Genomic DNA, 144179 nt, shown 5'->3' with positions numbered 1-144179 from the left:
GGACGGACCCAGGCAAAAGAGTGACATGATCTGACTTTAACAGCTTCCTTCTAGCTGCTCTGTGGATAATAGACTATCAAGAAGCAAGGGAATAAGCAGGGAGACCAGTCAGGAGGCTGTTGCAGTGACCCTGGAAAGGGATGATGGTGGCTTGCACCAGCATGGTAGCAGGGTAGATGGTAAGAAATGGTTGGTTTCTTGATGTATTTTGAAGTAGAAGCAACAGAATTTCCTGACCTATTTGATGAGAAGTATGAGAGAGTGAAGAGAAGTCAAGATTTTTGACCGGAACAACAGGAAAGATGGAGTTGCCACGGAGATGGGAGGAGAAGCAGATGGGGTAGCGGGGAAGGAGATCATGTTACGTTTGGACGTGGTCAGTTTGAGATGTCTGTTAGACATTTGAGTGGAGATACAGGACGGCAGTGGATATATGTGTCTGAACTTCAGGGGAGAAGTCCAGGCTAGACATAAAAATTCAAGAGCCTCATCAGTGATACTTAAAGTTATGAAATATGGAACAGAATAGAGAGTTCAGAAGTAGGCCCATACAAGTATAGTCAAATGATCTTTGACAAGGAAGCAAAGTCAATTAAGTAGAGAAAGGATAGTCTTTTCAACAAATTGTGCTAGAACAATTGGATGTCCATATACAAAAAATAAACCTAGACACAGACTTCCTTACACCTTTCACAAAAATTAACTCAAAATGGATTATAGACTGAAAAGTAAAATGTAAAACCATAAAATTGCTAGAAGAAAATATAGGAAAAAATCTATAATGACCTTGGGTTTAGTGATGAGTTTTTAGATGCAACCCCAAAAGCATGATCCATGAAAGAAAAAAATGATACGCTGGACTTCATTAAAATAAATCTATAAGACTGGATAGGACCGCCAAGTGAAGGAGTGCAAAGAAGAGAAGAGGTCCAAGGACAGGGCCCACTGAGCCCTCTCACATTTCTAGCATCCCCATGAACAATTCTCCTGAACTCCCATAGTTTTAGGATGGGAGGGTTGGAGATACAAATTTGGAAGTCAGGAGCAATATAATATTTACAGTACCCACCATCCTACATGAGATCACCTGAAGGGGGTCCCAGACCGAGGAGAGAAGAGGTGAAGAAACAAGACTTGGGACTCTCCAACACTTAGATATGCTGGAGATATGAAGAGCAGTAGCCTTCAGCAGACTGAATAGGAAGGACCAGCAAGGCACATGAAAAGCCAAGTGACAGAGCTGTACCAGGGGCCAGGAGAAGAAAGTGCTTCAGGAACGTGAGGACGATCAACGTGTCAATGCAACTGATAAGCTGCATTGAGAGGCTGAGGGTCAACTATGGGATCAGTCATGTGGGGTCACTGGCAACGACACCGTGGGCCATTTTGGTGGAGTGGCAGATACAAAGCCCCGCCCAAACTGAGTTCAAGAGGGAACTGAAGAAGAGGTAGGGAAAGTTACCTTAGACAATTCCGTCCCAGAATTCTCTGGAAAGGGAATCAGAGATGATGGGCAGTATCTGAAGGGGAAGCCAGGCAAAGAGAGGGTTTTTGTAGACAGAAAAAAATTGCTGCAGGTGTGCATCCTGTTACAAATGGTCCAGTAAAGGGAAAACTCAACAGTACAGGAGAGAAAGGAGAAAACTGCAGGAGGAGAGGGTCTATCAGAGAGAGGAGAGGGAGGGGCCCACACTCAGCCATCTAATCCTACAGGACACATGGCGAGATTCAAATGCAGCTGTGACGTTCTGGATTCCCAGTTCTGAGGAGTTCAAACATTGGGCCAACTTCCTCATGAAATCTGCTTTGTCATAGCAGTTCATACTCTGAGAAGCACCCAAGAATACAAGTTAAATTAACGACATGAATTTCAGAGAAAAAGAAAATGGTAACAAAAAATCAAATCTAGGCTTGTACCCTACTATCTCTATGGAGTTCTACAATCATCTAGCTATATGAAAGTTTGGACCTTCAAGTCAGCCGACAATTCATAACTGACCTTTCACAGAATATATTCAAAGATGATAAGCAATAGGTTATTGCATCTTTTAACACATTAAATTGTAACACATTAAAGTTACTGAATTTTTTATTTTTATGAGACTATGCAAAAATTGTCAACTTGTCTGTGTTTTGCTTCATCCCAGGTGCAGGGCAGATGCTGTGTTTGCAAAACATCCCCAGTTTCATCCGCATATAAAACTGTTCAGACAGAAAGCAGATAAGTGGTTGCCTAGGCCTGGAGGTAAAAACTGGGTGTGAATACAAATGGAGGTTTCTTTTTGGGGATGATGGAAATGTTCTAAAATTAGATCGTCATATATGTACAACTCTTTAAAGGTACTAAATACCATTGGGTTGTACACTTAAAACAGGTGAATTGGGCTTCCCTGGTGGTGCAGTGGTTGAGAGTCCGCCTGCTGATGCAGGGGACACGGGTTCGTGCCCCAGTCCGGGAAGATCCCACATGCCACGGAGCGGCTGGGACCGTGAGCCATGGCTGCTGAGCCTGCACGTCCGGAGCCTGTACTCCGCAACAGGAGAGGCCACAACAGTGAGAGGCCCGCGTACCACAAAACAAACAAACAAACAAAAACAGGTGAATTTTATGGTAGGTAAATTATATCTTATAAAACTTTTTTTTAAAGAGAGAGAAAACTGTATGTTAAAGACTTGGGTCCTGTGGGAGGAGCTTGGGAGAGGATGCTTCAACCCTCAGGCTCTGGTTCTTGGGAGCCAGAATTTGCCTTCAGTGCTGTTGGATCTGGAAACACCAAAGTCACCTAGCGAAAGTCCGGGTTCTGTCCAATGAGCAGCCAAGAGCTCCTCAAACAAACATGGTCTAGCCTCTGGTGTGTTTGTGTGGTGCTTTAATGTATAGCTACTTGACCAGCGATCTGCAAAGATTTCTATCAGCTGGTAAATAGCACCGTGTCTGGGACACTTTGGTAAGAAGTAATGGTCCTCAGGGCAAATAGGTGGAGTTCACAAGGAAGAAGCATGGCTGTGCTCATCTAAACAAATTTTTGGCGCTCACTCTGTTCCAATGACATAAAGATTCCCATTTTCTCCCTTAAGGTTTAGATCAGTGTTTTTATGGGTTTGCTCCTACCTTAGGATCTTTGAGTCTCTGTCCCAGTAGCCTGCTCAATAAAGTCCTCTATATGATGATAATCCACCCTCCAGACATGCAGCTCAGCATGCATGGTCCCCTCTAGAAACTGCCCTACACCAGTGTAACCCCTCAAATCCCACACCCATGGCCGCCTTCAACAGTACAGAGGCTCAGCAACAGCTTGATATGTGGTGCTATTTGGCCAGTAGAAAGCAGATTGTCTAGGTTTTCTAGGTGGTTTCCTCCTCCTGTAGTTGAAGGCTGTAGGTCTCCTGAGCTGGGAACTGGGCCCTGTCCGGTCCCCACCCCTCAGTGGTCTCTCTTTTTTACTGTTCTTGCGGCAGGAGATGGATGGGCCACAAGCTAGGCATTTACAACTGGCCTCCTGTTTACATGTCATGGGGCAGGAAGAAGTGGGCTTCAGGCCAGACACTTACAACTAGTCTCCTGTTTGCATTTCCTGAGACAGGAGATAGATGGGCTCCAGGTTAGACATTTAAAATCAGCCTCCTGTTTGCTCTCCAAAATGGAAGTAACAACAGAAACAAGGTAAACAGCCAGGCTTTGTCTCCTGTGGACACCTTAAGATAACAGTCATGGCAGGAACAGAGAGGGGCTAAACATTGTTTGGGTAAAGGACCAAGAGGTCACATGTTTCCCATCCTTGGGGCAAGGGAAACATTGCACATGTGCATAAAAGCTCCTTGGGGGTCAAAAAGGAGGGGGCACCGCCCCATAATATGTGATGCTAAGGCCATCCCATAGGCCTCTGGGCTGAAATCCATCTTGGAAAAAAGTTGCGCACGCCTGTTGGGGAGGGCCCTAGGGCAGGTCAGGTGTGGAAAAAGAAACCAGGTAATTGGCCAAAGGTAAACAAAGACCCGGAAGAACTGCCCTATATAGATCACTTAACCGCCTCTTTGCTGTGTTCCTCCTCATTAGGGAGGACGCCCACATCCTTTCTCTCCCGGTGTGCCTCTCTGCCTTGCTTCTATCTTAACTAAACAAACTGTGTGCTCTCCCACTGTTGTGCTGTGCCTCTAATAATAAACTTTGTACCTGTTTTTACAGTTTTTGCCTCCGTGAGAAATGCATTTTTCACTGGAGGCAAGAGCCAGGGCTTCTGGTAGCTAGGATTCCTGGTTTTCATCCAGGCTACCCAGGTTCAATTCCTGGGCAGGGAATGAAGATCTTGCTTCAGGCCACCACTCACTGCTGCCTCTCTGAGATCATTCTCATGCTGCTTACATCGTCCCTCTTCACTTACCTGCTCCCTGTGCCCCCATCACCGCATTTCAGATCATCACCATCCACGCAAACCTTTTCTTTCTGTTTGATCTGAGCAGTTGAGAGCAGAGGCACAAATCCTGGCTCCTTCTCTTAATCACTGAGCACCTGGGGCAAGTAACTTCCAGCCATCTATGTATCAGTTTCTTAGTCTGTTTGGAGAATTAAACGGGCTACAAGGAAAGTGTTTTCTAGCACACTCCTGTGCATGGGAGTCAGCACACAGACATTGTTAGCTCTTCCGCGGTCAATGAATGGTTCTGTTGCAGTGCCTTTGGGGGAATCTTCAGGTTTGGGGGACTTTCCAGCTGTCTTCAGTATCATTGTTTGTGGCCCAGGAATTGCCGTTTTACTGTCAGAGATCTTCTCTTCCCTCTTCATGCTGTTGCCGAAGTTTGCAATTGCTGGGCTGCCAACTCTGGGTACCAAACATGCTTCCTGCAGCTATTCACACTCATTCCAAGGCAAGCCGAGACCAGAGGAGCCTGCCAGGAGCCATGCAGCTCTCCTCATCCTTGCTCTGTCCCCACTCCTCCTTGGCTCTCAGTTCCTGGACTGAGCAAACGTTCACATTTGTCACTGCAAAACCCTTGTCCTCTGTAGGGAGTCATTTTCCCTTCCCAGCCCTAATTCTTTGCCCTTTTAAACCAGAGCTATTATCACTTCTAATTTGCATTGAATGGTCTCTTAACAACAATCCCACATTGAATGGGATATCAACTTACTTCTAATACTGCTAGATTTACCAAAATCTTAGCTCTACCAGAGTACAACTTAAAATGAAATAAACAGAAATGTAAACAGCTGTCACCACGTCCCCATACATAAATATTCTCCTTTACAGAACAGCTGCACAACAGCCAAGTTGACTAGAAGGCACGTTTGGATGAATCCCATTTTTCCTTTGCCATCAATAAAAAATAATCTCATAAATTTATGTACCCTGGAAACATTTTTGGACCCAAAACAGTGCCAATGTTCTTTAGATTTAAAATTATAGGCAATATTTAAATAAGATAGATAATTTCATAGTACTTGTAAAAAACACAATAAAAAACTTTTTTTAAGTTGAAGTAGAGTTGATTTACAAAATTGTGTTAGTTTCTGGTGTATAGCAAAGTGATTCAGTTATATGTATATATTCTTTTTCAGATTCTTTTCCATTATAGTTTACTACAAGATATTGAATTTAGTTCCCTGTGCTATACAGTAGGTCTTTGTTGTTTGTCTATTTTATATAGACTACTGTAGTATGTATCTGCTAATCCCAAACTCCTAATTTATCCCTCCCCACCTTTCCCCTTTGGTAACCATAAGTTTGTTTTCTGTGTCTGTGAGTCTGTTTCTGTTCTGTAAATAAATTCATTTGTATCATTTTTTTAGATTCCACATACAAGTGATATGATATTTGTCTTTCTCTGTCTGACTTACTCCACTTAGTATGATAATCTCTAGGTCCTAAAAAAAAAACATCTATTAAGACTTCACCTTTTCTAGATAAGATATAAACAGTAGTATGCTGGTAAACTAGTTCCCTGGTGGTGGGGGGGAAGGCCTATTTTGTAGTGCCTGCCTATGTCTGTGGTGTAAATATTCCCACTATGGCTGATTTCAAGCTATCAACTGTTTAACGGGGGGCTCATAAAATGCCTGAATATTTAACAACTGCAAAGGTTCTAGAACACCACTGGAAGACAACCTAAAAGGGTACATAAAATGCATCAAGGTAACATAAGCAAAAAGTAGGTGAAAAGGAAGGAATGAAACAAGCATAAAGGAGTAAAATGGAGCCAGGAATTAGTAAACATGAAAATGTACAAAGCCCTATACACAGGTTGAAAACTCACATTTGGCTTTAAGAAACTTCCAACACTGTGAGAAGCTTACCTGATTCACAGTGTCCTTAAGATAAAAATAAGTCTCATGCTGAGAAGTACCAGTTTCTTGTTCTTCAAGTAGGTCACATTTCTCCGGAGGGTGCCCATGAACCAAAGACTGTGTCACATAGTGAAGTCCCTCATCCACATCAGGGTGGTAGGCTGACCTTGAGACTCCAGTTAGGTGAAAGCAACTCTGCAGGATGCTGAGCACAGTCGGGGTCCGGGACCGGCATTCCCGCATTCCCAGTTTAATCCCTGGCAGGTGGAGCTGTGGCTGCATTCCGCAGCCTTTGAGTAATCTTCTGGGCTTTTGCTAAAGACAGAGTGTGCTAAGTTTGAAACTGCTCTCCCAGGCAGATCTCCCTAACCAAGGGTCTTTCTAGAAATTCCAATGTTCACAATATTCATATGATGGGGCTTCTGCCTCAGGGGCCTGATCAACAAGGCCCTGATCTTGGACTGGGTCCCAAGAACCAGAGCTTCAACAGAGTCAGGTCATGTCCCAGCCTGATCAATCCAGAGCTATCTGCAACCCTTGGCACTGTAGTTTGCATGGTTGACCACTCCCTTTGAGGGTGAGCCCTCTATGTGGTCTGGTCTCCAGCCCCGACCTGCCCTTCCCAGTCCTCCCCTTGTCCTCCCTGGCACTCCTTGGCTAAGCTCAAGCAAGCGCCCGCACAAACCTCCACCAACTGGCTCCACTTTGGGGGGAATTTGCCTTTGTTAACATGGGCCCGCAGCAATGTTTCTCAGGGCAAGAAACAGTCCTGTTCACTCGGTTGTCTTGTGCCATCACCCAAAACACACTGGATTCAACAAATGGCCTTTCCAAGTTCCTCATTTCTGCTTTTTTAGGTAGAAGTGAAGATGGGTGGGGCGAGGTGTTAAGCAGCTGACAGTAATTACTGAAGGGATGACGACAACACCTAGAACACACGCAGCGACCCTGTTATATAGAGAGCCCTGGGCCACCTTGGCCTTGTTTTCCTCACTGAGGACAAAGCCACCAAGATTCATCCTTCACTACAAGCCCCAGTGAGACTCAAGTACCCTGGCCTCACCCAGCAGCGAACAGGCTCTCAGGACAGCTGGGTACAGAAATGGCACAGCTTGTCTGCTGGGGCAGGTTCCATCCTCCCCCAGCCAACATGCCCATCCTGCTACCCTGGGTCATTTTACTCTCGAAACCAAAAGTATGTACGCCTGTGCTGCAGCATACGGCCAAGCCACAGCTCTGCAAGGGAACTTGAAAGCCACAGTGCCTATCCAAGAAGAGGCCTTTGGCAGAGGCCATTGTCCTACCCTTAGTCCAGCAATGAAAAAGACGCTGGCGTAAAGGAAACAGTCATCTGTGAGTCAGGGTGTATGTGTACCTGCGTGTGCACACATGGGGTTTCTTCTTTTCCATAAATTCTGATGGTCCTCTATGAAATGCTTACTTCAGACATAAATTATAATCAGGTACAGCAAAATATAGGAACTGGGAAAGAAAACAGTTACTTCTAAAAAGAAGTGAAATATTCCTTGGTTAATTAAGAGGAAAAGAATCCAGAACCCTTTTGAGCCCTCTTTGCAGAAGTGTATTAATTCCTCTAGGGATTTTTCTCCCATAAAGCAATTGGTGGACACGTTGAGCCAGGCACCAGGCTGCTCCCTGGGCACATGGAACCCGCCTCTCCTTCTCTGATGCACTAAACTCACGTCTCAAATCCGCTATCAACTGGTTGATGGACCCTACAAAACTGCAAATGTCTGGTAGAGAAACGTTACCTATAAGGAGTATAATTGCAGGAAGCTTTCCACCTGCCCCAATCTAGAGGCATCACAAGACAAATTCTTTCTGGAGGCCAACAAAAGAGTGAGAGAGTTTTGATAGAATTTACAAGACCTGCCAAGGCACAATCTGGCATTGTTCATCCCAAAGAAATGCATATGCACACAGTTTTATAGTAGCGCTCCTCACAGTAGGTCCAAGTCCTTCTCTTGTTCTCTTTTCATTGGCCCTGTCAGATGGAGTGAGCAATAAACCTCCCTTTCTCTCTTCCACTCCACCCCACCCTACCATGCAGCGCCCAGGGACTTTGTGTGGGGTCGCGGCTGCAGGTAGGACCTGACTAGTCCAGCCCAATCAGAGCACCCCTATTCCTCTGCTGCAGTGTTTGGTTCAGGAATAGTCTCGCACAGAGTGTGGCCCAATCAGAGTAAAGCACAGAGGCAGCTGGCAGCCCCTACCCCTATGAATGAAGTCAGCCTCAAGAAAAAGCCAACACAGAGGTGAGCAATCTAGGAGAAACTAAGAGAAATAGATCCATAGGCAGAACCCTGATCAAACCATGCCTGAAACCCATCAAGCACTTGGGTCAGAAGACTCAGTGAATCTCCTCTAATGTTCAAGGCCTGTGAATTAGATGGGATTTTCAGTAACCTGCAACCCAAAATGTGTCTTCTGAATTATTAAACGATTAATAGAATGGAAACTACCACATCGTGCGTAACAGGCTTCAGAAATTCTGGCTTTGAAAGGTGCTATACTCAGGAAGAGCAAACAACCAACAGTGACTGTATTTTAATGGGGGCAATTCTAATAATTCACACATCACTTTCTACTTATGCACTGCCTCTAGCAGGATTTGAGTCAGCTTACAATACAAAGACCTATATATTAGGACAATTAAAATAAGAATTAAATATCCAGTGGAAAAGATAGATATATCAGAAAACAACAGTGAAGTATAATTTTTATACTGGAACATACAATTTAACTCAGAGCATCCTAGCAACCAAAGTAAAAAAAAAAAAAAGTAGCTTAATTTTTACATAACTCTTATTATCTGAAAAAGAAAAACATTCCTGTTTGCCAGAAGATATCACAGTTTTTCCTAGCAGAAAGTAAGATCTAGAATGGTTGTAGTCAATTTGGAAAGATTAGGCCCCTGAAAGCTGACATTAGCCGAACCACTTCACCTTATCTGTCTTTAGAAGGTCAACAAAAGTGTCGACACTAATCTAAGTCCTGGAAGTATTAGAATGTTACCAGATTCTGGCAGAGAAACATTTACATCAGCACTTGCAAGAAAGTACAGCGAGTTGCAGTGAATTTTTGAAGAAATTACAATGTGACACCAGCCCCACAGGGGTGCAGCCAGCAGCACCAGGAGGGCATGTTGAGAGCTTGAGCTTTGCAGCCCCTCTGTATCCAGACAACGAAGATGGCAGAAAAGTAGAGAAGTGGAGGGATGGAAAAGGAGAAGGGGGACCACGTGGGAGTCCTTGGAGAGGCAGCTAAGCTGCAAGACCCTGAGGTATGCGACAGGAGACATAAGGCGTGCTTCATCAGCGTGTGCTGACACAGGTCTCCACGTTTCCCCGAGAGAAATATGGAAGCACAGAGAAGTTGGCTCACCTTGAAAGAGAAAAGGGAACTCTGGACACAATTTAGACTAGGAGACTGTTGTTGGGTAACGATAGCTAATCTTTATTGAGCACAATACTCCATGAGGTACCGTAATAGGGAAGAACAAATCTGACTCCATATTAGATCCGTTTCTTTTAGTTTAACCTTTGTATTCTTATAGCGTTTGCTTTGAGTTAAGAATGTTGCCTATAGCCTGAAATATACAGGATAGCCCATTCTCAAGGCTCTGACCTTTAAGGGTATAATAATACTTTTCCATTCATGTAGAGATAAAAATTTGCAAAACAGAGAATAACATCTGTCTTGTGGGAGGTTTACAGGAACATCATGACCTGACCTACGTGGACAGCTGCAAGAAAAAGGATTCCTACACAAAGGAGGTAGCAACCAACCATGCCCCTCCCTCACCTTGCCTTTAAAAATGCTTTGCTGAAACACTTGGAGGAGTTCAGGGTTTTCTGGGGCATGAGCCACCCGTTCTCCTTGCACGGCCCTGCAATAAACGTTTCTTTGCTCCAAACTCCTATGTTTCAGTTTGTTGGGCCTCAGTGTGTGTCGGGCACATGAACTTGCCTTCGGTAATGGTACTATTATTATCCCCAAGAGGATAATAATATCCAACGATGAAAGTGATGTTTGGTTTTTTGACCAAGATCTCACAGTTAATCATCGTTGGAGCCAGGGATCTGATCTGAGGTGGTCTGGCTGCAAAGTGAGCTGCTCACCTCTGGTTATGATGTCCATCACATTCATCCCCCCTAATAGGAGGTGCAGCTGCAGGGGACAGTTCCACGTGAGCTGTGACAGGCCCTCCAGCTTATGCCGCACCTTTCCGCTTTCCCACACCATCCCACTCTACCTGCAGCCTAGAGATGCAAGGCAGGGAAGAGGCCCAGGGAGTCTTCAACCAATGGGCAACAGGAGCCAGTGGAGAAATGCTCTGGGCTCTGGCCCTCAGCAGACAACTCTGAGAGGTGTTCTGACAGAACTGAGCCCTCTACCCAGAGAGAGAGCCCCCGCTCCTCTCTGACTCACCCTCTCCTCTCCCAGAATCACCTCCCAAATGAACTGTCTGCAGCAAAGCCCTTGTCTCAGGCTCTGCTAGAAAGCAGCCTTAACCAGGAGAAGGCATTAGCATCTAGGACATCAGAGATTGGAAAAGACAAAGCATCATATTCTTAGCAGGTTCAGCCTCTCACTGTGAAAGCCACTGGCCACTGCCCTACTCTGGAGAGAGAGGTTTTCAAGGAAAGATCAGCTCAGTGCTCAGCCACAGGCAAAGATTTCAGTGGACAAGTATGTCTGACCGCACTATGTATTTTCTGAAGATTGACTTGTCCGTTTCAAAGTGAGTCATGACAGGAATCATCAGACCATGGAGCTGGTGGACAATGTGAGGCGTTCTCAGATAGATGCATTTCAAAGTACTCTTTCTCTAGGGCAGTTGTACAAGGCTGATGAAATGGGTCTTTGTAGTGTCACTTGTCAGTTTCCTCGTAAGTGGAGCATGTGCCCCTGATTTGAAACAGAGTAAAAAAGGACACATTGACTTTTTTGCATATTCTTATGCTACAGGCACCCATTTAAAAAAAAAAAAGAAGAAGAAACTTTGGTGCCTGGGAAGAAATCTAATTTTCTCCAGGTTCTCAAAGGTGCCACGTTTTTGCCAGCCGTTTGCAAAGCGTGAACAAATGCACTGAGAAAGTGACCTTTCATGACTGCATTCAATTTATTCGACTGTATCCAATGGTTACTGCAGAACCAGGGGTTTGCCTGAAGACAGTAAATGAGTCTACTGCTAGACAAGACATGGGGCCCCCCCTGAGCAAGGAAAAAGTCTAAGCTTTTTTTTTTTCTATCCATCACTCTTACCTCAGTGATTCAACTTATGGTCCAAGCCATTATTCAGAATATCATTTCATGAGACATTTCATGCCAAAGTTCTCCAGCAAGGGAAGGCAAGTTTCCTCAGACACAAGAGGGCAAGAGATGCTTCCACTGATGCTGGTGTTTCTGAGCTGTTCAGAGAAGAATGAGATCCAGACCTGGGACCCAAAACTCTGAGAAAGGGGCGCTGACCAGTTGGTGCTGGTGTCTCTGAGCTTGGATGGAGGTCCCAGTGCGCCTGGAGCCCAGATCTCTAGGAGGAGACACTGGGTCTCATGGAGGAGCATAATGAGTGTAGCTTTGCAAGTGTTGGAAAAACTACAAACAGGATCCATCAGGATCCAGCTGCCTCTGTGGGAGGAACTGCCGCCTCCAGGGTGACCAGCCATTGTTGGAATAATGTTCACAGGAGCCACAAGCCAAGAGAAGAGGGGAGCATGTCCCTTCCTCCTGCAGTTTGCCCTTTCCATCTAGCACCCCCTACTGGCACAGCCTAACTGAGTGTCAGCAGGAAAAGCAAAAATGAGGTTTGCAGAGCCCCTGTACCAGCATCCAACCCAGGATGGGTTTGCAGCTAAGAGGCAGCTTAATGACTGGCACAGCACTCTATAAGACTTTCAGCCTTAGAATACTAAAGCCCTAGTTTTCAAATATTTCCTGTGCTTGGAATTCAGTGAAAAAAATAAAATATCGAGGAAGCTGTGGAGGAACTGTAGTCCTGTGTTTTGTCGGCAAAAGTGCGCTCAGCTGGGAAGGTGAGCTCTGGATAAAACCTGAAGATGGTGAGGGATGTCTCTCCTGCATGTTTTAGCCACTTCAATATGAGTGAGGTAAGCTAAAGAGTTGTGTTGTGTTAGAGGCAAAAACAAGAGACAACGTTTGGGATACCAGTGGAAAATCAAAGGATGTGGATAATGGCAGAGAAAAAGGAAAAGGTAGAGTTTTCTGGCATTTAAGAAAGTGTTGGGCTTCCCTGGTGGCCCAGTGGTTAAGAATCCACCTGCCAATGCAGGGGACATGGGTTCGAGCCCTGGTCCAGGAAGATCCCACATGCCGTGGATCAACTAAGCCCGTGCGCCACAACTGATCCTGCGCTCTAGAACTTGCAAGCCACAACTGCTGAGCCCACCTGCCACAATTACTGAAGCCCACGAACCTAGAGCCCGTGCTCCGCAACAAGAGAAGCCACCACAGTGAGAAGCCCGTCCACCGCAATGAAGAGTAGCCCCCACTCACCGCAACTAGAGAAAGCCCGTGTGCAGCAACAAAGACCAAACACAGCCATTAATTAACTAATTAAAAGTGTTGCTGGGAATTCCCTGGCTGTCCAGTGGTTAGGACTCCATGCTCTCATTGCCGGGGTCCCAGGTTCAATCCCTGGTCGGGGAACTAGGATCCCACAAGCCACGCAGCGCAGGCAAAAAAAACCAAGTGTTGTGCATTGTGGGGAAAGACTGCTTCTGCTTGTAACACATTACTTTTTGAAGGAAGCAGCCTCATTAAATTGCCTCCAGGTCTGCAGCCCCACGCTTGCCTTTGCACTTCTGTGAGGAGGCAGAGTGGAAAGCAGGCCAGCGCTTGGAGCTCTTCTGAGCCCACCTGTGCTCCTTCCCAGGGAACTAACCCACAGCAGTTGCTGGGGTCACTCCCCATCCCCTCAAAACAAAGCAGTCCATTCAGCTGAGTAAGGACAAAATGTGTGCTATGTTTCTGGAATGATTTATGTTCAAAGGCACAGAATATGTGGATGTAAAGGATTGACATTTGTTAATCCAGGAAAGTCATGTTCAAAGACCCTGGATAGTCAAGGTGTTACTGACAGTTGAGAAGAGAATGCCGGCAAACCCTAGAGGAATGTGCTCAGTGACAAAAGTCATGCTCACAGCCAATGCCTGAGAGGGTGAGGACTTTTTGAAAACCGCAGGATGGAAATCAAGGCCCCTCCATGGAGAGAAGGACCCTCCCCCCACCTCCCAGCTTCCTTTCCCGGCCTTGTGGCTGTACCAGACCCAGACTCACTCACGGTCATAAGAGGGGTTCCTGGCCTCTGGTGCAGGTGCCCTGCAAGGCCTTTTCCTATCAAATGATGATAAAGAGGATGTTTAGGTTTAGGACAGGAAAACATGACAAAAGTACGGAATAAATGTACAAGAATGCCCTGAGGGTAAATGCATTATGCACCTTCTAAGAAGGACCCACAGCTCTAAATGCCTATGATGATAGTTCTGCATTCTGTTTGTTTTTCTCAGGTTTAACTCCGGCCACTTACTTCTGTGCAGCGTGGATGTTTTTCAAGTTCAAAGTGAAAACTCTGCCTTTTATCTTTCTTATAAGGTTTTTCTAATCTTCACCTGGCATTCATGTGCTCTGGCAACAGACACTTCTATCCCCTGCCTCCTTATGGTTCCACTGTGACTCAAGTCAACTAAGTAAATTTCAATGCTTTGTGGGAGCTTTAATTAGCTTTGGGGAGGGGGAAGTAATTATTAATAGCTCGTCATGATCTTTCTGACCTCTGTTTCGGGGTTCAGCCAGTTCCTTTCAAACGACACATAAGCCAACGGTTGGTCTGCAGACCCACGTTCCCTGGGAGAAATATTCTGGGGAATAATTGGCTTCATCTAACACAACCCTTGACCTCTTATACAAAATCCCCTTGAGCTGTGGGTGGGAAGGAGTTCTCAGGAAAGGACAGTGACTCCTACATAAAGTCAGAAAGACAGGGAACAACAGAAAGGGGTCTTAGGGGCGACTGTCTTAGATGGAAGTGGGTAAAAAAGGGGGGTAGGGTCTCTGACCTGTTGGGTACCTCTCATCCATGTGCAGACTGAGCTTCCTGGCAGCAATCCCTACGCTAAGGCCAGCCCCAATACCTGATATTTATATAAAGACACACACACACAAACCACCACCACCTTCGCCTACTACCTTCTGAGGCCTGCCAGCTCTTGCAGACACTTTTATTCATTCCATCAGCCAACACTTTCCAACAGCCCTGGTTATGTGCCAGGCACTATACTAGGCTTTGGGGATCAAAGTTAAGTAAGCACGAGTCTGAAGAGATGGCAAACAGACAGTCACGTGGAGGTCATGGTGCAGCCCTGCAAGTGCTATCACCAAAGCAAGACTAGGGTCCTGGCAATGCACAGCTCCAGCGGCACAATCGTGGGAGCCTCTGGGAATCTCACTCCTCCCCCCCATTGTCCATTCACCAGGTGAACGTGGCCCCTGGAGTTGTGCTACCCAGTGGCCCTGGATGTGACCCAGGGACACAGAGATAGGTGGAGGAGGTGCTAATGGTAGGCATCACCATCCTACTGTGATAATGGCAGCTGCCCAGAGGATGGGAATCTACCCTCTGTCCACCTGGTGCCTGCACTGCCTGCTCTGTCCTACTTCAGCCTTTGGGCCACCACATTTAAACTTATTAACCACACGGGCAAAGGATATGAACAACGAACCCACATGCCTATAATGAGCTACCCAGGGCCACTAGCTGTAAAAACAATGCAAATTAAAGCAATACCAGCAGATGGGAAAATGTTTTAAAGGCTGCTAACATCCAGCACTGATGAGGATGTGGGGAAATGCATTTCTCATACATTGCTGGTGAGGGAATGAATTTTTACAATCTTTTGGAAGATACTCTGGCAATATCCAATAAAATTAGAAATTCATGCCACCTTTGACCCAAGAGTCCCACTTCAGGGAATTTATCCTATAAGAATAAAAGCACCAGCATTGTTTATAATGGAAAAGGAAAATAAAACTGGACACATCCTAAATATCCACCCTAAAACTAGAGGAATGGCTAAATTATAATATCCATACCAAGGAATATTGCACAGCCATGAAGAAAAACGTCACATTTATACATATTTGGCTAGACGTATACCAGTGGTGAATTGTTTAGAGGGAGGGGATAAAATAAAATTATGGAGAAATGTACACAGAAACTTATTCTTGAACAAAAATATAAGGAAGAAGCCCACGTACATTTCCATAAACACACACACACACACACACACACACACACACACACAAACACATTTGAGCAGAAAGATGCAGAAGGTTACAAATCAAGCTCTTTAGATCAGTTACCTCAAAGGATACAATCAGAGGCAAAGAGATGATTATTGAGTTTTTCTTAATACCTCTGCTTTGTAACACTTGCTACAATGGATATGATTTTTTCAGTAATTAAAAAAATTCTAGTCAAGAAAATGAGACGACAAGCCACAGACTGGGAGAAAATATTTGCCAAAGCTATATCTGATATAGAACTGTTAGAGAACACTTAAAACTCAACAATAAGAAAACAAACAACCTGGTTTAAAAATAAGCAAAGCATGTGGACGGATAACGCACCAAAAAGTTATTGAGATGGCAATTAAGCTTATGAAAAGATGCTCAACTTCATCTGTTGTTAGGGAATTGCAAATGAAAACAACAATAAGACACCACTACATACTCATTAGAATGGCCAAAATTCAAAACACTGACAACAGCAAATATTGGCAAGGGAGTGGAGCAACAGGAACTCTCATTCATTGCTTGTGGGAATGCAAAACGGTACAGCCACTTTGGAAGACACTTTGGCAGTTTTTTACAAAACTAAACATACCCTTACCAAATGATGTAGGACTCCTTGGTATTTTACCCAAATGAATTGAAGATTTAAATTGTGTGCTGTTCTGAGTAGCATGATGAAATCTTGTGCCTTCCTGCTCTGTCCCTCCAGGGACATGAATCATCCCTTGGACCAGTGTATCCATGCTGCATATGCTACCCGTCCATCAGTATTGGAGAAAATTTAGTATATATAGGGTTTGATACTATTCAAGATTTCAGGTATTCACTGGGGATCTTGGAACGTAACTCTTACAGATAAGGGGAACTGGTGTTGCCTGCAGATAAGGGGAACTGCTGTATATGACATTCTGGAAAAGGCAAAAACTAAGAAGACAGTAAAAAGATCAGTGGTGGCCAGGGATTGGAGGGTGGGGGGAATGACTAGGTCGAGCACAGAGCATTTTTAGGGCAGTGAAACTATTCTGTATGTACTATAGTGGTGGATACATGTCATTATACATTTGTCAAAACCCACAGAATGTACAACACCAAGAATGAACCTTAGTGTGAACTACAAACTTCGGGTGTGTATGCACAGAAAATTGCTAATTGGAGAATGAGAGACTCTTAGTGGTTGTCTAGCTATGGGGGATGGGAGGGAGGTCTTATACCCTACTAAGCTGTCTGAAATTTATGAGTAGATTAGCTTATAAATAAGTTAGAAACTAATTGTTTTAGGAAAAGCAGTTTTTCTTCCTTGCCTCATATCAATATAGTGCACTAAGATGTAAGTGTATACTCTACCCTGTTACAGAGCCCTTGTCAGTCTCAAGCTCACAAAATCAATCATCAGTTTCTACGTGTGATACTACCTGACCCTCAGGTATTATAAAAAGACATGTCATAACCAAGTACAGGTGTGTCCAGCTTAAAGAGTTATAGTGACACTTACATTTATATAGTGCTTCACAATCTAGGAAAGGCAAAAAGTCCTCCGTGAGGAATTTGTCTTTATGGAAGTAATATATAATGCAAGCAGGAAGTTTAAAGGTCTATCACAAGCAGAATGGCAAGCCTGTCCTCACTGTAAACAGCCACAAAAAATATCAAAAAACACATCAACAACCTGTAACATCCCTGCCTATAGCCATTACATAAGCAATTATGAGAAAATTCACTTTACAATATTTTTAAAACCCTCCCCACATGGAAGATCACACTTAACCTTTGGTTAAGGCACAGCCTAAAACAAATTCAAAGTATGTCTTCAAGAGCACCCAGACGTGACTGGTTTTTCTCTCAAGTTGCCTTTGTCCCAAAGGAGCAGTCTAAGTCCCACCCAAAAGCAGCATTGGGGGATCATGTAACACAGAGGAACAAACACCCCATACTTCCAACCTCCTCACTTACCCCCGACAGAGCAAAAACAGGTACATATGTTATAGAGAAACTTTGGGTTACCTTTGGTATATAATTAGATACTGTTCCTCTCAATTCCTGATTTTGAAAAAAGTTTTGCAGTATTTTAAAAGAAGCTTTTAAATGTAGTAATGGCGTTGAAAATAAACTTTTCAGTGGGAAAGGATTCTTGTTTTATGACAGACATCTATGGGAAGATATCATTTGATGAATAGCTAACTTTTCAAGATCATCGATTCCACAAAGGGAGCACACAGTTGCTTATGTAAGTTAAAATAAAATAACAGTAATGGCTGCCATCTATTGAGCACACACTAGTATTCACATGCACTCTCTCTAATTTTCACAACAACCCTATAAAGTGGGTACCATTGACCCCATTTCACAGATGGGAAAACTGAGGCAGAACAATAAAGCCTGCTCAAGATCACACAGCCAGAAAAGGGGTGTAGCCAGGACTTGATCCAGTTCTTCCAGAGCTCAAGGGCCACAGCCCTCTCCTGACAGGGCTGGCTGGATAAGGGATAGAGGGATCAGGGGAAGGGATGTGCAGCCAATCCAGAGCACGGCACTGACTGTGCAGTGGCCTGGCTGGATGGAGATCTGATTCGATCAGACCTCCTCTCTGAGAACAGGAGCCAGGCAGCCTGACAGCAGTGAGGAGCTGTCAGCTCACAATGCACACAGAGAGGGGGTTGAGGCAGCCTGAGGTCACGCAGGACAGAAGCTTTGGAACAGAGGAAGAGGGTCGAGGCCAAACACAGGAGCACGGCCCACGTGCCAAAGTCTGAGAGTAATGATCCCATAGGACCTTGCTCCTGAGGTCCCATATGTGCCTTTTCTGTTTCAAGCTGCCACCAGGTAACTGGCGGCTGTGTACAACTGTTTACCCCTCCCCAACCCCACCTGGGATAGCCGTCCCCTTCCTCTATAATAACAGACTTCTACCACTTCCAATGCAGCCAAGGACCCAAATAATGAACCTCACTTCTTGGCCATCCTGGCATTTGGAGGCAGGGGGCCAACTGATTGTGTTTCAACACAATTCAGCAATGATTATCATTTTTGACAATTCTGTAGGTTGGCAAGGCTTAGCTGGGTGGTTCTTGTGTATGATGTGGTATCTGCTGGAGCTCAGCTGGTGCTGGTACAACCAAGATGACTTAATGTACATGATTGATACCTCAGCTGGGGTAGCTGGAATAGCTGGGGACTGGCTGAGCCTCCCTTCAGATGGTTGCTCATTATTAAGTAGTCTAGTCCAAGTCTGTTTACATGGTAGCTAGATCCCAAGAGGGTAAAAACAGAAACAACAAGGCCTAGTAAGGCCTTCCAATGCATTCTATTGGTCAAAGCAAGTCACAGGGCCAGCCCCCACACAATGAGAAAAGAAAGAGACTCCACTCCTTGATGGGAAAAGTGACATGAGCATACAAGAATGATTGGCAGCCATCTATGTGGCCAATATACCACAAAATATATCGAGGCAAGGTACTCGTCACTAAATAGTGGAAGTTGTTAAATCTTACTCAGCTACCAGGTGCCCTCTGCCCTTCTCCCTTTCTTCTTTGCTCCCACCTAGAATGTGGGTATGATGACTGGAACTTCAGCAGTCACCTTGCAACCATGAGGCAACCTGGAAGATGGACGCTACACACTGAGGATAACAGAAAGGAAGAAGGTTCCTGGTGAGATACAGGAGCTGCTACACCAGCCAAGGACTGCCTACTTCCAGAGTATTTACACATTTAAAAAAGACAGACCTCTGGGACTTCCCTGGTGGTCCAGTGGTAAAGAATCCACCTTCAGATTCAGGGGATGAGAGTTCGATCCCTGGTGGGGGAACTAAGATCCCACATGCTGTGGGGCAACTAAGCCCCTCACACCACAACTAAGACACAATGCAGCCAAAAATAAATCAATAAAAAAGATAGACCTCTATCTTACCTAAGTTATGATTATTTGGATTTTCCAGTGGGCAGCAGCTCAAATGTGAACAGCCAACAGAAGGAATCACATAGCCCACAACACAACATTTCTTATTAAAAAAAAAATATATATATGTACATATATATATATAACTAATAGCACATATCCTGATTAATCATTAAGTTCTGTTAGAGCCATATAAAATATACTAAAGCAAAGGTAAATGTTTAGTGGCAAGTAACTTGTGCCTCTAAGGTACTAGGCATCAGTCCCTGGGGGCTTATGAGAAAATGTAAAGAGGTTCCTTAATACTTCCATGTAAACCGTGCCTGAGAAAAGTATTTTTAATGTCTTTCAGCCAAAACGAAGCTTGAGTGCCTATTCTAAACTCCTCCCCATTTAGGAAGAAATAGTATGTAAAGCTCAAATGGGGTCACCATATCCTACCCCAAACCCCTAATTTCTCATTTTCCACGCAGTCAGATGATCCCTTCTCCAACAATTGAGGCTGATTTATGAGCCTTTCCTCCCCATTCCAAATTTTCTTAAATGTCAAGCAAACAGGCAAGTTTTAAAACACAAGAATGGGATTTTTTTTTTTTTTAACAGATGTGCATAGGAGGACCCTAGGACCGGTAAATTGAGAAGTGGGAAGGACAGTCAAGTATTACAGGCCTAACTGGGGCACACAGACCAAATCTGCAGTAACAAATAGCCCCCAGCGCTCAAATACAAAGACAGGGGAAATGGCTGCATTGTAGCCTAATACATCTCTTCTGAATAGTAGCTGAAGTTGGCTATGTTATCATTTCACTCATTTTCGTGTAGGGTTTGGCAAATGTTTTATTTGATGTTTTGCATATATTTCAAATGATTGGAATATTTTAGATTCCTGTCTATTTAAAACTAGTAATTAGCTATCTTAAAAAAGGACACATTGTTGAAATAGTTTTTAAACATAATTAGAGTACTACTGCTGCTACATGCAGTATTATTAAGACCTTAGAGTAATTAAAAAATTTGTTGTGCTGTTTTGCAACCCTTTAATCCTAAAGTCTAATTATTTACACGAAAGGCTTTTCCAGAGATTCCTCTTTGAATGTTCATCAGGGTGCAGAAAAACAAAGCATCTGGCAATTTATCTCCTAATCCAATTAAATGTGTACATCTTATCACTTGACCATTTGTCAGAAGAAAACTTGCTGACATGGTGCACACGTTTCTATCCCTACCATGATAACCTTAAAATACCAGCGATAACCAGTGGGTTCTGAAACAATGACCTCCTTCCTCTGACTCCAACAATCTGCTTAGGGTCTGGCTCTCGACAGACAGACGTCAACCCGGACGTACTCCTGCTGCTAACCTGCGCGCCTCACCGAGCTGCGGGGTCCACCCGGCTGTTTCCACGCGGTTCCCTTCCTTGACTTCCCATATCTTTGCTTCTTATCTTTCTGTTCTTTGCTTTCCGTCTCCAATCTCTCTCGCTGCTTCAGCACCCACTGACTTTCCATGTTAAAGATCTCGAAAGTGGTGGCTGTTTCTTTCCAGCCGCAGCTCATCATTTGCCCACGCATTTACTCTGGGGCACAGACCCAGGCTCTACGACTGGTCACCAGATACAGAGTTTAGCCAAGATCCTGGAGGGAATAGTTAACATTCAGCGCTAATAAAATAACCACTCTCCTTCCCCTTCCACACACAGCATCTCAGGAGCATGGTTTATTTTTAAGGCTAATACTGTGAACACACTTGGCAGGAGAATGTCCTTTCCAATCTCCTGATCCCCGCCCTGGAAGACACAACTGTGCAGGCCGGTATCTTGAATCACCAGCCGGCTTCGCTGTCCGCTCAAACCATTTTGCCCTCTGACTGCTTGAGTCCTATGACCCGACTCTGACCGGGACCCTAGAGTCGCTGGACGCGGGCTCACCTGGTCACCGGCGGACACGGGCGTACGCTCACCTGGCTCCCACTCGGACTCTGCCGTGGGCTTACCTGGTCACCCGCGGAGCGGCGCGCGGCCCCACCTGGGTCCCCCTCCTGCCCGCGCCTCTGCGGCCGCTCTGGAGCAGGCTTTGCGCTGCTGCAGCCCTGCATGCAGGGCTGAGCGGTCAGCAGGGAGTTCCAGCCAACTTATCCTGTGTGCCTGGAAAGACAGGGCTGCTGGGACTATGTATATCCTGTTTCGCGGGTCCTTGCGTTCCGAGTGACCGCTCTAGGCCACTTACCTCTGTACACTGACCGAGATCTCCCCGGCGCTCTTCCCTTCTTTCCCTTTGGTTAGGGAATTAGCTGCGAGGCGCCGGGATCCATCGGAAACAGAAAACTACCTTTTCCCCCTTCTGGTGACTGTAAGGAACTGCATGTGGTGGATTAAACCCGCAAACAAGGCTTCCTAACCTCCTAGCAGTTAAGATTAGGGTTCGTGCCCACCCCCACGCCTGCCATATCAAACTTTTGAAAATTTTCCTTTTTATTCATTTTACTGTATTTTAAGTGCCATATTAAGGGAAGGCAACTCATTTTTAGCCTTCGAATTAGAAAATTTAAGACAATTAAGACCCAAAAAATTAAGACAAAATCCTGTGCAATCCATTTTTATTTCTTTTTGTAATTATAGAAAATTGGTGGGCTTCCCTGGTGGCCCAGTGGTTAAGAATCTGCCTGCCAATTCAGGGGACACAGGTTCGAGCCCTGGGGAGAGAAGATCCCACATGCCCAACGAAGGCCCTGCGCCAAAACTACTGAACCCTGCACACCTAGAGCCTGTGCTCTGCAACAAGAGAAGCCACCGCAATGAGAAGCCCATGCACCTCAACAGAGAGTAGCCCCCACTCGCCATAACTAGACCCAACGCAGCCAAAAATAAATAAATTAAATAAAGACCCAGCAGCAACAAAGACCCAACGCAGCCAAAAATAAATAAATTAAATAAATTTATTTTTTAAAAAAAGAAAATTGCAGAATAAAAGTATGCAGAAGAGTATAATAGATTCTAGCTTTTGGTGATGGTGGACTAATCTTCATGCAGATAAGATTTCTAAAACCTGAGCAAAACATTTAAAAAAAATATTTGAAGTCCTTGGAGGTTGACCAAAAGAAGGTAGGAGCTGGAGAGGAAACCATCCTTGAAAGATGAATGGAAATTGTTGAAATTTGTGAGGTTGTGGATTTTTATCTGAGGGCAACCCCCAATCCATGAGCAGCTCCAGCTGAAGAGAGCCACAGCCTGACTGGCTTGAAGGAGACACAAGGCCAGTAGAAGAATGGGAAAGTTAGCGGGAAAATGCACGGAGGAATCTATGGAGAGAATGAACTCCAAAATATGTGTTGTATTAGTTTTCTATTGCTGCCACAACAAATTACCACAAGCTTAGTGACTTAAAAACAACACAGATTTGTTATCTTACAGTCCCGGAGGTCAGAAGTCCTGTGCAGGTCTCACTTGACCAAAATCAATGTGTTGACAGGCTACACTACTTTCTAGAGGATGTAGGGGAGAATCCGTTTCTGGATCATTCAGGTTTTTGACAGAATTCAGTTCCTTGCAGTTGTAGGACTGAGTTTCCTGCCTTGTTGCTGGCTGTCAGCTGAGGGTCATTCCCAGTTCCTACAGGCCTCTGCCACATTCCTTGACTTGAGGCCTCCTTCCTCCATCTTCAAAGCCTACAACTGTAGGTTCAATCCCTTTCACACTCTTCACTGTCTCATCTCTCTGACCCAGCCCAGAAAGTTTCTCTGCTTCTAAAAGAATAATGTAATTAGATTGGGCACACCCAGATTATGCAGGATAATCTTCCCATTTCAAGGTCAGTAAACTTAATCCCATCAGTGAAATCCCTCTTGCCATGTAAAGTAACATATGGACATGTTCTGGGGATTAGGGCATGGACATCTTCAAGGGGCCATTACGCTGTCTATGACAGTCTGCCCTCTGATCCCTCAAAGATGTCACATCTTAATATCAATAATTACATTAAATATAAATACACTAGGCATGCCAATTAAATCACAGAGATTGTAAGACTGGATTAAAAACTAAAGAAGACAAGACCCAATTGTATACTATCTACCAAAAAAAAGGACTTTAACTACAAAGACACAAATAGATTGAAAGTAAAAGGATGGAAAGAGATACATCATGTAAACAGAAAGAATAAGATCTGAAGTGGAAAGTAAAAGGATGGAAAGAGATATGCCATGCGAACAGAAAGAATAAGAAATCTGAAATGGCCAACGAGCACATGCATAAAATGATGCTCAATATCACTAATAATAAGAGAAATGAAAGTCAAAACTGCAATGAGATATCATCATATCCATTAAGATGGTCACTATTAAAAAACAAACAAACAAACAAAAACAGACAATGACAAGTGTTGGTAAAGATGTGGAGAAATTGGAACCCTTGCGTACTGTTTGTAGGACTATAAAATGGTGCAACTGTATGGAAAACAGTGTGGAGGTAGAGCAAAACATTAAAAAAATTAAAAGTAGAATTACCATATGATCCAGCAATCTCAGAAAACTAAAAGTAGAATTACCATATGATCCAGCAATCTCACTTCTTGGTATATATGCAAAAGAATTCAAAGCAAGATCTCAAAGAGATATTTGCACACCCATGTTCACTGCAGGATTATTTAAAGTAGCCAAGAGGTGGAAGAAGCCCAAGTGTCCATCGACAGACAAATGGTTAAAGAAAACCTGATATATACATATGGTGGAATATTATGCAGCCTTTAAAAATAAGGAAATCCTGTAACATGCTGTCACATGGATGAAACTCAAGGACATTATGCTAACTGAAATAAGCCAGTCACAAAAGGGCAAAATACTGTATAATTGCACTCATACAAAATATCTAAAGCAGTCAAAACTCATAGAAACAGAAAGTAGATAAGTGGTTTCTAAGGGCTGAGGAGAGAGGGAGGGGAAATTAGTGTTTAATGGGTATAGAGTTTCAGTTTTGCAAGATGAAACTGTCCTAGAGATCTGTAGCACAATATGAATATACTTAACACTACTGAACTTAAAAGTTGTTAAGGTGGGACTTCCCTGGTGGCACAGGGGTTGAGAGTCCGCCTGCCGATGCAGGGGACGCGGGTTCGTGCCCCGGTCCGGGAAGATCCCACATGCCGTGGAGCGGCTAGGCCCATGAGCCATGGCCACTGAGCCTGCGCGTCCAGAGCCTGTGCTCCGCAACGGGAGAGGCCACAACAGTGAGAGGCAAGTTGTTAAGATGATAAATTTAATGTTATGTGTTTTTACAACCCCCCCACAAAAAGAAGAAATCAGAAGTGGCTATATTAATATTTGACAAAATAGACTTTAAGACAGAATATTATTAGAGATAAAAAGGGAAATTTCATAATTGTAAAAGGTCAATCCAGACAGAGAAAGACAAATACTGTATGATATCACTTATATGTGGAATCTAAAAAATACATACTGAATATAACAAAAAATAAACAGATTCACAGATACAGAGAACAAACTAGTAGGGAGAGGGAAGGGGGAGGGGCAATATAGGAAATTAAGAGATAACAAACAATTATGTATAAAATAAGCTACAAGGATATATTGTACAACACAGGGAATATAGCCAATATTTTATAATAACTATAAATGGAGTATAACCTTTAAAAATTGTGAATCACTATATTGTATACTTGTAACATATAATATTGTACATCAACTAAACTTCCAGCTTAAAAAGGGGTTAATCCATCAGGAAAACTTAACAATTATAAGTTTTTATGCACCTAATGTCAGAGCTTCAAAATAACCTTAAGCAAAACTAACAGAACTGAAGGGAGAAATAAGCAAACCCACAATCACAGTGAAAGACTTTAAGACCCTGCTTTTGATAATTGATTGAATTAGACACAAAAACTCAGTAAATATATAGAATATCTTCAAAACACTATAGTCCAGGGATTGGTGAACTATGGTCTCTGACCAAATCCCATGAATAAAGTGTTATTGGAAAATAGCTACATCCATTTGTTTATGTACTGTTTATGGCTATCTATGGCTGTTTTCATAGGACTGAGCAGATGAATCAGATCCAAATTGTTTGCAAAGCCCAATAATATTTACTGCCTAGCCCTTCATGGGAAATTTTGCTGTCTTTCTACTTTTCAAGAGTGTTCTTGTTGGAGCATTTGTACTATAGGTACTTTAAAGTCGTTGTCAGATAATTCCAACATCTGTGTCAATCTCAGCTTTGATGTCTGTTGATTTTTTGGCCATGTGAGTTGAGAATTTCCTCGTTTTTTTTAATGTACCAAGAATTTTTTTACTGTCTCCTGGAAAAATTTAATACTGTGTAATGAGACTCTAGGTCTTGTTTAAATTCTATGGAGAATGGACATATTTTTGTCTTAGGCAATAGACTTGCTTAGGTTTGGGCTACAAGTTCACCCTGCCTTCTGTGGGTTGTGGCAAATGTAAATTCAGTTTTCAAAGCCCTTGCAGTACCATTTGGATAGACCCTGAACATGTGACACTCAATCATCTGGAACCTGGTCGATTGTCTGTTAGTTCAGTTTTCAAAGTCACAGCTATCCTGATCAGACCCATGTGTGCAGAGCCTAGTGGTGAGCCCAGAAATTCATGTACAACTTTATGAGATTTTCCTATAAAATTAAGAAAGAGCACCTCTTTCTACACAATCTCCCCAGTACTGTGCAGTTTTCTACAATTCCCCCTTTGGATCCTATGGCCAGAAAGTTACTTCACTCTGTGTACTCCTGTGACTGCTGCCATCTTTGGCCAAGTGGCAGAAGACAGAAAGAGGATAAAAAGAATATGGGGCTTCCCTGGTGGCGCAGTGGTTGGGAGTCTGCCTGCCAATGTAGGGGATACGGGTTCGAGCCCTGGTCTGGGAAGATCCCACATGCCACGGAGCAACTAAGCCCGTGAGCCACAACTACTGATCTTGCGCGTCTGGAGCCTGTGCTCCGATCCGCAATGGGAGAGGCCGCGATAGTGAGAGGCCCACGCACCACGATGAAGAGTGGCCCCCGCTCGCCGCAACTGGAGAAAGCCCCCACACAGAAACGAAGACCCAACACAGCCAAAAATAAATAAATTAATTAAATATTTTTTTTAAAAGGAGCAATAGGGATTGGTCAAATTGGGGAGGAATGTTCCCCTTCCTCAGAGTTTTGGCTCCTGCTGGTTCTTGTTGTGGCCTTTGCTGCTGTCACCACAGGAAGGCTTAGGGGCTGGGGCTACAGAAAACTGGGAGAAGAAAAAACATGGAGAATTCGACACACACTCTCTCTGAGTGTTAGGAGTTTCCTGATAATCAGCCAGAACTAAAGGGCCTCCCCTGGAGCTCCCTCTACATGCATCCCAGGCTACATTGCCACCAAATGAACAAAAATGATAAACTCACATCTAGCTCACTGGTACTTCAAGTTGTCTTCCCATTTAGCCTGCTACTATTCACTTTTCAGTCTTCCTGTAGGTGCCCTATGCATTCTGTCCAGGTTTTACAGTTACATTCAGTGGAGGGACAGAATGGAGTGCGCTCACTCAATCCTTACCCAGAACCACAATATCAAAGATTAAAGCGAGGATATCACTACAGATTTTACAGACATGAAAAAGATAATAAGTTAGTATTATAATTTTATGCCAATAAAGTTGACAGTTTAGATGAAACAGACAAATTGCTTAAAATAAAACTTACCAAAAATAACACAAAAAGAAATGGAATATCTGAATAGCCTTATATTTTTTATTAAAGTAAAATTAACTTCCAATATTATATTAGTTTCAGGTGTACAACATAGTGATTCGATATTTTTATGCTTACTAAATGTTCACCACTATAAGTCTAATTACCATCTGTTACCAAAGTTGTCACAATATTATGAACTATATTCCTTATGCTATACATTATGCGCCCATGATTTATTTATTTTATAACTAGAAGTCTGTAACTCTCTTAGAACCCTTGCCCTATTTCATCCATCTCCCCATTCCTTCCCCTCTAGCAACCACCAGTTTGTTCTCTGTATCTATGAGTCTGTTTCTGTTTTATCTTTGTTCAATTGTTGTGTTTTAGATTCCATATAAGTGAAATCATAAGGTATTTGTCTTTCTCTGTCTGACATTTCATTTAGCATAATACCCTCTAGGTCCATCCATGTTGTCACAAATGGCAAGATTTCATTCTTTTTATGGCTCAATAATGTTCCACTGTGTGTGTGTGTGTGTGTGTGTGTGTGTGTGTGTGTGTGTATACCACATCTTCTTTATCCATTAATCTAGTGATAGACACTTAGTCTGCTTACATATCTTGGCTATTGTAAATAATGCTACAATGAACATTGGGGTGCATTTATTTTTTTCCAATCAGTGTTTTTGTTTTCTTTGGATAAATACCCATAAACGGAATTGCTGGATCATATAGTAGTTCTATTTTTAATTTTTTGAGGAAACTCCGTATTTTTTTCCATAGTGGATGTACCAAATTACATTTCTACCAACAGTGCACAAGGGTTCCCTTTTCTCCACATCCTCACCAACACTTGTTACTTATCTTTTAGATAGCCATTCTGACAGGTGTGAGATGATACCTCACTGTGTTTTTTATTTGCATTTGCCTGATGACTAGTGATGTTGAGCCTCTTTTCATATACCTGTTAGCCATCTGTATGTCTCCTTCGGAAATATGTCTATTCAGATCCTCTGCCCATTTTTTAAATTTGCTTGGGTTTTTTTAGGTGGTTGTTGTTGAGTTGAATGAGTTCTTTATATATTTTGGATGTTAACCCCTTATCAGACATATCATTTGCAAATATCTTCTCCCATTCAGTAGGTTGTCATAGATTAATATAAGCATGGGTTCACTTTTGGCTCTCTATTCTGTTTCCTTGTGTGAAAGACACATCTGTGTCTGTTTTTTTGCCATACCATACTGTTTTGATTATTAAAGCTTGGCAATATAGTTTGAAATCAGGGAGCATAATACCTCCAGCTTTGTTCTTCTTTCTCAAAATTGCTTTGGCTATTTGGGGTCTGTTTTGGTTTCATATAAATTTTAGGATTGTTTGGTCCCGATCTGTTGAAAAATGCCTTTGGTATTTCAATAGGGATTGCACTGAATCTGTAGATGCCTTGGGTAATATGGTCATTTTAACAATATTCATGCTTCCAATGCATGAGCCTGGTATATCTTTCCATCTGTTTGCATCATCTTCAAATTCTTTCATCAATGTCTTATAGTTTTCTGAGTACACATCTTTACCTCCTTAGGTAGGTATTTTGTTCTTTTTGCTGCAGTTGTAAAGGGGACTGTTTTCTAATTTCTCCTTCTGATATTTTGTTATTAGTGTATAGAAATGCAACAGATTTCTGTATGTTAACTTTGTAGGTTGCAATTTTACTGAATTAATTTATTATTTCTAATAGTTTTTTGGTGGAGTCTTTAGGGTTTCTATATATCAGATCATCATCTGCAAACAGTGACAATTTTACTTCTTCCTTTCTTATTTGGATGGTTTTTATTTCTTTTTCTTCTCTGATTGCTGTGACCAGGACTTCCAATCCTATGTTGAATAAAAGTGTCAAGAGTGGGCTTCCTTGTCTTTTTCCTGATCTTAGAGGAAATGATTTCCATTTTTGACCATTGAGTATGATGTGTGCTGTGGTTTTGTCATAAATGGCCTCTATTATTTTGAGATATGTTCCCTCTATGCCCACTTTGTTGAGAGTTTTTACTATAAGTGGATGTTGAATTTTGTCAAATGATTTTTCTGCATCTATTGAAATTATCATATGATTTTTATCATCTTGTTAATGTGGTGTATCACACTGATTGATTTGCAGATACTGAACCATCCTTGCATTCCTGGAATAAATTCCACTTGGTCATGGAGTATGATCCTTTTAATGTATTATTGAATTCAATTTGCTAATATTTTGTTAAGGATTTTTGCATCTATGTTCATTAGGGATATTGCCCTGTAATTTTCTTTTTTTGTAGTGTCTTTGTCTGGTTTTGGCAATGCTGGCCTTGTAGAATGAGTTCAGAAGCATTCCTTCCTCTTCAATTTTTTGTAGTGGTTTTAGAAAGATACGTGTTGACTCTTCTTTAAATGTTTAGTAGAATTCACTTGTGAAGCCATCTGATCCTGGGATTTTTTTTATTGGGAGCTTTTGGATTACTGATTCAATTTCATTGCTTGTTTTTTGGTTTTTAATTAATTTATTTATTTTTGGCTGCATTGGGTCTTCATTGCTGGGCGCGGGCTTTCTCTAGTTGCAGAGAGTGGGGGCTACTCTTCGTTGTGGTGTGCGGGCTTCTTATTGTGGTGGCTTCTCTTGTTGCAGAGCACAGGCTCTAGGTGTACAGGCTTCAGTAGTTGTGGCTCGCGGGCTCAGTAGTTGTGGCTCGTGGGATCTAGAGTGCAGGCTCAGTAGTTGTGGTGCATGGGCTTACTTGCTCTGTGGCGTGTGGGATCTTCCCCGACCAGGGCTCGAACCCGTGTCCCCTGCACTGACAGGCAGACTCTTAACCACTGCACCACCAGGGAAGCCCCAATTTCATTACTTGTAATTGGTCTGTTCAGATTTTCAATTTCTTCCTGATTCAGTCTTGGAAGATTGTATGTTTCTAGGAATTTAGCTTTCTTCTGGACTGTCCAACTTGTTGGCATGTAATTGCTTACAGTAGTCCCATGATTCTTTGTATTTCTGTAGTATCAGTTGTAATTTCTCCTTTCAGTTCTGAATCTATTTAATCCCTCTCTCTCTCTCGATAAGTGTGGCTAAAAGTTTATTTTTTAATCTTTTCAAAGAACCAGGTCTTAGTTTCATATATCTTTTCTATTATTTCTTAGTCTCTATTTCTGATCTTTATTATTGCCTTCATTCTATTAATTTTGCAGCTTTGTTTCTTCTTTTTCTATTCCTTTAGGTGTAAAGTCCAGTTGTTTATTCGAGATTTTTCTTGTTTCTTGAGGTAGGTCTGTATCAGTAGGAACTTCCATCTGAGAACTGCTTTTGCTGTGTCCCATAGATTTTGGAAAAGTGTGTTTCCACTTTTATTTATCGCAAGGTATTTTTTAATTTCCCCTTTGATTTCTTCATTGATTCATTGGTTGTTTAGCAGCATGTTATTTAGTCTCCACGTATTTGTGGGGTTTACAGTTTTCTTCTTGTAAGTGATTTCCAGTTTGATATCATTGTGGTCAGAAAAGATGCTTGATATGATTTCAGTCTTCTTAAATTTTTTGAGACTTGTTTTGTGGGCCTAACGTGTTCTATCCTGGAGAACATATCATGTGCACTTGAAAAGAATGTGTATTCAGCAGTTTGGGGATGGAATGTTCTGTATATTCCATCTAGTATAATGTGTCATTTAAGGACAATTTTCCTTATTGGATAAGTAGATGATCTCTCCATTGATGTAAGTGGGGTGTTAAAACTCCCCTACTATTATTGTATTATTGTCAATTTCTCTCTTTATGTTTGTTAATATCTGCTGTATATATTTAGGTGCTCCTGTATTAGGTGCATATATGTTTACAAATATTATATCCCCTTCTTGTATTGATCCTTTATTATTATATAATGTCCTTCTTTGTCTTTTATTGTAGACTTTGTTTTAAAGTCTACCTTGTCTGAAATGAGTATTGCTACCCCAAATTTCTGTTCATTTCCATTTGCATGGAATATCTTTTTCCAACTCCTCACTTTCAGTCTCTGTGTGTCTTTAAATGTGAAGAGTCTCTTGTAGGCAGTATACAGATGGGTCTTCTTTTTTTATTCATTCAGCCACCCTACATCTTTTGATTGGAACATTCAGTCCATTTACATTTAAAGTAATTATTGATAGGCATGTACTTTTTGCCATCTTGTTAACTGTTTTCTGGTAGTTTTCATAGTTCTTCCCTGTTATTTTCTTTTCTTGGTCTCTTCCCTTTCTATTTGATGATTTTCTTTATTGTTATTTTTGGGTTCCTGTCTCTTCATTTTTGTGTATCTATTGTAGGTTTTTGGTTTGTGGTTACCATGAAGTTCCTAAATATTGACTTATATGTATAGTTGTTTATTTTAAGCTGATAGTCCTTAACTTTGAATGCATTCTAAAAGCACCTAAAGTTTTACTCCATCACCGCCACAATGTTTTGTTTTTGATGTCTTATTTTATATCATTTAATTTTGAGTATCCCTTAACTACTTACTGTAGTTATAGTTGATTTTAGTATTTTTGTCATTTAACCTTCAAACTAGCTTTTTAAGTGGCTGGTCCATTCCCTTTACTGTATACTTGCCTTTACCAGTGAGAGTTTTTCTTTCATATATTTTCTTTCTTTTTTAACATCTTTATTGGAATATAATTCATATATTTTCTTATTTCTACTTATGGCCTTTTCTTTTTTACTTAAAGAAGACCCTTTAACAAATAGCTTAAAAATGCAACTTACCAAAACTAATACAAAAAGTGAATATCTGAGTAACTTTATATTTATCAATGAAATTTAATATACTACCAAAAACTCTCAAGAAAACCTAAGCCTAAGATGGTTTCACTAGTAAATTCTATCAAACATTTAAGGAAGAAATAACATCAATCTTAAACTCTTTCAGAACACAAAGGATAAAGGCACATTTTCCAACTTGTTTTATGAGATCAGCATAACCCTGATACCAAAGACCTTATAAGATATGAATACAAAAATTATTCACAAAATATCAGTAAATCAAACATAACAATACATAAATCCATCATGAAAAAGTAGGGTTTAATCCTAGGAATACAAAGTTTCTTTAGCATTCAGAGACCAATCAGTGTAACCCACCATATTTAGGTAATAAAGAAAAACATATGACTATCTCAACTGATGCAAAGAAAGCATCTGACAAAATTCAATACCTATTCATTATGAAAAAAATGTTTTTAACTCTCAGTAAACTGGGAACAAAAGAGAGTTTGTTTAATTCGATTGCAGATATCTGTGAAAAACCTACAACTAATTAATTCTTAATGGTGAAACACTAAACACATTTTCCCTAATAATAGAAAGAAAGTAAGGTTTTCTGCTCTTGCCAATTCTATTGTATTGGAGGTCTTTGCCAGTTCAATAAGGGAAGAAAAAGAAACAGAAGGCACATAGACTGAAAAAGAAGAACTATATATACCCCTATTTGCACGTGGCATGATCATTTGTATAGAAAATCCTAAGGAATCAACTATAGGAACAAACCTTCTAGATCTAATACATGAGTTTAACTAGGTTACTCGTAAACTAACGTGTGAGATTAACTAAGTCAATATATTAAAATCAATAGTATGTCTATATTGGGAAAATGGAATTAAAAAATAATCTTGGGGACTTCCCTGGTGGTCCAGTGGCTAAGATTCTGTGCTCCCAATGCAGGGGGCCCGGGTTCGATCCCTGGTCAGGGAACTAGATCCCACATGCTGCAACTAAAGATCCCACACGTCACAATGAAGATCCCACATGCTGCATTGAAGATCCAGCATGCTGCAATGAAAATCCAGCATGCTGCAACTAAGACCCTGTGCAGCCAAATAAATGAGTAAATAAATAAATAAATAATCTCATTTACAATACCATCAAAAGCATAAAGTATTTGGAATAAATTTCATAAAAGACATGTAAGCCCTATACTCTACAGGGCTTACATGTCTTTTATGAAAACAACAGAACATTGCAAAGATAAATTAATGAAGACCTAAATAAATGGAGATATATACTACATTTATGGATTTAAATTCAACATTTTTTAGCTGTCAATTCTCCCCACAGTGGTCTCCCTACAATTCAATGTCAATAGGCTCCTTTTAGAAATTGGCAGGAAAATTCTAAAATGCATATGTAAAGGCAAAGGATCTGGAATAGCCAAAGCAATCTTGGGAAAGTAGAACAAAGCTGGACCACTTACACTACCTGACTTCAAGGTTTATTACAAAATTATAGTAATTAAGACAGTATGGTATCTATATAAGGGTAGACAAATAGATCCATACAACAGACTAGAAAGTCCAGAAATAGACCCACAGTTAAGTGATCAACTGGTTTTGACAAAGGTGTTAGATAAATTCAATGGCGAAAAGCTAGTCTCTACAACAAATGTTGCTGGAACTACTAACACCCTGCCCTCACACCACACAAAAATTAATTTGAGATATCTCATTGACCTAAACATAAAAACAAAATTACCAAGCTTTTAGAAGACAATATAGGAGAATATCTTACAATCTGAGGCTAGATGAGCAATAACCATACAAGAAAAATAACAAAAATTAACAAATTAGATTTCATCAAAATTAAAACTTCTGCTCATCAAAAGACACCATTAAGAAAATGGGTAGTCAAGACTTTTATTAAAAATATATAATGGGGGGGACTTCCCTGGTGGCGCAGTAGTTGAGAATCTGCCTGCCAATGCAGGGGACATGGGTTCGATCCCTGGTCTGGGAAGATCCCACATGCCACGGAGCAACTGGGCCCGTGAGCCATAACTACTGAGCCTGCATGTCTGGAGCCTGTGCTCTGCAACAAGAGAGGCCGCGATAGTGAGAGGCCCACGCACCACGATTAAGAGTGGCCTCCGCTCGCCGCAACTAGAGAAAGCCCTTGCACAGAAACGAAGACCCAACACAGCCAAAAATAAATAAATAAATTTATTTTTTTAAAAAAAAGCATATATAATGGGAAATTCCCTGGTGGTCCAGTGGTTAGGACTCCACACACTCACTGCCAAGGGCCCAGGTTTAATCCCTGGTCAGGGACCTAAGATTCCATAAGCTACGTGGTGTGGCAAAATGAAATGAAATGAAATAAAATAAAATAAAATAAACTCCTACAATTTGATAATAAAAACAAACACAATTTTTTAAATGGGCAAAAGACTTGAATAGACACTTCACAATGGAAGTCACACAAATGGCCAATAAGCACACGAAAAAGTGCTCGATATCATTATTCACCAGTCAAGTGAATACTGAAACCACAAAGAGATATCACTCCATACCATTACAATTGTTCAAAAGTTAAAAGACTGACAACACCAAATATTAGCAAAAATGTGGAGCAACTGGAACTCTCATACATTCTTGATGAGAATCCAAAATGATCCAAACACCTTGGAAAAATATTTGCCCATTTCTTATAAAGTTAAACATGCTCATTTGACCAAGAAATTCTACTATTATTTACTCAAGAAAAGTGAAAATATAGGTTACAAAAAGACTTGTGTAACAATGTTAATCACAGCTCTATTTAAAATAGACAAAAACTGGAAACAGTCCAAATGTTCAACAGGTGAATCAATAAACAAAATGTAGTATAACCATAAAATGGAATGCCACCCAGCAATAAAAACAGTAAAAGAAGTACATACTATTTCAATCCATTAATGTGAAGTTCTAGAAAGTCATAACTAATTTACGTGAAAAGTGTATATCATATGATTCCACTTGTATGAAATTCTGGACAGGTGAAACTAATATATGATAGAAGAAAAAGAAGAAGGAGGAGAAGAAGAAAGAAGAAGAAGAAGGAGAAGGAGAAGGAGAAGAAGAAGAAGGAGGGGGAAGAGGAGGAAGAGGAGGAAGAGAAGGAGAAGAAAAGTGGTGCCTCTTTGAGGGGCAGGTGACTGGGAAAGATCACTACAGGGACTTACGGGATGAGGAAAATCTTGATAGAGTGTAGTTCCTCTTCCAGGGGGTTGGAAATGTTCTATATCTTGATAGGAGTATACTCACTTTTTAAATTGTACATTTAAGATTTGTACATTTCAACATAGGTACATTTTTCCTTAAAAATGTTTACAATTGTTATTATAATTGAAGGGGATTAGGGAGAGTTAGAGATGAAACAAGAATACCAGGATGCTGAGAGTTGCTGTGTGGTGTATATATGAAGGTTCATTATATTATGGTGATTATTTTGTATATGTTTGAGATTTTTCATAATAAAAAGTTTAAAATAAATAAATAAACATAACAAACTCACTGCCAACAACTGTCAACTCATGGCCAATCTAGTTTTATTTTCAACCCCTTCAACTTCCTTTCCTTCCAGTATGATTTTGCAGCTCCTTATTGAGCCCCTGCTCTGTTGCCAGGCCCTGGGCTGGGGTCCACGTAAAGAGCAACAAAAAGGACAGACCAAGTCCTGCTGCCAAGCCATTCAGGAGGATAACAGGAGGAGAACAGGCAAACCATGAATGAATAAGGCAATTTCAGATAGTGAGGTTACTATGACAATAAAAACTAGTTATGGCAGAGAGTGACTTGGTGGGTGGGCCAGGAGCAGTTCTTTATTGGGTGGTCAAGGAACGCCTCTCTGAGAGAGTGATATTTGAGCCAAAATGAATGAGGAGGAAAAGTAGCCATGGAAAGGATCCTCATTCAAAGCCAAGGCCCTGGGGTGGGTCTGAGCAGGATATGTTGAGTGACAGAGAGAAGGCTGGCAAGACAGGAGCAGTATGAGTATAGGTAGGTGAGACAAGGTGAGGTCTGCGGTGGGGCAGTGACCAGCCACATGGGGCCCTGGAGAGCAGGGCAAGGAGCTTGTGTTCCAAGTGCAACGAGGAGCTTGCAGAGGACACTCCATGTCCCCCCAAATGATTTACATTTTAAGAATGTCACTTTGTCTGCCCTGTGAAGAATGGACTGGGAGAAAGGAAGCAGGAAAAGAATGTAGGAGCCAAGGTAGGGATGCAGGCAAAAGAAGAGAGGATGGCCAAGGTGTGAGGAGAAGTGGGCAGAGTCGTGATCTGCCTCTGATTGGGAGCCCGCAGAGCTTGTGGGTGGAGTGGCTACAAGGGGTGGGAAGCAGCAGCAGCAATGGCTCTTTGGTGGGGGAAGTCAAGGGTGCTATCTGGGCCCCACGGCGTCTGAGAAAATAAGTTGTGATGCAAGTAGTTGTGCTGACGAGGCATCTGGTTATAGGAGTGAGGTGTTCAGAGCAGATAGAAGGAAACAGCTGAAGGAAAGTGTGCTGGGGGCCAGGGGAGTACGTACACATGCATATACAGTGCGTTTCTCCTCTTCTGCTTTACCGGCTAGTGAAACAAAAAAAATCTAGAAGCAGATGCAACTTTATTTTAAAAAAACTTATATAGATAAGCTGACATTTCACCTATGCCACGGGGTTGTGAGGATGACGTGAATACAAGACACTTTAAAAAGTGCCTGGCACATATGCAGTGTTCAGTGCATATTTTTTTAAACTTCAATTCCAGTAGAAAAAGACTAGTTTAGCTAGTAAGGGATCTTTGCATAACTTGCTGTGCATCTGGAAAAAATTCCAGTTATATGTTCTACCTCATACTTAAGTGAAAATACATTTCATACGGTTTAAAGATGTACACGGAAGAGAGACTTCCCTGGTGGCGCAGTGGTTGAGAATCCATCTGCCAATGCAGGGTACATGGGTTCAAGCCCTGGTCCAGGAGGATACCACATGTCATGGAGCAACTAAGCCCCACGACTACTGAGCCTGAGCTCTAGAGGCCATGAGCCACAACTACTGAGCCCACGTGCCACAACTACTGAGGTCCGTGCACCTAGAACCCGTGCTCGGCAACAAGAGAAGCCACCACACTGAGAAGACCGTGCACTGCAACGAAGAGTAGCCCCTGATCGCCGCAACTAGAGAAAGCCCACACGCAGTAACGAAGACCCAGCACAGCCAAAAATAAATAAATAAAATAAATAAATTTATTTTAAAAAAAAGAGATGTATATGGAAGAAACCAAACTAGAAAAGCATGAGAAAAACATTTGGATGAATAGTCAGTTGTCTAGCTTCAGCATAAATGAGGCCCTTTAACACTATACAGAAAACCCAGACCCAATCGTGCAGATTTTGACCACATACAAAATCTTGTGTGGCAAAAATGCTATAAACCTTGCCAAGGATAAGAGTTAAGTGAGGAAACATTGCGTCATAAATGACAAGCAGAGGATGAATTTCACCAAAATACAAAGATTCCTAGAAATTGATAAACAACCCAGTGACGATTTCTTTTCACAAAAGAAAATGCAAACCATCAAGAAATAAATGAATAGAGGCTTTATCTCACTGGTATTTAAGTGAACTAATGACCTTCGCCTTTTCACTCATCCAGTTTGACCCAGTTCTCTCACATATTGATGCTGGGAGTGTGAATTGCTACAACCTTTTTTGAATGCTCTAGCAAATTAAAATATGGATATCATTCCACTCAGTGATTTCTCTTTTAGGAATTCAGACAAAAGAAATAAAAAGCATTAGCATATACAAGATATTTGCTGGTATACTAGTTGAACTAGCAAAGAACTGAAAAAAAATTGAATGTTCATCAATAGGAAAATAAATTATGGTTCATTACATTTTGTAATATTGTCAGCTATTAAAAAGTACATGTGAGAACTATGTATACTGGAGAGATGTTTGTGGCCTGTTGTTAAGGAAAAAGGCAAGTTATATCGTAAAGGACTAACATTCTATTTTTGGTTTTTGGTTTTTGTGTATGTCTTGGTTTTTTGTTGTTGTTGTTTGTGTGGTGATGGCGATTGGGGATATTTATACATTCATACAAGTGCTTACATGTGTAAGGTCATAGAAGGAGAAGAGACCCAACTGCTAATGTTGATCACCTCACAGAAGCAGGATGGAAAGGTGGGAAGAGCAGACGTAATAACTTCTCTTCTGAAAAATTAAAATATGTCTATATAGGAGTAAATATATAGTTTCTCTTTACAAACTTTTGCATCATTTGACTCCTTCCTGAACTGAAAAATGAAGGATAAATAAGGGTTTAGTATCCAGAATATATTTTTTTTCCTTTTTTTTTCAGAATATATTTTTTAAAAACTCTAACAACTCAACAACAAAAGGCAAATAATCCAATTTAAACATGGGCAAAGAAGTGGAACAGACATTTCTTCAAAGATATACAAATTGCCAACAACACATGAAAAGATGCTTAACATCATTAGCCATTAGACAAATGCAAATCAAAACCACAAAGAGATGCTACTTCACACTACTAGGATGGTTAGAATTAAAAAACCAGAAAATGAGTGTTGGTGAGGATGTGGAGAAACTGGAATCCTTGTTAAAAATGGAATTACAGTATAACCCAGCAATTTCACTGCTAGGTATAAATCCAAAAGAATAGAAAACAGATACAGTAGCAAGTACATGTTCAAGTTCATAGCAGCATTATTCACAATAGCCAAAAGGTAGAAACAACTCACATGTCTATCAATGGATGAATGGATAAACAATACATGGTACATACATACAACGTAATATTACTCGGCCATAAAAAGATATGAAGTTCTGATATAGGCTGCAAAGTGGATGAACCTCAAAAACATTATACTAAATGGAAGAAGCCTCACACCAGAAATTCCACGTATGATTCCATTTATATGATATGTCCAGAATAGGTAAATCCATAGAGACAAAAAGCAGACTAGTGGTCGCCAGGGGCTGGGAGGGAGGGAAGAATGGGGAGTAACTGCTAATGGGGTACCGGTAGGCTGACAGAAATGTTTCCAAACTAGTAACAGTGGTGTTTGCACAACACTGCCATTGTACTAAACATCGCTGAGTTGTTCACCTAAAATTGGTTAACGTTATGTCATCTGAATTTCAGTTGACGGAAGTTAGGAAGGAAGCTCGAGGCCTCGCTTCTCCCAGCTGCCCCCCGCGGACCGCGCTTCCGCCCGCCGCGGCCCAAGTCAGTACCCCAGCCCGCAAATTTAGAGGGCGACGGGGGCTGATGAAATGACAACCAGGGGTATGGTAAAGGAGGCTACCAGACAAAGACGGAGAGGCGGGCGGCACCCTCGGCTCCTGACGCTGCCACCCCTGCCCAGTCAAGCTGCTCCACCCAGACTATCGTCTGAGGTGATCGCCACCTGGCCCGCGGGGACGGGGTGGGACCCGGGGGGCGGGGCCAACGGCAGGGGGAGGGTCGCCTGCGCGCCGGACCGGACGCGAAGGCACCGGAACCCTTCAGCCTAGGGCACCTGTTTCCGGAGGGAGCTCTTATCCCGACGTCAAAGTCCGCCACGTTGGGAATCCGGTTTCCGGAGTCTCTTTTTGTGACCGGGTCTCAGCGGTGCAGAGGTAGCGGTGGCTATGAGGCAGAAGCACTACCTTGAGACTGCGGCGCGGAAACTACAAGATAGCTGCCCGGGCCAGGCCCGCTATCTCCTGTAAGAGAGGGAGGGAGGGGGAGCGGTAGGCTAGCCGCTAGGGGGTGTTTCCTTGTCCCTTATGAGTCTCTTTCTCTTTTGCAGCTGGGCCTACAGTTCGTCACACGGTAGGGAGGACGCCCGTTGGTTGTGGGTCAGGCTGTCGTCGCCCCGCTCGCCTTCATTCCCCACAACGCTCAGGGTGATCCAAAAGAATCAGATCGACCCACTGCCATAATAAACCCCCTCGAGAGGCTTCTCAGTTTCGTAAAAAAATCCAAATTCCTTAACGTGCCTTATCTTGCCTGACCTATTAGCGGCATTTGACGCATTGATCAGTCTACTCGAAATAGTTTCCTCACTTGGCTTCCGGACCATCACAAAGTTCACCTCCTACCTCTTTAGCCAGTACTTCTGTTTTGCTGGTTTCTTCTAATTTCCCCAACTTACAAATGTTGGAGTGTCCCAGGACTCATCCCTTGGACGTTTTTTCTAGCTACACTCAATTCCTTGGTGACAGTTTTTCATCCACTCTCATGGCCTTTAAATTCTGCATACTGAGGACTTACAAATTTATATCCCCAGTCCAGACCACTCCCGCGAATCCTAGACTCATCCAGATACGTTGACAACTTTTTTTGAATATTATGCTAGGCGAAAATTCAAGCTTTATCCCCCAACACGACAACCCGCCTCCTCCAGTTATTCCCATTTCAGTAAATGGTAACCCCATCCTTAAGAATTAGCCCCCAAACCTAGGAGCCACTCTTGACTCACTAACAGCCTTCCTCCCCAAGCCAGTATGCCAGAAATCCCACTGGCTTTAAAATATATCCAGTATCTAGCCACTTCTCTCCACATCCAACTTACCACCATGGTCCAAGCCATCAGTTTCTCTCCTGGATTATTGGCAATAGCTCCCATGCATTTCTACAGTCCATTCTCAATCCAGCAGCCAACGTGAGCCTAATAGAAACCTAAGCTAGATCATGTCACTTCTCTGCTACCAACTCTGAAATAACTGCCCATCTCAGAGTAAAAGTGAAAATCTTTTAAAGGGACTTCATGGCCCTATGTCATAGGTCTGCATTACCTCTCCGACCTGCTCTCCCTTTTGTTCACTGAACTCCAACCACTGCCAGGCCCCTGTGCTGTTTCACGGCCTTTGCACCTGCCCTTCCTTCTACCTGGAAATCTTACCTCACATATCTCCTTGGATTCTTCCTTCACTTCCTTCTGGTCTCTTGCAAATGTCACCCCACAAAGCCTTCACTGGCTGCCCTATTTAAGATTATAGCAGCTCCATCGCTATGCCCCATTCTCCTTTTCCTGTATTTCTTTTTTCTCCCCAGCACTTAACATTTGGCATTGTTGTATTCATTGTCTGTCTGCATGAATTGTCCTTTGTTCTCTGTGGTATTTCCCATACCCAGAACAGTGCTTGGCACTTAACTGTCACTCAGTAAATATGAATGAATTTTACATTTGGCAGAGCTAAGTTACGAACATGGTCTTTGGCTTTTTGTAGTGCTGTCTATCCCTAGCACTTAACACAGGGCTCACCAATAAATATTTATTGAATAACAGATAGTGTGCCCACCTTCCTTTTCAGCAGCATCACCTTCACACCTCACCTTTCCCGAAATAACCATGCTTGCTTTTTCACTGTACTTGTACCTGAAAGCCCGTTACCAATAATAGATGCCATTTCCAAATACAGATAAGAGTTTACAATCACCTGTGATGACTTTTTCCAAGCCTGTTGGAAGTGTTTCTGGCTAGTCTATGCAGAGTAATAATTTTCAGGGCGTTTTAATCATATTCTGTTGCAGTTTTTACCAATCTTATCTTTATTTGTTTAGGGTTCCCCAAGAGCGTGAGTTCTGTAAAGGTAGCAACTCCTTTACTTCCATGTTTATGTCTCCACAGCCTAGCATGGTAGATGGTCAGTGAATGCTTTCTTGACTGCATAAAGGTCCTGGGGCAAGTCTGTTGTCCTGTTACCTTGTACTGCAGACAAAGCCCAGCTCATAACCACAGAATTGTGCTAATTGTTTTAAAAAGAAAAGTCACAATATAATTTGTTATTTTGTGATAAATGTGTTTGTAAAATTGATGAGAAATACAGCCTTTTTTACTTGGTAGCAAGTAATGAACAATGTAGCAAAGGGTGGGGACTTACCTATCTGTTGCTAAAAGGAGTGAATGGATAGAATTATAGTGTTTTATAAAATAAATTATTGCTGATTTATGCTTTTGTAAATTCTCATATTTTGAGTGTGCTTAAGGAAAATGTATATTTGCTTGTATTAAATAATATACTCTTTTGCATTTATAATATTGATAGTTTACAGTAACAAAATATTCTGTTTGCTGACTCGTGAGTTTCATTTCTATAATTTTAGATGATAAAAGCACTTTTGAAGGAACATGTCCATACTGTTTCCAGTTGCTGGTTCAGGATAAGTCTCGAGTACGTCTCAAACCCAAACCCAAATTGACACCCAAAATACAGAAACTTCTTAATCGAGAAGCAAGAAATTATACACTCAGTTTTAAAGAAGCAAAAATTTTGAAAAAGTACAAAGACTCCACAAGTGTATTGGTAAGATTTCAATTCCAGTATGTATAAGTAAACCAGAATTTTCTTTTCTTTCACTTAAGATGAGGTTAAGAATTAGCCTGAATATAACTCAGAGGTTTGTAGTAGTATATTTAGATTGTCAAAATATATACATAGGATTTCTTTCTAGTAATTACTGTTTCATCAAGAGTACAGCTTATTTTTGTTTTTCACAATTACCTAAAACCAAACATCGTGAACTCTCAATTGCCCAGATCTTATTGCTGAGCACAATTATTTTCACAAAGTTGAGAATTTCTTGAGCTCACCAGTGTGACTTCACCTGAACTGCAGTTACCACTAAATTATTTTTTCAGCTAATGGTTCCTTTCTTCGAACAACAGTATGTATTAGGTATACATAAAGCTCTTGCCTTATGTATTAGGTACCAGTGTTACTTCTTCAGTCACCTCCGCTCCATGTCAGAGTATGTATTTAAGTTTATGCCCAACAAAGGTAAGTGCATCTTATGTTCATTCATCAAACATTTATTGAGGATCTATCTTATGCCAGACAATGCTGTGTATTGGGGATGTTAAGTGCAATAAAACAACCAAAAGCAAATTACTCTGGTTTACTGTATAGAGACCAGTATCAGATACACTTTATCTGCATGTTTTGTGTTAACATTCATCAACTATTCGAGTGCTTGCTTACTACCAGGCACTGTGCTGGGCATTCTGGACATTATGACAGATTATGTCTGGCCCAAGACTACAGTTGGTAATAACTTAGATTGGAACTGCCATATTTAGGAGTTTACCATAATTGGACAGGTAAATGAATTTTGCTATGTCATAAAATCGATTGTTTATAGAAAGCATAAAGTAACCTAAATAGACCTCTATAAATGCATTTTTACCTGCTCATGAACATCAGAGTACTTCTCAGCTAAACTAGTTTCTGTTAATTTTGTTGAGGCCTGGGCTGAATCCTGTGCCTTGTGAGTCAGATATGTAGAAGAAAGGCATTTAGCTATAAAATGAACCATGTGTTGAAAAATGAATCCTGAAAAGAAAGTCAACCTCTATCGCTAATGAAGTGAAGAAGTATGAGAATGTGAGGATTCATTTGATTGGTTTTATAAATTGCTTTAGACCTGTATTTACAGAATAAAGGTTTGAAGGAGTCAATTAAATTTTCAGTGATATTTTGCCATGTTGTATTGGGAAAAGGCTTGGAGTTTGTCTGCAAAAAAATGCTAAATGTCTACTATTGTTATAAAGAACAACTTTCCAGATGTTAAAGGGTATCATTCCCAGTCTCCTCCATTCCCTGCCGAACACGGTTTTACACTGAGAAAGTAAAGACTTTATCATCTTTAAAAAGGTGTTTTAAATTATATACAAATGTTTAGCCATTAACTTTTTATTGAAGATTTTCTTTTAAGTTTGTGTCTTGTCTGATTCCTGCTGCTAGTTTACAAGCTTGCTGAGGGCAGCCTTTGTTACTCACCCTGTAGTACCTGGTTTAGTCCCTTATGTATATGAATTTAATGAGCATGCAGTCTATTGGATTAAATTATAAGAGAAATCAGACCCACTATTTCTTCTTTTTATGGCAGGTGATTACTTGTAAAACATGCAACAGAACAGTTAAACATCATGGTAAAAGTAGAAGCTTTCTATCAACATTGAAGAGCAATCCTACCACTCCTGCAAGTAAACTCAGCCTAAAGACCCCAGAGAGAAAGACTCTAAGTTCTGCAAAACTAAATCATGATATGTCTGGTTCCAAAGCCAAGAGCCCAGCATTGATTTTCAGGTATATTAATCCGTTAAGCTATTTAAATTACCAGTGTTAACCCATGAGTTCTAATTTCTCTGTTAATACACTCCCTGAAATTGCCATGCAGTTGAGGAAGTCATCACTGCACTGACTTCCAGGTGTATTCCTCTACTTCCAGTCTCTGTATAGAGACCAGTAACAGCTGGACCTGTTCCCAGCTGCCTATTAAATATATCCATTTCCCACCCCTACATGTCCCCACAGGTAACTACTCAAACCTGCCCATCCTCCTAAGTTCTTTATTCTGTAAATGAACATGCCCTTCTAGACATTCTGACCTGAAATGGTGAGTATAGTTGACAATCCTACTTGCTCAGTCTTGGTCCAGTTAGTCGCCAGTTTCTACCCATCCTGCTTCCAAGGTGTCTGCAGCTATTCTTTCCTTTTTCTCCCTGCTGCTGCTATCTGTTCAGGTCATTATTCACTCTTTGCCAGGACTACTACAATAATTCCCTGAGTCTTCCTGCTCCTAGTTTCAAGCCCTTTTAGTCTGATATTTTTTATTTTTATTTTTTATATATTTATTTGTTTACTTATCTTTCACCGTGTTGGGTCTTCGTTGCTGCATGCAGGCTTTCTCTAGTTGTGGCGAGCAGGGGCTACTCTTCGTTGTGGTGTGTGGGCTTCTCCTTGCAGTGGCTTCTCTTGTTCTGGAGCATGGGCTCTAGGCTCACAGGGTTGCTTCTCTTGTTGCGGAGCACGGGTGCTGGGCATGAGGCCTTCAGTAGTTGTGGCACATGGGCTCAGTAGTTGTGGCTCATGGGCTGTAGAGTGCAGGCTCAGTAGTTGTGGCATGTGGGCTCAATAGTTGTGGCACGTGGGCTCTAGAGCGCAGGCTCCGTAGTTGTGGCACACGGGCTTAGTTGCTCCACGGCATGTGGGATCTTCCTAGACCAGGGCACGAACTCGTGTCCCCTGCATCGGCAGGCGGACTCTCAACCATTGCGCCACCAGGGAAGCCCCGACAGGCGGATTCTTAACCACCATGCCACCAGGAAGTCCAAAAGCACAGTTCTGATTAGAAGCTTTAGCACCTCACTCTGTAGCATATGGAACAAATACTCCAGCATGGATTTCCAGCCCCCACTACCTGGCACCAATCTGTCTGCCTCTCTTACTTGCCTTAATTCATCTTATGTGTCAGCAAAACTGAAGCACTCAGTTTACTTTCCTGCTCTAAACCTTTGTTCTTGCTGTTCCTGTATCAGAAATTCCTGTGGCAATCTAACTGAATAGGGATTTGTGAAAGTTAACTGTGTGACTGGGCACATGTTTTATTTTTAATAATCCTCAATACACTCTTCACTATGCTAATCAATAAATTTAGCTCCATAGAAACTGTGAAAGGAATTTTTAAACATTTTGTTACAAAAGAGTCTGGTAGTTTCTTGAAAATCAATAACAAAATTCAGCAGGAACTGGATTATTTGTTTTTACTGAATTGAGGTTTTTTTATATTGGGTTTGACATTTAAAATTTCAAGTCCAGTTTTCTCTATATTCCTAGTTATTTTGATGTTTGGTACAATAGGAATTCATCATGGAAGTTTCTACTTTATTGGACATGTGCAGATAAAAGAACATTTTGCATATTTAAAATAATTCAATTGCATTTAGACCAGACTCCTTCTTAGATATATGCAGGAAAGAGAAAGCTATTTCACATTTATCATGGATGGGGAGTCAGAAAAGGTATGAGACTGACAAACCCCAAATATTGTTTGGGGGGATGAACACAATTAGAAGGAAGGAAATAGAACGAGGCATAAATACACACATACCAGATGGGGAATCATCTATTCAGTGGATATTTTTAGAGGGCGTCCTCTGTGCTTGGCACTGTTAAAAAGCACTGGAATATACAGTTAGTTGTACAAAGTGTCTGCCCCATGGAGCTTATATTGTAGGGGCGAAAATACAATGGAATGGTACCTATATGTGTAGGTTGATATTCTTCACTTTTGAGAAAGAAATGGTCTTGAGCTGTGAAGAAAAAATATGTTTTTAAAGTCCTTGCTTAGAACTGTCATGAATCTTGGTGTCAGACTTACAAGGAACTCAGACCTGATGACACTTTGCCTTTAGCTTTCTCTTTCAGGTGGTGAAAGAAGCTTCCAGAACCCTAATTATACCTCCTAAATGTTGCCTGTAGCCTGTTTAGTGAGGAGATTTTTAAATAAAATTGGAATGACTTTGCTGGGTACAGCCACTGCTCATATATGGCCATAATTATGGAAGAGTAGAAAACGATTCTAGTAGCAGGTATCTAGGCTAAGAAGGAAGAACTGTTGTTTGTCAGTATACCTAAGTGTGGCTTTATGTTTCTTTTCAGAAGAGCTAAATCTGGACAGTCAACACCCATTTGCTCCTCAAAGAATGTGAGCAAAACAAAGAAACACTTCTCTCAACTAAAAATGTTGCTTAGTCAGAGTGAATCCGAAAAGAATCCAAAGGTGGACTTCAGAAATTTCTTGTCTTCTTTGTAAAGGATGGACTATGAAAATAAGAAATGTTTAATGTAATTTCTGAAACTAAAGTTAGTCAGAAAACCTACTTTTAAAGAACTTATTTATTCTTAAAATACATGGAAACTAGGGTTCAAGAGCAAACTTTTCTTGGCATTCTTCAGTGTTTATGGAGAAAATACCTCATTAGAATGAAAAACTGAAACCTGCCTACCTCACCAGGTGATTGTGAGGATCAAAAATATATGAAAGGTCCTTGTAAGTAGTAAAGATATATATGGAATTGAGTGGTTATATTATTATTTTCTCCTCCCTTAAGTTTTCATTATGTCATTTTATTTCATAAGGAAATTGAGATCTTTATGAGAGGTGTGCTTACTCCTTTCTAGGTGTCTGTAACCTTATTGATAATTCAGAAAAACAAAGTATAATATTTCACCATAAGTGGCATTTCATTTGCTCTGGTGAAGACTTATTTTTAGGTCTAAAATTTATATCAGAACATAACATGGGAAGACAGAGTCAAGATGGTGGAGTAGGAGAACGCAGAGTCCGCGTCTCCTCACAACTAGGGCACCTACCAGATGCTGATGGGGGACCTCGACACCCAAGGGTATGGGAGGAACCCCCAAAAGATAAGGCAGAACATGGGCGGGGGAGCGAGGGGGGAGGAGAGGTGGAGGTGGAATGGGACTGGCACCCCTGAGGGGTGGCGGTAGGGGAGGGGTTCCCACGCCTCAAGAGGCCCACTCACTGTGAGGGGATCAACAGGGATGCGGAGAGACCCTCGGGGATTCAGAGGATCGGAGGGGAGCACAGCTAGCATTTCCCCTGCCCACTTGGGCCCCAGGGAACCTGCTGGGGTCATGGGCCTTGTCTTCCACCCTCCAGGGCCCCCTCTGGCTGTGTGGGGGCATTGGAGGATGGGGGAGGAAGAGTAGAGGTGAATGGGGACGGACCCTTGGGGGTATGAGGATTGGGGGGGAATGTAGCTATCATTTCTTGCACCCACTTGGGCCCTGGCGAGCCTGCTGAGGTCCTGGCCCTGATACTCTGCACTCTGAGGCCGGCAGCACTCCAGGGCCCCATCCAGCTGTGCTGAGCCTAAGCCCCGCCCCCCACTTGGGCCTTTTCTGGCCCCGTGGGTCCTGAGCATAGGCCCCAGCCCCCTGCCTAAACCCCACCCTTGCCTAAGCCCCACACCCTGCCTAAGCCAAGGCCTTTCCTGGCCTTTTTTTTTTTTTTTTGCTATTTTGGTTCTGTTTTCTCTTCCAGTTGTTGTTTCATTTATACCTTTATTGTTTCTAATATATCTATTAGTTTTCTAATTTTATTTCTTATTCTTTGTTATTGTTATGCGCCATGTTGGTTTTTTTTTTTTTTTTTTTTTGCTGCGTGGCTTGTGGGATCTTGATTCACAGGTCAGGGGTCAGGCCTGAGCTCCTGTGGTGGGAGCACTGAGTCTGAACCTCTGGACTAACAGACAACCTCAGACCCCAGGGAATATTCCTTGGAGTCAGGTCTCCCAGAGTTCCTCATCTGTGCACCAAGACCCAGCTTTACCCAACTGCCTGCAAACTCCAGTGCTGGAAGCCTCATTCCAAACAACCAGTAAGACAGGAACACAGTCTCACCCATCAAAAAAAATGAGATGACAAAAAAATATACTACAGATGAAGGAGCAAGGTTAAAAACCTACAAGACCAAATAAATGAAGAGGAAATAGGCAAACTACCTGAAAAAGAGTTCAGAGTAATGATAGGAAAGATGATCCAAAATCTCGGAAATAGAATGGAGGCACAGACTGAGAAAATACAAGAAATGTTTAACAAAGACCTAGAAGAACTAAAGAACAAACAAACAGAGATGAACAACACAATAACTGAAATGAAAAACACACTAGAAGGAATCAACAGGATTATAACAGGCAGAAGAACAAATAAGTGAGCTGGAAGGTAGAATGGTGGAAGTAACTGCCAAGGAGCAGAGTAAAGAAAAAAGAATGAAAAGAATGGAAAACAGTCTCAGAGACCTCTGGGACAACACTAAACTCACCAACATTCAAATAACAGGGGTCCCAGAAGAAGAAGAGAAATAGAAAGAGTCTGAGGAAATATTCAAAGAGATTATAGTTGAAAACTTCCCTAAATTGGGAAAGGAAATAGCCACCCAAGTCCAGGAAGCACAGAGAGTCTCATACAGGATAAACCCTAGGAGAAACACACCAAGACACATATTAACCAAACTAACAAAAATTAAATTCAAAAAAAAATATTTTAAAAGCAGCAAGGGAAAAGCAAAAAATAACATATAAGGGAATCCCCATAAGGTTATCAGCTGATTTTTCAGTAGAAACTCTGCAAGCCAAGAGGGAGGGGCAGGGCATATTTAAAGTGATGAAAATTATAAAATACCAATGAAAGAAGTCAAAGATGACACAAACAGATGGAAAAATATACCATGTTCTTGGACTGGAGGAATCAATATTTTGAAAATGACTATACTACCCAAAGCAATCTACAGATTCAGTGCAATCCCTATCAAATTACCCATGGCATTCTTCACAAAATTAGAACAAAAAGTTTTACAATTTGTATGGAGACACAAAAGACCCCAAATAGCCAAAGCAAATTTGGGAAAGAAAAACGGAATTCGAGAAATCAGGCTCCCCAACTTCAAACTATTACACAAAGCTACAGTAATCAAGACAGTATGTACTGACAAAAAACAGAAATACAGATCAATGGTACAGGATAGAAAGTCCAGAGATAAACCCACATACCTATGGTCACCAAATCTATGACAAAGGAGGCAAGAACACACAATGGAGAAAAGACAGCCTCTTCGGTAAGTGGTGCTGGGAAAACTGGACAGCTACATGTGAAAGAATGAAATTAGAACACTCCCTAACACCATACACAAAAATAAACTTAAAATGGATTAAAGACCTAAATGTAAGATCAGACACTATAAAACTCTTAGAGGAAAACATAGGAAAAACACTGACATAAACCAGTGCAAGATCTTTTTTGACCCACCTCCTAGAGTAATGAAAATAAAAACAAAAATAAATGGGACTTAAAAGCTTTTGCACAGAGAAGGAAACCATAAACAAGACAAAATACAGTCCTCAGAATGGGAGAAAATATTTGCAAAGAAAGCAACGGACAAAGGATTAATCTCCAAAATATACAAACAGCTCATGGAGCTCAATATCAAAAAAACAAAAAACCCAATCAAAAAATGGGCAAAAGACCTAAATAGACATTTCTCTAAAGAAGACATACAGAGGGCCAAGAGGGACATAAAAGATGCTCAACATCACTAATTAGAGAAATGAAATCAAAACTACAAGGGCTTCCCTGGTGGCGCAGTGGTTGAGAGTCCGCCTGCTGATGCAGGGGACATGGGTTCGTGACCTGGTCCAGGAAGATCCCACAAGCTGTGGAGCAGCTGGGCCCGTGAGCCATGGCCGCTGAGCCTGTACATCCGGAGCCTGTGCTCCACAATGGGAGAGGCCACAACAGTGAGAGGCCCGCGTACCACACACACACACAAAAAAACTACAACAAGGTATCACCTCACACTGGTCAGAATGGCCATCATCAAAATATCCATAAACAATAAATGCTGGAGAGGGTGTGGAGAAAGGGAACCCTCTTGCACTCTTGGTGGCAATATAAATTGATACAGCCACTGTGGAGAACAGTATGGAGGTTCCTTGAAAAACTAAAGATAGAACTACCATATGACCCAGCAATCCCACTCCTGGGCATATACCCTGAGAAAACCGAAATTCAAAAGGACATGTGCCCCAGTGTTCATTGCAGCACTATTTACAATAGCCAGGATATGGAAACAACCTAAATGTCCAATGACAGATGAATGGAAAAAGAAGAGGTGGTACATATATACAATGCAATATTACTCGGCCATAAAAAGGAACGAAATTGGGTCATTTGTAGAGATGTGGATGGACATAGAGTCTGTCATACAGAGTGAAGTAAGTCAGAAAGAGAAAAACAAATATCGTATATTAACGCATATATATGGAATCTAGAAAAATGGTACAGATGAACCTATTTCCAGGGCAGTAATAGAGACGCAGATGTAGAGAACAAACATGTGGACGCAGTCAGGGAAGGGGAGGGTGGGACCAACTTGGAGATTAGGATTGACATATATACACTACCATGTGTAAAATAGCTAGCTAGTGGGAACCTGCTATAAAGCACAGGAAGCTCAGCTCTGTGCTCCGTGATGACCTAGATGGGTGAGATGGGGGGGGTGGGGTGGGAGGGAGGTCCAAGAGGGAGGTATGTATACATATAGCTGACTCACTTCATTGTACAGCAGAAACTAACACAACATTGTAAAGCAATTATACTGCAGTTTTTTAAAAAAAATAACATAGTAACAGTTTATCATAAGTCTTTCCTGGAACATAGATAAACATTCTTTAAATGATAGGCTAGGACTGTATTCAACCTTTTTTTTTTTTTTACATCTTTATTGGGGTATAATTGCTTTACAATGGTGTGTTAGTTTCTGCTTTATAACAAAGAGAATCAGTCATACATAAACATATGTTCCCATATGTCTTCCCTGTTGCGTCTCCCTCCCTCCCACCCTCCCCATCCCACCCCTCCAGGCTGTCACAAAGCACCGAGCCAATATCCCTGTGCCATGCGGCTGCTTCCCACTAGCTATCTACCTTACTGCGTTTGTTAGTGTGTATATGCCCATGACTCTCTCTCGCCCTGTCACAGCTCACCCTTCCCCCTCCCCATAACCTCAAGTCCGTTCTCTAAGAGGTCTGCGTCTTTATTCCTGCTTTACCCCTAGGTTTTTCATGACATTTTTTTTTCTTAAATTCCATATATATGTGTTAGCATACGGTATTTGTCTCTCTCTTTCTGACTTACTTCACTCTGTATGACAGACTCTAGGTCTATCCACCTCATTACAAATAGCTCAATTTCGTTTCTTTTTATGGCTGAGTAATATTCCATTGTATATATGTGCCACATCTTCTTTATCCATTCATCCGATGACGGGCACTTAGGTTGTTTCCATCTCCGGGCTATTGTAAATAGAGCTGCAATGAACATTTTGGTACATGTCTCTTTTTGAATTATGGTTTTCTCAGGGTATATGCCCAGTAGTGGGATTGCTGGGTCATATGGTAGTTCTATTTGTAGCTTTTTAAGGAACCTCCATACTGTTCTCCACAGTGGCTGTATCAATTTACATTCCCACCAACAGTGTAAGAGGGTTCCCTTTTCTCCACACCCTCTCCAGCATTTATTGTTTCTAGATTTTTTGATGATGGCCATTCTGACTGGTGTGAGATGATATCTCATTGTAGTTTTGATTTGCATTTCTCTAATGATTAGTGATGTTGAGCATTCTTTCATGTGTTTGTTGGCAGTCTGTATATCTTCTTTGGAGAAATGTCTATTTAGGTCTTCTGCCCATTTTTGGATTGGGTTGTTTGTTTTCTTGTTATTGAGCTGCATGAGCTGCTTGTAAATTTTGGAGATTAATCCTTTGTCGGTTGCTTCATTTGCAAATATTTTCTCCCATTCTGAGGGTTGTCTTTTGTGTATTCAACCTTTTAAAACCTCTTTAAATAAACAATTTAGATACTTTATAATACGTTTCCAAGCCTCTTTGCTGCTCAAAAGTTTAAAACTTAAATTTTCTTAAGAACATACAATGAAGAAAGGTTAGTTTCTTCAATAAATAGTGCTAGGAAAACTGGACAACCACATGCAAAAAAATGAAACTACCACTATCACACCATACATAAAAATGAACTCAAGGGCTTCCCTGGTGGCGCAGTGGTTGAGAGTCCGCCTGCCGATGCTGGGGACACTGGTTTGTGCCCCGGTCTGGGAAGATCCCACATGCCACGGAGTGGCTAGGCCTGTGAGCCATGGCCGCTGAGCCTGCGCATCCGGAGCCTGTGCTCCACAATGGGAGAGGCCACAACAGTGAGAGGCCCGCCTACCGCCAAAAAAAAAGAACTCAAAATGGATTAAAGACTTGAATGTTAAGACCTGAAACCACAAAACTCCTAGAAGAAATCATAGGCAATATGCTCTTTGACATCAGTCTTAGCATTATCTTTCTAGATATGTCTCCTCAGGCAAAGGAAACAAAAGCAAAAATAAATGGGATTACATCAAACTAAGAAGCTTCTACACAGCAAGGGAAACCATCAATAAAATGAAAAAACCTGAATGGGAGAAGATATTTGCAAATGATATATCTGATAAGGGATTAATTTATAAAAGACTCATATAACTCAGCAACAGCAAAAATAACCTGTTAAAAAATGGGCAGAGAAGCTGAATAGACATTTTTCCAAAGATGACATACAGATGGTCAACAGACACATGAAAAGATGTTCAACATCACTAATTATTAGGGAAATGCAAATCAAAACCACAATGAGATATCACTTCACACCTGTCAGAAATGTGAGTATCAAAAAAGGCAACAAAGTGTTGGCAAGGATGTGGAGAAAAGGAAAGACTTGTACGCTGTTAGTTAGTAGGAATGTAAATTGGTGTAGACACTGTGGAAGACAGTGTAGAGATTTCTCCAAAAATTAAGAATAGAATTACCACAAGATCTACCTATCCCACTTCTTGGTATTTATCCAAAGAATAGAAAAACACTGATCTGAAAAGATACCTGTATCCCATGTTCATCGCAGCATTATTTACAATAGCCAAGATATGGAAACAACCTAAGTGCCCATCAACAGATGAAGATAAAAAAAGATGTGGTAAAGCTGTTATTTTAAAAATGAAAATTAAAAATTACCTAAAAATGTTACAGCGTATGTTGACGGCAATGTAAATTGGTGCAGCCAGTATAGAAAAGGGTATGTAGGTTCCTTAAAAACCTAAAAACAGAGCTACCATATGATCCAGCAATTCCACTCCTGGGTATCTTCTAGAAAAAATGAAAACACTAATTCGAAAAGATACATCATCCCAATGCTCATAGCAGCACTATTTACAATAGCCAAGACATGGAAGTAATCCAAGTGCCCATCAACAGATGACTGGATTAATAAGACATATATACACATACATATACATACAATGGAATATTAGTCATAAAAAGAATGAAATACTGCTATTTACAGCAATGTGGATAGACCTAGAGAATATTATGCTTTGTAAAATAAGTCACAGAAAGACAAATAATGTATGATATCACTTATATGTAGAATCTAAAAAATAATATAAATGAATGTAGATGCAAAACAGACTCACAGATACAGAAAACAAACTTGTGCTTACCAAAGGGGAGAGGAAAGGGGAAAGGGACAAATTAGGGGTATGGGATTAACAGACACAAATTACTCTATATAAAATAGATAAGAAACAAGGATATACTGTACAGCACAGGGAATTATACCATGAGTCTTGTAATAACCTATAATGGAGTGTAATCTGCAAAAATACTGAATCACTATGCTGTACATCTGAAACTAACACAATATTGTAAATCAAGTATACTTCAATAAAATATTTTAAATATTACAGTGTAGATAGTTAAGTGAAAATGATAGTCTTATAAAGAGAAGCAGCACATGTGCAGGGCTCAGACTACGAGCAGTCCTGATTCCTGGACCTCCATCTCGTTGCCATGGCACTTGTTCATATGCTGATGAATCCTCCCAGCTACCACAGTGCTTCCTGAACACAGCTCGCTTAGCTCTGGGCTACTTGTCTAGTCATTGGATGTGGAGACTGGAACATGTGACCAGAGAACCACTGATCCTGTGGACTGCAGCAAGCCTAATTGGAGGCCCTCACCAGCCAGAGAGGGATGGGGTGGGCAGAACCCTGAGAGGGAAAATCAAACCAACAGGAATGGGTGGGAAAGGGGCAAGGGGAGACAAAGATCTAATATTGCCTCATTTGTGTCCACAAAGAACTTTGGCACCAGATAGTTGACAATCTGTAGACCAAAATCATCTTCAATATACCCTGGTTCCATGCTGTCCACTATTGTCTCCCTCAGCACAGCCCCTGGGCCGCAACTGCAAAAGCACAATGGTGACTTTTAATGTGATCCCTACTCAGATTTTAGGACTCTGAGTAATGTTCCTAGGTGGGTCAGTCAAAGTACAATTGCACATTTGAGACATTGCTCTACTTTTTTTTTTTTTTTTTTGCGGTACGCGGGCCTCTCACTGTTGTGGCCTCTCCCGTTGTGGAGGGCTCGGATGCGCAGGCTCAGCGGCCATGGCTCACGGGCCCAGCCGCTCCGCGGCATGTGGGATCCTCCCAGACTGGGGCACGAACCCGAGTCCCCTGCATCGGCAGGCGGACTCTCAACCACTGCGCCACCAAGGAAGCCCACATTGCTCTACTTTTAAGCTGAGTTCTCTCACTTTCTCACCAGTGCCTCTCTTGCTTCCCTCCTGTTCCAGAAGAGGCAGCCTTCCTCCTCCCCAGCAAGGCCAGTCTGGCCATCGATCCTGGATTTCACCCCTTCTCTGACCCAGGGCAGTTGGCCAGTGGAATAGCCCTGCCTTCTTCATCTTCTCCCTCTACTGGATCCTTACTCTCAGCCTTTTTAATTTGCTTTTAGTAAGCCATTTATTGATGTATAACACACAGAGAAATGCTCAAAGCCCTGATCACAAGCCTTTGCACAGCTCTTCCCACACAGGAGCCTGGTGAGACTTGTGCCTGTGTGCCTCCCAGTCTGAGCTGTGCGGGCTGTAACCCCTGGGTGTAACTCAGCCAGAAAGTGTTCAGTATGCTTCCATCTGTCCTGGGACTAAACGTACAATTAAATATAAATAGGAATTTTTCTGAATAAAAATCAATTGCATATAATACTAGTTATTTGAAAAGAAAATCCCAATTTTTCTATAGACTACTTGTTTTAATTTAGTCTCTATTTTGTATTTTGATGTTTAAATTGTTACATCTTGACCAATGAGAGGCCCTTTTAAGCTGCCTTCTTTTTTCTTTCAGCCCCATCAGAACTTTGAAAGCATCTGCCTTGCTTTCTCGCAAAGAAAAGTTCCAGACTATCTTCATTCTCTCAGTCATAAGATGTGGAAGCAGCCCCTCTCCAAGAAACCCTACTACTTTTGAGCACAAATTAGTAGTGATGCCAGAAATAGGATGTTGGTTATACTTCTACTGAGGAATAGTAATAGTACCTAGACCACTGCAGAGGCAGAGCTGGAAAAGATAAATTCTTAAAAATCCTGAGTTCTTATACTTAAAATTTAATTCTAATATTACCAAATGCCTATTTGAATGTTTTAACCCTGCAACCAAATATAAGTATCTTTTCTTTTATAATCTGATAAGCCATATATTGTTCATTTAAATAAAATTAATTCTAAGAATTACTTGTTTGTTCTTAAAAACAAGTACAACCTCTGGTTAAGACTGTAGTCTTTGTGGTCCTGCCTTGCAGAACCTGGCTGTGCCATTTATTAACTGTGTAATCTTTGGCAAATTCTTAATTTCTCTGAGTCTGTTTCCTAATATGTAAAATGAGGGTAACGATAGTACTTACCACAGAAAGGTGCTGTGAGGACTCCATGAGATGGTACGTGAAAAACATCTAAAAGAGTGGATGGCATGTTGAAAGTGCTCAAGAAATTTGTGGTATTATCATAATTGATCAAAAAAATTGAAAAACTATGAACACCAACAATAAAACCACTAGATGAATAACAAGATCTAGCATTGCCCTGTGGTGGTTGTCCTTTGAAAGCATCTTGTTAATGATGCAGGCAAATTGTTTTGAGGTATTTGTAAACATTTTTTGGTTTTAATTATATGGACAAAGACCCTCTTCTTGACCAAACTTTAGACAAGCTTCTCTGAGCCCTCTTTTTGACTAGGCCTCATCCTTGGGCTTTGTATTTGGCCTGCCTAGCCCAGTTATAGCAAAAATCCTGCTAAGTCAGTTTAGCAAGAATTTCCCCACCCTCAACATCTCCTTTTAGTAATTTTCCATCCACCGATCCTCTTACTCTGCTCCTTGGCCATAAATCCCCAGCTGTCTTTAGCACAGAGTTGAGCTCAAACTTTCTCCCCTATTGGAATAGTCTTGATACCTATCACAAAGGTCCTGAATAAAGTCTTTTAACAAGTGTTAGATTGTTTTTTTCTTTAACAATATCAACACTTGTCTAATATATCTTCAGTCTAAGTTCAGGTTCAATTCAAGGCAATTTGGTGTTCTAACAAGTGACAGATTTACTTTGGTGACTGCTTTCTTGAGGTGGCATGTAGGTAGTGGAGGTTAATGGAAGTCTGACCTATGAATTCATTTCATGAAATGCAGAAACTCCAAGTGGTTCAACCTCCAGAATTATGGACAAGAGGCCCTTACAGCCTCAACTGGGTCTTCCTGTAATGGCTCTACAAGTTGTAAATACAAGATTTATATACATGTCTGCTTAGAATAAGTCCAAATCATCTTTTACTTTTCTCAAGGACAGAAATTGTAGCAACACTTGTGGAATCAACATATTCTCTTATATATTGTGCACCCCAAAATGTTGGTTATAAATCTTGAGGTCAATTATCAATTGTCATTAAAGTTAACAGACAAAAGAGAACGCAGTGGTACAGGTGTTTAAAGTATATAGTTTTTGATATATTCAATTCAACCTAAGTCTTTTTAACCTTTTCTTGATATGAAATATTTAAAATTTATCTTTTTAGAACTATTAGCTTTTCAGAGAATATTTTCTTACTAATTGTAATATGCAATCACACACACACATCAAATATACATATGATTTACACTATTTAAAGTATGTCTTTGAATCCTTAACTTTTAAAAATGTAAAATCACCAGTCATAGCATTAGATCTAATTCATTTCAGATTAGTTACTCCAAAATTTCACTCTGAATTTAGGGAAACTTTGCACAAAGATTGGGTAGTGGTCTTAAATATCAGTATTTGGGATTTTCGTTTCAGTATCTTGGAATTACATTTACAGTGTATAGATCTAAATAATTCTCCCTGTATTACTAGCTAGCTATAGTACCAGCTACTTTTTTTCATATACGCTCAGGGGCACACCAGGCAGGATACCTGGTATTTAAATATAATTGATAATTATATGATTAATGAAAAGAGACAAAAGTTTTTTAGGTAGGTAAAATTTAACTTTTTAATTTTGTGGCCAAAAGCAGGACTATTTATTTAATAGTGACAGTTTTGGGGAGGTTTAAAGCAGTTTTTGTTGAACTCCCAAGTCAATACAGGCAATGCTTCTGAATTTTAAATATCTCCTAAACTTCTGCTGTTGTCTTGATGAAAGACACGACTGTTTCACAAATGGAATATAAAGGAGCAGTTGGGTGGCTGACTTCAAACTTCTGTTTAAAAATCTAACTTGGGGGAGTTCCTGGTGGCCTAGTGGTTGGGATTCCAGGTTTTCACTGCTGTGGCCTGGGTTCAATCCCTGGTCGGGGAACTGGGATCCTGCAAACCGTACAGTGTGGCCAAAAAATAAAAATCTAACTGGACTTTTGGATTTTGGGGAGAGCACACTCCACCGCTAAGATTCCAATCAGTGCTGTGTTGCTCCCTCACATCAATTCAGTAAGAATTTCACTATTCCCCTGAGCTTCAAGTATCTCTCTCTAAGGTACAGCATCTTGTCTAGGATAAAAGTGCTCAGAGAGAATGGTCTACCTAAACTATTTCTGGTATACCAATTCTATTCTAAAGAATTTACAAACTTTCTTACCACAGTCTTATATACACACATCAAATATGATAATACTCTCTCTAGGCACTTCCTTGAAAACTATAGTACCTAAATTCTGACAAGAGAAAAACACTTACTTACTCAGATCAGTAAGCCTAATGAAACCTGAGGCTATGAAACCTGGGGGAGTTTCATAACCTCAATTAAATATGTAAGCCTTTAGGCTCATGCAGGGGAATTATTAATTCAATAAAAGCAGGAAAATATAGTAGATTCCAACAAATCAGTCCTTAGATTAATCGGTGAACAGAACCCTCACTTGAGTCTTGAACTTAAAGGTCCAGGTCTGAGCGACATAGCCAAAGCTGGGTGAGGGATGCTCCTCCAAGGAGAATTCAAATATTTTACCTCAGCCAGTACGTAGTCCTGGCTGTTGCCTCAAATCCTTTACACAGTCAGAAACGGCATTCCTCAAATTATGTGGTTAAACAAATGAGCTGCTGCATTTACCCAAGAGTAAATCTAGCTAGTTAGCAGCAAGAACAAATGGCATGCTCCTTGGTCTACAGTTCAGACAGACAGCTGCAATCTGTTCCACTCTCCCTGTCAGATAGTCAATCCCAGTCATGACAATATAGTGAAAGAAATCAGACTGCACATCATGTTTCATTTCTATATGCTAGAGTCTTTATTTTACTGGTCTATACTTTAACAATTGTTGCAATACAGTTCAGACACAGAGTTGGGTTTTATGAAACTAAACATCATGTTCTATCTATCATAGAATTTCCAACAACATGAATAGAATAAAAAAACTGCATCACCTTTTTAGCCACAGAGAAATGTGTGTGTGTATATATACATACACACATACGTGTACTTACACATATAGCTGTGGCTTGGGGTAGGGGCTGGGGGGGCAAGGAACAATCCTGAAGACAGCTTCTGTCATTTGGCCCATGCAGCACATGGTTGAAATCAGGTATCTACGTTCTTCCTTAAAATCTTACCCTTCTTTCCAGTAGACTTACCCTAAACCTAGCCATGTTATTCAACATGAGTAAGATCTAATGCCTTCAGATTTCCACTGAGCAAAAGGTATGTTTATATATACTATTTCATTTAGCTTAATTTTCATTTAATTCATCAGTATTGTTGTGTTCAGGTACAGAACACATTTAAAAAAATCTTTTTCATTGCTTATTTGACCCATGGTTAGTTAACAGAGATGAGTTCAAATGTCCTTCATCTTTTCTATAAAGCTCTAGGCAACGGTTCCCCATAGACATCAACCATATTTTTCTCAGTGTTCCACATTTTTCATACCACTTGTGTAGAACTTAAGACATTATAATATAGTCAGTATCTGTTTCCCACATTAGATTCTGAGCTCTGTAAGGGCAGAGCTGCATCTTACTCATGTTTGTAAGTAAGCTGCATCTTACTCATCTCTCAGCTTCTGGTATGGTAACTTCCATATATTAAAGGCTCAACACGTTCATTCAAAAACCATAGAAACTACATTTGCTGTATTAAATGGAAAGGAGGGATTTATTTAGACACTATACATCCCTATGAATTGGGCTTCTGACAACTTAGGTCAATGAAATCTTGAAAAGCTGGACTGGGAATTTTGGACTGGGAAACTACAGTTTTCTTGGGAATCTACAAACTCTGAGACCACCTTCCTCTTACTAGTCACTACAGTTTAGTTGGCGCCATTTTTGAAACTGTAAAGAACTCATTAAACTTCTTCCTAGACAGCAAAGAAATGTATTTCAATTGCTGTTCCAACTCCAGCTGAATTTTGTTGGCTCTTGATAGTATGTCTTTTGAAATAGAAGACTGCTTAATTTTTTTAATCTGAAGACCTCTGCAAACAATTACTGACAGTTTTCATCCTTTAGAAAAGTACACTGTGCATTCTTAGAGGACATAAAATACAAATTACAATTTCACTAAGTGGAATACAATGAAACAAGTCTATATATCCTTAATACTATACTTTAACAACAAATGAGATTTCTACTACAGTACCAAGAAATTATAAAGTGCCTACAGAATGCTATCATATCCATGTAATGCACTCAGTAATATAACAAAAATGGAAACCAAATCAATGTTCAAAAACAAATATGAAATAGAGGAATATTTTAACCAAATGATGCTTAACACAGCCTCTAACTTTTTATGATGAAAGTAACTGTTTAGAATTTCTAAAATGACAGCAAACAAGCACTTGGGAAATCTCTTCATTATATCTAACCTCATCAAAGTATTCAAAGGTAATTATTAAGCTGCAAAATATATATCTAGTAAAGATTAAATTTCATATATGACTATGATTAAGTAACATCTAAAAATAAAATTGCATACCTATTGCCCTGGGTTATTTGAATTACCAATTATTACATTGTATAACTACAAGGATTTTAAAACTAATTTAAATAATATGGAGCTTTTTAAAAACGCCCTAGGGGCTTCCCTGGTGGTGCAGTGGTTGAGAGTCCGCCTGCCGATGCAGGGGACACGAGTTCGTGCCCCGGTCCGGGAAGATCCCACATACCGCGGAGCGGCTGGGCCCGTGAGCCATGGCCGCTGAGCCTGCGCGTCTGGAGCCTGTGCTCCGCAACCGGGGAGGCCACAACAGTGAGAGGCCCACGTACCGCAAACAAAACAAAACAAAACAAAACGCCCTTAAAAACACTTCCACTATATTAAAATAATTAGGTTTTCTGTTTACATATTATTTCTAAAACACTTCCACTATATTAAAATAATTAGGTTTTCTGTTTAAATATTATTTCTAAGTCATACATTTTGAAAAACATACTAGCCTTAAAAAAAAAAGCTCTAAGCCATGTTGCAAAACCTGCTGGTTAAGGAAAAATTATATTTTAACCAATCAATAAGCTCCATCATTAGTAGTTTGCTTTTTATTGGTTCCTGGTGGGAAAATTACACCCAACTAGTAAAAGAGCTTTATTCTGTTGATGTAAAACTTTACCACAATTGTAATTGCTCTGTCCATCAATGGACATAAAAGCAAGGAAGAAAAGACAAAGGAAATAGAAGTTAGTCTTTCTTCCTCATGCTAGCCAAGGTAGGGAGGGACAAGCAACTCTAACAGGGAGAATGCTAAGCACTAATGACTAGGATAGGGTATCAAGAACTATCAATTAGATAAAGGCACAAGGAACTGGACATGGACATGAAGTGTGCCCGAGGTCCTGCAGAGCTCAAATACCAGCTCAAAAAGAAGAATGAAAACTGAATTTCCCTCTGTTAAGCGGTCTAACAGTTCAAATCACAAAACCACAACCAAACCCACAAGCACCTTATGGCAGTTATCACTAAATTATGCAAAGACCCTTAAGAATCAAATAGCATTGTGAGCTCTCTGCTAGTAACTCAATCCCATAAGAGTATTACAAGATTTTATAACATAAATATCAAGAGCTGGAAAAAGGAAACACTAAATACTAATGTAATAATGTATTAATGTATGATTTAAACCTCAGAATTTCTTGTTTAACTTGTATTTCCATAAATAAACACGTTTTATTTTTAAAAAATATTTCTTTGTATATTTGAAATGACTTTAAGACAATCAACCAAACTAAACAATACCGATACAACTGATTTTTTCTAGATACATCTGAATAAGCTAATGGCTCTGCATAACAATTTCACTTAAATTAATTCAAAATTTCAATTTTTTACCTTTTCCATGATGCATAGAATTCAAATGTGAAATGTGTAATTCTAAAATTCACTTTAGTCATTCCATTTTAGTCAGTGATTCATTTACAAAAAGGGCAGTAAAATACAGTTTTCATTTTTGATGGCATCCAACAAGTTGGAAATAAAATCACAGGGACTTCAGCAATTAAAATGGCTAAACCTGTGGTGGTGTAATTATACCAAGGGCTAATCAGTCTTTTAGATAAGGCAGATAATGGTCAGAGCCCAGACTGCATTACTGTTTCTCCTTCACTCTACCCGCCTCAGAAGAATGACAAGAGATGCACTAGACAGAGAAATGAAATAAGAAAATATGGAGAAATTTGCCAGGGCAGACAGAGTGGGGTTCCTAAGAGTAGAAATAAGGCAGATAAAAAGCATTCCTTGGCTTGTCAGGAAAAGCACACTTTTTTACAATAGCTTTTGTTGGACCAAGTCCTTTTATTCCCTCTAAAGTTTTCCCATACTTGAGAATAAAGTGTTGAGGTAAGGTGCTGGATGCCTAGAACAGTGGTACCCAAAACAAACCTGGAACTTGAGTGTGCATTAGAATTACCTAGAGGGCTTGTTTAAAAGATACATTGCTGGTCCCCAGCCTTAGATTTTCTAATTCAGTAGGTCTGGAGCCTGAGACTTCAGCACTTCAAAGAAGTTCCCAGCTGAGGCTAATGCTGGCCTATGGAACCACTGGCTTGGAAAAAATATGCTAGTTTAAAAATAAAAGCAAGCTTTGGTCAATTCTAAAAATTGTTACTGTATCCATTCCCACTAGATTGTAAGTTTTTTGAGAGCAGCCATGCAGTTGAATAATCTCTGTATATCTCACAAGATTTAACACCATGCCTTAAACATAGGTATTCATTAAAATGTTGTCTAGACTATCCCTATCAATAGTTCATTCTAACTCTACTTCATTGATACTAATATAAATAATTGCTTTGAAAAAACCAATTGGAAATCAAAGCAGGGACTTGCACAGATATTTGTACACCCATGTTTATAGTCGTATTATTCACAATAGTCAAAAGGTGGAAGCAATCCAGGGTCCATCAACAGACGAATGGATAAACAAAATGTGGATAAACAAAATATCCATTGGATAAACAAAATATACCATTCTATATCTATACAATGGAATACTACTGAGCCTTAAAAAGGGAAATTCAAGGGCTTCCTTGGTGGCGCAGTGGTTAAGAATCCGCCTGCCAATGCAGGGGACACGGGTTCAAGCCCTGGTCTGGGAAGATCCCACATGCCGCGGAGCAACTAAGCCCGTGAGTCACAACTACTGAGTCTGCGCTCTAGAGCCCACGTGCCACAACTACTGAGCCCGTGTGTCTCAACTACTGAAGCCCGTGCACCTAGAGCCCGTGCTCCGCAACAAGAGAAGCCACCTCAATGAGAGGCCCGCGCACTGCCACGAAGAGTAGCCCCGCTCGATGCAGCTAAAGAAAGCCCGAACAGCAACAAAGACCCAACGCAGCCAAAAATAAATAAATTAATTTTAAAAGAATGTCTGTGGTGAGAAACTTTATAAAAAAAAAAAAAAGGAAATCCTGGGCTTCCCGGGTAGCGCAGTGGTTGAGAGTCCGCCTGCCGATGCAGGGGACACGAGTTCGTGCCCCGGTCCGGGAAGATCCCACATACCACGGAGCAGCTGGGCCCGTGAGCCATGGCCGCTGAGCCCGCGCGTCTGGAGCCTGTGCTTCGCAACCGGGAGAGGCCGCAACAGTGAGAGGCCCGCGTACAGAAAAAAAAAAAAAAAAAAGTAAATCCTGACACATGATACAACATGAACGAACCTAGAGGAGATTATGCTAAGTTTAATAAGCCAAGCACAAAAGAACAAATATTTTATAATTCCACTTATATGAGGTACCTGGAGAAGTCAAATTCATAGAGACAGAAAGTAAAATGGCTGCAAGGGGCTGGAGAGAGAGGGAGTTATAGTTTAATGGGCAGAGTTTTAAATGGGGAAGATGAAAATGTTCTAAAGATGAATGGTGGTGATGGTTGCACAACAGTGTTAATCATCAATGTATTGAATGCCAGAGTACACTTTAAAATGGTGCATTTTATGTTACATACATTTTACCTCAATAAAAACAACACACAAGACAACTGCGTATAATATCTTTTCAAAAGCCCCCCTCCTTCACCACACTTCTAGCTAAGATGTTACTTTTTAATTTGAATATTTGCATGTTATAATTTCACTATAACTTCACGTTATGCAAAACATGGATATGGTGATGATGGAGCTGCTACACAACATATCAGTATAACAGGCAGCACTATGAAGTGGTTCAGAAGCACAGGCTCAGAGTCAGAGCTGGGTCTGAATCCCAGCTTCACCATCTGACTTGCTCAGGGTCACACAGAATTTACACTGTGTCTTAGCTTCCCCATATGTAAAACTAGAATAATCAGAGCATCTATCGCAAAGGATATGTGAAGTGCTTAGAGCAGCCCTGGTGTACAGTAAGTACCATAAATGCGTGACCTACCATCATTGTATGTTATAGACCATAATTTGCTTTGCAGGGCATTGTTTCTCAAAGTACAGTCAAGAATTACCTGCATCAGAATCATCTTGGTAGCTTGTTTAAAATGCAGATTTCCAAATCTATCCCAAATCTTCAGAAACAGACTCTCTGGATGCAGGTCCCACTGTATAAAACCTACTGCTGCAAGGGGGGGAAGATTGGAATGGGAATGGGAATGGGAAGCACCCGGATACAGATAAAGTGACCAGAGGCCATCCAGAATGGAAAACCAGGGGCACTAGCCTAAGGACTACACCTCCCAGACTTTCTAGATAAGAATCACAGAGAATTCTGATTCAGGAGGTATGTGCCCTTTTTGCAAACGTCCCAAGTGAGTCTTATAAAAGGAGTTTGGCAAACACTGCCCTAGAGATTCCCTCAGATTTCTAGTATTTTCCAATTCTGCTTTAAATTCAAGATGTGGTGAGAGGACCTGTACTCCAGGGATTTCAAGGTACCAAGTGAATCTGTTCACTCAAAAGCACTACTGGGCTTCCCTGGTGGCGCAGTGGTTGAGAGTCCGCCTGCCGATGCAGAGGACACGGGTTCGTGCCCCGGTCCAGGAAGATCCCACATGATGCGGAGCAGCTGGGCCCGTGAGCCATGGCCGCTGAGCCTGTGCGTCCGGAGCCTGTGCTCTGCAACGGGAGAGGCCACAACAGTGAGAGGCCCGCGTACCGCAAAAAAAAAAGAAAGAAAAAAAGCACGATTTATTTCTGTGCAGTAGGTCACAAAACAAGATATGGTCTCGTTCTCTGCCCAAAGGAACCTGCTATATACGGAACTGTAAAACCCATACTTTATTATCTTATTACTTGGAATTGCCTGAAATTACCTGGAATTTTAAATCATGAAGCAAGTCACGGACTTGAAAGTTACTCTAGAGCAGCGGTTGTCAAAATGTGGTCCCTAAACTCAGTGGCATTAGCATCAAATTGTTAGAAATGTAAACTATCAGGCCTTATCCCAGAACCTCTGGGGGTGGGGCCCAGCAACCTATAGCGTAATAAGCCCTCCAGGTGATTCGGATGTTCGCTCAAGTTCGGTTCCCATTGACCATGCAAATAGAATCTCCTTTGGCAGTTTCTCCACGGTAATATTGCTGGACACTTCCAGTACTTTGTTTCCCTCCCAGTCCATCAATGTCTCCCTCCCCACCCCATATCCAATTAAACAAATTCACAAAAATAATCTACACATCTCAAAAAGAACGTAAAACTTTATTAAGAACATCTTATATTTTCATCAGATACCACCAAAGAAAAAGGGGTAAAGAAATAGGGAAACTTCATCTTCCCGTGTGCTACTGCCACCTCAGAACAGACTCATGTGTGGATGGCTGGAATTACAGATGGCAACAAATGCTCTGTATAAATAAATTCAGTAAGTAACACAATGCTCCCTTTCTATACAGAGAAGAATTGGATTTACACTTTAAAAAGCTTTGATACAGTGCAACAACTATTAAACAAGACTACATCTTAGGAGCTACTTCTTAATAGAAATCAAAGCAGTATAGAGCTTTATGTTATTTCATATAATATAAATTTTTTGAATGGAAAATTCAGGAAGGACATTCTAACTTTCCTTATTAATTTGTACTTTTGAGTGTTTTCTTTCTAAAGATTTCTCAGAACCTGTTCAATAATGATAATAGATGAGTTGCTCATCTACAGTGACAATTGACAACCTAGGTTTGTTATTTTAATTTTATAAATCAAGATGACAAGGTCATCCCGGCTGTTGCTGACCCTGAAGGAGTTCTTACAGAAAAACCCTGACGCAGAGTGTATGTGAGAAGAGGTACCAAAATAGCTGCACCTGGACTGGTTTTCATAGAAAGGGAGGTTGGCTATTAAGCACAGCTCATTTTCTCAGACTCCCGGGTTCCCCCATGTGGTTCTTTTACTTACTGTAATGATGGAAGGAGCAGAGGGAACACCAGGGAATCTGTTCAAACTGCCACTCCAGACAGCTCTCTGCACTGTTTGTGGAGAAAAGAGTGATGGTATCCATTCAAACCAAAATACCCCTACTGCAAGTATGGTGACATGCTTTTCTCCTGAGGGGCCAGGCCAAGCTGCACTCAAAAATGCATGATTTGCCTCACGTACACAGTGAAGAAAATGCTCATGATTCAGAATCTGGTATTATAGTACCCCCAGCTAGCCCCATTTCTTGAGAAAATGTAGTCTCCCTTTTAGAAAGGAAAGCTATTTACTGCTAAGGCTTACCATGTTAATTATCATAAGGCTGAAAACATAACTTCTAAACCAGACCATATCATTTGTGTTTACAGTCAGTAAATCAACCAACAACTGAAGGTTTGTGGAGGACTGGTCAAAGGGTGAAATTGGGAGTAGGATTCAGGTTGAGTACTATTACTTATCACAAATCGCATCAAGCTCTTTAAAAAACAATGTGTTTTTATCATAAATATTTAGAGCAGATACTGGCATTAAAATCAGTATCTATGTCAGAAGTCTGTCTTAAATGGTGAAAATATTTCAACAAACTTCTAACAGGTTTCAAATCTTCCCAGGAGTACATAGTTTATAAATTAGTTTTAAATGGAAAAAATGCATTTTGAATAGATAAATCAACACTTCAGCAGATCATAAATAAGGTCAAGATGCTGAAAATAAATTAATACACAAGCTTTTGCTTTCACTTTAACAAAAATTAACTTATGTGGCATACTTTTACAACAGGTATAACCAGGTTTTAATAATTGTGCGTTGGTTACACCCTCCACCACCATGCTGAATCTTTTTCTTACATATCCTACACCTAGGGACAGAAGTACACAAGACAGACATACACCCCAATGTGTAAGTCTGGCTGCTACACACCATTTTCTTAGTGACGTTACAAATGTTGGTCAGGATCTACTACCAGTAATTTGTCAACCACATTACAAGTTAAGTACATTCATGGTTAAGTGGATTAGATTCCTGGGTGAGCTTTCTGTGGTAGTGTTCACAGGGAATCTAATTACTACCGTTCCTGTGAAAAAATGTGCCCCGAGTCCCAAAAGTTGACTAAAAAACTTTGGAATATAAGCCATATGTGGGAACTACTTCTCTGTGTGTCTGTTTCTGAGAGGTCAAACTGTTAAAAGCACTGTTCCCAAAACTACTGGCTACCAAAAATAAATATTTGTCTTCTCCTTCACATATAAATTCATTTTAGCTATAATCTCTAATACTGAGAAAGAGTGAAGCCATTCAGACTAGTGAGACATAACTGGCTTGTGGGATCTAAAAGACGTTTTATTGACTATCTCAGTTGAATCTTCTTACAACGAAAAGAAAAATTTCTAATATGTAAAGTAATGAATGAAAAAAACATTCATCCTAAGTCATCACTGAGTACAAAATCCACAGCTTAACAATGTGATTTAAAGAGAAAGCAGGAGAGCATGCAACTGCTCTAACACACAGGGTTAGAAATAAAAGGTAAAAAAAAAGTACATTTGTTTTGGTAATTCTAAATATACAAATATAATATTTACCAGATCTACCCTGTAGTGTAGCACTGCTTAATTTCCAAATATACAGTCATTCAAAAACCTTAAGGAAACATTAATAATGTTCCAGGCTACTTTACTGAACATTAATGAATATTGTGTTCTTGAGATTAAAGCTAAAAATACTATTGTTTTTAAAGTTAAATGGCTAAGAGAATAATAAAGTATCATTATTTTACACTTCTTTTAATCCCACAGATGGCTTTGTGTTAAAGGGATCAATTATGTTAAAAGGAGCCTGATTTGACAACTAGAAATCAGTTCTAGAATCAGAGTTGTTCTCTTGGTACAATGTCAAAATTCATAACATTTCCAAAGCATTTTCATATTAATCTATCCAAATAATAATAAACAGTTTATTCAAGGGGGTCCCTATTTAACACTCCTTTTATTCTACACTGTGGCAGTTGGAATGGAACCCCTATAGTACTATTGTGGAAAAGTTCTCTAGGTTCTGATCTGACTCTCAAAATGACATCCATATTTACTGTTAAATTACTGACCTCTAGGAAATAGGAATCAAAGGCATTGAGAGGCACAGAACTGATATTTTGGTTGGGGAGAAGGATGAAAATTAAGTTGGAACACTTAGTCCCTTCTACAATCAAGTCCTAACTATACCATAATAAATTCTCAACAAACTCCTCATTAGTTCTTACTCTTTAGGAATTACATACTATACAGTGATTAGATACTGAAGAAAATAAAGAAAATCATTTGAAAATACATGAAGAAATAGAAACATGGAATTTCTCACAAGGCCCTGAATCAAAAAAATTTACAAAAAGATCTTTTGAAAATAATCACTATTTGTGAGCTTATTAATACACAGAGATTCACGTTGTTTAAACTAAGTCATGTTAACTTACCAATAAAATAGTAAACAAACCAACATTTTAAACAATTTTATAAATTACTTATTTCTTTTTGTTAATGTCACTCTCTCAACAATATACAAAAATAACACTACAGGACTATCCACCTAACCTGTCTCCATCTCTTGCAAAGTCCTGGGCCCTGGAAAGAGACTGGTCATCAATCTTCACTGTAGATGTCCCCCGCAAAGGGCAGGTGCATGTGGCTGCCAGTAACATTGGGCAATCGAGATAAGTCCGGCAGGCTCTGGATCCGGGACCTGAGTTCTTTTCGCACCAGGGAAACTCTGGCTAACTTGCGCTTGTATTCCTGTAACATCAAACCACTCTCATTAGCATTTCTGGGAGTTCAGAGAAGAGCTATCTAGCTTATCTAGCTAATGCTCTACATTAAATCTGGTAAAACATTCAGTTTATGCTGAATAACGAGATTATAATGTGAGCTTTAGGATCAAAAGAGGGACTTGGGAAATACTCAAGTAGGTAAACTCATTATTATGAAAAATCACAATCGTAAGCTCTTGTTTCACACTTGTAAAGAGAAGACTAAAGTATTAATATACTTAACCACAGCATATAAGATTTTCAGGTATACAGGAGCTTGGATAAGAAAAAGTATATATTTATTTTCACAAACTTAAACTGAAATTTAGCACTGTTTTCAATTCTGAATGTTGGCAGCAGACCACAGGAGCATTATCAGTATCTGTGAGTTTAATAGAAACCAGTTGCTTCAATATTACTTTACAGTTTTTCACATCTATCTTAAAATATTGTTTACATTTATGACTACTTTGAAATTATTAGACCAACTGCTACATGTAATTTAATGTATCAGTAAAGAAGCATATATTACTGTACTTTTATTATTTCAATAAGCTCTACTTCAATATAACTTGTTTCCATTGTAATGCTATGCATTTTATTTTCTATATTTAAAATATTTAACTTGAGAAGGGGTCCAAGGCTTTGCCAGATCACCAAAGGATTACAATGCCACAGAAAGAAGGTTAGGAAACCCTGCAAACAGCAGCCTAAGGAGTCAGAGACTGGAAACTAATTAAGATCATGTTTGGCTTAGGGGGAAACAGCCCCTTCTCTGTAGTGGAAATATCTTTTAACTGAAGTTTCCGGACTTCAACAAGGAGAGAGGACCCTTCTTTACTCCATCACCTAGCAGAGGTGGGATGTGAAGAGGGGAACCTAGAAAGTGGGTATTATTCCCTCTATAAAGCCTACAGCCCTCTTCTTCCCTCTGACCGAGGGTGATCTCAAGACCGACCAGGTGAGTGATAAGCTTTCATCTGGGGTCGAGGGTCTCTCCACAAAGGGCTCTCTCCACAAAGAGCCCTTCTTCTTTAGCTGTTTCTCAACTCTGACTGAATCACCTAGGAAATTTTTGAAGAAACTCAGAATTTTCAAGAGAACTCCAGCCTCACTATCTATCAATTAAATGAGAATCTCTGGCAGTGGATCCAGAGCTCTCAAATTTTGTAAAATCTCCCCCAAAGGATGCTAATACACAGCCAATTTGTGAGCTACTTCGCTACGGTTTTTCTGTCTAAAATGAAATCAGTTAGCAAACTTTGTGTTACTGAGCCTCCTCTTTTAAAGAATAACTAAACCTGGGGAAAGGAGTTTGTCAGAATTACTATAGCGCAACTGCTCTAAGGGAAAGGAGAAGATTTCTGAAGCATGGGGAACTGGGCACAATGGCAGACAAAGCAGACAAGGTTGAAAGCTGGACATGTTCTAGGAGAGCTTTGGGCACACAAGAGAGGGGTCAATCTTTGCCATGTCTGCCTGTTCCTGAATTTCTAATCCATCATGAAGATCAAGGTTGAGTAAAAGAGAGTTTAATTGGGATCTATAACCTCAAGGTAAGATTTTCCTGTTCCCTTTTCCCCTTTGCCAGTGACACACTGGAACATCAGGTAGGTTTCAGCATAACAGCTCGGAGTGGCAAACAAAAGAGAAGCACCAGAGTATTTCATTCTAGATGCATACTCTTCAGTCGGATCTCCACACACATCTCATTTAGCATACGTGTCTTCCTCAGCACATGCTGATAGGGGGGCAAACACATATCTCCATCTGTCCCTCTGTTCTTACTAAATCATTCTCTAATAAGTAACACCTAAAGTACTCTGGGGTCAGCATGACATAGCCAGATGCTGTTCAAACATGCTCAGAAGTAATTACTCTCTGCTCCTCTCGAGGCTAGATGTTTTGAGAAATGTCTTATGTGCCTTTAGTGGTCATTACTGCTCACCCTAATTTCTAGTTTCTAGCATCCAGATAGGCTGTACTTCAATTATTAAGGTTTATATTAATCCTTTGATTCAAAGCATCTGTGGCAATTATTGATAAAAGCCTTCTACCAATTGGCAACACTGCATACAAGAAATTTGGAAAACATAATCAAAAGTTGCCATTTATTGAATGCCCATAATATGCCACACATTAAAATACGAACTCATTTAATCCTCTCAATAATCCTGTGAGAAGGATGATTATCCTTCATAAGCGAGTAAAATCGTGCTTTACTATATTAGGAACAAAAGTAGTAATCAAAAGCTTTCTGCTACTGTCACAGGCAGACTTTTCATCTGAAAGACAAAAGATTTAAGTAGCCCTGGTTAACTATTTGATGTTAGCCTGAAGAAAAAACCAGATGAAACCTGACGAACTACCCAATTCTATGATCCAGGCCATAGTCCCAAAACTTTTCAATTGCCTCACTGGTGGTCTAGAAAGAGGCTCCAAGATTCCACAAGTTGGCTTCCTATGGCAACAATGCTTACAATAAGATATGTATATTGTTTTGATTCTGATGTACAATAATGATAGTAATTCTCTTAGGTCAGAATCATCACAGCACCATGAATGCACACCTTTAGAAAAATGTTGTTGACTGTCTATTTACAATCCTCCTCTCTGCCCTACAAGACTGGGAGTGTTGTGATGGCAGTCCCCAGCATATGGCTAGTATATATTTATTAAGCGCTGGAGATAACAGTGTTAAACAAAACAGATGAGGTCTCTTGCCTTTACAAAGCTAACATTTCAGGGGGAAGGAGGCATAAAAAAACATAAATATCAATATTATTTCAGGTATAAATGAAGAAAATAAAGTTGAGCAATAGGAGAATAAAATACAGCCATGTGGGGGGGGGGGCGGGGAAGTCAAGGCTACTTTACAAGTAAACAAAAAAAGAGAGGATTAAGGGTTCAAAAATTTTAAGTTTAAGAGCCTGAGGGCGCCCTTCTGCTCAGCCCCACTCCGTGAAACGCAGGCTCTACCTTAGATGCAGAAGCTGAGAATACTGGAGCACGGATAACCCTTGCCCCCAATTCAGGAGGTGGTGGTCTTCACGAGAAGAGGCAAGCCAAGAGGAACACAGGCTCCTGCAACCCCTCCCTTCACCAACGGCTCAGCTCCTATAGCAGGGGCATCACTTAAAGAAAAGCTTGCCATTGTCCCACTCCTAGTTCCACAGACCTGACTCAAAGATTTTGCATGAGAAACATGTAATAAAACAGATAGCGCCCTCCTGGTGTCAGAACAAATATCTAACACTGACCTCAAAACAAAATCAGTGTCTGGAAGAGATACCTGCACTCCCATGTTCATCGCAGCATTATTCACAATAGCCAAGATATGGAAGAAACCCAACTCTTTGTCAACAGGTGAATGGATAAAGACATGGTACATATATACAATGGAACATTCAGCTATGAGAATGAGGAAATTCCGTCATTTGCAACAACCTGCACAAACCTATAAGACATTATGTTAACTGAAATTAGCCAGACAGAGAAAGACAAATACTATATAATCTCACTTATATGTGGACCCTTAAAAAAAAGATGAACTCACAGAAACAGAAAATGATGGTGACCAGGGACTGGGGTGGAGCGGGGGTGGGAGATGGGGAGATACTGGTCAAAAGGTACAAGCCTTCAGTTATAAAATGAATATGCTCTGGGGATCTAATGTACAGATGGTGATTATAGTTAATACTACTGTGTTGTACACTTGATACACTGCTAAGAGAGTAGACTTTGTGTTCTCATCACCAAAGTAGCCATGTGATGAATATATTAATTAACCTGGTTGTGGTAATCATTTCACAAATACATGTGTTAAATCATCCCATCGTAGACTTTAAATATATACAATTTTATGTGCCAATTTTACTTCAATAAAGCTGGAGTGGGAGAAAAGAAATATCTCTTTTTATTCTCAGTAAACCAGAAAAATTACCCTAAGCATGAAAGAGAAAACACAAACGTGGACCCAGTGGCATGCATGTATCAGGGAAAGTCAAAGGTGTGATAGTCTAATCTGATAAACACATCAATAGGTAAGGCCACTACATAAGTCTCTTTCAGTGTTCTCATTCTTTTCTAACTAAACCTGCATTTTGCAAAAACAGCTTTCAAAAGACTTATTTTGTGTTTTAACCTAAATAACCTTTTTTTTTTTCCTAAAAGAATTTAGCTCTGTTCCAGTCCCAAAGAAGGGGAAGGACCTAATCTTAAGTTTTTAAAAAAAACTGCTGAAAAGCCAAAGCATTAAAAAATTAAGCCCCTTCCCTCAGCAATACTGAACTGCTTTTACTGCAAAGGTATCGTGCTCTGACTAGTCTGTGTATTTAAAAGTCTTTTTTTTAATTTTAATTTTTTAATTGAAGTATAGTTGATTTACAATGTTTCAGATGTACAGGAAAAGTAGTTCAGTTATATATAATATATATTTAAAGAATATATCTATATATATTCTTTTAGATTCTTTTCCATTATAGGTTATTACAAGATATTGAATATAGTTCCCTGTGCCATAGAGTAGGTCCTTGTTATCTATTTTATATATAGTAGTCTGTATCTGTTAATCTCGAATTCCAAATTTATCCCTCCCGCCCTGTCCCCTTTGGTCTCTTTCTTCTTTTGTTCTCTTCTCCTGTGATCTGATGACTATTTTTAGTGTTGTTTGGATCCCTTCTTTTTCGTGTTTATATGTATTATAGATTTTCTGGTTTGTGGTTACCTTGAGGTTTTGTAATAGAAGTCTATATATATACGTGATTGCTCTAAGTTGCTGATCTTTTAATTTCAAATGCATTTAAAAATACCCTGCATTTGTACTCTCCTCCCCTCACAATTACTGTTTTTGATATATTTTACATCTTGTTTTGTGCATCCCTTACCTCCTTATTGTGGACGGATAATTTTACTACTTCTGTCTAACTTCCCTACTAGCTTTGTGTATGGATGATTTCCTACCTTTACTGTATGTTCGCCTTTATCTGTGAGCTTTTTCATTCTGTAATTTTGTTTCTAGTTGTGGCCTTTTCTTTTTTACCCAGAGAGTTCCATTAACAGCCGTAAAGCTGGTGCTGAAATCTTTTACCTGTTACTTGTCTGTAAAGCTTTCGATTTCTCCATCAAATCTGAATGAGAGTCTTGCTGGGTAGAGTATTCTTGGTTGTAGGTTCTTCCCTTTTGTCACTTTAAATGCATCATGCCACTCCTTTCTGGCCTGCGGAATTTCTGCTGAAAGATCAGCTGCCACTTTGGGAACCAATGCTTCACCTCATTTCCTGTTGACTGTTTACCTGAGTCATTTTACTTCTCCCTCACTATTCTCCCCTCATTCAACAAGGTCTGTATTTTTGTTCTTAATTTACTTGCCAGTATCACCACCACCACCACCCTAAAACTGCAAATCCTCGTCTGACTATATTTCAACATTAATGAATCAGGAGGTGTTATCTATCTTGTGTGCAGTTAGAGTGGGTTAGAGCTAGGTTGAAATCTGAACCACCACTAGAAATGCTTTTCTTTACAGCTAATGTTGAGTATACATTGTGTCCAAATCTCCATTTTACAAGACCTATTTTAAGACCAAACTTTGCCACAGAAACTTTTCCTACTTTAGTTTCACACTAACTTCCTATGATCTGCTACTATTCAAGTTATTTCTGAACTTAAATACTACTATACTGTTTTCTAGTTTTCATAATTAGGGGGAAACACACTTTGTGTGTATCTATATTCCTTACAGTGTTCAGCAGAACACTGGGTGTGAAGAGGTCCCCAGTCGATTCTCCTGGGCATTAGGTCAAAAGATCTGGATACAAGTACCACCTCCTCAATTTACTACCTGTAATCTTAGGCAAGGGCACCCTAAGATTATCTAAGCCTCAGCTGCTTCCTTTGTAAACTATGGGTATCTATTTTATTGGGCTGTGAGGCTTAAATAAGTTAATGTGGAAGTTTTCAAATTATGAAGTGCCACAGAACTGCAGTTATCATTCGGGGATGGTATCAGAACCATCTTGCACCAAAAACAGCTAAGAGGATAAATTTCCTAAAATTTGGAGTTCTTATTCATTTTAGGGCTGATCCAGATACAGTTTTTCTAATATTTCAGTTGCTTAAATAGCTTAACTATTTCTGAATTTAAATATATATATATATATATATATATATATATAGGGGCTGCCATTACCTTGCACATGCTACTAATAATTCTGCTCTCTTCTCTCATACATGACTCTGAATTAAAAAAAAAAAACTAGGAGAAATTCAACTATACCCACATGTGCATCTTTAGTGGCCATTAAGGGCTATGGTCAACAATTTCAAGCATCATGCCTACCATATTACTGCCCCTTCCTTCCTACCCACTTCCTGAGAGACAGCTGCTGCAGCAGAAAGAGGAATATATCAAGTTAGGAAGCCCAATCCTGATTCTAGTGAGCAAGCTGTGTAGCTTTTGTAGGAATCAAGTTTGAGTGTAATCCAGATTCCGGAATGCTCTGAAAACAAGGCTTTGATAATGCATTCTCTCTCACTTTTCATTTGTGAAATCAATGTTTAGGGTGCCTTTCAAGTATAACAATATGGGCTGGACAACCCCCAGTTTTAAAAGACATATGAGGATATTTTTTTCAGCCAAAAAAACATGGACATCCTAGTATTAAAGACTTTCTCCGGGCTTCCCTGGTGGCGCAGTGGTTGATAGTCCGCCTGCCGATGCAGGGGACACGGCTTCGTGCCCCGGTCCGGGAAGATCCCACATGCCGCGGAGCGGCTGGGCCCGTGAGTCATGGCCGCTGAACCTGCGCGTCTGGAGCCTGTGCTCCGCAAAGGGAGAGGCCACAACAGTGAGAGGCCCGCGTACCGCACAAAAAAAAATAAAATAAATAAAATAAAATAAAGACTTTCTCCACAATAGCATTTCTTAAAGATGGAGTGATGTAGTATTTCCATACGACATCTTATTTCCATAGTATTCCACAAGCTGTATCTATGCAAACACCTAAGCAATTTAATTTCTCCCTTTATATCTCACTATATGTATTCTTAGTCTGAAATCTGGTCGATTCAGTTTTGGCTACTTAAAATTTACCTGTTACATCATTTTTAATCAGTCGTCATAGTAACTACATGTTTGAGAATAAAATAAGTTGGTCCTTGGGTCACAAAAGCACAAATTAACGTTGAAGGTGGAGCTAGTTATCTTCATTCAAAATAGTTATCAAGACATAATCTTCAGAACATATTATAGAACCCCTTAGGTTGATGGTAATCTTCATAATCCTGGTTCATTTTATTTGTTCTTCTGCAGACCCCTAAATGGTTTTGTTCTTTGATATGTATTTCATTATGTCTTCTGCCTCTCTTTAAATGTTAACAAGTCTTCCTTAAGTGACTTTCTTCAATGTAACTATTTAGAAGCTCTGATTCTCATTTTTCAGGATCCACCATAATTTACTTCATTTTGCTTACCCTGGGGTTGGGGCTCTTTGCTAGATTAGACAGGAAAAGTTAATTGAAGTATCAATCAATATTTTCTTAAAGGCAGCCAAGAAATTCCATGATGTCAGGGAGATTAGTCAAGTCTGTTGCCATCTCCAGGTAACAGAGTGTAAAGCAGGTAAAGATCTCAGTGATTTGCCCTAACTTGTCTTCTAGAAAACAAATACCCAAACTTAGCTTGGGATCTAGTCCTGCAATTGTTAAAAACTATTGTATATATAATTATTTTAAAAGTAAAATATCAAATCCTTTCTCATTTCTTTTCACATTATCCCACACATCTCTGATGGAACCATTTTTCCTTGACCAACTGCAGAAAAGTTACCTTTTAGTGGGAAATACTTTAGTGTAAATGAATGTCATCTAACAGACTGTCTTATATCTTGCAGTTCCTTTGAGGGCTTACTATCATTCTCTTAAATAAGTATTCTACAATAAAAGCAGATTTTACTTCTAAAATATTCTTGGAATAGGTAATTCCCACCTGTTAGTAAATTATAATTCTATTACCATGAAGGCTCATTAGCCTTCTGGATTAACAAGTAGAAAAAAGATTTAATATTTTCTCAGGGAATTAGTTTTCTGCAAGGAACCCAATGCCTACCTGGCTATCGACTGGGTTTTAAAAAATCAAAAATGCTAAATTGTAATGAGAGTAGATACTGTTATAAATAAGCTTTATAAATTTCTAGATTGAGTGTGACCCTAACCAAGATTTTGATGTGCTTACTAAATGCCAAATGCTGTTCTAAGTGGTCCATTTAATCTTCATAGGCAGAGACTCTTATTATCCATGCATTACAGATAATAAAATTAAAGCACAATTAACCACTAATTAAGAAACTTCCTCTTAAGTCAACAGACAAGGTCAAAAAAGCTTGAAACCCAGACAGTCTGGCTTCAGAGTCCTCATGCTTAACCATTATGCTATCCTGCCTCTCGTATCTTGGAATTGTTATTGGGATGGGTATTCTTTAGAAGTGTGTTATCCAACTGAAATCTACCTTTCATGAAATATAGGATCACCACAGTCACAGGACTAACAGTTATGTCCCTAAAACTCAAAATCCAACATGTTTAGGAAACAAACTGTGACTTGTATTAGGTAGTCTAATTCTGCCATTAAAACATCTCTGGAATCCCCAGTAATGGAGAGGAGCTGTCATTTTCTCATGAATAACAGCATATGGGCCTAGAGACTTAAAAAAACAAAACAAAACAAAAGAAGGACTAATAATAATAGCAGCAACATACAGAAGACACAAGGGAAAAGAAACAAGAAAAGGCAAGGGGCTAGTCCAATCAGGAACGATGACCAATATTCCAGGAAAGTTGAACCTATCACTAATCATCAGTTTTGACCTTGGAGGGGGAGGGGGAGCCAGGAGCTGATAGGCAGCATATAACTGAGGTCATTTATTTGTAAGCAACTTCAAAATCAAGTGGGAAGAAGGAATTTAAGGAAGTGAGATATAACTAATTTTTCTACTTGTCTGATATTTAAGTTAGGAAGTAGACTTAATTATGCTTTCTATAAATTTTCATGTTGTGTGACCTTTTAGCCTAAATTATTTTCATTTTCTGTGTGACCTTCTGGTCTCACTCCCTTAGTATGTATTACCCAGTTTCTAAAGAATCACACTATTTCAGGGTCATGGAGGTCAGCCAATTTGATATTTCCCAAATTGGGCGTCCCATGGAACACTGTTACACAAGGCTTTAACAGGCAGGCCACAAATCAGAGGTTCTGGGCTGTTTGGGAGCACACGTAGTTTCTCTGCTACATCCCTGCTCCAATCTCCAATATGCTCATGTCCAGAGTGAAGCTCCAAGAAGGGAATCTGGTTTGTAACATTCCTCAAAAACCTGAAATACATGTTTGCTGAATATATACTACCATCTCCCAGAGCCAGTTGTTTATATATAGAATACAGTGAGGCAAACATTAGACCCAACATTTCTCTTGTCCTTGTCATTCAACCTCTTCTTGACCACCTTCAGTAACAGCAAACAATACTTTATCCTTCACTTTTAAAGAACAGTTTCACTGGATATAGAATTTTAGGTTGTTTTTCCTTGAACAGTTTTCACCCCACTCCCTTCTTGCGTGATTCTACTGAGAAGTGCACTGTAATTCTTAGCCTACAAGTAAGATGTTTTTCCCCTCTGGCTTTTTTCAACGTTTTCTCTTTGCCTTTCATTTTCTGCAGTTTGAATATGACACACCTAAGTGCAGACTAGATTTTCTGATATCCTGTCGGGTGTTTGTTCTGCGTTTCCTGGGTCAGTGGTTTGATGTCTGTCATTAACTCTGGAATTTCTTGGCCATTATTACTTCAAATATTTCTTCTGCTTCATTTGTTCTTCTGGTATTCCAAGCACATGTATGTTACACTTTTCCAAACTGTCCCACAATTCTTGAATGCTCTGTGTTTGGTTTTTGTTTTGTTTGGGAGGGGAGGTTGTTGCTTGTTCTATTTTCTTTTTGCATTTCAGTTTGGAAAGTTTCCACTATCAAGCTCACTGATTTTTTCCTCAGCAGTGTCCAGTCTACTGAGGTGATCATCAAAGGCACTTTTCATTTGTCAGTGTTTATTTCTAACATTTAAAATTTGCTTTTGATTCTTTCTTAAGCATGTTCACCTCTACTTAGATCTGTTCTTGAATGGTGTCTACTTTTCATTAGAGCTGTTAACATATTAATCAGTTATTTTAAATTCCTGAACTGGTGATTCCAGAATTTGTGTCATACAAGAATTTGTTGCTGATCCTTGTTTTGTCTCTTCAGGCTGTTTCTTGCCTTTTGGCATGCTTTGTAATTTTTTCAAAAGCTGAACGTGATTACCAGGCAATAAAAACTGAGGTAAATAAATCTTTATTGAGAGGTTTTACATTAATCTGGCCAGGATTGGGGCAGTATTTAAGGTTTGCTGTAGATGTAGATAGCTGAGGCTGAAACATTTATTAAGTAATCCTTTCACATTAGGACAGTTCTAATTGCCAGAATGGTCTTGCTTGTCACCTGGAACATATCCACTGGTCCTAGGTTCTGCCTTCTTATGTAAACCCAACTCTTCTCTTCTGATAGCTTTCAAAGCATCTGAAGACAGGTAGCACATAAATTATGCCTGTCCTCAAGTCTGATCTCTGATATCCCCATTTGTTCAACTGTTCTCCAATGTATTTTGTTTCCATTTCCTTTGCCATCCTGGCCTCTGCCTCTGAATAAACACTGTGCTAAGTTAATTCCCTTTGCTAACGCAGAATTCAGCCTGAGTTCAATACATAAATCCGGCTGTTGTTTAACCAGCATCCAATAAAACAGAACGTACTTTCCATATTCTGAACACTTAGTGTAGCTTAACACTGTTTATGTTACCATAGCTATATCACCATGCTGACTAACAGCTACATGACCGCTGCTTTCTTCCATGAAGTGATGCCAAGCCAGGTCCTGATCATGTTGATGCAGTTAGCTTAGAGGAATCTAAATGTAGGAACTGAGAGTAGAAATTTTTAAGCAGCGAAAAGTGATAATGAAAGCAATGCAAGATTCACATTGATTCCCATTCAATTTGCACTAGTTATGGACCAATGGTTATTAAACTGTGAGCCAAAGATGCATATTAGAGGCAGCCCTAATTCAACTGAAGTTGTAAGCAAATTTGTGCGCGTGTGCATTTTTCAAACCTGTTGGCAACTCAAAAAAGGTTAAAAAGGGCCATGTTCTCATATTTCTGCAATCTTTCTGGTGTTTCATGAATACACCTTTTTAATCAAAGAAAACTGAACACATTTAGCTATGGTCCCGAAAGTCAAAAGGTAACTACAATCTCATTTGGAATTAGAATATAAAGCACATTACTGTAGCAAAATGTGTTTAGCATCTAATAAGTTATCAGAATTTATCAAATTTACTGATAATGACCTGCCTAGTTAATATATGTACATTTTCATTGTATGCAAATTACCTCAATTTTAAAATGTACTAAGTTTAGTAATCCTAAAAAACACCCAAGACTATTACTTTATATTGGAATAAGATCACTGATATTAGAAAGATCCCAAGAATGGGACTGACTTTACTTTGAAGCAGTGCTTTTCTCCATAACCTGATCTAAGCATGACCAAATTTGGCAGATGCTTTACAAAGAATTTTTGCTTTAGGAAGTTATGCCTGACAGAATTCTTTCTGTGAGACTGTTAGTGTGAATGACATAAGGCTCTCCTTAAAATTTTGATTGATTTAACTATCTAAGAGGTTCACATTTTACTTTATCAAATCTTATGTGTGCAATGATATGAAAATTACAAGATAAATTCTAGTTCTAACATGAATCTTACTTCAAAAGTAAGGAGTGAATAAATTAGAAGGTATAGCTAACAAAAATACCACTCCCCCAATAAATTACAATGGTGTACTCAAGGACTGAACTTAGAGAAGAAATGACTTGTAGTAAACAGATAACTTCCAATATTCTTGATAGTAAATATCCCCCCCCACCCCAATCTGTCACATGGACCTAGTTCTTTCAGTAAATCCAGTAAGTACAACTTATTTATCCTGATGTGGATAAATGGACCTTTTTTAAAGTTCCACCCCTGTTTGAAATAAAGGAAACAAAAGATACAATAAATGCTAGCCACCTATAATGTTTTTAAAAAATCACTTTCACAAACATTTTTTAAAAGATGAGACTGAATATACACAATTATTTAAAACAAACAAAAAACCCAGAGTGGAGTGAAACACATTAAAATATTAATAAGTGTTTTCAGAGGTTCGTGTAAACTTTTGAGTTGGTTTTTTTTTTCAGTATTTTCCAAATTTTCTATAATAAGCATGTACTGTTTTTATGATGGGAAAGTGTTTTAGGAATAAAAGGCAAGGAAAAAAATTTAAACTCTGCATATTGCTTTCAAGAGATGAATTTCTAAAGTATTCAGAAGTTTCTAACTATAAGGGAATAGGAGAAAAGTCAAAAGCACTGAATTTTAGAACTTAAATAGATCTCACAAATCATTAGGTTTGATATCTACATTTTGAAAAAAAGGGCTTGATATTGCACAGTTTCTTCAAGTTCACACAGTAAGTTCTAAAACTCATAACTCTCAGTTCATTACTCTAATCCATACTCCATACTCACTGAAGACTAACCAAGATAAATACCTGAGTTGGATGTAAATTTGTACACAGTATGGTTACAACTGTTTAACATTTTTATAATTATGCTTACAATGGTGTTTTTAATCTATGATTTTTATAAGATTAAGGAAATACATTGAAGTGTTATCAGGAGCTAAGTGGTTTTAATGTATTCATTTTAATGTAATTAATGTATTTTTCAAATTTCCTTTGAAGATAATGTTAATACTTCTGTGCCTCAGTGTTCTCATTCATAAAACAGGTATAATAATAGTAATCCACCTCATATAGTCACAAATAAAAATACGATCAGTACTTAGAATGGTACCTTCACACAGAGTAAATGCTAAGTATCAGTTATTATTTTATGATAAAAATTTAAATGATCTCCCTTACAATGGAGTTTAAGTGCAATAGCAGGTATCAGGTTAGGCACTGGTAATTTTTCACCCACATAATGTATGGAAATGTTTCCCTTATGCAGGATTGGGATATTGCATTCAAGAGGCCAAAGAATTCTGGGAATCTAAAAACTAATAATCTCTTAGAGGCTCCAAGAGCAGGGTTTCTTGATGAATAGGAGTTTTTGTTGTTTTCATTATGAGTGTAGACACTCAAAATGACGGAAAATGGTGCTCACTGATGAGTCAGGAAGGAGTAACAACAGGGGATTGCAGAGAGAATGAAATCTAGCAGGCAGAGCCCAAGCTGACGTCCTAAAAGTCAATCTACCTCACTAGCACTAGTCATCCAGATGCTCCACTCCTTCCTACAGATAAATTCTCGGACAGGTCTAGGTAGCGAGCTGAAGAAAAAGAGTCATCTGGCAATAGCAGCTGCTGGATAGGAACCAACATTAAATTCTGGCAGGTGTGAAGAAAGCTGTACTCTTTGTTCCTATCTTCTTTCTTTCTCCCAGTTTTCCTTCTTACCATCTTTTTTTCCCTCCTCTGTTTTTGTTCCTTTGCCTCATGCTGAGTTCTACTGTCAAAGGAAACTCTTAACTCTGTTATCATTTACAACACGAAGTTCATTTTGTGTGAAATGTATATATACTATATACCAGTATACCTAATACTCCCTACGTATATACACTATATACAGATAATCCTAAACAGCTTTTGTGACACCAAATTCAGATTTTCACACATTCGTTAGCAAACAGGTCAAAGCTACCCTATCATGATACTACTGTCAACATTTCAGCTTTGTACAGAAGTCTGAGGAGGTACGTGGGTGCTGATACTTGTGATAAAAACAAACAAACAAACAACAACAAAAATACAAGGATAGAAGTCAGACATGCTAAGAGTGGCGAATACTTGCCACACAGATACTCCCTGGACTTTGGCTGGCTTGCTGTGTGTTCCATGCTAAAAGATAATGAAAACAGAATTTTACTATTCTGAATTGGGATTCAACATCAAAAACTCCAGTAATCCAAAAGTAAAGGGAATTTCACAAATCCAAAGAGAGGACGATAATGCTTCTTTACATTTCATAAGAAAGCAAGAGAAGATGACAAATTGTTACACATCTTCTGCTTGACAGATAGAAGTTGATGAGACTGCTGTCAAAATGTCAAAATCAGCACTGCAATATCCAGTTCAATAAAAACTAAATCCTTCAACTTGAAGATCAGTTCTTCCTGACTATATTATTTTTAAATTGCATTGTCTATATTTAATAATTAATTTATGTCCTTACTAACTTTATATCTCAAATAATACATGGGGGCTTAAAAAACATCAATAACTACAGCAAGGAAGTTTGTAATTTAAAAAAATCTCTCTGGGCAAAAATTGTCCCTCTTAATATATGCTTTTGTTGCTAAAATTTAGTATAATTTATTTTTATTCACATTTTTAGGAATGCATCATATGCCAACAATGGAGCACTGACTTACTACACTATGTTTAAACTTCATCAGCACAATTTTAGTTTTGCAAAATCTCACAAAGTATCTCACTTGTTCGACTGTTCCACTCTCACCTACTCTCATTTCATAGCCATTGAGGTTTTTATGTCATTGCTTACATTGTTTCCTTGCTTACTTGCCTAGAATTCCCAAACATTCCTTTGTTGATCAGAACAAAACAGTACAGAGCTTTTCATAACATGGCTGTGAGGACACCCTGTTTTCTGATGAATACTAATTAGGGATGGGACAGGATCTCGAGGTGTTTAGGCATTTTCAGTAGTTTACATTACTGTGCTGAATCCTCTATCAACTATTTCCTAGGGGAAAAGTTCTTCCCTCTTGAATCTGCTGTCTTACGTACTGTCCTTTCAAAAATGTTTGATGGTTCCAGTGATGTTACTATTTTTATGTAATTAGACTGTATGTACAACCTACTTGGGATGTCAGTAAAGTGGACAAGATCCAACATGAATTATCCCAGGGAATGGTTTTCCAGATACAGATGATCCCCATCACTCCTGGGTTTCACCAGCCTGGAGGAGACACTACCCGTTTCCCCTGTTCCAAGCTCCTACAAAGACACAGACACCTCACCACTGGTACCTGGCCCAGGAAGGGGGGAATGCACAGGAGTCGACCTTCCTGATTGTTTCCACTGCAACACCCTTAGTTACTGTGTTGTTCCAACCTCCTTCTTCCCGGTGTTCCACTTCTGAGCATAGAGCATTTGTGTAAATGAGATGCTCCCACCTTTAAGAGGGCGCATGCCAGGATGTGGTTTATTTCTTCAATTCAATTCCTGTCAGTAATCCACCTTCTAAGAAGACTGCCACTTGAGGGAGGGGGGCACCTACAGCATTCCTTCTCTTATTAGAGTGGAGTTATTACATACCTCATATGTAATAAATATAATTTCCCCACTTTATCTACATCTATCTTTTAAGCAATCTTTATCAATCATTATGAATAGAACTTTCTGTGACAATGGAAATGTTCTACATCTGCACTATTCAACAGAGTAGCCAAGAGCCACATGTGGCTACTAAGCATCTGAAATATGGCTAGTGCTGATAATTTAAATTTTATTTAATTGTAATTAATTTAAATATCACTGTGGCTAGTGGCCACCTATTGAACAGTGCAGCTCCTTATCTCTCTACATTTCACCTCAACCCTCTCATTTCATCTCTCTCCTTCCATTTCATTTCTCTTCCTGTTTCATCTCCCTCTCTTCATTATATCTTTATATTTTATATTTAGGTAATATATATGTAACATAAGATGTATACATCTTTATTATATAATTATATGATAAAGACAGACTACACTAGGTTTTATAATTTATTTTAATATATATTAAATTTTCTATAAGTTCTAGGAGGTGGGAAAAGCTGCCACTCAGTCTAACATCGTAAAAAGAAATCTATTCTGCTTTTGTTTTCTCTACAGAATAGAGTGAAAATCTAAATCAGGCAAGGAAATAATGTGACCACCACACTTTAATTAAGTCCAAGTCTCTTAACAGAATCAATTACATTCCAGAATGCTGGGGTAAAAGGTAAAAAACACTTCAGACCAACTTGATTCCTGAGACAATTACATCTCAGATGTCATGAAGAACTACCAAGAAGGTACACACCAGCAAATACCGTACCTAATTCTGAAAAGAGGTAGACTCTATAAACAAGAGAGGTAGGCCTGGTGCAGATTAAGTCAGAATCTTAGAAAATGATTCAACATATTGTTTAAAAGAACTTAGGAATCCAGCTGCAATCACTGAGATGCTAAGAATATAACTAGGAATGTAAACACTTCTTGAGAGGACTATAAACGCTTTTTGAGAGGACTACAGATATAAAAACATTGCAGATATCTTATACTCTTTTTAGAGTATCCCTATAAATAAAACATAAATTCACTGGTTAAATGAGAGAACAGATATAAACTAGTTAGAAAACCTCCAAGTCTTTTTGTTTGGGGCTGCAACTTCTGAGGTACTTCCTATATGCTGGGCAGTTTAGCACCCAAACCATTTAAATCTCATAATAACCATATAAAGCAGGTGTAATTATTATCTCTATTTTACAGACAAGGAAACTGAGGTACAGAGAGGTCAAACGCTTTGCCGAATGTCGCTCAGCTAGTAAGTGGTGAAGCCAGAATCTAATCTCAGGTAATCCAGTTCCAGAGTCCCTACTCCTCAGCACAAGGCTAAAACTGCCTCTCGATGTGTTCACGAATCCAAGACCAAGTCAATTAACGGAGAAAAATTTCTAACCACAGGCATATTTTTAGCCTTATCTCTTGAACACATAAAATGATTTTTATCTATAATTTAGAATATATCCTTAAGAAATCTGAAGAAGAAACAAAGCCAAGAGAACCAAAACAAGAAATAACAAAAGTCAAGTTTTCAAAAAAACTCTACAGGCTTAAACATTGACTCAATTAATTAACATAGACATATATATATTTTAAAAACTAATTACATAAGAATCTGACAAACAACTCCAAGATTAAGAATGGCTGACGTGGACTTCCCTGGTGGCGCAGTTGGTTAAGAATCCGCCTGCCAATGCAGGGGACACGGGTTTGAGCCCTGCTCCAGGAAGATCCCACATGCTGTGGAGCAACTAAGCCTGTGGGCCACAACTACTGAGCCTGTGCTCTAGAGCCTGCGGGTCACAACCACTGACCCCGTGGGCACAACTACTGAGGCCCACGGGCCTAGAGCCTGTGCTCCACAACAAAAAAAGCTACCACAATGAGAAGCCCGTGCACCACAACAAAGAGCAGCCCTTGCTTGCCGCAACTAGAGAAAGCCGGCCGGCGCTCAGCAACAAAGTCCCAATGCAGCCCAAAATAAATTAATTAATGTTTTTAAAAAATTTTAAAAAAATAAAAAAGAATGGCTGACGTTTAAAAAGTTAGAGGTAGTCCCAAAATTAGTATGAGCAAAAAAATGCCAGTGCTACATTGTCAAAAATATACGCCACCAAAAAAAAAAAAAAGACCCCTCAGAGCCTAGAAAAAAGTTTATATGCAGCCAAAAAAGCTCTACATTATTTATGTTGTAATAAATATTTTATTTACAGGAAATAATTTAAATATTCTTTACTTAAAGAATAAAAAGTATAAAGACTCATTATATATTTACTTTGCTTACTGAAATGATCCTTAAGATCCTTTCTCAGAGCCCATTATTTTCACCAAACATATACTTTCAAATACCTATTTACTTGCACATTTCCTAAACCCATGGATTAGGAAAAGTAATCTAAAAGCCGGGAGAGATTGACCCACCTCCTAGAATAACGGAAATAAAAACAAAAATAAACAAATGGGACCCAATGAAATTTAAAAGCTTTTGCACAGCAAAGGAAACTATAAACGACGAAAACACAACCCTCAGAATGGGAGAAAACATTTGCAAACAAATCAACGGACAAAGGATTAATCTCCAAAATATATAAACAGCTCATGCAGCTCAATATTAAAAAAACAACCCAATCAAAAGATGGGCAGAAGACCTAAACAGACTTTTCTCCAAAGAAGACATACAGATGGCCAAGAGGCACGTAAAAAGCTGCTCAACATTACTGATTATTAGAGAAATGCAAATCAAAACTACAATCAGGTATCACCTCACACTGGTTAGAATGGGCATCATCAGAAATCTACAAACAACAAATGCTGGAGAGGGTGTGGAGAAAAGGGAACCCTCCTGCACTGTGCTGGGAATGTAAATTGATACAGCCACTATGGAGAACAGTATGGAGGTGCCTTAAAAAACTAAAACTAGGGCTTCCCTGGTGGCGCAGTGGTTGAGAGTCCGCCTGCCGATGCAGGGGACACAGGTTCGTGCCCCAGTCTGGGAAGATCCCACATGCCGCGGAGCGGCTAAGCCCGTGAGCCATGGCCACTGAGCCTGCGCGTCCAGAGCCTGTTCTCTGCAACGGGAGAGGCCACAACAGTGGGAGGCCCGTGTACCGCAAAAAACAAAAAAACAAAAAAACTAAAAATAGAATTACCATATGACCCAGCAACCTCACTACTGGGCATATACCCAGAGGAAACCATAATTCAAAAAGACACATGCACCCCAATGTTCACTGCAGCACTATTTACAATAGCAAGGTCATGAAAGCAACTTAAATGCCCATCAACAGACGAATGGATAAAGAAGATGTGGTACATATATACAATGGAGTATTACTCAGCCATAAAAAGGAATGAAATTGGGTCATTTGTAGAGACGTGGATGGACCTAGAGACTGTCATATGAGTAAAGTAAGTCAGAAAGAGAAAAACAAATATCGTATATTAACACATATATGTGGAATCTAGAAAAATGGTACAGATGAACTGGTTTGCAGGGCAGAAATAGAGACACAGATGTAAAGAACAAACATATGGACACCACAGGAGAAAAGTGAGGGGCCAGTGGTGGTGGGATGAATTGGGAGATTGGGATTGACATATATACACTAATATGTATAAAATAGATAACTAATAAGAAGCTGCTATAAAAAAATAAATAAATAGGGACTCCCCTGGTGGCACAGTGGTTAAGAATCCACCTGCCAATGCAGGGGACACAGGTTCCAGCCCTGGTCTGGGACGATCCCACATGCCGCGGAGCAACTGGGCCCGTGAGCCACTGGTGGCTCAGTGAGCCACTACTGAGCCTGCACTCTAGAGCCCGCGAGCCACAAGTACTGAAGCCCGCGCACCTAGAGTCCATGCTCCGCAACAAGAGAAGCTACCGCAATGAGAAGCCCACACACCACAACGAAGAGTAGCCCCCACTCACTGCAACCAGAGAAATCCTGTGCGCGGCAACGAAGACCCAATGCAGCCAAAAATAAATAAATTTTAAAATAAATAAATAAATTCAAATAAAAAATGAATTTTGCTACAAAAATAAAAGGAGAGAAAATGCTTTAAGCACTCATTGCTAGTAATAAAAAATATAAGAAGCTATCCTACAAAGAAACATATATTAAGGTTTATAAAAAGTAGACAGTAGCAAATTAAGCAGTATTTTACATTTACATTGAATAGGTCCCAACACTCCTGTAGACTTCACCAAGCTCTGGATGCAGGACTATTTTACAGTCGTTACAGATATTTATACTGCAGACTCTCGTATGTGTCACTTTAACAAAGCAACCTGCGCCCGTGGGGACTCCCAGCAGCACGGAGAGGGTCCAAGCACCACAATGACTAAAGGAGTACTGTATGGTGTGTCTGGTGGGCTGGCAAAAGAGAGGCAAAGCTCCAGTGAGGTCTGGGCTGACTGGGCAAACTCACAAAACTCTGGCCCTAACAACTCCTCTGACTCTGATTTCCTATGCACTTGCCTCAGAGTCGCAGAATCTGTGAACTGGCCAAGTAAAAGCTGTAATTAATCTCTTTTTTTCAATAGAGACTGATAAAAAACTGACAAAACTCTCCACTCCCACCATTAGACAAGCATGCTGCGAGGAAGGACAACTACAACAAAAACAACAGCAACATCAACAAAAACTCATGGGAAAAACTGAAGGAAAATAACAGAAAGGAGAAAAAATGATGAAAAAAGATAAGCAATGTGGAATAAAGATTAGCAATGTGGAATAAAGATTCAAAAGGTTCAATATATATGTAATAGGAATTTAAAGAGAAACTATAAAAAATTAACAAAAATAAAAGACAACAGGCATTTTTCCGATAAAAGGGCATATCAATGTCAAGCCAAATTAATGAAAGGCCAATATCCTAGACATATGATAGTCAAACTGTTAAATGTGTATGAGAAAGGAAAAAATACAGTAATTAGGCCAAAAGAAAAAAGTGACCCAAGAATTCTATATGCAGCCAAGCAGACATTCACAGGTGAGCAGAAAGGAAAGGCACTCTCAGACACACCAGGACTTGCACTATTTTGTTATTCTTCATGACTTCCACATCTCTGTCCTTTATTTTGACATAGTTGACTGGAATAACTTTACAAGTAAATTTTTGTGTGTGTGTGTGGTACGCAGGCCTCTCTGTTGTGGCCTCTCCCGTTGCGGAGCACAGGCTTCAGACGTGCAGGCTCAGCGGCCATGGCTCACGGGCCTAGCCGCTCCGTGGCACGTGGGATCTTCCCGGACCGGGGCACAAACCAGTGTCCCCTGCATTGGCAGGCGGACTCTCAACCACTGCGCCACCAGGGAAGCCCTCAAGTAAATTTTTTAATGACAAATAATATATGAATAATGTAATAAAATCTAAAAATAAGAAAAACATGATTCTCTACAGACCACTAAAAGGATCTAGGTTTGTATAAATAAAACTGGTCGGTAAGGAAGAAAGAGAAGAGAGGGAGAAACTAAAAGAGGGCTACTATTTCAAATTATGCAATTTCAATATCAATAGTAGGTTGTGGTTTTTATCTACCATTCTGGATTTCTGGTATATTCCACGTTTTCCCCAACGAATAAATGTGAATGTACACACACACACACACACACACATATAGGTGAACAAATACTTTTGTGAAATTTCATAAATAAAAGTATATAATAAATTTCTAGCAACTGCCCAGAAAATGGAGAAGACTACTCTCAAAACCGTATGCTCCCTTCACATCAGAAACATTCAAGCAGATAGATTAATCTATCTTTTGGGAAGAAAGATTAATCTATCTTTCAGGAAGTGTGCTAAAATAATTTCCAGCACTGGGTAGGTTAGATGATCTCCAAACTATTTCGAGTAACAAATATCAATCTAAGACTATAACCATCACTTTTCAATGAAAAAACAAAACACTCATTTAAAAAATGGACAAAGGATTTCTCCAAAGGCGGTAAACAAATGGCCAACAAGTATATGAAAAGATGCTCAATATCACTATTAGGAAAATGCAAAGCAAAACCACAGTGAGATACCACCTCACATCCATTAGGATGGCTACTGACCAACAAAAACAGAAACAAGTGTTGGCAAGGATGTGGAGAAATTGGAACCCTGTGCATTGTTGGTGGGAATCTAAAATAGTTGTCATTATAGATGGTATAGTATGGTAATAACATTTTCCCAGAAAAATGGAAAACAGAATTACCATATGATCCAACAATCCCTTTGGGTATACACCCAAAAGATGTGAAGCAAAGACTCAAAGAGATATCTGCTATGAACCCATGTTCACAGCAGCATTATTCACAATAGCCAAAAGGTGGAAGCTACTCAAGTGTCCACTGATGGATAATTGGGAAAACAAAATGTGGTATTATACATATTATGAAATATTATTCAGCCTTAAAAAAGAAAATTCTGGCAGATGGTATGACATGGACGAACCTAGAGAACATAATGCTAAGTGAAATAAGCCAGTCACAAAAGGACAAATACTGTATGATTCCACATTTATTAGATACCTAGCATAGACAAATTCATAGAGAAAGGTAGCCGGGGCAGTAGGGAATGGGGAGTTGATTAATGGGTATAGTTTCAGTTTTGCAACATGAAAAGAGTTCTGGAGACTGGTTACACAAGAACATGAATATACTTAACACAACTGAACTGTACACTTTTAAAAATGGTTAATATGATCAATTGTATGTCTATCTTAACTACAATTTTTTTTAATGTAAAAGAAAAAAAAACTATACCATCACTTTAAGTGCTCCCAGAATTTGTCCCACTAACTACTTTTAGAGTACTATGCAATCTAAAATGATCTGGCAGAAGGCCAAAAGCAGGAAAAAATCATGTAAAATAAGGGCTCTGGTACTTATTGCCAACTGTCCTTCACATAGAATGGGTGATATACGAATTTATATTCACAATGTAGTAAGAGTCCCCACTTCCACCTTCCCTTGCCATTGCAGAGGACGTTCATTTCATTTTCTTAAACTACCTGACTTGAGCATGAAAATCACATCGCTTATTACTTTTTCTTGTTTTCCCCTACTAGGAATTTGAGAAAATTATCACAGATAAGCAAAGATTTTTAGCTAAAAGGTGATTCAAAACAATGTTTTTCAATGGCAAGAAACTGGAAAATACAAGTGCTAAACAGGTAGCTGGCTAAAGAAATACTTCTTTAAAGCAGAATATGATCTAGCTATTAAAATGAGAATATCTGTAATCATGGGAAAACGTTTACAGTAAATGTGTAAAAAGGACAATGTGTAAAAATGTCATTAGATGCTAATGTAATAATCGATTCCATCTTCCAAATCTTGTCAAGGGTTATTTAAGGGGTAATGAGACTTTAGGGGGCCTCTGTGCTTACCAATGGTTTCTAAACCATGAGGAGCACATACTACTTCTATAATTTCTTTTAAAGAACTAAAATTTATTGATCTACTTAAAACCAAAATCATCCTTCCCCCCCCCAACTAGCTCCCTAGTTCAATATCCTCTTAGTCAGTGCCAGAATTATGTGCCCCATCATTTTCAATATCTCATTTATCACTGATTCCTCCTACTTCTCAGACCCAATTAACAAATTATGGTGATTTAATTGTTCCCCATACCTGCCCATTCCTTTATTTTCTCACTGCTATCATCAACTATGGTTCAGGCCTTCATTACCCACAATATAAAAATTTCCAATCAAGTCATATCTTGGTCTCCCTATTGTAAATCTCTCGCCATTCTAATCCACTTAGCAACTATAACCAGGTCTCCAAACACTACTACTACCAGTCCTCTCTGTCCTCTGGACTACTATAATCATCTGCTCGGCCAGCCATTCACTCCCTCCACAATTTGGTTCCAACCTACTTATCAATCTCATCTCATTCCTAGTAATTCTCAGCTGCTACAGCAAGCTGAGAGAGCAATGCCCCTCTTGAAGGATATTACTATTATGAGTTCTATTCCACGAAGGAGTTAACAAGCAGAGAGCAATTAGAGCCTAATGAACAAACACAGGATTAAGGTCTGATTTCATTTGTAGCTCCAGTTCTTCCACCAGGTAGCACTGTGATGCTTACAAATTCTGCACTTATGGACTCATGAGTACTACTGTTCATTTGTCATTCATGTTTTCCAACATGTTGTTAATGTGTTACTCTACTAAAGGAAAAAAAAGGGCAAACTGGTAAAATAATTTTAAAGTTTCAAAATGGTCATTCATTCTTTAGTTCAAAATGCTCAGCTGCAGTTCTAGAATTCACAGTCCTTGAACACACAACCACTTTTTTTTAAAGTACTGGGCTATACTAACATGACTTAAAATTAGTTAACCGGGCTTCCCTGGTGGCGCAGTGGTTGAGAGTCCGCCTGCCGATGCAGGGGACACGGGTTCGTGCCCCGGTCCGGGAGGATCCCACATGCCGCGGAGCGACTGGGTCCGTGAGCCATGGCCACAGAGCCTGCGCGTCCGGAGCCTGTGCTCAGCAACGGGAGAGGCCCCAACAGTGAGAGGCCCGTGTACCACAAAAAAAAAAAAAAAAAAAAAAAAATTAGTTAACCTATTTTGTGCTGGATACGACTTTCTTCAAAAACATCAAGTATCTTTAATCATTTTATCAAAGCATCATTCTTTTGTAATTTAACTACAAAAGAAATCACCAATTTAAAATATAAACATTACATACTCCTTGCAAACTACATTTGTACTAGCATTCATTCATTCATTCATCATTCGATGGCCAACTATCATTTACTCACTCAACAAAAACACCTGACTGCCTACCAGGGGAAAAGGACTGCTCCGAGCACTTAGGATATAGCAATAAACATGAAAAACAAAACAAAGTTCTTCTTCTCATGGTGCTCACATTCCAGGCAGGTACAGATGATAACTAAGTATACAAAGTTTTAAATTTCAAGCAGTGTAAGTTCCATGAAGAAAAAATTAAAAAAACAAAAATGACAATGTAATACAGTGGTAGGGAGCAATGTATTGGCATGAATCAGTAATGTAATACAGGAGAAGAGTAGGTGGAATCAAATGAAATGGATACAGAAGGGCTCTAAAGAGGTGACAGAGGAACTTAAACCTGAATGAAAAAAGGAACCAGCTAAGTAAAGATTAGGAGAGAGCACTCCAGCCACCTTGTTAGCAATCAGCAAAGCAAAAGCTCTGGTGTGAGAACTTGCTTCATCTGCTTAAAGAGCAAAATGGATGCCTTTGAGATGGTTACAAGATGAGGTTAAATGGAGACTCAAGACTAGTGATCTCATAGGCCTTATATGGAGTTTAATATCCAGAAGTGAAATGGGAAGCACTGGAGAGTTTTACATAGGGGAATGATGAGACCTGTTTTCTTAAAAGATCAATCTGGCTGCAGTGATGTAGACAGTTAAGAGAGGGAATAGGAATATCAGTTGTTAACCAGGCAACAGACAAGAGTAATTTGGCAGGAGTTATGAAACATATTATTAGTTCTATTTAATTAGACACAAAAGGTCTTCCATTTATATAACAAAGTGAACTCATGTTTATCTCCACTCCTCCCAAAAAGTCACTAAAATAATAAAACAATTTATAAGGGCAGAAACCCACAGAGACAGAGAAGAGGGAACCACAGTACACAAATGTTCTGAAATTTTTGAAAGACGGAAAAAACTGAAACAGGGATAATGACCAAAAATAATGTAATTCACCCTGAGTAATTTTGAAAGTCTCAGGACTTTGGGGCATCAACCTCCTTGAAATATAACGGTGAGTCTTAAGGTTGACAATGAAGATCAAATAGGTATCTTTACATCAATCTGTTCAAACTCATCCCATAGAGCCAAAAAATGAGGGATAAGAAACTAAGCCAAAGATCTGCATTTGGAGATCCAAATCACACAGATAAGAGGTTCTGAATACAGATGCCCTATGTTAGCTACCCAGCAAACTTAAAACATTTTCTCTAGAGAAAAGGAATGGCTCAGAAGAGAAGACCTATATAGATAATGATTATCGGGGAATCACTGAAGACAATGATCTAGTATAATCTTACTGAAAGTCTTTAATATGAATCAGCAATTTCACCTTTAGGGGTTTATCACAAGAGATGATGTAAGTGAGTAAAGGGGGCTTCCCTGGTGACACAGTGGTTAAGAATCTGCCCGCCAATGCAAGGGACACAGGTTCGATCCCTGGCCCGGGAAGATCCCACATGCCACGGAGCAACTAAGCCTGTGCGCCACAACTATTGAGCCTGAGCTCTAGAGCCCACAAGCCACAACTAATGAGCCCACGTGCCACAACTAGTGAAGCCTGCAAGCCTAAAGCCCATGCTCCGCAACAACAGAAGCCACGACGAGAAGCCTCCACTCGCCACAACTAGAGAAAGCCTGCGCTCAGCAATGAAGACCCAATACAGCCATAAATAAATGAATTTATTTATTTAAAAAAAATAAGTGAGTAAAGGGTTAATAAAAGAGACGTTCACTGGGAATTCCCTGGCGGTCCAGTGGTTAGGACTCGGTGCTTTCACTGCTGAGGGCCTGGGTTCAATCCCCGGTCGGGGAACTAAGATCCCACAAGCCGCGTGGTATGGCCAAAAAAAAAAAAAGATGTTCACTGCAATACTGTTTATAATATCAAACCAATGAAAGCAATTGGTCATAAAGAACAGATAGCTATGATATAGCCATACATTAAAAAGGAAAGCACTGACATGATAAGATGAACATAAAATATTACATGAAAAGGACAATATGCAAAATAATACATGGACCCAATACATGGCGCTAAGCCTTTTGCGTATGTAGCTTTTTTCTATGATGAAAATAGCTTATTTGCATAATTAATAAAAATAATTAAAAGATTACATGATTCTTGACTAATGGATAAATTAACCATAAAAAGTTTTTAGACTTAATGATATTTCGATCTCGAAAAATTATCTAAGAAATCATTAAGAAAATAGTAACATTTGCTCCTTTAAAAAATCCATATAGCTCCATCTTATCAAATTAATTTTAAATTTAAATGAAATCAATATGATTTCAATGGAAAAACAAAGTAAAATATAAAGAAATAACTGAACCACAGATGAAAGATTCCATAAGCAGTTCTCCATATTCTTCCTACTATCCCCTTGAATGGTATTTGTAATTTGACAAATCAATAACCATCAAAAAAGCTACATGAAAACAACACCTTCAGCAACAGACTTTTAAATTTGCATTTTCAGTGCTATATATTTCAAACATTCTTATATCCTATATTGGGAGATGACATTAAGCATTTCTAATCACTAAATGTCTCAGGCAAAACAAAACTGATCTTTAAGCATCTTAAAAAAATGGAAATTGAACATTTTGGAAAACAAAATTTTATAAAAGCAAGCCCTCTTAAAAAGACCAATTAAGAAATGTCTACTGGGCTTCCCTGGTGGCGCAGTGGTTGAGAGTCTGCCTGCCGATGCAGGGGATGCGGGTTCGTGCTCCGGTCCGGGAAGATCCCACATACCGCGGAGTGGCTGGGCCCGTGAGCCATGGCCGCTGAGCCTGCGCGTCCGGAGCCTGTGCTCCGCAACGGGAGAGGCCACAACAGTGAGAGGCCCATGTACCGCAAAAAAAAAAAAAAAAAAAAAAAAAGTCTACTTAGCAAAATGTCATTTAAAATATTAATTATGAAGGCAAATATATATGATAATAAGTGGGAAGAAAATATAATTCATATGCACAATAATGATTAGCTAAAATTACAGACATGAAAAATACCGAAAATAAAAACAAAAATCTACCAAGCAGCTAAATGTGGGTAAATCAAATGAGCCAGTAGAACAGAAAACTGACCACATTCATGTATACACATGTATATAGAGAAATAAATGACAGAAATGGCATTTTACAATATAGTAAAATATAGATTGTCATTAATTGACTAATCTTTAATCAATAAATGACGGGACATTTACTATCACTTTCAGACAGTTATATCCCTACATCATATATACCATGAACAAAAAAACCTAATGGATAAAATTATGAGGAAAAAAACTATAGAAAACTTGTATTTATGAATTGAGAAGGCGATCTTAACTATATCCAAAAAACCTAGAATCTATAAAGGCAAAGACAAATATTAATTTGTCTTAGAACCATAAACTTAGAACCAAACAGAAAAGTAGCCAAAGGATATAGGAAATTTGCAGCAGAAATAAAAAGGCTAATAAATATTTTTAAATGACCAATCTGAGTGAATAAAAAAAATTTTTTTAACCTATCAGATATGCAAAAATTTTAAAGATCACTGACATTCAGTGTTGGGTGAGGTTGTGCAGGAAAAGATGCACTTATACTTCAAGGAGTTTAAAAAGGCAAAACCTTTTGGAGGGCTTGAGTACATTATCAACATTTAAACAGACATTCTTTTTGACCCACCTATTTTATTCTACTTCTGAGAATCAATCCAACAGATATACTAGCACAGCTGTACAAACCTGCATCACCAGGATGTTCTCTCTGGTACTACCTATAATGCACAAAACTTAAAGCAACTCAATGGATGCAATCTGACACCATGAGAAGGGACTGACATAAACAACATTCATAAAATGATTATGCCCTCATTTTTTTTGTTTGGGTTTTTTTTGCGGTGCGCGGGCCTCTCACTGCTGTGGCCTCTCCCACTGCAGAGCACAGGCTCCGGATGCGCAGGCTCAGCGGCCATGGCTCATGGGCCTAGCCGCTCTGCGGCATATGGGATCCTCCCGGACCGGGGTACGAACCCGTGTCCCCTGCATCGGCAGGTGGACTCTCAACCACTGCGCCACCAGGGAAGCCCCCCTCATTTTTTTTTAAATGAGGTAACTCTGAATATACTGATGTAAGACTACAAAAGATAAACACTATCCTTTCTGACAGCTTTCCCATCCTGACTTCTAGAACTTGGAACTATGATTTGATTTCCCCTTTTAAGAGCCATCAAACTTTGATTTCCAATTTTCTATGGAAGCCTAAATTGGGATTTTATAAAAGCATGTTTTCTTATACCAATTGAATCATGAAAAAAGTATTAAAAATTGAGCAACAAAGATGTTATCATGGTGAATGATTCCCATAGCAATCTATGAAAGAGATTTTTAAACATAAATTAGGTTTATTAATTAGGTTTATTAGTCTATTTTAAGTTAACTGCTTTAATAACCAGCTGAAGGTAGTTGCAAGTTTAAAAAATGATTCATAATTTTCAAAAATTTTGAAAACACTTCATGTTTTCATTCATTACAAATGCTTTAACAGTGGCTTCCTTAAGAAATATGAAATAGCCAATTCCTGAGCTGATACTTTAAATTTATGTCTTTTTTTTAAAGAGCAATTAATGACATGTCAATACCTAGTCAATCACAGTTGATGTTCAAAGATGCCTGATAAGTGAAAACTATGTGATGCTATCACAGCTGATATGGTAAGTATAAATCCTGACCTCTCAGCCTCAACTTCAAAGGGATACCACCTACTTGGTACAAAAAAGTATCTAAATAACTCAAATCATTTTCACATCTTCTGACACAAGAATCACATAGTTATAAATGATAATTTACAAAGAGTTATATGGAATAACTTCCTAGTTTATTAGAAATCTAAATATTTTTTACTTGTAAGAAACGTTTGACATAATTTAGGTGGTTTATTTATAATATGAAAATCCAGTCATGCTAAAAAACAACAAAAAAGTTCCTAGAACACTTTATTTTAAGAAAGTGATTACCTCCGAGGAGGGAGGAAACAGAGTTGGAGAGAGGGCTTTAGCTGTTGCTGTAATCGTACATTTAAGCAAAAACTGAAAGCAAAATTGTCATTTTGCAGGCAGACTCCCTAGGTTCTAAACAACTCACTACCTCTTTGTGACCTTTAGCAAGTTATTTAATCTCCCAGTACCTCAGTTTCCTTTATCTGTAAAATCTGGATAATAACATTTCCTGCTACATAGGATTAAATGAGTTGATACATGTGAAATGCTTAGAAAAGTACCTGACACATGGTAAATTTTACTGCCATTATTATCATCAGCCTCACCACCTATAATTATCAATCATGAAATCCAGCTGGTACCTGACACATGGTAAATTTTACTGCCATTATTATCATCAGCCTCACCACCTATAATTATCAATCATGAACTCTGGCTGGAAGGCACTGGGAAAAGAGGGAGTTAAAGTGGGATGGTATCTGGTCTTTTTTCTACACGTTTCAAACATAAATGCTATTTTTGTAACGAGTGATATATAACCAGTTTAAGTGAGAAAGCAGTATGCAGTAGAATAACAAAGCTTCAGTCTTCAATTTTCAAAAACATGAGACAATTCAGGCTTTGGATTTTGATATTTATTTTTAGCAGGAAGAATATGCTAATGATGATGACATCGTTAGAAGATACGCCCATGTCCAATACCTGCAACAGAAGCTCAATAGAAGTTAAAGAAACCATACCAAAGACTAAAGACAAAAATTGTATGACATTACTTACCCTTAATTCTGCTAACAATAAAACAAGTAACAGTATGTTTAGGATTGAAGTTCCATCACAAGATCAAAAACTGGCAAGTTAACTATGAAATGTACTTTTTTGAAAAATTCTATCTTTTCCTTTCTATGTAAAATTGGGCAGCCTCTCTGAAGGTAGAGTACAATGCCAACAACTATGAGTGTGTATATGTGAGCGGAGGAGGGGCAGACTGAAAAGGTGCAATGCTAAACAGTGCTACAATTTGGGGTGGGAGAGCTCTGCTGCTGATACTAATTAACTGCTTTCACAGGTAGAGATGGCAATCATCTTTGGCACAATTAGAGACTGCTGAAACAAGAACTAAACTCTAATAAATAAAAGCAACTTAACAGAGGCAGCATCATAACATACCTACAAATTTAAAGAGAACTGTCTTAAAAAAGGGATCCGGACATATGAGAAATTCTCCTACATATTATTTGAAAAAGAAATTGCTACAGCAGCAAACAATTTAAACAAGAACTAATCAAATGAAAGATTCTTTTAAATAAAACCAATCTGGTTCATCCACCCCTGACAATGGCTACTCTGCTCAAAGGAAATTTGAGTGTTTCTTCTTTTAACCCCTGCACCTTCCAGGGGTGTCCAGACTTCTCATCAACAGTATCAATCATCATTCAATTTAAAGAAACAATAATAACTTTCTACCTAAGGGTGTGTCTGAGCCAAGAGTCGGGTAGGAATATGTTAAGCATCAGAATCAGGGATAGGAATAAAGGAGTAACTTGAAGACTACCTTCCCAAACAAAAATGATGTTCAGGAACAGGGAGACTGGGGATACTCATAGCAAAAAGTCTTTATTTCATAACTGTATACCCAAAAGACTGCGTGTAGTCAGACAGAAATTAAGTCCAACCATAATTTACTGTAGTTGACACCAGACTTTATACCAACTGTTATTTTCCCATTATTTTTGTTCTTGAAGATAAAGGTTTAAGCTCAGAAGATGAAATACTATTACTGGAATTTCACGTGAATAATTTTAAAATGCAACCAATTTTGCGAATTCCAAATTTCTAAATTTACTTAGGCAGATTGATTTGGTTCAAATAAAAAGAAACCAATTAATGCAAGGAGTAGCTTACCTGGGCCATTGTTTAAAAAGATCTATGTCCAAAAAATGCAAAATGTTCAGGAATATTAAGCTATTTTAAAATTCCTACCAAAAATAAATTAAATAAATAAGCACTAAATAAGGAAAAGGTTACGCACTTCCAATTTATGCTCTTTCTCTGCAAGGGCTTCCTTTTGACAACGAAGAAAATCTGCTAACATTCGAGTGAGTTGCTTCCTATCATCTATTTCAGCTGCCAATCTTCCATTGTAATCTGCCAGCAACATACAAGCGTCCTCTACCATTTTAGAAAGTCTTTCTCCAGATTCTTTATCTAAGAAAGGCACAGAATAACAAAATTATTACACAACAAAAACAATGCCATATGTGGTTTCCTTACTCCAACTCCCAAAAAAGTTCCAGATCACATTTTCTTTTCTTACCTGTTATTTTATCTAGTAGGGATACTTCTTGAACTTCAACAGGCAAAGAAGCTATCCTTTGATGAACTGCTGCATCACCAGAAGCCGCATTTTCTAGATCTTGTAATGCTCTAACGAGATCTAGAGTCTAAAAAGTTATACAACTTTAGAACCAAAATTAGTGAAGCTTAAACAAATATAAAAGACTTGAAATTTATTTCATATTCCTTAATCCTTATGGGCTATTTATTAGTTTAAACTGCTTTCAGAGTCCATTTCTTTCACATATTAAGAAAAAAGCTACACTATATTAGGTATTGGAAATATATAAATTGGGAACATATAGATATTTCTAGTGGTGGAGACAGATAGTGTAAAAATAATTATCTGACTATTAAAATGTGATTCATTTATAAGCCAAATATATACAGTGGTAAAAGGTAGGCTATAATTTCAACCTGGAGAATACAAGTTTTATATATGCTATAGTCACTGTATTATCATTATACATAAGAATTTTTTGTATTAAATTTGATATTGAGGGATGGGGGATACAAATCATCATCTACCACAACATACAAGAGCCCCCCAAATTCCATTTCTCAATAAAGTAGTTAAAGCATAAGAGAAATGTAATTTTGGAATATGTATGTTCAAATATGGCACCTTAACTATCCTATGGTTTATTACTAAGATCATTAAAATATTACAAAGTTCCATACATCTGGTGACTAATATTTATATAATGCTTAACCAGTATTTTATCATCAGAATATTTTAGTTGCACTGTTTTCATACCAGCTATAATTAGGAGGGAAGGGCAAGTCTCTGCTGATGATTTCACAATTCATAATATATCTAAAGTTATTCCAAAGAAAATGGAGTAAATTTTCTTTTTGCTAGTCTCCATTCCCATCCCACCTCCCTTTTTCTTTTTTCCTTCTTTTTTTCATCTCTAAGCCTAGATTCTAGAACACTAGGAAATTACACACATACATGATAGGATATAGGAAACATAGGATATTCAAATTCTGTGTATATATTTAGATGACACCGACAGCCAGTAACTGATTTTTCTTTAAGTTATTCCCTTATAAAAAATGCTATCACTGGGGTCTAGTACATAGCAAATGATCAAACATGATAAGAATGAGTGGAACCTAATAAGAAATATACTATCCCAAGTGTGCTTTTAATTCACCACTACATGTTTAAAATCCCAAAATTTAAAAAAATAATTTTGTTATATTTCCCCTCTACAATGAAAGTGAGCTTAAGAGCAATGACAATTACCGGGAAGCTTGTTTCTCATGGTATCCCAAACAACTTATATATTTTTATTTTTTAATCAGTCTTAGAAAGTTCTAAAATTTTCTGGAGTTCTAAGAAGAAACCTGGCTTTACGGTTTTGACGATGTACGCATGCTTTAATTACAACCTACTCTCATCGCACCTTCACACTCCTACATGAGCTAATTCTCCCAACGCTCAGTCAAGGATCCAGATAAGAAAGCAAAGTTGTCTGAAACAACACTAGCCTAGGACTTCCTGATAGAGGAGAATGAAATGAGTTCAACTACATTCTATAAAGAGAAATTTTAGCCATTCTTATAAAGAATGACATATATAAAATGGTAACTATAAAGCTGAACCACTGAGAATTAAGCAGTACAACTAATCTGAAAATGGTCATTATAAAACAAAACGCGACAGCATTTTACACAACAAGTACTAGAGAAGAGTCAGGTGGTTACTCAGAAACTCCAGGAAGTACAACTTAGGTTACTCTTTCATGAGGTAGAATACGAGAGGGTAAGACCCTATATTTAGAACTGGGGTAAAATACTGTTCATGGAGTCATTACGGGGCTTGTCTTGAATTATTACCAAACAGAGAGAAATATAAGCCTTAGCGTTTGGTTGTTCCAAACGTTATGTTCCTATTACATTTCTATTCAAGCTCTTATCCATGGTGACCATATGGGCTTCAGCATTCCTGTCATTAAGCCCCAACAGGGGGCTTGACTCAGGTACTAGCTGAGACCCTCAGTCAAATTCTTTCTGCCTCCTAAGTACTAACACTGATATAAATCCACAATTCCAGGCAGTAATTGGTTGTATCTTTATTTCAAGCTCTTTTCATGGCGGAAAGAGCTCCATCCACCTTCAGGTTTCACGCAGTGAGTTCTGGTCCAGGTCTCCAACTCCTTAAGTTCTTGTTACTCTACAGGATACTAATTTATGCAAACCATGTCTGCTTCCAGACACAAGCTCAGCAGGAACCATACTCTGGCTCACATTTTGAGTTACGTTTCTGTACCATTTGTAGCCCATGGCAATATTTACCTTGTTTTAAGACTATGGCTATGTCTTCATTTTCTCCTTTAAAATTTTATCTATCCCTCCTATATGTTTGAAACATAGAAGCAGGAAGCTTTAAGACTCAATGCCCACATAATTAAGGTAAAAATGTCTTTTTGGAATCATCTGATGGTTAGAAAATGCTATATTGTATCAACCTGGGAGGACATGGAGTATTAAGATAATGATTCTGATTCATCTTATTTTATTACCATGGAACTACATGGTTTTATATAGTTACACAGAACTGTATGAATACATACTCGTTAACTCTAACATGCATTCTTACATGTTTAAAAGCAAAAATACTTAAAAGAGTGGTGCTTATCTCTAGGCATGGAATTTTTAGCATACTTAAATCAAACAACAAAATAGTCTTATCATATAATGTTTTATTTATTTAAAAGGAAACTGTTTAAATGGTAGATATCTCATCAGACCTAATTATACTTAGCAATCAAATACTCTTTCTACGCAAAATGTAAGCGCCTAATATACAATATACAGCACACTACATTAAACATAAGCAATGTATTAATCAGAAAATAAGACTTATTCACATAGCTTCTTTCCTGTACCCAGAATTATAATAAAAGTCAATTTACAGAAGTAAAACACTGAAATTAGTAAAGCTTGATGGCTACATGAAGTACTAGCAATTAACTCCCTTAACAGAGAAAAGCCACTACCTGTGGTGGTTCACTTGGAGATCCTAGAGAGGAACAGTTTTCATTCTCATCCACCTTTATCTGTTCATATGTTCGCTTCCTAGGCTTCTTATCGCCATCTGAATTGAAAGAACATTTAAGTTTTAATCAGAGAATACATTTTAATGAAGAGATAATGATAAAAGATTATATACTTACACAGAGCTTGCTTAAGTTGTTCTAATACATCATTTTCATAAACAGACCTTTCTTCCCAAATAGATAACACTCTTCCAAGGTGCTTCTTACAACTTTCATCAGTTTCACTAAAGAAAGATAAAAATATTAACAGTAAAATGCATAGTGCTATTGCAAAGAAAATGGTGATTTTAAATACAATGACACTCATTCCCTGAAAAAAGCTGCCCAAATGTTTACTGAGTTCCACTATGTGACCAGCAGTTTAGGGGTGAAGTGACTAAGATAGACATATTCCCTGCTTCCCTTAAAGAGCTTAGAGACATATTATTAAACAAAAAATGATGAAAGTGTTAGTACTGGTGACTAGGGGTTATCAAGAAGATACCCCTAACCTAATGGGGGATGAACATAAAGCTAAGGAAGATTTCTAATGGGTGATTTTTAAACTTATTTAACAAATATTTATTGATCAAGGTACTATCTCTGACACTGGAGATACAAATGGAGCTTTATGGCAGCTGTATTTTTATAAGTGCCACAAAAGAGAACAGGGTGTTAAAAACAGGCTTAACAGAGAGACACAGTCCACTTCAAGAGAGATCAGGAAGGATATGTGAGGAGGGGTATTTGAGGAAATGATGTATTTAATCTGAGTTCTAAAGACTGGATATACAGGGAAGTGGGAAGCAGACTACTTCCAACCACTTCCCACCGCCTTCATCACTACCACTATAGAATGAGCCACAATTATCTCCTTCATTCTATTCCCTACTAAAGTAAAGCATATCATACTGCTCTCAGTTCTCTAAGAATCACCAATCATACCAAGAATAAAAGCGAAATTCTTATCCTGGGCCACAAAGTGGACATATTCTGCTTCCTGGCTACCTATCAGTCCACATTTCCTAAATATAAATCTCCTTGCTGATCTTCAAACATGCCCAGCACATGGCTATCTCACTGTTTCTGCCAAGTTTTTTCTCTACCTAGGATCCTTTCCTCCTAGAGTCAAATGGCTCGTTTCATCCCTCCCTTTAGTCTCTGTTCAAATGCTACCTCCCCAAAACGGTCAATCTTTATCTCATAAAACAACTGAGCACCATCACACTCTCTAGCTCCTTCCCTGCTTTAAGTTTCTTCACAGTACTTATCTTTTGACATTTTAATATATATTCACTTGTCTATTACTTTGTCATCCACTAAAATGTAAGCTCTATTAGAACAGAACTTTGTCTTTCACTACTGTATCCTCACTGACTAGCACATAGTAGGTGGTCAATAAATATTTTATTGAATTCTAGGGAGAAGCAACATATATTAAAAGGCCTAAGGCAGAAAGAACTAAAAGAGATTCAGTTAGCTTAAACTGTATAGTGTATAGAGTGTGTGTGAGAGAGTGTGGTGGTGGGGGGATGGCCAGGGGGAATGTGAGACAGGAGACTGAACAGGTAGCCTGGGCCATGAAGGAACACCTGAAATCTTACTCAGGACCTGAGACTTGATGTCTAGGACAAACGAGAACCACTCAAAGGCAAGAGAGTGTTGTATCAGCTCTGCAACTCTGGCTACAGTTTCCTAAGTGGATTAAACAATACTGGAGGCTACTGTAATTATACAGAAATGACATTATGGTAATTGGAATGGAAAGAAATCTAAAGAACCGAGGGAACTATATGTACTATAAGGGATAAGGGGCGTGAAGGAGAAAGGACAGTTGATATATTATAAATCACTATATCACAGAGAGTTCAAGATAACACCTAGTTTCTCACATGGGCATCTGGATAGATGGAGTTGCCATTCATCAACAGTGAACCCAGAGAGGAAGCAAGTTTGACAGGGAGGAAGGACATAGTGAGTTCAATAACAGACACAGTGAGTCTGAGATGTTTGGAGGCATACAACTAGAAATCAAAAGGCAATTGGATATACAGGACTAAAAGGAAAAACATCTGGACTGAAGCATAAGATTGCCAGTTTTTATGGTATGGATAATAAATAAATACATGTAATGTATGAAATCACCCAGAGGGCTAGTAAAGAATATGACACCAGAAGAAGGCCCAGGACTAAACTCTAAGAAATACCAGCACCTGAAAAGATGGTAAGAGTATCTAAATTGAAGGATAAATAATATTAATTTAAGAAAGCAACATACTGCAGTGTTTCACACTCTGTAATTTTTCTTTCCACACTCTATAATTTGTTTAAAAAATGCTTCTACTGTGACTGAACCTGCAGGGCATGTGGTAAGTATATTTTCATCCTTAAATCATTCAACACAGATCATCATTCACCACTGAATTCTATACTTTAGATTGATTTAATCGCCTACCCCAATAATGTTTACCCAGTAATCTACCAAATATTTGCATATAATGTTTGGAAATAAGCATTTTAAAAGTACAGATTTCTACCTTCAGAATTTTTCTGTAGCAAAATTTTCAACAGGCTTATGATTATTTTAAATATTCTATATTTCCAAAGCATTAAAAAATGTTATGACATACACCCACACACTAGAAAACCTTAAAATCATTATAAGCAACATGAAAGGGGTACTAAGTTTTTCCAGAAATATTAGTTGGAAGATTGATAGTTTTATAAGCACACAAATTTTCAATTCAACACATTCATTCATTCTCAATGAATTTCATTCCAAAATGGCAGTTGCTTTTGGTTACTTAAGGAAAAGGTGAAATTCAGGTACTCCAAATGCCCACCTTAGTAACAGCTCAAAAAATGTTTCCTTCACAGCAAGTATTTAACACATTTACAAATGCCATTACAGGTAAGTCTTTTCAAGTGAAAACTTCAAAGAAATATATACTTTGTTTTATTTTAATGTCTTAAGGCAAGTTTTAGCAAAAGGACACATTAGGCATTTACAACAGGTTACCTAGTACCCAAAACAATTATCATACCTTGAAACATGCTTAAAAGCCTCCACTATAACTGGTGCAAAATCTTTTGTAAACTCTGGCCCCTTCCTTTTGCTGTTCTGAATGACATCATTAGCTAGGTAGAGAAAAGTAAGCTTCCTGTTTGGTTTGGCTGAAAAAAAAAAAAAAAATTTAACCTAATTAAAATATCCTCACTTAATTTAGACAAACTTTCTCAATACCTGAGTTAAGCAGTTTGAGAACTACGACAAACTTACTAACCTTTTTGTATTATGTTCAACCCTAACTTCTCATTCTACTACCAAACTTAGCAAGTCATTATTCTTTAAAAGATAACTACTCTGGTTTCTGAAGGTCACTCACGTGAGGAAAAAAGAGAACTAAAGAGGCAGAGATAGTCAATGAAATATCTGTTTCCTTACAGTTCTAAGTCGCCCAAACCACTTATCCTTGATTAGTCTTTTTTTCCCCAAAACAAAATTATTTATTTATTCCAAATTATTTATTTAATCCAAAATTAAAAAGATATTGGTGGTAAGGAAATAGACTGTTACATGACACAAGATAAAAAGCCTAATTCTATATTAAAAAAAAAATCAAACCTTAAAAATAAAAATACTACCACCTCGTGTCGTGGACACGAGCACCATAGGGCCAGGGATGGACCAGCTGTCAGGTGGGCAGGCGGGCGGGGAGGAAGCCAAGGCCACAGCTTGAGGAAGGCCCTGGCCCCTCCTCGCCTGTGTCTGGCAGAGCCAGTGTGAGACGAAGAGACTGTTAAGGGAAACACTGACCAAAACCGCCCGCCCTGTTCAGGCAAGATAGTAACCACTTGCATGAGTTATCTTACAACAGATATCTTACAACAGAACGTTCTGAACCACGTTCTGGTTCAGAACGTGGAACTAACAAGTTACCACAAACCAGAAGAATTTGGGAAAGGTCAAAAGAGAGAGGAGATGCCAGTCCATACATCCTGCCAACCTCCCAGAATCCTTCTCACTGGAATCCATCTTGGCTGAGCGATCCTTGATTGCTAGTCATAATTATTTCCAAACTAATAGTTTTATACACAGAAATCCTCACCTCTGACTATCCTGTACTAAATTTTATTAAAACTATTAAACACTACATGAAATACAGCCACTTAAGATGATGACTGGTCATGTTATTAAAATGGTACCCTAAATCTTAACTGAATTTATGACTATTTTAATACCCATGTTGATTTAAAACTCAATATTATTGTCAAATAAAAGAATACAAAATGTAAAATAGGTTGAAAGAGATATCACTTCAATCAATTACATATTTTTTGTTTATGAAAGAAATATTTGCCAAGCTAATAGAGTAAATGTTAGGGAAACCAAATGGACAAAGTTTAGATTTTTTCCCCCCTTTGGATTACATGGCCTTAAATAACTGATTCATCTTGACAAAAATATGCCCCTACTCACTATATTCTGTGGGTATAGTCATCCTCCCAAAAGAGCAGATAAGATTTCACTAACTGCTGACCAGAATCCATTTTTTACTGGTTACAATGTTAAGTGGCATAGTAGTATTAAATATGACTTAAGATTCATATATAAAAGGAAAACCTATTAGTTGAACACAATCTTTTATATTGACTATTTTCATAATTCAATTTTACTAGAATTAAAATTGAATCATTCAAAGTTGTACAATTATATTCAGAAACAACATACTTTGTGGCATCCACATTACGATGGTATAGGGGACTTATGATCAGGACTGATAATCCAGTGCACTATTCATGTGGGCCAGTTTATTGGATTTAAGACAAATATTTGGGCCAGGTGCACTTGGTCCTCAAGATTTGAGTATTCAATTTAAAATTTAACCCACTTTTGAGTTCACATTTTTCTTTTAGGGGAAACTAGCATCCCAACCTTCTCATAAGAAACTGTAAAATACTGAGTCACAACTGATCGGACCTTACAAACCTGTGCCACCCACTGCATAACCTGGTTTGCCTGTCTAAAGTTGCAGCCCACCAATTTTCATGCTTTTGAAAGTTGCTGGCATAGAATAAAGATAAGGGAGAGATGGCAATACAGAGACCAATTTCTGATTCTTCCGGCTTGTCTGGTTAGTCAAGCCATAGAGTATAACTGGTTAAGATACCAGGACCCTTTCCCATGAAAATAATAATGGTAACTTTCCCAGTATTCAACCCTTTTTTTTTTTTGTACCTACCTCTGCCTCTGCCCACAAAACACCTCACACAAAGAAAAGGCCTTATTTAATCCAAGTATTAGAAGTATTATTTAATCCAAGTATTTGCCTTCTTAGCATCAAAATGAGTTTAAATACTCAAATCTGTTCTAAGCACTTTATATATATATAAATATATATATAAAACCTAATTTATCCATATAATGTAAGGTACCATTATTATCTGCATTTGGCAGTTGAATAAAAATAGACATCAAAAAGGTTATCTGCCCACAGTGAAACAGACAGGAAGGGATCAGCCATGATTTGAATCTTAAAAGTCCAACTCCAAAGCATTCCCTCTTTACAACTGGACTATGCCTACTGTCATAAATGAAAGAGGATACTACCTTTAGAGAAGATTTAGTAGCAACTCAACCAAAATATTTTATGTTAGCAGTATTATTCACAACAGCCAAAAAGTGGAAGCAATCCAGTGTCTGTCGAAAGATGAATGGATAAGCAAAAGGTGGTATATACATACAAATAGAATACTACTCAGCCTTAAAAAGGACATTCTGACACATGCTACAATATGAATGAACCCAGAGGACATCAAGTTAAATGAAACAAGCCAGTCATAGAAAGACATATACTGTGTGATTCCATTTATACCAGGTGCCTAGAATAGTCAAATTCAAAGAAAAAGTAGAATGGTGATTGCCAGGGCTAGGTGAGGGAGGTATGGAGAGTTACTGTTTAATGGGTATAGAGTTCCAGTTTTATAATAGGAAAAGAGTTCTGGAGATGGATGCTAATGATAGTTGCATAACAGGATAAATGTACTTAATACCATTAAACTTCACACCTAAAAATGATTAAAGCGGTCAATTTTTTGTTATGTTTATTTTACCACAAACATTTAAAAGTATACATTTTACACTGTTTTTTAAAATTTGTGAGCTACTAATCTCTTGAAAATAATTCAGAATCATTTCTGCAATGTACACTAAAGTAAAAATTTTCAAGATTTCAACACACATTTCCCAGTATATTCCAAAGAATGAACTCTGTACCAGGAGCATGGCTTTAGTATGGAATCCAAATACCAAAACATAATTTTCATTTCTTTCCTTGTGGAACCCAGGCTAAAATATGAGAAAAACTAGAAATTGCCATAAATTATACCCTTCTCCAAATTTTCAGAGAAAAGTTTACTTCCATTTAAAACTTTATGTAGAACAAATAATAAACTAATGCAACAAATCACAACAAGCAATTCCAGAAGAAAATCACAAAAATGATTTTCAAATAAATTTTTATAAGTTATATATAACAGAGCCATAAATTGTTACAAAGACATGCAAAGTTAACAGAAAGGGCAAACAAGCCATTTCATAATTTCTTAAAGAAATAACTCTATTGGCAACAGAATATAAGGCTAAATAATGGGTCTGATGTAATCAACTTCTACGTTTTTACAGTTCACAGTTTCCTTATAAAGACACATATTTTCTCAATCTTCCATTCAATTTAACTAGCGTTTACTTAATGTTTGCTATGTGCCAGGGACCATGCTGGGCACAGACCAAAAATAACCTTTCCTGTTCAATCAGGAGTTTGCAAGCACCATACAAACTGGCACATGATAGGTGACATGACTAAGTATGTTAGTTCTCTTTTTTTAATTCTTTGTCTTCACTAATATATGACACCACCAGAGAAAGCAACCATAAATTCAATATTATATCCCCGTTAGTCTGTGTGTATACTGCTATGTTTGTACCAATATAAGCCAAGTAAGGACTAGTCAACGTATTGTGAGAAACCATTTTCTTATATCTCACCTCACTGAACTAAATCTTAAGCTCCTGTAGGTACTAAGTATAGCCCTTTTCCAGGGACCTTGTATATGAATAGGTACATCAAAACAAATAATAATAATAATAAAGTCTCGCTGGCTAATATAAGAGAACATAGTATTACCTAAAAAGTTGAGCATACTCCCCAAAAAGGGCGATACAAGTTTAGTTCATCACACAAGTAAGAAATGGATTCACAATAATTCAAACAATTCAAATAAGGATCAATTACAAAGCTTCAGAAAGAAGAATCCAGACTAGTAAACAATAGGAAACAAACTTATTCAAAGGATTACAGAAATGCCATCTAGTCTCACTAATTCATACTGAGTTCATAATCTAGTTTTATTTCTTCATAATCAGAAAGTGATAGGATCATTACTTATTTTCTTACACTGTTCAGACCATATGCCTACTTGTTTTGATATGATACAGAATATCATAATCTAATTTAATCACTGTGTTTTTATGTAGATTGAAATTTATAACCACAGTAGATGATAATGCTCATAAACACAACAAATAGCTAAAAAAACGTTGTTTTATCTGTAAATACAGGAACCTTCTTTCCAAGGGAAGCATTCTATATAGAGAAGCAGCAAAAAAATTTAATAAACAAATATATATATGTATATACACACATGCATGTACACACACGCACCAATGAGCATTACTGCAGTTCTTATAGAAGGACATCAGAAGAAAAGCCATTATCTTGAAACAAAAATCTGTTAAGGATTTATTAACAACTGTTGGACAGCCCTATTTATTTATTTCCCTGATAAACTGAATCACAGACTAGAAAACATGTTCATATGGATGGATAGGTGGCTGTAAGGCAGAAACTGCTTTAACTTAGTAATATTCTTTGCCACAGAAAACGCATAGTCAACAGATGGTTCTTGAATGGATCCTATCGATCCCAGACAGGACAAACAGTTCAGTCAGACACAGATGGCTGCTTCTTAATGGCTGAGGTGGGTGAAAAATGGATAGAGCTGGCATACTCCTGTATCACTGCCAGGATGCCTCACACTTTTGGTAGCCCATCCCTTGCTTAAAATCCTTCAAAGGTTTTCTACTGTTCTCCAGATAACATTTTAAATCCTTAACATGAACCAAAGGCCCAAAAAGGTCTGTCTCCACCTCTACACTACTCTCTCTTCATGCCCAACACTACTCCTCCTCCAATTTCCCCAACTCCTACCCATGCTTTAGACCTCAGTTAAATGGTTTCCTCTAATTTTTCCCTGACCACCCACTACACATAGGTTAGGCAGCCCTGATATGCTCTCATACCACCTCATACTTTTCCTATGGAGCATTTACTCCAACTATAATTGTTTTAATTTAATCTGGTGCTTCCCAACTAAATTCCATCTAAAGCAACAATTGTCAGTCTCATCTACCAATCTATGGAATCAAGGCTAGCAGCTGATTCATAATTTGCTCAACATTTACTAAATCAATCAATTTTGGCCTAAACTTATGTCTTTAACTATTTGTTCTACTAGCTTAGCTTCTGGTCTTAACCTCACCCAGCAGCTGAAAGGGGAACACATGTAAAATTACACTACTTTCAGAAACCTCAACTTCAAATTCTGATTATGGAAGACAAACTTTACTTTCTTACAGATCTAGCACTCTTTCTTATTTTCAGTGTATTGAGTTCAAATATTTTCTTTTCCCCTCCTCCATTCTAGAGTTCTCACAAATCATAACCCCATTGAAAAATATGCAAGTAGTGTGAAGGGGAAGGTCAAAAAGTACAAATGTTAAGCAATTAAAACCAACTATCATTTTCTACCTGTTAGACTGATCAAGATGAACGTCTGACACTAACTAAAGTTGGCAAGAATATGGGTAAGATTATCACCTTTAGATACCTTCAGACATTGTAATTAAAATATAAATTAGTGTGACTTCTTAGAAAAATAATTTGGCAATATCTATGAAAAATGTAATGCACAAATCCCTTGACCCTGCAAATTTCACTTCCAGGAATTTATCCTATGGGTATCTTCTCATAAATGCACAAAGAAATCACTAAGCATATTAATGATAAAACACGAAAGATAGAACTAATTAAATCATGGTACATTCATACAATCCAATACTCTATAGCTGTTAAAAAATGAGATAGATTTATATACAAATATAGAAAGATATCTAACAGTATTGAATTACACACATCCAAACAAACACACACATAGTAGATAGCTTTACTCTGGGGGAAGATCAAGAAAGAATTTGAGGGGGATCAAGAGTTACCAACAAAGAAGTCATAACATGGAAACATGAGCTATATATTAAATGATTAACTTGAGCCTCCATGCTGAAAAGGGCTTCTGGGTAGTACTGACTTGGTGCTCCACCAACTGACTTTGTCCTGCAAGGGCATTTACCCATGATCTCTCCTGTCTCAATGTCTGGTTTAAAAAAAAACTCCACCTAGGCCCAGACAAATGGACATCTTTCCCATTCTAAAAGGCCCAAGGCAATTCTGCTTCCTCAAATTTTAAAAACCTTCATTTTGGTATACACAACAAATGAATTCTTAAAATCTTGAAAAGCACAAACTTCATCCTGGACCATTACACCACTATAAAAGACACTCTGAACTGGAAGAGTTCTAAAGAATACACATCACATTGTATATTCACATTATGCTTATAGAGTGGAACTGAAACTAAAACTTTTTTGGCCTATTAAGAATATCTTTAAAATAATACTGACTAGTTTCTTATGACCTAGGCACTGTTCTAAAAGTTTATTACGTATCTCATTTAGTCTTCAAAACAACCCTACAGAATAAGTTATTATCCCCATTTACCAATGAAAGAAGTATTAAAGTAATTAAATGCACTAAAAGAAATGCACTGAAATCAATCAACACATACTATGGTCCCTAAATAACATTTTGTTAATAAAAGCAGGAACTACATAAGATGAGCCTGTAACATCTCGTCGTGATAGAAAGTAAGAAAATTATTTTAAAAACTACCAAGGTTGTATCCAAAGGACACAAGCAATGCCCCAAGATGCTGCCACTGGCAAAAGAGTATCAAAAAGAACGACTACAATGGTCTGAAACACAAATAGCTAAAAATCCATAAGTTCATAAAAAATACTTAAAAAAAAAGGTTGCTAAAGAACTAATTTAGCTGACAAGGGGGAGAAAATAAGCCATTTATCCTCCTTTTCCTGGATGAACTGAATTTCAGAGTCAACAATGGCTGATGAAGAAAGTTCTTATGCAACAAATGCTCAAACTGCAGCATGCCTCAGAACCACTTAGAGGGCTTGTTAATACACAGATAACTGGTTCCTACCAATAGTTTCTGATGTAGGTCTGGGATAGGACCCAAGAATTTGCATTTCCAACAAATTCCCAGGTGATACTGATGCTGCAGAGGCCTACACTTTTTGAGAGGCACTGTTAGAAAAGAATTCTGCATAATAAACACAGAAAGAATAAAAGAACTAGAAATTCATAATTTCGCAACTCCTGATAAAACAAGGAGTCTAACCAACCACCATCAGAAGCTGCTAAAACCACTGGGTGAAAGGTGATGAGGAACTTCATAATGGATTCATAATGATAACAACTGAATCCACTGATCAATCTCATCCCTAAATATAGAACAACTTGACATTAGGTATCTCTTAATGTGATGCAGCAGGAAGTGCATAACACAGGTAATGCAGTATTCTTTGGGAATGACACCATAAGGACGGAATTACCCAAATGCCTAAGGAGGGAAATTCTATAGTCCATGTGACACAGTCTCCTCAACAAGTAAACTACATGAAAAAAATGTAGGGGGAAAGGGGACACAAATTAAAGAGAACTGTTAACCAAATGTTATGAGTGGAACTTTTTGGATTCTACTTTGAACATTAACTATAAAGAGACATTTTTCAAGGAATCTAGGATACTGAACATGGACTAGGTTCAACAAAAATCAAAGTTAACTTCGTTAGGTGTGACAGAGCTCTTACAATTACATTAAAATTTTAATATAAGGCTTAATTTATCTATTATAAATATATCCTGACATATGTGTTTTAAATGGTTTGAAGTCTGGGTTTTGCTTTAAAAAAACAAAAAAACAGGAAAATAAGTAGGTATCAGGGTAGGAAAGATTTAGGTAGATGAAACCAGAAAGGTATAACGTTAGTAACAATGCAGATGGGTGATGGGTTCATGGAAGTTCAAAATCTTATTGTCTTTACTAACTTTTGTATATAATTTTAAGTCTATGATAAACAGTTAATTTAAAAATTAAATAAAAATTGAGCATAAAAAGTGAAATCTCCTTTCATCTCCACACCCTCACCATGAATGAGTTAATTATTTAGTATGTGTATCCTTTTCATACCATTTAATGTGCCTTTGCAAATACTATATACTTATTCACAGATACACACATACACAGAATTTTTTCTTCAGTAAGATCATGTTACACATAATGCTTTACAGTTTTCTTCACACTTCATATATCCAAAGCATTTTTGTGTTCATAAACAGATCTGTTACAAACTGTCTTTAAGAGCCTCATTCCTTTTAATAACTACTTAGTCACATGATATATATATATATATATATATGTTGTTTCAAATCTTTAATATCTTTTATGTTTGTAAACCTGAGCAAGTATTTCTATAGGATAGATTTTGACAGGCAGAGGTGATAGGTTAAAAGGTATGCAGTTTAAATTTTGACAGATATTGTCAAGTTGCCCATCAAAAAGGCCAACTGTTTGAACTCCTCCCACGTGAAAATGCTCATTTCCCAACATCAACATAATACTATTAATATTTAAGATCTTTGCCAATCTCTCAGGAGTAAAGTGATCCTGTTTTTATTTGCAATTCCCTATATATTACTAAAGCTGATTTCTCAGTCATTTATATTCCTTCTTTTGTAAATTGAAGGAATTCAATTCAAGTTCCCCACTCACATCATTTTCCCTATTTTCCTACTGAGCTGTTTGTTTTTTTATCAACTCACAGGAGCATTTTATATGTTATGCATATTAGCTTTTTCCTGTTTTAGGTAGTGCAAATATTTTCTCCAAATCTGTTGCTTAAATTAAAATTTGATATTTTCTGCATTCAGGGATTTTATAACTTTATGTAGCCAAATCTATTTCCTATATGACTCATGGCCTATATTGTATTTAGAAAGTCCTTTCATGATCCAAAACTAGAAATGATTATAAATATGTATTTTTCTTACATGACTCCATAGTTGATTCTTTTCAATGTTATATCTTTAATTCAACTGGATTAATTTCATATGATATTAGTTAGGAATCTAAGAATCATTTATTAATATTCCATCTCTTATCACGAGTTTCAAGTGTCTAATTTACCAAATGCCCACATAAAATAGGTCTTCTCACAAATCTCTACTCTGTTCCTTTCATATATATATATTTCTCTTCCTCTACCGACATCATACTCTCCTAATTTCAATGTCTTTACAGTCTACGTGGATACCTAAAAGGGCACACTACTTTCATTATTGTTTTCCCTTCAAAACTGTCAAAATTCACAAGACAAAGATTGCCTTGGCTCTTCCTCCACATTCACATTTCCCAATGATCTATAGAATTAGTTTTACATTTCTTACAGACTGCCCTGAATTTACAGATTAATCTGGGAATATCTGACCTCTCTGCAATCAATTTTTACTTAGCAATTTTACATACTACTGTACTTTAAAACACATACAACAAATGTATGTTTTAAACCGATAAAAAGTAAAATTTAGTGTTTAGCATACAGTTACATTAAAATAAGCTTGTTAAAATACTAACACAACAGGCAAGCCCGAAAATATCCTATAATATCAAAGACAAGAAAATACTGGTAGAACACACTAGTCTCAGAGTTCCAAATGATGTGTACCAATTCCAATAGAAAACCCAATTTGTAGAGGACTTCTGCTTCTGAGAAGATAGAGCAGACATACTTTTCCCTATTCCTCCTGCAAAGCACAACTACAAATCCTAGACATTATAAATAAACCAAACATAGGAAAAGAAAAGGCAGCAGACTGGCTAGGGAACTTGGGAGTTCAACACAAGGTGAGTTCCCAGAGTTTTCACTTTGCCTCATATATCTCAGATTCAAAGTTGAAGAGGCCAGCACCCCAGAAATCCTAACAGGTGCAGATATAAAAAGTTCCAACAAAAGCCTTCTCACTCTCGTCAAAGGAGCAGGAAAAGGGCAGCCTAGCAAGACAGAAAAACTTTTAGAAAATACCCTATCTACTCCAACCAAACACACCGCAGAAAGGAAAAGAAAAGAGAAAAAAGAAAAATCTGTGACCCCACTCACATCCACACCAGCAAAGGCTGTAATGTGGAAGCCCAACACCTCTCCAGAGTAGTGTCAGAGAAGGCAAAGGAGGGAGCCTGGACTTCCACCCCACTCAGCAGTAAGGAGGCACTCACTGGGGTGGTGTCACAGAAGGCCTAGTGGAAAGTCAGCACCTCCACCGTGGCCCAGCAACTCTGTGGTATCAGCGGAAGTCTCGTGGGGAGCCAGAACTCCCACTCACACCCAACAGTAACAAAGAACACCTCCTTCCCCTGATGGGGTAGTGTCAGAGAAACCCAGCTTAAACAGGATTAAGTAAGGTCCAGAGTATCATAACATAATATAATACAAAAAAATCTATGGATCAGCAAAATTTCCATCATACCAAGTACCAGGAGGCTCTCAAGCTGAACGAAAAAAGTCAGTCAGTAGATGCCAACACTAAGATGACAGAGATTTGAGAATTATTGACAAAGATTTTAAGGCAGCCATCATAAAAATGCTTCAACTAGCATATGCAAATATGTTGAAAATACAAAATTTGTGGGATAAAGCTGAAGCAGTGCTGAGAGAAACTTGCAGCACTAAATGCACACACTAGAAAAGATGAACAAGTCTAAAATCAATAATCTAAGCTCCCACCTCAAAAACCTAGAATAAGAAGAACAAAATAAACACAAGGAAGCATGAGGAAATAATAAAAGTAAAAATAAAGAAAAAATGAAACTGACACATAAAAATAAAGAAAAAGCTGCTTCCCCCACCCCAGTCCCAGTTTTTTGAGATATAATTGACATACAGCACTATATCAGTTTAAGGTGTACAGCATAACGGTTTGGTTTACATATACTGTGAACTGATTACCACAGTAAGTTAACTATCATCTCGTATAGACGCAAAAACAAAAAGATAAAAAAATTTTCTTCTCCTTGCGATGATACCTCTTAGGCTTTATTTTCTTAACACCGTCATACATATCATACAACAGTGTTAATTATAGTCATCCTGTTGTACATTACATCCCTACTACTTATTTATCTTAGAACTGTTAGTTTGTACCTTTGACCACCTTCTTCCAATTCCCCCTCCTACACCTCGACCTCTGGCAACCACAAATCTGATTTCTTTTTCTGAGTTTGGGTTTGTGGCTTTTTTTTTTTTTTTAAAGATTCAACATATAAGTGAGATTGTACAGTATTTCCTTCTCTGATTTATTTCACATAGCATTACATCCTCAAGGTCCATCCACATTGTTAAAAATGGCAGCATTTCCTCACTTCTTTAAGGCTGAATGATATTCTGCTGTGTGTGGTGTGTGTGTGTGTGTGTGTGTGTGCGCATATCTCACAACTTCTTTATCCATTCATCTCTTGATAGACACTCAGGTTGTTTCCATGTCTTGGCTATTATATCAGTTGTATTTCAATATATTAGGAATAAATATGAGAAAAATAAAATTAAAAATAAAATATCCCTTTAAATTGCTCAAAATAATTGAAATACTTAAGTGTAAATAAAACAAAACAAGTACAGGACTTGTATGCTGAAAGCTACATAATACTGATAAAAAAAAGTCAAAGAAGATCAAAATAAATAGAGAAATATACCATGTTCATGGATTAGAAGATGTTACATAATAAAGAGGTCAATTTCCCCTAAACTGATATGCAGGATTAATGCAACTCTTATCAAAATCCCAGCAAAATAATTTTTATTGATATAGACCAGATTATATTCTAAAGTCTATAGACAAAGGCAAAAGAACCAGAGTAGCTAAAACAGTTCTACAAAGGAATACAGTGGAAGGCATCAATCTACCCAATTTCAAGACTTATCATATAGCTATCAAGATTACCTGTGGCATTGGCGGAGGGAGACACACATGGATCAATGGAATAGGACAGAGAACCCAGAAACAGACTCACACAAATACACTCAAGTCAATTTTGACAAAGGAGCAAAGCAATTCAATAAAGGAAGACAGCCTGCCTTTTCAACAAACGGTGCTGGAGCATTTGAACCTTGACCTAAATTTCACGCATTATATAAAAATTAACTCAAAATGGATCATGGACTTAAATGCAAAACTATAAGTATTTTAGAACAAAACACAGGGAAAAAAATCTTTGGAATCCAGGGCTAAGCAGAGTTCTTAAACTTGACACTAAAAGCATAACGCATAAAAGAAAAATTCAATAAACTAGGGTTAAATAAGGGTGTGCCGGGATTGAGGTGGATGTGGCTATTAAAAGGCAACATGAGGGTTCCTCGTGGTGATGGAAATGTTCCATATTTTGACTATATCAATGTCAATATTACAGTTATGATGTTTTTCAATATCTATAGAGATTTTATTTTAAACTAGTTTTCCATGATGTTATCATTGGGGGAAGCTGGAAATGGGTAAACAGGACCCCTCTGTATTATTTCTTACAAATGAATGTGAATCTGTAGTTACAGAAAAATAAACAGTATTTTCGAAAATTTCATTTTAAGTCCTCTAGTTTTGAAGCTAAAAAATCACTACAAAAGCACTCCCAGAAGAGGGTGGTTGAAACAAAATCCAGTGTTCACTCTACATATTTATTTATAAACATTAATATCAATTTCAGTGACTTAACTCCAAAAGAATCTGAAAGCTAAAGCTTTAAAAACGAAAACAATTACTACATTAAACTAGGCAAGATAGAGATGAACTAAAAGAAAATTAATGCAAAGCACCCATGGTCTCTGTTAATCTGAGAACAACTCTCAAACTTTCTGGTTTCAGGACCCCTTCATACTCTTACAAATTCTTGAGAACCCCAAAAAACTTTTGTTTATCCACCAATACTTACCTTATTAAAAATTAAAACAGAGGAATTCTTAAGACATGTGCTAGTTCATTTAAAAACAATTTTTAAAATTATATGTTAACATAAATAACATTTGTTTAAAAAATATATTTCCACCAAAAAAATTTTAAGTGAGAGGAATCATATTGTTTTACGTTTTTGCAAATCTCCAGTTCAACAGAATACAGCTGGATTCTCATATGTGCTTCCTATTAAACATACCACAATATATTGTTTTAGTAAAAGTAAAGTTAAAAAAAAAGCAGACCACATCCAAATATAAACTTGGTAAGAGAAAAATGTTTTAACAGTCTTTACAGATAATTGTGGATATTCTTTGAAACTACACCAAAATCCAACAAGTTGTAGTTTTTAAGAAGATTCTAAATTGTAATATGGAATCTGAAAACATATCACTGAACGGCTAAAACCCTCTTACATTAAAATACTTTAAGCTACCATGCTCTTTGAATGGATCTTTGACTCCTGTATAATTTTGTAACATCATGCATAAGTCTTTTGAAAAATACTGGTTTGCTGAGTTACACAAACATTCCAACTGCTGAAACATTTTATTAGGCAATATAAAAAAATCACATTTGTAAGTATCACTATTGATTTCACTGGAAAAGTGTTTAAAAGCATTGGGAAGTTGTCAGGCTCATGATGGCACATTTGAGTTTTTCAAAATTCTAATTTTTGCTTGAAAACTTGAATTTTATAATGGGCAACAAATACTGTCAGTTGTCTTCCTTGATGAACAGGTTCATTGTATTCATTTTTTTGAGAAAACATCTGCCAAATATCCGTGTCTGAATAATCACAGTTTCTCTTGTCATTTTTTCAAATAAAATGGTGCTCCATGAAAAAAGCATCTGGTTTAGCTCACAACTCAATCACACAGGCATATTTCCTCCAGAATGTTCAGTATACGGTACTTTATGTAGACTTCCCATTTTGTCACACAGATTATTAAAAAGATATTTAATCACCTCTAATGCAATACTCAATAGTCAAAGACTGACAGCTTTTCCCCTAAGATCAGGAAAAAGAGAAGGATGTTCACTTTTACCACTTTAATTCAACACAGTATTGGAACTTCTAGCCATAGCAATTAGGTAAGAAAAAGAAATAAGACATCCAAATTAGAAAGGAAGAGGTAAAATTATCTGTTCACAGATGTTACTTGTATAAAACCCTAATGAGTCCAAAAAAACTGTTAGAGCTAATAAATGAATTCAGCAAAGTTGCAGAATACAAAACGTTCAAAAATGAATTGCATTTCTATAGATTAACAATGAATGATCCAAAAAAGAAATTAAGAATTCTACTTACCATTATATCAAAAAGAATAAAATACTTAGGAATAAGTTTAACCAAAGAGGTGTAAGATTTGTACACTGAACACTATAATAAGAAATAAAAGAAGATACAAATAAATTGAAATACATCCCATTTTCACGGATTGGAAGACTTAATATTGCTAAGATAACACTGCTCAAAGCAACCTACAAATTAAATGCAATCCTTATCAAACTCCCAATGGCATTTTGGTAGAAATCAAAAAACTCATCTTAAAATTCATATAGATTCCCAAATGATCCCAAATAGTCAAAACAATATTTTAAAAGAAAATTAAAATTGAAAGACTCATACTAACTGATTTCAATACTTACTAGAAAACTATCGTAATCAGAATAGTGTAGTATAGGCATAAGGACAGACATATAGACCAATAAAATGGAAGAGCGAGCATAGCAAAAAACTCTTGCATATATAGTCATCACTAGTCATTATGGAACCGCAAATTAAAACCACAGATACCACTCCATTCCGATTAGAATGTCTTTTTTCAAAACAAAAAAGAAAAAAACAGAAAATAACAGGCACTGATGAAAACGTGCAGAAATTGGAATCCTGGTGCACTGCAAGTAGGAATGTAAAGTGGCACAGCTGGTATGGAAAACAGTACAGTTGTTCCTCAAAAATTTAAAAACAGAGAGCTTTCCTGGTGGCAAAGTGGTTAAGAATCTTCCCGCCTATGCAGGGGACATGGGTTCGAGCCCTGGTCCAGGAAGATCCCACATGCCGCAGAGCAACTAAGCCCATGCGCCACAACTACTAAGCCTGCCTGTGTTCTAGAGCCTGTGAGCCACAACTACTGAGCCCATGTGTAGCAACTACTGAAGCCCACGCACCTAGAGCCCGTGCTCTGCAACAAGAGAAGCCACTACAATGAGGAGCACGAGCACCACAACGAAGAGTAGCCCCCGTTCGCTGCAACTAGAGAAAGCCTGCGTGCAGCAATGAAAGACCCAATGCAGCCAAAAATAAATAAGTAAAATAAATTTATTTTTAAAAAAATTAGCGTCGAATTACCATATGATTTACCAACTCCACTTCTCGGTACATACTCAAAATAAGAAGGGACTCAAACAGATATTTGTACAACCATGTTCATACCAGCATTATTCACAATAGCCAAAAAGTGGAAGCAACCCTAATGTCATCAACAAATAAATAAAATGTGGTATATACATACAAGAGTATTATTCAGCCTTTTAAAAGGAAAGAAGTTCTGACACATGCTACAGCATGGATGAACCTTGAAGATATTATGCTAAGTTAAATAAGCCAGTCACAAAAGAATAAACTGTATGATTTCACTTAAATGAGGCAACTAGAGTAGCTGAATTCAAACTGACAGGAAGTAGACGGGTGGTTGCCAGGTGCTGGGAGAGAAAAGGGAATTATTGTTTAATGGGAATGGAGTTTCAGTTTGGGAAAATGAAAAAAGTTCTGGAGGTGGATGGTGATGACAGCTGCAAAACAATGTGAATGGACTTAACTGCACTGAACTGTACACTTAAAAAATGGTTAAAATAGTAAATTTATATTATGTATATTTTACCACAATAAAGAGAAAGAAAAAAAGGTTAAAACGTTAAATTTTATGTTATGTATATTTTACACAATGAAAAAGTGCACACGCACACACACGCACAGAGACACATGCACTCAAGGGTCAAGATTTAACCAGATTAGTAATCTGAGCTACGCTGATGAGCACTGTCAGGTAAGTGATATATTTTTTAAGCTGTGAACGTGTGGTGTGAAAAATACAATGATTACTGGTACAGTCTGGTGTCTCTGCCTTGACTACTGATTAGACACTACCAGTTTTCACCCACCTTTGCTTTTACACCACCACAGAACATGCCAACACAGTGAAAAGGGCCAGGGGAGAGAGAACATCTCAGTAGTACTATGAAAACATTTTTTACCTTGTCCCATATGCCTCTTAAAAGGGTCTTGGTGATCCACCAAGGGGGATCCAGTTACCACACTTTAAGAACCACTTCTCTAAAGATGGATAAATATGGCAAGAGCAGAACAATATGATAGACTGAAAAAGCTGGAAATTTTTCAAGTCTTTCTCTCAATCAGGTAAATGTTTATAAATGGAGTTCAATATTTGCCTTAAGATGTCAGAAGTTCCAAATTCAGGCACTACTCTTAAAAAAAAACAGCAAAACATTCTGTAATACTCCTTCTAGCTCTAAAAGTCTCATTCTATATACTTTGCAACATTCATTCAGTAGCTCACTCAACACATACTTACTGTGTATCTACTGTATGCTACGTTGAGAAAACAAAGGAATAGGCTCAGTCCTCCAGTAATAAGAAACTCAACACAGAACCACTAAAATACTATATGTTAAATGCTATAATAATAGCAATAAAAAGTACATGGAGGTGACACCAGAGAAAATGTCAAGAATAAACAGAACTGACAAATATGAAGATAAGACCATTGAAATGGAGTCTGGGGAGCAGAAAGAAAAAGAATAAAGGCAAGAGAACAGAGTGAAATGTACCTGTGGGACACCACCAAGCTAACAAACACACATTATAGGAGTCTGAGAAAGAGAAGAGGGTGCATAAAGAATATATGGAGAAATAATGGCCCCCAACTCCACAAATTTTAAAAAAGGCATGAATCTACGAATCTAAGAAGCTCAATGAACTCCAGGTAGGAATAACTCAGAGACCCACACTGAGAAACATTATAATCAAACTGTCCAAAGACAAAGACAAAGAATTTTTGAAAGCAGCAATTAGCGACTCATTGTCATGTAAACACAAGGGAGCCTCAATAAAATTAACAATTTCTCATCAAACTGTGGAGGCCAGAAGGCTATGAGATGTCATATTTAAACCCCTGGGGGTGGAGGTGAGGTGGGGAATGTCGACCAAGAATTTTAAATCTGGCAAAACTACCCTTCAATACTGAAGAAGAAATTAAGACATTTCAAGGTAAACAAAACCTGAAGGACTTTATTGGTAGTAGATGTCTCCTACAAGAAATGCTAAAGAGAGTCCTTCAGACTGACATGAAAGGACACTAGATCATAACTAGAAGCCATATAAAGAAATAACGAACATCAGTAAAGTATCTACATAAGTAAATATAAAAGCCAGTATTACTTTATTTTTTGGTTGGTAACTTCTCTTTTTGTTTCCTATGTGAATTAAAATAGAAATGTATAAAATAATAGTAAGTCTGATGATGGGCACACAACATATATAAGATGCAGTTTGTGGGACTTCCCTGGTGGTCCAGTGGTTAAGACTCCACGATCCCAATGCAGGAGGCCCAGGTTCAATCTCTGGTCAGGGAACTAAGACCCCGCATGCTGCATACCGCACATGGTGTACTGCGCAGCCAAAAAAAAAAAAAAAAAAATGTAGTTTGTGACAACAAAAAGGACACATAAAAGTGCAATGTGTTTATATCACTTTTTTTTTTTTTTTTTGGCAGCACGCGGGCCTCCCACTGCTGTGGCCTCTCCCGTTGCGGCACACAGGCTCCCGACGCGCAGGCTCAGCAGCCATGGCTCACGGGCCCAGCCGCTCCGCGGCATGTAGGATCTTCCCGGACCGGGGCACGAACCCGTGTCCCCTGCATCGGCAGGTGGATTCTCAACCACTGCGCCACCAGGGAAGCCCCACCTTTTTTTATTTTTATATTTTTATTTATTTATTTTTTTGGCCACACTGTAATGCTTGTGGGATTTTAGTTCCCCAACGAGGGATCGAACCTGTGCCCTTGGCAATGAAAGCCCGGATTCTCAACCACTGGACCGCTGGGTAATTCCCTATATCATCTTTTTTTTAATTGAGAGAAAGTTCACATTACATTAAATTAACCATGTTAAAGTGTATAATCCAGGAGCATTTACCATATAGTTGTGCAACTATCACCTACATCTATTTCCAAAACACGTTTGTCACCCCCAAAGACAACCTCATACCCATTAAACAGTCATTCATTTCCCATTACTCTTCTCCCCCCCAGTCTCTGGCAACGACTTTCTCCCTTTGTGGAATCATATATTCTATTGGTATTCAACAGATATTTCATATAAAATGAAATCCTACGATATGCGACCTTTTGTGTCTGGCTTCTTTCTCTTCATTTTTCCTTTCTTTTCTGTTTTTTGTTTTTTGGCTGCTGTTGGGCCTTCGTTGCTGCACACAGGCTTCCTCTAGTTACAGCAAGCAGGGGCTACTCTTCGTTGTGGTGCTCAGGCTCCTCATTGCATTGGCTTCTCTTGTTGCAGAGCACAGGCTCTAGGCGTGCAGGCTTCAGTAGTTGTGGCGCGTGGGCTCAGTAGTTACAGCTCATGGGCTCTAGAGCATGGGCTCAGTAGTTGTGGCACACTGGCTTAGTTGTCCCGCAGCACATGGGATCTTCCTGGAGCAGGGATCGAACCCATGTCTCCTGCACTGGCAGGAGGATTCTTAACCACTGGACCACCAGGTAAGTCCTCACTTCATATGTTTTTGAGATTCATCCACATTGTACCATGAATCAGTATTTCATTCCTTTCTATGGCTGAATAATATTTCATTGCATGGATATACCACATAAATCTATTCATCCACTAATGGACGTTCAGGTTGTTTCCACCTTTTGAGTACTGTGAATAACACGGCTATGAGCATTCTTGTATAGTATTTGCTTGAATACCTACTTTCAATTCTTCTGAATATATACCTAGGAGTAGGATTACTGCAAGAGTGCTAGTAAAAGATGAGGAGCTGGGCAGTGGGATGGGATAGCAGAGACAAACAGAATACTGCTAAAATAGCAATAAAAAGCTGCAGGTGAGGTATGTATAAAGAGAGTTGTCAAGATAATCTTGAAGTTCTGAAATTAGGCAACTGGTAGACGGTAATCCCTTTCACTCAAATAGGAAATACAGGAAGAGTAACAGGGAAGTGGGACAAGAGTGGGGAAAGATGACAAAGTGTTGCATTGTACATGCTGAGTTTGAGGTGCTCAAGAAATACAGTGACATTGAGACTGCTAAAAAAAAAAAGAATATTGAATCATCAGCATATTGATGGAAGAAAGCAAAAATTACACCTAAAGTGTCAATTATAAATATATAAAGTGGGACTTCCCTGGTGGCACAGTGGTTAAGAATCCACCTGCCAGGGCTTCCCTGGTGGCGCAGTGGTTGAGAATCGGCCTGCCAATGCAGGGGACACGGGTTCGAGCCCTGGTCTGGGAAGATCCCACATGCCGCGGAGCAACTAGGTCCGTGAGCCACAACTACCGAGCCTGCGCCTCTGGAGCCTGTGCTCCGCAACAAGAGAGGCCGCAACAGTGAGAGGCCAGAGCACTGCGATGAAGAGTGGCCCCCGCTTGCAGCAACTAGAGAAAGCCCTCGCACAGAAACTAAGACCCAACACAGCCAAAAATAAATAAATTAATTAATTAATTAAAAAAAATATTCTTTAAAAAAAAAAAAAAAAGAATCCACCTGCCAGTGCTGGGGACATGGGTTCAATCCCTGATCCGGGAAGATCCCACATGCTGCAGAGCAACCAAGCCCATGTGCCACAACTACTGAGCCTGTACTCTAGAGCCTGTGAGCCACAACTACTGAAGCCCGCGTGCCACAACTACTGAAGCCCACGCGCCTAGAGCCCGTGCTCCTCAACAAGAGAAGCCACTGCAATGAGAAGCCTGTGCACTGCAACGAAGAGTAGCCCCCACTCGCTGCAACTAGAGAAAGCCCGTGCACAGCAATGAAAACCCAACGCAGCCAAAAAAATAAATAAAAATAAATTTAAAAAAATTTTAAAAATAAAGTGAAATTATTCTTAATCATTAAGCGTTTTTATGTGCTAGTTATAACACATCAACTGCATTTTTAAAATTCTAAAACAATAAACTTGATTAAATCCACATTAAGTATTAGTTGATTTACTAATTAAATTGTTGTAAATCTGGATTATGTATACATTACTCAGGGTTTTCCAGAGAAACAGAACTAATAAGGTGTGTGTGCATACACAGAAAGAAATTATAAGGAACTGGTTCATGTGATTATAGAGGCTGTCAAGTCCCAAGATCTGCAGTCAGCAAACTGGAGACCCAGGAGGGCTGATGGCATAGCACTTGTCAGAAAGCAGACTCAAGATCTGGGAAGAGCCCATGTTTCACTTTAAGTCCAAAGGAAGGAAAGAAGGCAGTCAGGCAGGACAAGTTTCCCTCTTACTCACAGAAGCATCAGCCTTTTTGTTCTATTCCAGCCCTCAACTGACTGAAAGAGGCCCATCAACATTAAGGACAACCTGCTTTACTCGCTCTACAGATTAAAATGTTTTATCTCAGCCAGAAACATCTTCACAGACATACCCAAAATACTGTTTGACCAAATATCTAAAGCCACCTGTGGCCCAGTCAATTTGACACATAAAATCAACCATCACAAGTGCTCTTCAAGATAACTCATGATTTTCTACTAAGAAAACTGAATTTTTTGATAGTTCAGGAAAAACATGGTCCTTAACTACCCAAACCTCCTTGTTTAAAAGAATAATCTATAAAATAGAATACCATACACATTATGATTTATTCCAATACTAAAGAGATGAAAACAGCATGTTGAATTAAATAGACAAAGGTTTTTTTTAATTGTTGTGTAGTTGATTTGCAATGTTGTGTTAATTTTTGCTATACAGCAAGGTGATTCAGTTATACATATATATACATTCTTTTTTATATTCTTTGCCATTATGGTTTATCACATATAGTTCCCTGTGCCATACAGTAGGACCTTGTTGTTTATCCATTCCATTTATAATAGTTTGCATCTACTAACCCTCAACTCCCAGTACATCCCTCCCCCACCCCCCTTAGCAACCACAAGTCTATTCTCTAGGTCTGTGAGTCTGTTTCATAGATTGGTTCATTTGTGTTATGTTTTAGATTCCACATACAAGTGATATCATATGGCATTTTTCATTCTCTCTCTGACTTACTTCACTTAGTATGACAATCTCTAAGTCCATCCATGTTGCTGCAAATGGCATTATTTCATTCTTTTTTATGGCTGAGTAGTATTCCATTGCATATACGTACATCTTGTTCATCCATTCATAAATAGATAAGGTTTTTAAACCATGCTCTTGAAGAAGAATATTCCTTGAACTGACCAAAATGTCATCACAAAAATCAACCAATGCAAACCATTTTCCCAATTTACAAAGAAAAAAACAAAAAACAAAACCTTAATGAATGTAAATGTTTTCAGTTTTAAGTGCTTTCGCATAACATGACAATCCTCTGACACTTTCTTCTATTAGCCTGTACTAGAATTAAATGAGATACATTTAGTGCAAAGTTATACAGTTACTGTAAACTTAAATGTGCATTTTGTGATGGTCTTCACAGGGCTTTACAAGGCATCGTGAACGAATACCTGAACAAGTTTGAGAACCACTTACTTAAACAATTACAACAAATACATTTAGAATAAGACTGCACGGTTCTCAGCCTAAGAAGATTAGCCATCATAAAGATGTAAATTCTCGGGAATTTCCTGGCAGTCCAGTGGTTAAGACTCTGAGCTTCCACTGCAGGGGGCACGGGTTCAATCCCTGGTCAGGGAACTAAGATCCCACATGCCATGCAGAAAGAAAAAAAAAGATGTGAATTCTCTTTGAGCTAATAAAATACCAAAATAATTTTTTTCTTGCAAATGACAAGTTGATTCTAGCGTTTATATGGAAAAACAAAACAAGAAGACACAAGAAAACTCTGGGGAAAAAAAAAAAGAAGAGCAATTTGCAGGCTGGCGGGGGGTTGGAGTGGGATGTCCTACTAGATGTGAAAACATAATAAAGAGTGTGACAGTGATACATGAGTAGTCCGATGAATGGAGCAGAATGACAGTCTACAAATATGCCAAATATATATATGAAAACTGAGTGTATGTTAAAGGAGGCATTTCAAATGGGTAGAGGTAAAAAGAACTTAAAAAAAAATGGTGTGATAAACCAATGCCTACCACTTCTATCAGCTGAAACCGTTAAGAAAATAAGAATATTTAGTAACATAAATTAATACTTATAAACTATAAGATAAACTGACACATCCTAAATGTTCATCAATAGAGTAACAGTTATATAAATTTTGGTGCATCCATAAAATGGAATACAGTGCAGTCATTTTTTTAATTGAGGCAACATCATATATATAAATACATCATAATCTGAAAGATATATTAAAAAGGAAAGCAAAAGCACAGAGAAATCTATATAATATCCAACCATTTGTCTAAACATGAAAGAGAGAAAGAAACTGTAACATATGTAGATGACTATATATGCATAGAAAATTCTGGAAGAATAAACTTAACAGATTGATTCTGGGTAAGGAAAATGGGTGGCAGGGGGAGAAGAGTGGAAAGGAGGCTTTGTGACTTTTAAATTTCGTATTACATGCATGTTACTACCTACTAAAATATACTGTATTTTAAAAAATACACCTGGAAAGTATATAGAATGGTAATTTTTTTCTTAGTTTCTCAGTTATTATAGATATAAAAGGGACTAAGGAAAAGCTATAAAAAGAAGAACAAGAGGGCTTCCCTGGTGGCGCAGTGGTTGAGAGTCTGCCTGCCGATGCAGGGGACACGGGTTCGTGCCCCGGTGAGCCATGGCCGCTGAGCCTGCGCGTCCAGAGCCTGTGCTCCGCAACGGGAGAGGCCACAACAGGGAGAGGCCTGCGTACCGCAAAAAAAAAAAAAAAGAAGAACAAGACTAACAGGTACCTGATAAAAGCCAAGAGAACCAAAAATGACCAAATAACCTAGATGACTGCAAGGTGACTACATAAATAATTCATTATTATAATCCTCTTCATACATTTTTACAAACAAAAGGATTTTAAAAATCTTAAATCACTTAAAGTTCTTTGCAGACATAAAACATTAAAAGTCTACCTAAAATATTTACTTTATTATCCTGTCTAGTTCCAAAAAGGAGTTGTGAACTGAAATGTTACATTTAAAATGTCAAATAACCTTTGTTTGACATAAAACGACATTCAAACGATTAAAGCAACAGTAAAAACTATGTCTACATACTTTGTACAGCTCCTAGTAAATTCAAATCTCAAATCAATTGCCTAAACTAAGCTAGTTTCCCAATTATATTGATATTTCTCTTTGTATCACTATGAAGTTACTAATTTAGCAGAGTCTGTTGCCCTGACTGATATGTAAGCTATGTCTCCCTTATCCACTGAATCATCCTTGGTCTAGCAACAGAGCAGGAGCTCAATAGGTATTTGATGAGTAAAGGAAACCAACAGGAGAAACTTTTACATATCAAATGAAAATTTCATTTTATTCAAAAATACACTTGTAAAATTAAGAACTATAATTATGTTTGTTTAATGCAGGCGCACACCTTTATTTTTATTAGAAATTTAAGGATAATTTCCTTAAATTTTGGAGCCGTAAAAACAACATCAAATCATCGATTTTTAAAAAAGCTGTATGTTATAGGAAAGAGAACCTAAAGAAAATTATATTATAACCCAAAGGGAAATTTCATAAATTTGGTTTAAGTTCACACTGAGTAGGAATTAACATTTTGGAGGGAATATGTCTGCTTAAGGCAAAGCAATGGGTGCTAGCCTCTTGATCTAACTACCAATAATAGGAAATGGCCTAGCTCTTAGTATCTGGTTTGTGAATTGTTGGCGGGTCCTCAAAACCCTTTCATGGAGTCCATGAACTCAAAACTATTTTCACAATAATACTAAGACATTATTTGTCTTTTTCGCTCTCATCCTCTCACCTGTGTACAGTGTTATATTCCTGCGGTTATGTGATATACATCACAAGAAGACTGAATGGAAAAGCTGACATGAGAATTCAGCTGTCTTTAATTAAGACAGACAAAGATTTGCAAAAATGTAAAACAATCACTCCTTTCTCTAATATTTTTAAGTTATTTTTCATTAAAAATGTCATTTTATGTTAACATAAAATCAATTTAGTACCACAGTTTTAAAATAATAATTATTAAATAAATATTTTTCAAGGTTTCACTTTCTAATATAACTCCCAGTAAATATAAACCACATAAATGAAAGATCAGGGGCCTTTAGTAATTTTTACAAAAATAAAGGGATCCTTTAATCATACAGTCGATAATCCCTGGTCTAGACCCTGAGAATATCTATGTAACAACCAATGTGATTTTTTCAAACAATAAATTTAAAATAAAAGAGGGAATCCATAGATGTAAAGGAACTTAAATATAATAATCAAATGCAATGAAGAAACTTTACTTGCATCCTGATTCAAATAACTGGCTAAAATTTAAAAAATGTGAGACAATCAAGGAAACAAATACTAGCTGGATATTTGATGATATTTTAAGAAATTAACTTTTTTAAAGTTGTTAACAAAGAATATAACTGTTACAGCTGGATGATGACTACACTGAGGTGCATAAAAGTCATACAGATTTGAGAAAAACAAATTCTTAGTGTAATTAACAAAATATAAACACTGTCTAACTTACTTGTTTAATGCTAACTACAAAAAAGTATAGTATTTCCAAAATAACAGTATTAGACAATATAAAAGCCATTGAATTGTCAATTCAAAAACAGAATCTCTTCGTTTTAAGGATTTATATGGCTACATGTTTTTAAAGAGGATGAAAAATGTTCTTTAACCTTTTGTATTTTTCTAAAACCAAATAGAGTATCTAAGAATATACTTATTTTAGCACCACTTACAAACCTAAAGCCATATTCATGAATATAAATGTTAATTCGACATATTTAAGAACCTTTATCAAAGGCAATATGTTGAGATTATGCAGGCTAAAACTTGGAAAACAACCACCTATAGGAACCCACTATCTACTTCATAACCAACACATAATCCCCCAGTCTATAATACAATATAAAGTGATAATTAGTTCCCTGAAAGATGTCTAATACAGTTTATTGATAACAAAGTACTGATTTTAACAAGTGATTACAAATAGAAGGAAAATCTAAACTTTAGGCATTTTAATATTTTAATTGTTGCCAGTGGGGGAAAAACAGTAAAGAGCACTCAAGGGCTGAACATTCCCAGGTTTGGCTCTTTGCATTCCAAGCTATTTCTTGCCTCAGCATCTTCACATATCCCAGTAGCTGAATACCTCCTCCCCATTTATGGCATAGCTGGTTCAGAGAGGTCTTTAATTGAAGGTCACCTTACAGAGATCATTTCCCTCACCATCTAACTACTTAAGGTTCTCCTCCCTTAAATGCACTTAATACAAAACTTATATTTACAATTTTCTTGTTTGTTGTTTGCCCTCCCCATGAGACTACAAATTCTATGAGGGCAGGGACCAACGTTCTTTCTTTTTATTTATTTTTTTAATTGAAATATATTTGACATATAAATATATCCCTGCCGGTCCAGTGGTTAGGACCTGGCACTTTCACTGCTGTGGCCCGGGTTCAATCCCTGGTCAGGGAACTAAGATCCCGCAAGCCACGCGGCATGGCCAAAACAAAACCAAAAAAACACGGTGTTTTATGACTGGAATATATCCAATGCTAGACATATATAAGATAATAAATACAGGGTGAATTAACATACTCTAAAGGGCTGAGACAATTATGATTTTGTTAAGACTCAAATATGAATAACATACAAGAGGCAAGTGTAAACGACTCAATCAACTAGACTACTGAAAGCAGCAACTCTAATCAACTACAAAGAACTTCCTCCTATCTATTCTCTTTCTACAACTCTTGCAGAGACTTGTTGTTCTTGTACTTGCATGTAGGAAAGAGCCTGTCAGTGTTGTTTCGTAAATTCTGGTACATTCATGGATGATATTTCTACAGCAATTAATGCAACATATAATTTAATTAGTGGGCTAATTTATAATTTAGCCCACTACTGAGAAGTTCAGAGTTTAAAACAATCACCTTCAAAAGACAGTATTAAGAAAGTGAAAAGACAACCCAATGAATGGGAGAAAATATTTGCAAGTCATGGATCTGATAACAGACTTGTATGTAAAATACATAAAGATATATGTATATGTATAGCTGATTCACTTTGTTATAAAGCAGAAACTAACACCATTGTAAAGCAATTATACTTCAATAAAGATGTAAAAATAAATTTTAAAAAATAAATTTAAAAAATAAAATAAAGAACACTTAATAATAAAAGACAACTAATAAGAACCTGCTGTATAAAAAAAAATGAAATTCTAAAATTAAAAAAAAAAGACAATGCAATTTTAAAATGGGCAAGGATCTGAACAGACAGTTCTCCAAAGATGACATACAAATGGCCAATAAGCAAATGAAAATATGCTCAACAGCATTAGTCATCAGGGAAACACAAATCAAAACCACAAGACACTTTACACCCAACAGGGTGTCTATAATCAAAAAGACAGATAATAATAAGTGTTGTTAAAGATGTGGAGAAATTGGACCCTCATACACTGCAGGCAGGAATGTATAATGATGCAGTCACTGTGGAAAACAGTCTGGCAACTCCCCAAAACATTAAATGTAGAGTTCATGTATGACCTAGCAATTCTATTCCTAGGTATATATCCAAGAAAAATTAAAACACATCCACACAAAAACTTGTACACAAATATTCATAGCAGTATTGTTCATAATAGCCAAAAAGTGGAATCAACCCAAATGTCTATCAACTGATGAATGGATAAATGCATACAATGGATTATTATTTGGCCATAAAAAGGGATGAAGTACTAAATACATGCTACAACAAGAATGAGCCTAGAGGATATTATCCTAAGCAAAGGAAGCCTAGTCACAAAAGACTATATATCATATGATTCCATTTAAGGTAAATCTATAGAAACAAAGTAAATTAGTGGTTGCCTAGAGGTGGGGAAGCGGGAATGACAGCTAAAAGGCATGGGTTATGAAAATGTTCTAAAATTTATTGTGGTGATGGTTTTACAATATATGATATACTAAAAACCAAATGGGTAAATTGTATGGTATCTTAATTATAACTCAATAGAGCTGTTACAAAACAACAAAATGGTCACTTATGTTTTTGGTTACACTCTATTGCATTTATCAGGGAAATTATAGCTACTTTGGTCTTCATAAGGGCCACGGGGTATATTCCTCCAAAAATAAATTATCTTTCTTTAAAGGAGACAAAAATAAGAAAAGTGGACAAAGGGGAAATCTTCACAACTGCATGATTACCATATCTGACGTATCATTTTACCTACTCATTCTCATATTTTGAGCAGTAATTTTTCCTACCGATGTCACATTTTTGTCTTCTTTAAACACTTCAAGAAACTAAAGAATGCTTAGCTTAATACAAAATGTTCAACTAATTTTCCTTAATTTCTTGACATTTCAAATTTGATCAATTCCTTTCAAAAATACTTCGCAGAGATAATGTGAGGAGTCAAGATATCACAGTAAGATGTCTAAAACAATGCCTTGTACTCAGTAAATTACTGTCACTATCATTATGCTAAAGGAAAGAGAGGATCCTAAAGTTGATGAGCAAAACTGCAGAGAATGGGGAGGACATAATGGCTACACCCTACAAAGGCACAATCGTGTGTCAAGGAAAGGAAACCCTTGGCAGAAAAGCCCAGAGCACACTGAGAACTGCAGCTGCAGCAGCAGCAGCAGCAGCAGCATGATCATCACCTCCACTATTACTACCATTTCTATCATCACCATCATCACCCAACACTATTCTCCTCCTAAAGCATCTATTTATATGCCTTTAACTCTATTTATGAAACATTTTAACATATGAAAACATCCCCAAACTCAGCTAATAGAACATCTTATCATTTTCCATTTGTTTCAAAAAATGTTTCATATATATGTACTATAAGCTAACACAGATCCATTTTCATTCCCTCTCTTCCTTATGGTAGCCACTATCTTGGACTATGGTGTTAATCATTTCCATGCATGTTCTAGCTACAGATACCTGTAAACAATATAGAGTATTGTTCTGCATGTTTTCAAACTTTCACTATATAGCATATTGGTCTGCACCTTGCTTTCTTAGCCCAATATTCATGTCATGTTGTTTCATGCAGCTCTAGTTCATTCACAAAAACTGTTGGACAGTATTATATTATACTGTATGAGAGACAAAATATATTTGTCCATACTCTAACTAATGAGATGTTTAAAGTGTTTATCTAATTTTGTTATTAAGAGGCTACAATAAACATAATTTCTTGAGTTTCCAGGATATATTCATGGAACTGGTAGGCCAAAGGACATATACCTTCAACTTCTTTAGAGTTGGAAACAAATGGAAACACATCTTTGTTTCCAACTTCTTTAGAGTTGGAAACAAATGGAAACAAATGGAAACACATCTCCTTTTTTACACTACAGTCAGCAGTGTGAGAGAGTTCTTGTTTCCTGTCATCCTCACCAATCCTAGGTACTGTCACACCTGTTTTTCTTTTTTTTTTTTTTGGCTGTACCCCACGGGAGCTTACTTCTCCAACCAGAAATCGAACTGGGGTCCCAGGCAGTGAAAACGCCGGGTCCTAACCACTGGACTGGCAGGGCATTTCCTATCATAATTTTAATTTTGCAAACCAAAGGGTCTAAAGTGGTACTTCATTGATTTATTTTTTCTTGATTAGTAAGATTGAGTATCATTTATAGGCCTTTCAGGTTTCCGCTTACGTAAAATGCCTTTTAACAGTATGGCCATTTTTCTACTGATTTGTGGTAGTTCTTAAGAACAATCCTTACCAATCCTTATGCTCTTTCTTCCCTCCCCACCCCACCCCCAAATATAAACCTGTTGTTGATTTTCATATCTAGTAAGGTAGAAAAGCAAAGACAATTCCTGCCTTCTCAAAGTTCACAGCTATTTTCCAGACATTTATATCTGTGTTTCTCAAACCTTTTCGGCCACTCACAGGTGAATTCCTCCATGACAGCCAATACACATACACTTACATATGAAGTGAAAAACAGGGCTCTACATCAACTTATTCTAAGGCAGGGGTCCCCAACTGCTGGGCCACAGACCGGTACTGGTCCATGGCATGTTAGGAACTGGGCTGCACAGCAGAAGGTGAGCAGTGGGCAAGTGAGCGAAGCTTCATCTGTATTTACAGCTGCTCCCCGTCACTCGCATTACCACCTGAGCTCCACCTCGTGTCAGATCAGCAGCAGCATTAAATTCTCATAGGAGCACGAACCCTACTGTGAACTGCGCATGCCAGGGATCTAGGTTGCATGCTCCTTATGAGAATCTAATGCCTGGTGATCTGAGGTGGAGCTGAGGCGGTGATGCTAGCGCTGGGGAGCGGCTGCAAATGCAGATTATCATTAGCAGAGAGGTTTGACTGCACAGAGACCATAATAAATCAACTGCTTGCAGACTCATATCAAAACCCTATCAGTGAGTGGCAAGTGACAATTAAGCTGCATCTTACGGAGTAGACTGGACATAAGCAACACACTTAGGGTATCACTGTCTCCCATCACCCCCACATGGGACCATCTAGTTGCCGGAAAACAAGCTCAGGGCTCCCACTGATTCTGCATTATAGTGAGTTGTACAATTATTTCATTATGTATTACAACGTAATAATAATAGAAATAAAGTGCACAATAAATGTAATGCTCTTGAATCATCCCCAAACCATCCTGCTCCCCCCCCAGGTCCGTGGAAAAATTGTCTTCCATGAAACCAGTCTCTGGTGTCAAAAAGGTTGGAGACCACTGTTCTAAGGGATTAACCACAAGCAAATACACAAGAAAACATACAGAATGTCTCCACTCTATATAGCCAATGCCACATTTTGGCTCTGATATTAATCATCATGTGGCTTTCATATGGATCAGTACACAAGCATCTACTTGATTAATAATGGCTTGTTAAAACAATTAATAATAACCATCGTATCAGGTACATTAGGATGTCTGAAACAACAATTAAGAGTGCCCATTCTCTTTACCGAATGAAATAAGAATTAAGGTACAAATTCAGACTAAGCAAATGAAATATTTTAATTTTCAGTCGTACCATCATACAATCAGTTCTTACGGATAAATCTTCTCTGCAGTAGTGAAATGATTCTTCTAGATATTTTAGTGACAGCAGACTACAGCTGAAAAAAAGTTAACTTCATTTACAGGAGCACTATAGAATGCTTTGCAAAATAAAGACGCTGCCCCAGAGGCATGTAATCATAGAGCAAGAAAGGACCTTAGATCAACTTAATCTAATTCCCTCATTTTCAGGTGAGGCACTTGCAATCCAGAAATTAAGAAATCTCCCTAATCCATCTCCTCTGAAATCTACAAATTCACAGTTCTTTCCATTGCATCACGCATCTTATTTTACACTCCCCAGCTCTAAAACTATGTTTCCCCTTAATTTCACAAGTTTGAGTTGATGTGTTATAGAAATAATGGAAGTATCTCCCCATACCAATCTTTCCCCTCCTCTATCCTCCATTATAATGTACCCAATGAAAAAACCTGACTGCCTAAATTTCTGACTGTAATTAGGTGCGGAGTGCTGAGCCCCTGGCTACTGTTTCCGCGTTAAACCAATAGAAATGTTAATCCTTTATACAATACCTTCTTCAACAACATCTACTAAACGTAGACTTTGCAGGAAACGCAGTACACGCCGCTCCTCCTGGCCCGCAGACCACCGACGCCAGGAAGCCCGGGGCCCTGGGGAGGCGGCGTGCGGGGCAGTCGGGAGTTGGGGTCGCTAGGGGAATGGGGCTCCTAAGGAGGGGGGTGGTCCCGGGGATGCCAGGGAACTGGCCGGGTGGCGGGGAGCGGCAGGGAGCGGCGGGGAGAGGCCGAGAGGCGCGGCCGACTCACCTTTCCGCAGCTCCCGCTCCCACACTGTGACGATGGGCCGCGAGTGCTTGCGGTGGTGGATTAGCCACAGGGACAGGGTCTGCACGCTCTGCTGCGAGTTGCTCAACTCCGACAGCTTCTTCTCCAGCGCCGCCTCAGAGAAAGCGGACATCACTCCGATACCGTGCTCACGCCGTCCCACGCGGTGAGGCTGAGGGGGAGGAGAGTTTCGCCGCCCCCGCCGCGGCCTCGCCCCCTCACCCCACCCTTCCCCACGCCCTCACCACCGCTGCCGCCACTTCCAAGATCGGCCGCAAACCAGCAAGATGGCGACCAGCCGGCAGTGACGTCACGGCCTACCCACGCCCCGCCCACCGAACAGGCTCTGCCGAGGCCGAGCGGAAGGGGCGGGGAAGAGACGCGCCCTGGAGAGGCGGTCGGGGGGCGTGCCGCCTGGGTCTGGGCCGGAGGCGGGGCGGTGTTTGCCAGGCTTAGAACCCTCCTCCTGGGAGAAACTGTATTTACCAAGGGGTAATTAAAAATCTCTTAAACACCAGCGTGTTTGCACAAGGCGCCAAATGCTAGTTGTGTGGTCCAGCTCAGTAACAGTGAAGAGTTGGGACTTTCTTCATGTAAATGGCTAAATCAATTGTGATACTTCATCTTACAGAATACATGCAGCAGCTTAAAAGATTCATAAATCCAATGGTGGATTGTTTTTAAGTTACAAAAAATAAGTACAGTATAATGTTTGTTTTATAAAAGTATATATTTTATAAGAATTCATAAGTATGCAAATAAGAGAGGATAAGAATTGGTGCCCTTAAGCTGTGTCTGAATTGTATTCATTTTTTACAAGAACATATTCATATATTACATAGTTAAAAATTAATTTCAGAAATCTCATAATTAATTCAGCACATTTGGACATAGCACTTGTCTTAACTATGATAATTCACAAAAGAAACAGAAGACAGATGCTGTCATATTCTAAATATTAATACAAGAAATTTCAAGAAAGGTATATAAGAAACCACAGGAATTCCTAAGCCATCTTTTGGGAAACACTGTTCAAGAACTTTGCCTATTTATTTGTTTGTTTGATTATAAGTATAGCTTCTCTTTCCCATTTTTAATGTCACTACAGCTTGAGGTTCAGAGATACCTCAAGAGGTGAGGTAACTCTCCTTCCTCTTCCTCTCACGCCAATATTAATTCCTATCTCTACATTCTTCTCTTTCCCTCATTTTACATCCTTTTCTTTATCCTATCTGCTTAGTCTAGTTCTAAGCCTTAACTTAATCCAACTTTAACCTGTCTCCCAAGACCTAACAGTATCTTCAACACTATTCCCTGAGCCTTGAAGCCACCAAAATGGCTTCATATCTTCTCCCAAATTGTCTTCACCTGAGATTCCAACTCTTCCCACTCCCTCCTTCTCTATCTCATCTACATTAACTTTATTTTTTAAATTAATTTATTTTATTTTTGGCTGCATTGGGTCTCTGTTGCTGTGTGTGGGCTTTCTCTAGTTGCAGCAAGTGGAGGCTACTCTCTGTTGTGGTGCATGGGCTTCTCACTATGGTGGCCTCTCTCTGTTTCGGAGCATGGGCTCCAGGTGCGTGGGCCCCAGCGGCTGTGGCACACGGGCTTCAGTAGTTGTGGTGTGCAGGCTCCGTAGTTGTGGCACACGGGCCCAGCCACTCTGCGGCATGTGGAATCCTCCTGGACCAGGGTTCGAACCCGTGTCCCCTGCATTGGCAAGCAGATTCTTAACCACTGCGCCACCAGGGAAGCCCCAAGTCTACCTTAACTTTAAAGACCACCTTGAATTCTACCTTCTTTTCTTTCCCAACCAGTCCAATACATGTGAGAATTTCCTTTCTATGTCATTAACTGACTTGAATGACTTATTTAGTACTTACACCACTAGTCTATGTTATTTATAATTATACATATCTACAGATATGTCACTGAGAGCAAAATCTAGCTGCGGAGAGAATATATATAATTCATATGTCCACTTTATTGGGAACGGGTGCCCGGGTGGAGAGCAGCAGGGTAAGGGAACCCAGGAGAACTGCTCTGCCACGTGGCTCACAGTCTCAGGCTTTATGGTAATGGAGTTAGTTTCCAGGTTGTCTCTGGCCAATCATTCTGACTCAGGGTCCTTCCTAATGGTTTGTGCATCACTCTGCCAAGATGGATTCCAGCAAGAAGGATTCTGGGAGGCTGTTAGGACATATGGACTGACGTCTCCTCTCTCCTTTTGACCTTTCCCAAATTCTTCCAGCTGGTGGTAGCTTGTTAGTTCTGCGTTCCTTAGTAGGACCTCCTGCTGTAAGATAACTCATGCAAGTGTTTACTATCAGGCCTGGCTAAGGTGGGCGGTTTTAGTCAGTGGTTCCCCTAACAAGTGTACCATGGCTTTCCACAACATGCAGTTAGATCTGTATTCATTGACATTGTTAATTATTGCTGTGTTTTCAAAATAGTGATTGTAACTGTTTATGCCCTTAGATAATTATGACTTATTTTCATATCTTGGGTCCTCTGACCATATTTCTCAATTTGTCTTCCCAAATACAGGCCTCAAATTTAGAACAATGCATTTTTTTCCATAAACTATCTTTGGCTTTCTTGGAATGGCCACCAAGTAACAAGAAGATATGCCCCTTCAACTTAAAAAAGGAAGACTATCACAAGAAGACACTGTAGACAAATATCACTTATGAATATGTGGTATACAAGGAATACAAAATCCTTAACAAAATCCTAGCAAACCAAATCCAGCATCATATTGAAAGATTATACATGAAGACCAAGTGGGATTTATCCCAAGAATGCAAGGGTGGTTCAAATACAAAAATCAATCCATATGATACACCATATAAATAGAATGAAGAAGAAACACATGATCATTTCAATTAGTGGGGAAAAAAAAGCATATGACAAAATCCAGCATCCCTATATGATAAGAAAAAAAAATGCTCATCAAAGTAGGAATATTTTTATTCTCAACATAATAAAGAACATGTATGGAAAAACCCACAGCTAACACTATATTTAATGGTGAAAGACTGAAAGCTTTCCCCCTAGGATCAGGAAAGACAAGGATACCTATCTTTGCCCCTTCTTTTCAACATTATACTGGAAGTTCTAGCCATAGAAATTAGGCAAGGAAAAAGAAATACAAGGTATCGGAATTGGAAAGGAGGAGGTAAATGTATATCCTATTGCAGAAGATATGATCTTATATATAGAAAATTGTATATATAAGGAATCCATAAAAAATAATTAGAACTAATAAATTAATTCAGCAAAATTACAGGATACCAGATGAACACAAAAAAATCAGTTGTATTTCTATACACCAGCAATGAAAAATTTGACAATTAATTTAGGAAAACAGTCCCATTTATAGTAACATCAAAAATAATAAAATACCTAGGAATGCATTTAACCAAGAGGATTTTCAGGTATACACTGAAAACTATAAAATACTGTTGAAATAAATTAAAGACCTAAATAAGTAGAAAGACAAATCTTATTTATAGATAGGAAGACATATTGTTAATATGGAAATACTACCCAAAGCAATTTTCAGGTTCAGTGCAATTCATTAAAATCCCAATGGTCTTTTGCGCAGAAATAGAAAAGCTGATCCTAAAATTCATATGGAATTGCAAGGGACACTGAATGACCAAAACAATCTTGAAAAAGGAAAGCAAAGTTGGAGAGCTCACGGTTTCTGATTTCAAAACTTCCTACAAAGCTACAATAATAAAAACAGTGTAGCATGTTATTCAGCCATAAAAATGAATGAAATAGTAATGCATGGTAGAAGATAGATGAACCTCAAAAACATTATGCTAAGTGAAAGAAGCCAGACACAAAAGATCACATATTTATGATTCCATTTATATGTAAATATCCAGAATAGGTAAATCCAGAGACAGAAAGTGGTTGCTAGGGTGCATGGGAGGTGGGGGATGGGAGTGAGTGTTTAATGTGGATTTTCTTTGGGGATGATACAAATGTTTTGGAACAAGACAGAAGTGGTGGCTGCAACACATTGCAGATGTACTAAATACCATTAAATTGTACGTTTTCAAATGGTCAATTCTATGTAATTAAGATGTTAATTCTATGCATCTTATTTCAGTACAAAAAAAAAAAGGAAACCTAATAGAAATAATTAAGTTTATTTCACATTCTCCACTTTGTAATGGACCCAAAACTGCTATGAGAGCTCTTATGTTTACCAAACTTAGGATAAAAGAAAATTTACAAGCTAAAAAATTTCAGTCTTTCTAAGTTAAACTTTGTGTAAGTTATTTTTTTACTTTAAAATTTTTTTAATTTTAAGTATAAGTGATTTACAGTATTATATTAGTTTCAGATGTACAGCATAGTGACTCAGCAGTTTTGCAGATTATACTCCTTTATAAGTTATTAGAAGATGATAACTATAATTCCCTGTGCTATGTATAAGTAAGTTATTAATATACATATGTTTCTTTTTTAAAATATTTATTTATTTTGGCTGCACTGGGTCTTTGTTGCCGCTCACAGGATCTTTGTTGCGACATGCGGGCTTCTTAGTTGTGGCATGAGAATGCTTGGTTACGGCATGCATACAGGATCTAGTTCCCTGACCAGGGATTGAACCTGGGCCCCCTGCATTGGGAGAATGGAGCCTTACCTACTGGGCCACCAGGGAAGTCCCTACATATGTTTCAATAATGTATTTCTCAGGTTTAAAAAAAGCATACTAATGTTCATGTACAAAGACTGTACTATAACAGTCTACAAAAGATTTTACTTACAGATTTCAGGTTTAAATGTTCTTGTCCACTGATAGTGTGTGTAATACATTTTATGAACTAAATTAAAGACTATGGAGTTTTTTCGATGCTCTCAGGATAATTATGAATTAATCCTCAATAGAGTATACTACTCTCCTCTACTCTGATAATGGTACTAAATATAATAAATTAGGGAAAGCTGTTTAGTCTTGCTACCAAAAGGTATGCATGGCCATTGTCCTCACCAGTCACCTAATCAGCTTCTACATAATCTTAGACCAGGAGCTTTTAGATTATGAAGAAGATCAGAGAACAATTTCAATAGAAAGGACCTTAGCAAGTGCTGTTATCAAGTTACATGACAATAAAATTCCAAGGTACTGATCCCTGGATTCAAGTCTCTCAATTAGATGGACACAAGCCATCATCAATTCATTGTGTTCTGGTTGTCTCTTGGAGCATAACAAACCACTCTAAAAGAGCGACTTCAAACAATAACAACCATTTTATTTTGCTCAAAACTCTGGGGAATTGGGCTTCCCTGGCGAAACAGTGGTTAAGAATCCGCCTGCCAGTGCATGGGACATGGGTTTGAGCCCTGGTCCGGGAAGATCCCACATGCCGCGGAGCAATGAAGCCCGTGTGCCATAACTACTGAGCCTGCACACCACAACTACTGAAGCCTGCGCACCTAGAGCCTGCGCTCTGCAACAAGAGAAGCCACTGCAATGAGAAGCCTGCGCACCACAATGAAGAGTAGCCACTGCTCGCTGCAACTAGAGGAAGCCCGCGCACAACAGTGAAGACCCAATGCAGCCAAAAATAAATAAATAAAATCTTTTTAAAATCTGGGGAATTAACTGAGCTCATCTAGGCAGTTAGCATTTAAAGTCTCATATGCGGTTACAGCCAGATTGTGGCTAGTGTCATTTCAAAGGCTTCTTCACTCATGTTTGGTCCCTGGGCTGGGAACACTCAAACAACTGGGAGTTGAAAGAGCTAGGACCTTCAGACCCATCTCTTCTCCCCTTCCCTTCCCT

General features: G+C 38.7%; 2 protein-coding genes across 3 annotated transcripts; one reads left to right on the top strand and one right to left on the bottom strand.

The window, feature by feature from the left end:
* The first annotated feature begins 39581 nt into the window (after positions 1-39581).
* On the top strand, positions 39582-47022 carry C14H18orf21 (chromosome 14 C18orf21 homolog). Of its 2 annotated transcripts, none has more exons than XM_060120992.1 (5): positions 39582-39718; positions 39803-39825; positions 42103-42302; positions 43885-44084; positions 46443-47022. In XM_060120992.1, the coding sequence occupies exons 1-5, from the start codon at positions 39642-39644 to the stop codon at positions 46591-46593; spliced, it is 651 nt and encodes a 216-aa protein (XP_059976975.1). In that variant the 5' UTR covers positions 39582-39641; the 3' UTR covers positions 46594-47022. The 2 variants fall into 2 exon arrangements, with proteins under 2 accessions (XP_059976975.1, XP_059976974.1); XM_060120991.1 differs by having other exon boundaries at positions 46440-47022.
* An 18765-nt stretch (positions 47023-65787) lies between these two features.
* Positions 65788-138582, bottom strand: RPRD1A (regulation of nuclear pre-mRNA domain containing 1A). The gene is made up of 8 exons (XM_060121082.1): positions 138353-138582; positions 106932-107061; positions 104026-104132; positions 103849-103946; positions 100821-100947; positions 100536-100711; positions 69105-69302; positions 65788-66572 (listed from the first exon to the last, which is right to left on the bottom strand). The coding sequence occupies exons 1-7, from the start codon at positions 138501-138503 to the stop codon at positions 69153-69155; spliced, it is 939 nt and encodes a 312-aa protein (XP_059977065.1). The 5' UTR covers positions 138504-138582; the 3' UTR covers positions 65788-66572; positions 69105-69152.
* Between the last annotated feature and the right edge of the window lie 5597 nt (positions 138583-144179).

The sequence above is a fragment of the Lagenorhynchus albirostris genome, chromosome 14 (genome assembly GCF_949774975.1).
Source record: "Lagenorhynchus albirostris chromosome 14, mLagAlb1.1, whole genome shotgun sequence".
In the NCBI taxonomy this organism is placed as follows: domain Eukaryota; kingdom Metazoa; phylum Chordata; class Mammalia; order Artiodactyla; family Delphinidae; genus Lagenorhynchus; species Lagenorhynchus albirostris.
This window is presented reverse-complemented; position numbering and strand designations above follow the sequence as displayed.

Excerpts from the sequence above, each read along its gene's own strand:
- C14H18orf21 (XM_060120991.1), top strand. The coding sequence starts at position 39,642 with ATGAGGCAGAAGCACTACCTTGAGACTGCGGCGCGGAAACTACAAGAT. Across the intron at positions 39,719-39,802 it reads GGCCAGGCCCGCTATCTCCT|CTGGGCCTACAGTTCGTCAC; the intron begins GTAAGAGAGGGA and ends TCTCTTTTGCAG. Across the intron at positions 42,303-43,884 it reads AAGACTCCACAAGTGTATTG|GTGATTACTTGTAAAACATG; the intron begins GTAAGATTTCAA and ends TTTTTATGGCAG.
- RPRD1A (XM_060121082.1), bottom strand. The coding sequence starts at position 138,503 with ATGTCCGCTTTCTCTGAGGCGGCGCTGGAGAAGAAGCTGTCGGAGTTG. Across the intron at positions 107,062-138,352 it reads GGAGCGGGAGCTGCGGAAAG|CCAAACCAAACAGGAAGCTT; the intron begins GTGAGTCGGCCG and ends TTTTTTTTTCAG. Across the intron at positions 104,133-106,931 it reads GCTTTTAAGCATGTTTCAAG|TGAAACTGATGAAAGTTGTA; the intron begins GTATGATAATTG and ends ATCTTTCTTTAG.